Source organism: Schistocerca americana, chromosome 3, assembly GCF_021461395.2.
Source record: "Schistocerca americana isolate TAMUIC-IGC-003095 chromosome 3, iqSchAmer2.1, whole genome shotgun sequence".
NCBI lineage: Eukaryota > Metazoa > Arthropoda > Insecta > Orthoptera > Acrididae > Schistocerca > Schistocerca americana.
Genome location: NC_060121.1, coordinates 426,284,628 through 426,428,806, shown reverse-complemented (window position 1 = coordinate 426,428,806; position 144,179 = coordinate 426,284,628). Strand labels below are relative to the sequence as shown.

The following is a 144,179-nucleotide window of genomic DNA, read 5'->3' as shown; positions in this document are numbered from 1 at the left end:
TAGTACCAATACAACAAGGCGCTATTGGCTGATGTTACAAAGAATGATCAGTCAGTCATCCACACTGTTGCCATTGCATCTACTGAAAAGGTAGTAACGATGCTTTAGGAACAATATGTAGGTCTTGCCTCTCAGTGTGGTTGTGTCTCTGCGCTGGCTGTCTATATTACTGACGCACTTAACACTCCCCACTATAGCAAATTGTAGCTACCCACTCAGTCTTCAAATTCTTCTGCAGCATCATGTTTCAAAACGGTTTATTCATTTCTTGTCTGAACTGTTCGTCTTCGACGTTTCAGTTAAGTACAAGATTATAGGGGCAGAAATCCATTCCAGTACGATTATGCCATAGGTGGTAAATCATTGGAAGCGGTAACGACCGTAAAATACTTAGGAGTTACTATCCGGAGCGATCTGAAGTGGAATGATCACATAAAACAAATAGTGGGAAAAGCAGGCGCCAGGTTGAGATTCATAGGAAGAATTCTAAGAAAATGTGACTCATCGACGAAAGAAGTAGCTTACAAAACGCTTGTTCGTCCGATTCTTGAGTATTGCTCATCAGTATGGGACCCTCACCAGGTTGGATTAATAGAAGAGATAGACATGATCCAGCGAAAAGCAGCGCGATTCGTCATGGGGACATTTAGTCAGCGCGAGAGCGTTACGGAGATGCTGAACAAGCTCCAGTGGCGGACACTTCAAGAAAGGCGTTACGCAATACGGAGAGGTTTATTATCGAAATTACGAGAGAGCACATTCCGGGAAGAGATGGGCAACATATTACTACCGCCCACATATATCTCGCGTAATGATCACAACGAAAAGATCCGAGAAATTAGAGCAAATACGGAGACTTACAAGCAGTCGTTCTTCCCACGCACAATTCGTGAATGGAACAGGGAAGGGGGGATCAGATAGTGGTACAATAAGTACCCTCCGCCACACACCGTAAGGTGGCTCGCGGAGTATAGATGTAGATGTAGATGTAGATGTACACTGCAGACAAATCACTTAGTAACCCTTAAGTTTATATTACATTGCAACAAATTTCTGTTTTTCAGACATATTTTTCTTGATGATATCAGTTTGTATTTTGTAGTTCCCTCTAATTCGGTCAGCATATATTGTTTTCTTGCTCAGTTAACAAAACTCAAACTCATCCACTGGTTTCAATGTCTTACTTCCTAATCTAACTCCGTCCGATCGCCTGATCTAATTTGACTAAATTGTATTACCCTTGTTTTGCTTTTCAAGAAACCATACATTCCATTCAGTTAATATTATATGCCCTCTGACGTCTCCGAAAAACAATGTCATGTGCAAAAACCTCAATTTTTTTATTTCTTCTCCGTGAATATTAATTCTCTTTCAAAATTCCTCCTTTATTTCATTTACTCCTTACTAAGTGTACAGATTGAATAACATGGGGGTAGGCTAAACTCTTGTCTCTCTAAATCTGTAAGTGCTATATACGTAGGTACGCTTTCTTCAATCCATATTCTAAGAATGTTTGTAGAGTCAGTGTTGCCTGACATGTTCCTATATGTGATCGGTACTCATAATAATCAAGGTAGGCCTCTACCAGTTCCTTCATTCTTCTGTCAGTATTTGACAACAAACGTTTATTAAGACGATAGTCACATAGTATGTACAGCTGTCAGCATTAGTCTTATTTGGGAATGAAGTTATTGCACTCTTTGAGGGTATTTGACCTCTCCCACATATTTTTCATACCAGGTGGAACATTTTTCTCATAGCTGGCTCTCACAATTTTGGTATCCGACAGAGTTTCGGATTACCCAGCCTCTGTATAGGTACCGAGCAACTGTCAGAGATATTTGGGCCTGATACAACGACTGCAGTTTGTTCACAGGGAGGGCTCCTCTGCTGGGGACATATCACAGTGGCCCATCCACTGATTGAGGGTGTCTGTAAACACAGCAGCCCCGCACTTGTACAGCAGTTCTCTCTGTTACCTGAATCCATCAATATGCGCCATTCATAGCTGTTTGACTGACTGATCCCACCTGTGTTTGCATACTAAAGAAAAGCGAGGTCAAGAGCGCCCGAGAATTCCTTAAGCGATTTGATAGGAAACGTGTTTGGCTCATTACACGCCTGAGACAAAAGTCAGTCATTACTGTAGCGTCATACCTATGCTCCGTCTGCCAAAACATTCAAAATCACAATTTAATGCAAAAAAAATCATGACCTCAGTGTTTTTGGATCGAAAAGGCGTCATTTTGGTATAATTTCTACGCCATGGGGAGACCATCAATTCACAAAGATATTGTGGGGTCCCAAAAACTCAAAATGAGCATTCAAAACAGAATGGGAGGAATGCTGACAAGAGGAGTGTGCTTCTTGCACGACAACGCCCGACTCCACGCAGCCTTAGGAAGCAGGGCGCTCTTGGACTCATTTGGTTGGGATGTTTTCAACCACCCACCGCATTACTGTGGCTTGGCGCCTACAGATTATCATCTTCTCACCCGCATGGGGGCACACATGAGTGGAATTAAATTTTCAACCGACGAGCAGGTGCGGAAATAGGTCCTGAAGTGGGGAAAGGAGCGGAGCTGGCGGGAGGGTTCTCGGCGTAAAGAAGCTTGTGCCAAGGCTCACAACATGCACTGAACGGGATGACGAGTGTGCGGAAAAATAGTCAACAAGTGTATCAACAATATCCTGTAATTTTTTTCAAATACACTTTTTCGAGAAAATATAAAGCCCTAGTAGACTTATTGTCTGAATATGCCCCGTATTAATTAATTAACATTCACTTTCAGAGTCTCATGTCTATACAAAGAGCCACTGAACAAAACTATTACAACTTGTGTTGAGTTCAACTGCTTGCGGCATGTTTGCATTTCGGAAAAAAATTATTATTAAATGTTTAATTTGTAATAATTAAAGTTGTATCTCCTTTCGTCTTACCGATAACCTTCTTATATGATCTCACGTTTCGTTTCCTTGACTGCCAAGAGCTGTGATCTTTTAGCAGTACTTCATTCCACCTGCTCCACTTAATTTCATCCAGCAATCTATTTAGGAGTATGTAGTCCCTAGCTTCTTATTTACATTTACATATTTTTACAGTTAAATTTATATATTTGTATGGTTAGATTGAGAAATTCACTGTTTACATGTGTTCTTACTTGTTGTTTCGCCCAAGTGTAGTCTCGTAGCACGGTTCAATTAAGAAGTTTTTTACCTTAATTTCCGTTTTGTAGTGTCGCGTGACCGCCAGTGGGAGACAGCTTCGCTGGCAGAACAATATTTCCTATTCACGCTTTTCAGAAATTTGTAGTTACTTTAAGCCGACTTCTGTGTCGTCACATGTATCAATTAATGATTCCAACTATTGAAGGATAATTTGTCCTTAGGATGGAGTAGGTGACAGAGGATTATATCGAAACTCGTTTTCGTTGTTGCTTTCAGTCCAAAGACTGGTCTGATGCATCCCTCAATGCTAGTCTTCGTATTGTAAGCCTCTTCATCTCTGCATAATTATTGTACTCTATGTCTGTTCGGAACTTGTTGCAGCAATCAAACCTTGGGCTCCCAATTAAAAAAAAATTAACTGACCACTTCCCTCCCTTAAGAAACTGACGATTCTTCGTAGCCTCAAGATGTGTCTTATCAACCAGTCCCGTCCTTTAGCTCGTTTAGTGGCTAAAAATAAAATGTTCCGAAGGTTAAGTAGTCCCCCTTCGGGAATCTTTCCTAAAGCAATTTTTAACCTTGTTCGGAAGTGAAATGTGGACATTAATCAGTTCACACTTGAAGAGAATAGAAAATTTGCAAATTCGTGTAGAAGAATGCTGAAGATTTGATGAGTAGACCGTGTAGCCAATGTGGAGGTACTGGGTAGGATTGCAGACTAACAAATTTATGGCACAACTTGACCAAAGGAAGGGATCGATAGATTAGGACACGTTCTGAGATATCAAGGGATCAGCAATTTATTATTGGAGGGAAGCGATTGGGGTAAAAATTGCAGAGGAAGACCAAAAGATGAATAGTGTAAACAGGACGAAACAGATGTAGGTTGCTATAGCTATTCGGAGGTAAAATACTTGCACAGGATTCAGTGGTGTGAAGAGCTGCATCAGACATGTCTTCCGACAAAAGACGATAACAGTAAAAGTGGCTGAGATGTTTTTAGTCCACAAATAACTGAGTCATTCTCAGTTACACCTCTTATAGACTATGAAACGAATTTAGTGAGAAGGGAGATGATTGAACCGTGACATCTAACTGTCCCCATCAAGATATATATGTATCTGTCATTAACATATATGTTTACGTTCGGCACAATAAGAGAGCAAGTCAAACCGCTTCACACAGCTGTAGAGCTTACATTTTATTTTGTAATGAAAGCTCCCCGAGTAGTAAATTTTTGGTTCCGTAAAGATAGTTCAGTAAGATGATGTTTTGCACAATTTTAGCAGAATATAACTCTAAAATATCTTTCTCAGGTATTCATTCACTCTGTTTGAGCTCATGCGATTACGAACTTGGAGAACAAAAGGTATACGCCTGAATTATTATATACATTCATCCAAGAATTTGCTGCAATTGACACAGGATTAACTCTTTATATCTACATCACGACCCGCTCGTTTTGCCATTTTCAAATGATCCTGCTACGACGGTACAACGTTTTCTAATTTTATAAGATATAAAGGTATTGCTTAAGTCTGTGTTAGTAGCTCTTAGTTCTACGACGTATGATACAATATGTTATTATGCTACAAGAATGTATGAATGTATGGTTATGACTATGTTAATGGCTGTTTAATTTTTATGTCACAGTATAGTATAGTATAAATGTATATGCCTTACGTACATGTTAGTAATTGTTCACTTCTCATCGCAGATGTTACAAAGTATATTGCAGTATTGGACTCTGGAGCGTCGTTTTGATTATCTTTCAGGTTTTGTGTTATTGGTAATTTTTGTGTGTAGCCAGGTTTATAATGGTACTTACATTCGTTTGTGATCAAGTTTATAAAATCACTTATAAATGTTTGACAGCTTTCTCCAGTGAGACTTATATGCTTAAAATGAATATTATTCACTGAAATTCAGCGATAGTAAGTAGATTGCAGTAACTGAATAACTATATTTCTTTTCGCTTCTCATACAAACATGAATTTTGTGTTGCATTCTACGTGTCGTCAAGCTTTTGAAAATTCATCATTTTCCTTTTAAGATATCTATAAAGGTTTCCAGATACACTCTGTGTATATCGCATGTTCTTGGCTGTGTGTTATGTTTGTATACTCTTAGCACCAGAGTGGGTTTGAAACCATTCTGCTGTGCAATCTGCTGCAAATTTTTTTCATTTTGTGTTGAATAAGTGCCAGGTGGTAAATTTGTGATTCTATGAATAACTGATCTGGAGAATACATATTCATGTAATTTGGATGACAGTAGCGTGTTTGTTAATGACATTCTTTTGTGGTGGATTTCCTATATGTTTCAAATCTGTGGTAGTTGTTACTGTTACTTATCATCAAGTCTAGATCGTGTACTGAATTTTTTTTCCTGCTTGAAAAGTGAATTTTATTTTAAGGTGCAAGCTATTTAATTGTTGATGGACAATTTGTGTGTAGTTGCTCTTGCCATATACCAGTAGTAGGTTATCGTGTACATATCTATAGTATTAATTAAGTGGTCTTGTTCAGACAGAAAATTTCTCCTCTAATTTATTAATAAACATATCTGCATTTGTGCCTGCAATTAAATAATTCCCTATTGCTACACCATCAGAATGTTTATAAATTTTATTCTCAAACTCAAAATAATTTTGTGATAGGTCAGATTATGATAGTTTTATAATTTCTTAAGCGTCGATGATAGATACTTACCCATTGTGTAGAAGGTTTTTCTTTATAATGTCAATTATTTCTGTTACTGGTATATTTGTGTAGAGGTTGGCTGCATTGAAAGATACAGATTTCCCTTCTTGGGAATTTTTGTTTCTTTTATAGTGTCGGCTATTATTCTAGACTTTCTTATTGCGTATTTTTTTATTTTATACATTCAATTTGTTGATCAATGTATTCAGTTTCTCACTTAGAAAATAGTTAATTAGTTATTGGGTGGGGGGATCGATCCTTTGTGAATCTGGGCTGTGCATGTAGAAATGGTGTTCGTGGGTTCAAGGCAATGTATGATTTCTTTTCTCGATATATGAAAACAGCATTGCATTTTTTATTGTTTGTTTAACTTTTGCGTTAAATCTGATGGTGTGGTTGTGCTTTATAGTTGTGATATTGTTATCTTTATGGAATCTAGTAATTTTCCTACATAATTTTCGTGTTTCATGATCACTACACTATTACCCTCGCCTGAATTCACTACTACTGCATTATTTGTAATTAGTTTATTATTTATGTTTTCGTGAATATTATCTTCATCGCATTTGTTTTTATTCAAGCATCTTCTATTTTGTGTGTCTGTTTCTGTAAGTTTTGCTGTGTTTTCCATTCTCTTATTCAGTTCCCATGACAATTTCGCCACGTTTATTACAACCTTAGTTGTAGCTATTACATGCTTTATGGTTTTATTATATAGCTGGCGTTCTATGTAACATTTGAGACCTTTGCTGAGCGGTTCTGTTCCAGTATCTGTAAAGTCAATATTAGCGAGGTTTTTCACACATGCGAAATATTTGAATTATGATCAAATTTCAGATTGTGCTTTACTTATTAATGTTACACAGTCGCTGAAATGTACGTACTGTCACTGATTTTCTTCGAATAATATTCCAAGCAGGTAAAATAGGGTAACACTGGTTTCACAAGACTTCCCACAAACGTAATGTAATTTTAACATCACGAGCAATATCGACAGCAGCAGAAATTTCTATCGACTTTTACAAGTGTTCGATTTGGGCTTCGATGGAGGCCTCTCCCCCATGGATAACAAATCACATATTTCGTTGGAGGCAGAAATATACCAACTAGAAGTGCCATTGGTTTGCAGAAAGCCTGGTGGGAAAATATTTGTGACAAGGAAGAACATGAGTGCTATTGATCATTGTTTCACATGCAGCAATTTAAGCTGTCCTCTTATGCTCCTGCCTATCCGACATTCGAAAACTGCTACATATTCGGAAATAAAGAGCTAAATATTTGTGTGGACGAAGAATACAAACTTTACTGCTACTCATTTCAGCCACAGAGATTAAAGTTGTCCTCTTAGGTTCCTGCGCAATCACACACTCTGAAATCGCCACTTACGGAAATAAACAGCGAAATATTCGTGACAAGGAAGAATATTAAAGTTATTGGTCCTCTTACTCTCGCAGCAATTTCAGCTTTCCTCTTAGGTTCCTGCCTAAACACTCACTCGAAAATCGCCGCACACTTGGAAAGTAACAGACAATTATTTACTTCATCCTTCGTTCTCTAATCAGACGGAAACATTAAATTACATCCAACATTGTAGAGCATATTGTATTACACTTATAAAAAAAAGTTCTAGCATATGTAAACACTGGGGGCCGAACCGCACAATAACCCTGGGTTCAGTGTGGGGCGGCGGTGAGGTGCGTGGACTGCTGTGGGCGGTTGTGAACCACAGAGGGCTACGGCGGGGCGAAGACTCTCCGTCGTTTCTAGGTCCTCGTTTTAATACCCAATACAATATGCATATGATATTCAGGTCCCTGGAAATTTGTCGTTTAAATTTGTCGCAGTTCAATCGCAATAACAACTGTTTCATTATCATACGTTTCTTTCATGTAAGGTGCATATCCAACAGTAACCGATGGTAACACTTTGCTATTATGCACTAGCCCACACTTGAAACTTACTTGGGGGAGTTGGTGAACAACTTCCACTGATCACTTTTGTAGTCAATACGGTACCCTTAGCTGCCACTAGTTGGTATACGTCACACTGGTCGCATGGCAGTCGGTATGTTAGGATGTGTCAAGGAGACCTTCTCTTCTTAGAAAAACCGTATGTTAATAGAGTTGTCATACAAAAGTAACAATCATTCACTTGGTTTAATCGTTCTTGCCGGATCATGGGTGTAGCAAAGCCCATGGAAGATCTTTTACAATTCAACCACGAATGAAGAATCGAGACACGAGCCTAGGTTTGTCCTGGTTCCCGATTTCACAGCCAAAGTATAGTCTGTGTGTCTTCCAGATATTGGCCCCTTTGCGATTTCAGTGCAGTCGGTCCGCAAATGAAGAAAAGATTCTCAGGACTGTTTACGCATTTGCGAGGCTTATTGTATCACAGGAATTACAATGACCGTATGCACTAATTAACTACACTTCAGAAACACGTTCTTCCAACACACAAACAGAACACAGCGTGTAACAGACTGAAATTACGCTTCGCTCCTCGCGTCCTCTTCCACTTCCCCTTATTGCTACGAGCACAGGCTAAAAATAGCAATAAAATACACAGAGCTATTGTTGTCTGTAACTTCATCACTCCGTGTTGCATCAGTGGGATTTGGAAGCCTACATGGGAAGAGATTGACAATGAAGTCATAAAATGTAATGAAACGCAACCTCTTTAACATGGAAACAAGAGTTAATTCGACTATTTCATTGCCGTTTTCGTTACCAGTGTGATCGATATAGTTAACAAACTTTTATTTAATCTCAGTTACAATTTCACTGTTGGCTAGTGTAATCATTTCCTGAAAAATACTTACAGCTTTCGTTAGCTGGAATATATTAGTTAACTGTTGACAGGAATATGATTCTTCTCAAAATATACAGTTTACATGAAATCTCTATGAGAAACAAAAATAATTTCTTCCAGTAGTATTTTATTCTTTACAACTAGTTTTACAACGTTCCCTTATTCTTTACAGTAAGAGGTAATTAACTGCTACCTGATTGTTATTACCAGTACGTGGCAATGGGCAAATATAAAACAGGAAAAGTTCATATATGCATTTTAGAAGAAAAATAATGAATTTTGCAGACGTTTTGTCACTATTTGCTGTAGGGTGCCGAATAAGTCACTGAAAAGTTTCTATTTATGGAGTACATAATAGTGCCCAAGAAATCAGGTTACAAAATTATACACAGAATAATAATAATAATAATAATAATAATAATGACAACAGGAACAATAGTGTTAATAACAAAAATAATGTATTAAGACCTTTGATCTGTTGCAAACTATAAATTTTATCTTCCCATCTTGTATTTGGTCTGCTCACTCTGCAGAACCCTCTGGGCTTATACCTGTATGCTGAAGGTTGCAAACGTTCGTCGTATATCCGTTCTATCTTATTTCTCCAATTTTGGCGATAATCTAAGATTTTGACCATTTAAACTAAAAGTATTTCACGTGTGGCATATGTCTACGTTCTTCTTCCCGTCCCTCTTCGTCACTGCCACAACGGACAAAATTATATTTCGGAAGCTGGACTCAACTTTTGTCCATGCTAGTGAGTACTCAACTAAGACCCCAGTACAAATCTAATGACACCATTCCAAAGCGCTTGTAGGACTAACAAGGAGAGCTCCAACGGTGGGATCAACATTTTGAAACCGAATGTACGGTGATGTAGGTTAAGATATCAGGTATCACAGCTTGCAGCCATTCACCCTGGTTCACCCTCGTTTGCGAATAATCGACGAAAAAGTTTCGAAATTTTTCATGATTTTCAATGCCGTTAAAAATATCTAATCACGTGATATACGTTTGCATGGTGTAATAGATAACAGGTTCACATTCAAGAGGTTGTGAGTTCGAGTATCGTCAGAATCTCTGGTTAGCAACGTCAACAACCATCCGTTTTCGTATCTTTCTCGAAAAACATTGAAAAATATAGCGAATTTAGTATCAATTCAGCTCTAAATTGCGTTGCCACGTGGTTGCGGCGTCAACACATCTCTGCGCAGTGCTTCGACAAGCGAGTGCGGGTTTTTTTTCCCTAAGCCCTGAGGGAAAGGGAGGCGGACACATAGAGAACATAAGGGTCTTTGGTGCCTTATATTAACCTACGTTATGGAGTTTTGACTTCATTTATTTTGGTTATCTCATAGATCTTATCTTACCTTATAGATTCAATTGCTTCAACTTCGATATCTTCCTTAGGTTGTATTCTATCATTTTGTATTTCATTTGTTTTGTTTTATTTTGGAGAAGTTGTAAGACCCTGGTATTCGACCAAGTGCCGTAGGGAAAAACCTCCTCAAGGGTCTGTTTGTGTGGAGTTGTTATGTTATACTTTTCTGGTTAGGTGCCATTGGTCTCTTCTTGTGTTGCTGTTGTGTCCAAGTCATTTTCATTAGTTGTCTTTAGTAGGTGTGCTGTTCTTCTTTCGTCTGTTTATGTTGTGTTAATTGTAACTGTGGCCAGTATTTTCGTGCCTTCTGTGCATGGTTAAGGAATTTTGCTACTTAGGCAGCAAAATAACCAATGAATGACAGAAGGAACAAGCAGAACATTAAAAGGAGACTAGCACTGGCAAAAGGGGCATTCCTGGCCAAGAGAAGTTTGCTAGTATCAAACGTAGGCCTTAATTTGAGGAAGAAATTCCTGAGAATGTACGTTTGGAGCACATCATTCTGTGGTAATGAAACATGGACTGTGGGAAAACCGTAACATAAGAGAAGCATTTGAGATGTCGTGCTACAGACGAATGTTGAAAATCAGGTGGACTGATAATGTAAGGAATGAGGGGGTTCTGCGCAGAATCAGATAGGAAAGAAATATGTGGAAAACACTTACAAGGACATCTGTTAAGATATCAGGGAAAGACTTCCATGGTACTAGAGGGAGCTTTAGAGGGCAAAATTGTAGAGAAAGACAGGGACTGGAATGCATCTAGCAAATAACTAAGGACGTAGATTGCTAGTGATACACTGAGATGAAGAGGTTGGCACAGGAGAGGAATTCGTGGCGGACCGCACCAAACCAGTCAAATGACAGATGACTCAAAAAAAAAAACTGAAAAGAAAAAAAAGCAGCTCCAGTGATGAGAGAAGTGTAAAGATAGTGGAATGGGCAGACGATATAGACATTGAGGTGCCCGAATAGCTTAACAATAAATGGCGCTCTCTGAAACATCCTCACTTTAACATAAATACGATATTCAGTGTTACTGTGACGATTTCTCTTAACAACTTCTTAAAGGAGATTAAATTTCATATACTTTTAGCACAAAACGTCACAAGTAAAACAGCTAGTCAAATTGTTGATTTCGCAGTAATTTCTAACATCGAGCCAGAGACTAGAACTGGTCCATTGACTAGAACTGGTGACATTGAAATAAAGAACGTGGAATTGCTTGTGCCATTCTCGAAGTATCTCTTGTGAACGTTTATGTTCCATCCGGTAGTGAAAACAAAACCAATAGAGGCCGTTTCTTTGTTCAGGAACTTTTCCAGTTACTTCATATATACAATAATAAACTTGTCATCAGTGACGATTTTAATTGCGCGATTAGCAATGATGATCAGAAACCTGTTTCAAACATGTGTAATGAATTTAAAGCACTGGTTGACTTTTATCATCTTGAAAACACATGGCGGATTTTTAGCCCCAACAAACCCTAGTACACTTATTTTTATACTAATGGACATAGCCGACTTGATAGCTTATACGTGTCATCCAAGCTAAAATAGTTGAAACTGAAACAAAACCTGTGATATTCTCAGATCATTTCAGCTACACCTGCGAAATTAAATTCTCGAAAACACATTTTCGTCATAAGAAAGGCATTTGGAAGCTTAACGTTAACCATCTGGATGATCACACGTTGACACAAGATTTATTGGTCACGTAAGAAGAAGTAATCAAAAAGCGGTGCCACGCTAAAAGCACTCTGGAGTGGTGGCTAACGCAAGCTAAGCCCGCATTCTCGAAATTTATTAATCAGCTATAGTGCCGAGAAAGCCCATGGCTCGGATCAACCTCATAATTCTATCGGAGTTGCCTACAAGTTCTCGTTAGTAAAAAAATAGTTCAGCCGACATTGATGCCGAGGTTGAGACAACTGAAGGCATAACTTCTCTGTGACCTCCGAAACAAAACTGAAGGTACCTTTACAAGAATCAACAGGTAGGTGGAAACGCAAAAGAATCTATCGACCACATAGACAGGGAACTGAAGAGAAGCAGGAATTGTATTATAACAGAATGGAAAAAACATAACGGCCAAACTATCGATGAGAATGAAATAAAAACTGAGATCACCACTCACTTTACAGACCTATTCAAAGACAGCGACGTTAACCCATCTGCGATAAAGAGTTTTCTTCAGGGAACACCTCACATGCTTATCGAACTAGTCTTAACGAGCCCTTCACTTCAGATGAAATTGAGAAAGCAATAAAAACGAGCTCTGAAGGAAAATATCCAGTAGTGGATAGGCTTCGTAGTGAATTTTATCTGAAACACTTCGGTATTTTAGGGGGGTTTTGATAGACATTGCTAATGAAGTCCGTAGTGGTGTCGACATACAGGAAGGACTTCTAAGGGGACACATCACACTGATACCAAAAACTAAAGGAACACCAAATGTACAGAATCTACGTCCGATCACATTGTTCAACATTGACTATAAACTAATCGCTCGGTGTTTTGTTGGGAGGTTAAAGCGAACAATGAAAAAAGTGATCAGTCCGTATCAAAAGTGTGCCGTTCCGGACAGAAACATATATGACGCCTTACCAGCATTTAGAGGTTATATTTCGTACACAAAAACCGACATATCAAAGGAAGCAGCAATTTTTTTAATAGACTTTAAAATTGCTTTCTATAGGGTTAGTCATAAATATAGGGAAGAAGTCATGATTAAAATGTTTTGGCACCAGTTTCACGAATGCAATTGAGAATATTTTGGGCAACGCTTTGTCATAAGCCATTGTTAATTATAGATTAAGTGAGTAAATTCCCATCAAAAGATCGTTCACACAAATTTGTCCGTTGTCTATGGCGTTATATGCAATAGCACTAGATCCGCTCCTCCTTAACTTATGTTGTGAGTGCTAAGGAATTTCAATAGGAAACGAAACGCTCACATGCTGAGCTTACGCCGATTACTTGGGTGTTTTCATGGACAGTTCAAAAGATGTTGATACCTTGCGCAGCATCCTCCGACAGTAAGAAAAAGCTGCAGTGCTATTGTTAGCCCCAAACAGACTGTGATATTGCCAATTGCAAATAATAAGTGGAATATACAGTGGAGCTGGCACACTACCAGAAATCAACACCAAGTGTTAGGCGTCATTATGGCAAATAACCCATAAAGAATAGAGACTCCGAATTGGCGCATAACATTATATAAAATGAGAGCGGTAGTAAAAATCCACGCAGATGGAAATTTAGCTATGACAGGAAACGTTAAGCTGTGTAACACACAAATACTCGCGAAAGCGTGGTACTTAGCTGAGGTCCTCCCGATGCCCAAAAACATAGAGAGGGCTACACAACAAGCGATATACTGGCTAACATGGAGTGCTGAAATCTTTAAGGTTTCTCTGCCGACCTGCAGCCTCAACTTAAATGCGTGAGGACTGGGACTAACGGACTTGCGCGCAAAAAGCGCGGCACTACTCGTCAACAGAACCAAGTGTATAATAGAAAACGGACCACACTCGCCAACTGCTGTACTCTTTCACAAACTTAGCCCGGCATCAGAATTAGCGCCAGCTTACATTGGCACTATCCCACCACCCATTAAACTTCGTCCAAAATTATTATCTCAATAAAAGCTATAAACCAACATACGTCGTAAAACAAAGAAAAGTTCGTAACATGGCCATAGCTCTCAAAGGAATACCAATTCCTAATAAATGGGAGCTGCGACTATCGCAGTACAACTGGAAATCCTGTGGGAAAATTTGGCGATGAAAATGATACCAGAAGACGCCAGGTCGACTTGGTACAAAGTGATAAGCCGGAGAATAGCGACCAACTCCAAGCTTTACTCCATCCAGTTAAAACCGTCAGCCGCATGTGGAAATTGTAATTCGGGGAACAAATCGAACATCGCTTTGAGAGCCCGAAATTTGTCGAGATATAGCACACAGCAAGGGACGTGGTTCGACTGATAAACAGAACGGACATACGCAGTATACATGTTTCTAACGCCATGATATCTGAATGGAAACAGTTTTGCAACTCACTGCGGCACGCAACAATGTGATCATGGCACACACATTTCATGTAATTTTTGGACTTAAATTAACAGACATATTACCTGACATACTTACGGGATGAATACGAGAAAGTAATTCGTCATCCTAAATACAGGCTTACATTGCGAATTTTCTCAAGATTTCAATACGTAAGGCTTATGACAGTATTTTGACATGAAACCTCATGGGAAGAAAAGGAAATTTAATGTGAATTCAATAAATGTTGAATCTAAGAAATAACCCAATGGACAATTTCTGGCAGGTTTACGCACAAAGGACTGAAATGTCGAAGTGTTTTAATGTATATAATTGTCTTTCAAATGAGTTTGTCTTCTGTTATTACCTGAAACTGTTAAATGCTAAATAAATATCTCTGAAAAAAATGATTCATTCAACATTTTTAATTTTAAATCTTTATCAAAATCACTTAGACCATTAATTTTATTCAATTAATTGGTTTAAATGTAATTTCTTATTTTCATTCCTTTATCCAATCAGAATTCTTGTGAATATGAACTTAATTATGTTTATTTATTATACTATTAAATTATTTGTAATCCCGATCCATCAGTTACAAAACAAAAGACCAAATACTCTATTTATACTCACTGTGCAGCGGTGCGAAAAATGTATCTTTTCATTACCAGATGTGGAATGTTTTTGCATCTTAATCGTCATACAAACATTTAAAACGTAAGCTTAACACCTACTGCACAATGGGCAAAATAACGCAGATGAAGATTTAAATGAAAGAAGGGTTTATATGTATACCGAAATTCAAACAAAATGAGAAATAGATACAATTAACGCAATAATGCAGATGAAAATATCATGGCGATAAAACAAAAGAAATTAAATTGAAATAAATGCATGGATGAAGAAAGATTTCAAGCGGAAGAAAAATGAGAGCAAATGAAGAAATTGATATTATGATTAAAATGATGTGACAAAGGAATGGAAATAAAAGATTACATGTAAATCAATTAATTGAATAAAAATGATGACCAAAGTCATTTCGATAAACATTTAAAAATAAAAGAGTATTGCTGCACCTGGCGAAATTCGAACCTACAAGCTATTATTTGGAGATCTGCTAACCATTACACCACGTAACCAGAGTTACTGTTGCAACTGTTTTAATGCTATTGAGTGTCACAAAAAAATTCGGATTTTGTTTCGTTAGTTACTCGCAAATGAGGGCCCAACAGGGTGAATGGCTGCAGTGTGTGGTATCGTGGATCTTAACCTACGTAACTGGATAGATGGTTTAAAAAAGTCGATCCCACTGCTAGGGATACGTCTTTGTTAGGCACCTTTCCGTCTTTACTATATTTTTTGACTTTCTACTTTTTCTACAATAACTTCTGATAGATTTTCAAGTTTTCTTGCCAAGGGCTCTGACAGCACTGACGAAAATTCGAGTAATCCCAGAAATCGGAGGAGCAGTAATAAAAATAATAATCATAAATTAAAGGATTTTACGTGTAGACAATTTACCATTTCTTTATCTACAATCCTGCTGGTAAGTTAAGTACGGTTAAGAACAGGTAGCAAAGATTTTGCAACAGTTTTTTTCTGCCTCTACCGTTCCCACTTTTGTAGAGAACTAATCGACTAATGTCTAATTTCAAACTGTAACAAAAACACCAAATACTGCTGGCGTGGTGTAGTGATAGCTGTTGCTGTCCACTGGGGTGAAGGTTCTTGGTTCAGTTCTCGGCAACAACCACAAAATTTGTGTTTGGAACAGACTGAAATAGTGGTCTACCATGTTTCAGGCTCATGAAATAAGACTGTGTTACTGATTAAGTGGCTACAGCGACGCTTGCAACTAACAAAGTGGTTTGACGTCGAAAGTTTGGTACTAGAATGTAGACTACTTTGTTGCACTATCCTTTGTAATTATCAATTAGTATACGTGCTCAAAAATCGGGTTTGTAGAGTGTAGCAGTCTCTGGTATGCTGGGCTTGCTTCTGGGAAGACTCCAGAACTTCTGGTCACAACCATAGAGCCCTGCGTCTTTCATTGTCTCTGGAAGCTTCTCATTCAATGATTCTGGTAAAAATGACATCAGAATTGATGTAAAGAGCATCACGATGCCAAGTATCCCAAATAGGTAATGCTGTCCAGCAGTGTTTCCCTATTAGCAGAAAACGAGCGTCATGAAAGCATATTAGATGAGATATACATGTTCACATGTTGTAATTAATAATTTACATACTTGTTATAGACAGTACAAAATAGCTCGGAATTGTCGATTGCTATTGGATTTAACAATATGAATGACAAAAGTTTCTGCTGTGAAGTAATTACTTAATTTGGATAAAAATTGCATTGCCAGATGGAATGGAACAGGCGTTAGAAAACATCATGAAAGCTTGTTTGATAGCAAAAACCTCGTTTTGATTTGGACGTTATCAATAATAATGGCTTAACACTTCGCAGCAGTCAGTCAATGCAGCTTCGGCATGAAAAATAATGCGAGAAACTTGAAATTGGTCTGATTTCCAATAGAAAAATGTAGCAGTCTGTCGACAGAATGGAGACGGATGGAAACAGCTGAGCCGCCAATAAGTTATAAGATCCCGTTCACTGCCAATATTGAGGTTAACAGTCTTCTACTTCTACATCTACGTACTTATTCCTCTAACTACTGTAAGGTGCGTGGCGGAGGGTACCCTGTACCACTACTGGTCATTTGCCTTCCTGGTCCACTCGCAAATAGGGAGAGGGGAAAACGACTATTTGTATGCATCCACATGACCCCTAATCTCTCTTATCTTATCTTCAAAGTCATTGCGCGAAATGTACGTTCGCGACAATACGGTTGTTCAGCAGTCAGCCTCAGATGCCGGTACTCTAAAATTTCTCTACAGTGTTCCTCGAAAAGGAAGTCGGGTTCCCTCCAGTGATTCCCATTTGATTTCCTGGAGCATCTCAATAATATTTGCGTGTTGTTCGAACCTGCCGGTAGCAAATATAGCAGCCCGACTCTGAATTGCTTCAATGTCTTTCTTTAATCCTACCTGGTGCAGATCCCAAACGCTTGAACAGTACTCAACAATGAGCCACACTAGTGTCCTACATGCCATCTCCTTTGCAGATGTACTATACTTTCTTAAAATTCTCCCAATAAACCGACGTCAGCCATTGCCTTCCCTATTACAATACGTACAATCTCATTCTGCATCATATTGCTTTGCAACGTTACGCTTAGATATTCAGTCGACTTTACTGTGTTAAACAGCACACTGTTAATGCTGTTCTCGAACATTATGGGTTTGCATTTCCTACTTGTCCGCACTAACTTACTTCTTTTACACTTAGAGGGAGCTGTCATTCATCGTACCAACTAGAAATTTCGTCCGAGTCATCTTATATCGTCCTACAAACACTCACAGACGACACTTCCCGTACAGCACAGCATCATCAGCGAACAGCTGCAGACTGTTACTTACCCTGTCCGGCAGATCATAAATGTATATAGAAAATAACATTTCCCTGGTGCACTCCTGACGATACCCTTGCCTCTGAAGAACACTCCCCGTCAAGGACAACGTACTGAATTCTGTTACTCAAGAAGTCTTTACGCCACTCACATATCTGGAAACCTAACCCATATGCTTTGCACACATCTAGGAATATGAAGATCGCTTGTTGGCCTTCATCCATGGTTCACAGGACCTCGTGTGAGAAAAGGGCTAGCTGAGTTTGAAACAGATCGTCCACTGAGTGGTTGGAAGTACACTCGAATGCCACTACGAGCAGCCACAGTGCTCTCACTATTCTAGATACTGGCCTAACAAATTTCCGCAACAACTGCTTTTGACCAGAAATGCGCTAACTGCCAGGGGCAGCGGTGGCCAGGGGTGAACGAACAGATAATGCGTGGCAAGTAAGACAGGCAGGCTGCGCCATACAAGACTATCCATCCGTGGCCTCCCACCTAAGGGCAGGGGTAGCCAAATGGTTCGTACTTGCCTATATCTCCTATAATAGGACTATCTGGTGGACCCTTCTACCGGCTATGATTGCCCATAAGTGAGCTGATGGGCCTGCGTTCCATGAGGCACCATGGAAACAGCCTACCGCTTTCAACAGAAACAATATGATGAAAGCATTCTTGTTTAAGGATTTTGGTCCAAAAAATCGATTTTTCAAAAATACTATTTTATTGATCTACACAGTTTAATCGGTCTTGTATGTGAATTTTATCGTGATAGCAGCTTTAGAAATGCGTGTAAATTGTTAAACTGATTAAATCTGCACTGGCGGCCACTCGCACCTTTTCCGACATTTGGGAAACTGCTTTCTTCAGCGGAATTTTTGTTAGTGTGAAGGCTATTTCCTTTCGATATCTTTGGATGACATCTACATCTCTGGCTGACATCTATATGTGTGCCTGAAAACTTTCTTTTATGTGGTTTATTTACGTTTTGACAATACTGACACACATTACAATGTGGAAGGTTTAATTCGCAAACCTTTACTTGGAAGTCAAGATTTATGCATAATGTTGGTGGAAAAACTGTGTTTAGGAAGGAAATCGGTTTAGGATGGAAATCGGTTTACCAACAAAAAGGGGGAGCACCTAGAAATGAAGAACATAAGCTCTCAGCTTCAGCATCGAAACTTGTGACAGGAGAATTGTACAGGTGCGTGAATGATGTTGCCTCCACTGGGTTCAGACTTATTGCTTTAGAGCCTCTCTGCCAGGCTATAAAGTTTTCATGTTCATGTGTTAGCTGTAAAAATACGGAATGCATGATTGTTGTTGAAGAAAGAAGAGTGGGAATAGCTTGTGTTTTTAAATTAATTTGTAATCGTGTGGCTATTAGTTTTCATTTTCATCCTCCAAAACAGCTGATCTGGTACCTATGTGAGCAATTTTAGGTTAGCATATGCTCTGAGATGCCTTGGACGGGGCAAGGAAGGAGTTAATTTATTGTGTGGTTTTCTGAACATGCCTCCACCTTGTACAAGGTCTGAAAAAATAAATAATAAAGTGTCTGATGCTGTATGCGATACTGCCAAAGTTTCTATGAAGAAAGCAGTGGAAGAATTGGTGGAAATAAACCAAAAAGAAATAGATAGTGGGGGTAGATATTCATAACAGTGAATCTCCTACAAACGTTACTGACCTTTGTGTGTCTGTAGATGGGACCTGGATGAAAAGGGCTCACACATCTCTGTATGGAGTTGCAACTGTTGTTGCTATTGACTCGGGTAAAGTTTTAGATGTAGAAATTTTGTCTAAATATTTCCACCAGTGTGCAACAAGGAAAATGTCCAACAATGAAGACAATGAGAAACTATGGCAAGAAAAGCATGCAGCAGCATGCTCTAAAAATTATAGTGGCTCAAGTGGGATCATGGAGGCTGCTAAAGTTCTGAGGATGTTCTCCAGATCTGAGGACCAGTATAGTGTTAAATATACTAAATACCTTGGTGATCTGGACTCCTCTTCGTTCAAAGCTGTAACAGATAAAAATCTATACAATAGAACAATAGAGAAGTTGGAATATGTTGGCCACATCAAAAAGAGGGTTGGTGGTAGGCTTCGTCGCTTGCTGAAAGAGAAGAAAGGTGAAATACTTTAGATGGAAAATCACGAGGAGGAAAAGGCTTGCTCTGAAAGAAATTGATTCTCTTCAGTTATTTTATGGGAGAGCTATCAGGAAAAACGCACATAACTCAGAGGCAATGAGGCGTGCTGTGTGGGCATTTTTTTCCACAAACTCTTCACTGACGAAACACTAATGCCAACAGAAATAAGACGTATTCATGTAAACACTCGTTACCAGTACCTTTTATGAATGCAATTAGGCTCACGATCAGACTTCTTGCAAACCCTGATTTATTGAGGAAGTGTCTTCTTGGAAAGACACAAAGTGCAAATGAAAGCCTCAATATATAAGTTTTGATTAGATGCTCAAAAAGGACATTCTGTGTAATGGAAGTATTCAAATCAGGTGTCTACGATTTATATTACGATAACGGAAATAATGGCACAATTGAAGCGCTAAAGAGAGTTGGTGTGGGTTCTGGTGTGTTTACAACAAAAGCATTTTACACCATCGACGAGAGCAGGGTCAAGGAAGCTAACAGATTAGTGTCTCACTTGCAAATACAGGCCAGGCAGATTCGAAGAGGAGGGAAGAGAAACCTGGAAGATGAGGAGTACCAGTATGAAGGATTTTAAAATTGAGGTAAGCATAATACATGTGAAAGTATGAAAAGACAATTTTTGAATCTTATTTTCTCTGTTTTACATTTTTTACGTTATTAGAATCGTTTTCTCAAAAAGTATATGCGCTAATGCAACGAAATTTTCAGGAACTGTTTGCAACGTGTTGCTGTCTCCCTAGAACTAAAAAATAAGAGATCCTGCAGTTACATTCTGATTTTTAGATGGTTGTATGTAGAAATAAAGTTAATATTGGATGTGCAAAATTAAAAACTCTGTAAGGCTACAGTTTGACCATACATTAATAATTGTATTTCAGTGGTCTTATAACCTTCTCAGGAGACCACAATAAAATTTTCAGATTAATTGCTTGATTAGAATTTGAGTTACAGCTTTTTATAAAAAAAACACAATAAAAAGAATTAAAAATTCAAATTTCTAGCAAAATGTTAATCCTGAATATTTTATTATATTTTTCCGTTAAAACATAACTATTTTGCTTTACACATGCAAAATTTTAGATTTTTACCTTAATAAATATGGCTGTAATTATTTTTTAAATAAATGATTACATTTTCTGTTACACGCCCCCCCCTCCCCCGCCACCTCCCACCCTAAGGGATCATATCTTATTGTATCAAGCCTTTCGACATTTTACTTATTTTCGTAAAGATCGTTCATTTAAACATGAATATGTGCACAAATGTGTAATAATTTTCCTAATCCCTTTCCTATATGCTAGACACCAGCACCTGGTTCGAATTACAACAATCATATTCGAACTTGTATTTATAATCAATAAAGTTGGACCTAGAAGGAAGACATTTTATCTTAGTAGCAGAGGTCTTTCTTTTTGCTGCATATAATGACTCAGTCTGGTCCATTTGACGATGCTTACAAAACAATAGCCAATTCCTACCAGCAGGTTGGTGATAAATAATACCATTGAAAGCAAAATAATTGTAGGTAAAGATTGGTTCTATTGACCCTATAAACTCGATGGTGTTACATTGTGAACAATTTCTTAATTTCAGTAAACTGTTCTTTATAACTGCAATGACTTCTTTTATAGTGATTGGAGTACCAGATTGTGACATCTTGTTTATATACAGTGGACATCATTTGGAACATTTAATTTTCTTATTTCAGTGACAAGTGTGGTACAGTTTATACAGTATTTCATATGTCAAACTCATTTTCAGAAAATGAATATCCTTGTAAAACAGTTTGTATGCAGGCTTATTCAATACATTTATTACTGTTCTAATTGAACATCCTTCCTTGTGTGCTTTAGGGTTTATCTACGTGATGTATTTCTTTTCACATTCTGCCAACATGAAATGTGTCTTCTGTAAGTTCCTTTGATTTTGTTGTAGAATTGTTTTGTTGGATTTTGTTCAGCTGCACTGTGCCGTTTTCCATGAAAACTTTAAGAGCTTTTTGTTTCAGTATATTTTTTCATAATGATTATTATGTGGCCTTTCTGTTTTATATGCTGATTATTTCTTAGTTCTTTGTTTCTACAACTTATTGTTTTGGAACTGTTTTGTAATTGCCTATATTTAATTTCATGTTTCTTTGGTTCATTCTCTGGGAGTTTGTTTAGTTTGTGACATGTAGCAGATTACTTGTTTCTATTCAGTTTCACAGTGTCTGTTGCCTACTTTGTTGCCACTATGAGCTGATAAATACTCCTTTGCATTATTTTTTCAGACTTTCCTATAATAGGTTTATCTCTTGAGTGAAACAAGAAGTTTCCTGTTATCAGTCAGTATTTAATTTATTTCCAAAATACGTTCCAAAGGTTTAAGCCTCCATCATCATATGGATTTATCTAAATTAGTAGGATATGTTTGTGTTGTGTTACGACTTTGGGTAACCTGCGGCACTGTCTAGTAGAGAAAACAATTGAACTTCGCTCAATGGGGTTGGAGGATGGGGAAACTGTCTTAGACAAAAAATGGGATGTAATAGTAAATGTGCAAACAAACAACCAAAATGAAATAAAAACCTCCAGTCATCACGGGCTCCTTACTCTGTCATAATACATCACATATTAATTGTTACACTTCGCAAACAGATTTGATGTACAACACAGATAGGTGCAGAGAAGTACAAACAAAGTAGAAACACTATTACAAAGTCAAACAGCATATATCAAAACAAAACCATTATTTCAGAGAATTTCTTGAGGCATTGCTGAAATTTTTGATGGAGTATATCATTAGATATGTTAGATTAAATATATCAAGTGGTATATGAATCGTTTTTGGTCACGTTTATACAGTTGAAACTAGTACTCATTTATGTAATCAGGTTCTAACATTCTGCATGGTGTCCGTTTGTTCTAAGTCGCGTCTCCCTACCACTTTCACGCAACGACGCTCTGAGCATGTTTTTTAGGGAATTGACTAGTTTGAACCTGGGACCTGTTGTTGGTAAGGAGACGCCAGACCACACATGGCATGTAGAGTTCAGAAGAGTTCAGTGAGACTAGCGATGATATAATCAAATACTTAATGATTTCAGCATCAGCTCCACTGCACTCCCTGTAAAAGAATCTTAATACTAACCAAATTTAGTGGAAGGGTTTCAAGGCCTTCCTATTGTTAGTTAGCTGGTAAAATAACGTCGAAAAAGCAGTTAAGTTTACTACTGGAAATTTTATTCTACTCACAAAACATTGTTTATAAATTGCACTATTGACAAAAGGAAATATTTTAATACAGGATGATAAAAACCAACTGCGTTCAACAAAAATGTGACCGAATACTCCCTGAATGGGTTTCCAAGTTCTACAATGGATCGAAGGATGACCTATGCCATATCACATCTACAATCTAGATTTAAGTTAAGTTTCATAAAAGAGAAAACTATCAAAATGGTCTACAGTGAGTCTCAATTATCTTTAATTACTTATCTAACTTGTCATAAATTACAGTGGCTGATGTGGCTTCTCAATAATTATATAATAGAAAAATCATCGCGTTTCAGATTTTAACTTCATGTAGCAAATGTGAATACCATGAGCTTTAATTGACGATCTACACTAGTATTACGCAAATCGGGGGTGTAGCAGATGAGACTTCTGCAGTTCTGAGTGAAGCCTTATGCGCTCTAAAATACGGCATCGCATGCGCTCACTACCTTGTTGGTGTTTAGGCAGCGTCAGGGGGCGGCGGGCGGCGCAGCTCCACACCTCGCCGTCTCGGAAGCAACTCTCTCCTAACTTCTCCTTACTACAATTTACCGAAGTTGGTTTAAAAAATTCTGTCTGTCTGTTTTCAACTGACCAGTCAGGGTCTCAATGTTAACCTTAAGCTCTGCCTACAAAAATTCTGTCTATCCAATGAGAAACATTATACTTTTCATGGTGGGGCAATGTTTTTAACGTTTGCAACGTAACAGAGCCGCAAAAAAGTCTCACGCTAAAACTTGCAGCTGATGTGGCCCTTTTAGTGTTATCGTAAGATCTATACTGTTCTTCTGGAGGGCACTATCTTTTAACATGGGGTGGGGGGGGGGTGGTTTTGGCGGCCAGTTGGCGACGTGGGTGTTCGTCCCTTATCGTAGGGCCTCCTAGCCTACACGATTCTGTTCTCGGCTTCTGTTCTCGTTTCTCCCCTCAGAATTGCGTCTCTTACACGGTGGGAAGGTATGACAAGCATTTAGGCGTTCTTGTGTTAGTCTGTGGTATTCCATTTGCTCACTCGTTGATCGTATTACTTTGGTTAATTTAATGTAAGGATTTATTTGGAGCTATGTGACATACTGCCGGATTTGCTATCATGCCAGTGTTTTCATGGAAGATGTTAGATTTGCCTGACACCTTACAAGGTGCCAAGTTGAAAAGGATAAGTGCAATAATTATGTTGCCAACAGTGGCAAAATTATACATAAATAACAAGTTAGGTTGGAATTCAGGGCTAGAGGATGAAAGGAGTGAGCAATAGTTTGATTATGACACAGCTGCAGGCTTCTTAGGTTCAGATCTGTTATCCATTTTTACTAAGTAGGTGTAGAAGCAATAAACTGATAAGGAATTGAAGATATTCAGGTAGCTATACTATTAATAATATAAACGAATTATGTAGAATCAGGCTAATATAGGGTACAAACTGTTGGGTTTGAATGGATCTGTTGAGTGTTGTGAGCTACAAAAGTGAACTAGTAGTTTGAAAAATATCAAAGGAACATGCAGTTAACTAAATAATTCATGATACCATACATCAGCAATTTCCATCCACCTGCATGAAACAAAACACCATGCTGACAATACAAGTGTCAACATCCTACATATCTAACCTAAAGACAAACAACGAGATATCATTGAAAATACTCCGAATATACGAAGATCAATGGAAACCATCTGATTCCATCATGAATGATAAAAATGACAACATTTACAACAGTACCCTCTCTGTTTTCAATAGCAGCCTACATTATTAAATCTGAAATGGACACACACACACACACACACACACACACACACACACAGACCTCTTACCTCCCCCTCATATTTACCATAAATTATTAATTATGTTACTGTGATGTTCCAAATATACAATAGAATTGTCTTGTTGTTGTTGTTCTTATTTTGTGAGTCCAAGAACTCGTTTGAGCCGGCCGCGGTGGTCTAGCGGTTAAGGCGCTCAGTCCGGAACCGCGCAACTGCTACGGTCGCAGGTTCGAATCCTGCCTCGGGCATGGATGTGTGTGATGTCCTTAGGTTAGTTAGGTTTAAGTAGTTCTAAGTTCTAGGGGACTGATGACCACAGATGTTAAGTACCATAGTGCTCAGAGCCATTTGAACCATTTTTTTGAACTCGTTTGATGGAGATCGCTATGTTGCTCTATCCTGTGCAAGCCTCCTCATCTCTGAGTAACTACTGCAACTTACATCCTTCTGACTCTGGTTACTGTATTCATTTTTAGTCTCCCTCCACAATTTTTATCGCCCACACTTCCCTCCACTACTAAAGTGGTTACCCATGGTGTCTCAGAATGTGTTGTATCAACTGATATCTTCTTCTAGTCATATCATGCCACAAATTTCTTTTCTCCAGAGTTCTATTCAGTGCCTTCTCATTAGTTACACACCTACCCACCTAATCCTACTACTTTTGTGGCACTACATTTCAAAAGATTCTATTCTCTTCTTGTCTAAATTATTTATCATCCACATTTCACTTCCATACATGGCTACACTCCATGTAATACTTTCAGAAAACATCAAACACTTAAATCTCGATTCCATGTTAACAAGTTTCTTTTCTTCACAAACATTTTTCTTGACACTGCCATTTTACATTTTACATCCTCTCTACTTTGTCTTTGTCTATTATCTTTTATTTTGTTGCACAAGTAACAAAACTTATCTGCTACTTTAAGTGTCTTAATTCTAATCTAATTCCGTCATCATCACCTCATTTTATACGACTGCATTTCATTAACTTGTTTTGTTTTTGTTGATTTTCATCTTACATCCTCCTTTCAAGACACTGTCCATTCTGTTCAACTGCCCTTCCAAGTCCTCTGCTTTCTTTGACGGAACTACACTATCACAGGAAAACCTCAAAGCTTTTATTTTTTCTTCCTGAACTTTAATTTCTACTTGAAAATTTTCTTTTGTTTCCTTCATTGCTTGTTCAATGTGCAAAATGAAAAACATCAGCAGTAGGCTGCAATCTTGCCTCACTCCATTCTCAACCACTGCTTCTGTTTCACATTGCTCAACTGCTGCAACTTCCTTCTGGTTTCTGTACAAGTTGTAAATAACTTTCCACTCCCTGTATTTTACATCTGATATCTTCAGAACTTCAATATATCTGAATCCCAATCAGAACTGTTATTTGTGTGTAATTTTGACATTCTTGGAAAAAATAATTACATAGCACTTACTGTTTTCAACCCATCACCTGATTCCATAAATGTTTTCAGCCCATTACCTGATTCAATAAATTAGTAGAAGTTTGAGCTATATAAACATGACTGAAAAGGATTTGTGTACCACTTGAAATATTTACTGTAACATATCTAATTATTTATCTCCACAATGCTTTAAGAATCAGCCCAAAACAGTGGTTTTGTTTTGCTATATGTTCTTTGTACTTTGAGACAGTGTTTGGTTTTGCTGTACCGTCTTTGCACCTATCAGTTTCTATACACAATCTTTATTTAAAAGTTTAACTGTTTATGTGTGATGTATTATGACAGAAAAAGGAGCTTGTGACTACTGGAGATATTTTATTTTATTTTATTTCAGTTGTTCATTTGTACATTTATGTTTATGTTCATTTTTTGTCACAGACCAACCCTCAACCCCCACCCCCATTGAGCAAACTTCAAACTTCTGAGATAGTGTATGGTTTTCTCTACTAGACAGTGCCACAGCTTACCCCATAGTCTTGAGACAACGTACATATGTAATATTAATACAAATAAACTCACCTGATGATGGGGGTTGAAACTTCTGTAACACGTTATGAAAATAAATTAAACAGTGACTGGTAACAATAAACTAATTGTTTCCTTTGCTATCAATGACAGTTAGGGTAAAGCCTGACCTAAATTTTGACATTTAAAGGTTTATGTCTTTCTCACTGAATAGTATTTTTTTGTTCTTCATTAGTGTACTGTCAAATGTGTAAGTGCTTTCAGCATTGTTACCCTTGTTTCTTGTTTTGATATTACATTCATTTCAGACTGTTCACATTCTTACTGTGTGTGTTACAGATGATAAGGTACAACATAATGTGAACCCCATGTAAAGTTCCATGTGTTCATTGCTTTCTATTAACAAACCTATGTCCAATAGTTACCCGTTTAAAACTGTTTTCGCACTAGATACACCGAATGCATCTACTATTGCAAATATAACCAATTCGCAAAATTAGCTATCAGAACATACATAAAAACATGGGCACACTCTCATATAGAAGAAGACTGTAATCACTTCCAGAAATCATGAAGTAGAAGAATTACAAAATTTTGGACAGTACAAAAAGAAAAGAGATAGCATTCTTGTTGATAAGCTAGAGAGTGAATGGATTAATTTCTTCAGATGTTTCTTCTGTATATAATGCCTCTATTAAATCCATATATATGCTTTTTCCTCCATGCATCACCCTCAGTATTTCCAAGAAGGTAATAAAAAATAGAATGTAAGGCAGAATTATAATTTAAGTAGTCATTGGTGTTACTGACAGAAATTATAATGGGAGGTTTTTACCTGAAGGATAGTGTACCCAGTAACACATGACAATTTTTTGTGGTACTCCAGTCTAGTGAATGATTTTAGAATCACATGATGAAATGTACATTAGAGACTGCCACATGCAGTTTCAGTCATTTTCCACAGGTTTTTTTGTGTAATAGATGACATTGTGTTTTGTGCAGCGCTTGTGAATATTTTGCATTCTAAAGCTATACGGAATATATTGTTAAATCTATTCAAATACATTGTTAGTTCTTCAGGTACAAAATTTTATGAGTAAAATGCTACATATCTTTAGAATTATTTGTACAACATGTGGACAACTAAGCCAGACACTGTCAGTTGTGCAACACCTTGTATATTCTAATAGAAGAGGGTCCATACCATGTAACATGTCATAGTAGCAAAATGAATTGAGTTTCTTTATGTCTTCATCATTTGAAAATAGAAATTGGTTTTTGTTTCCAACAACTTCTATTTCAAAATATTTAATCTGTAAATGGTTTTTTATAATACTTCTGCTAATTTGATTTCACTTACTGATTATTATTGTGTAGTAGAGTAATAATGTAACATAGAGACATGATTAAATACAATCATGATAAGATTTTTCTCAATTGCAACGATTAAATTTCAATATGATGTTTGTTTCTAGGTACATGATCATGTTGTAACTTGGAACATGTATTCACATTTGGAAAGACATTAATTTTCCTCAAGTAATTTTTGTACTTCTTGAAAAAGACTGAAGCACATAAAAGCAGTTATCATTGTTTAAATATGGGATAATAAAATGTATTTAACTTCTGTTACACAGCTGGGTACAGGCGAACATTTGAAACGTATACTAAGGTACAACACTCTCTCCTAAGCGAAAATATTATGTAAATCATATAATCCACTACAGTGGCACTGCTTTGAATGTACACAAACTTTTGGAAAGCAGTACTGTCATAAAATCTTTGCACTATGTTTTGATTTCACGTTAACAAAATGTGTGAGTGATGGTTTGCTGTGTATGAATTTCTGTTCCATAAAGGATACAGTAAACAAATAAGCAGATGCATGAAAAAACTGTTTTCAGATATTGGTGTCTAAATAATTCCAAGATTTATATCTTCCAATTGCAGTAAACCCATGAATTATTGCAGGAAAGAGAAGCACAAAAAACAACCACAGATATCACATACAAAACCTATGTAAATAGTTGTGCTTGAAGCCGGCCAGGTGGCCAAGCGGTTCTAGGCGTTACAGTCTGGAACCGTGCGACCGCTAGGGTCGCAGGTTCGAATCCTTCCTCGGGCATGGATGTATGTGATGTCCTTAGGTTAGTTGGATTTAAGTAGTTCTAAGTTCTAGGAGACTGATGACCTCAGAAGTTAAGTCCCATAGTGCTCAAAGCCATTTGAACTATTTTTTTGTGCTTGAAACTGGTGATATATTCCTGAAATGCGTCGTTCTATGCTTGAAAATCCGTAACTGGTGCAGTTTTTGTTATTTTAATCATCTGTATTCGTTATCTGAATTGCCTTTTCACCTGAAAGCACACCAGAGCTATATTGCTAGATAGTGTATTCAATGTCTCTGATTGATTTCACGAATTGATAGGGACATTGATTCTGTTAACACGATCTAATGACATTGATTAATTTTAAGAGCCATCGATTGATGGTGAAGACAAATTCGTACTTGAGTTTATAAATGTTTCTAATAGTTTTATTGTTACTCGTTACATTATTGCCACTTTTAGTCTTACTGTAATAAAACTATTTTCACTGTTGTTACCGTAAAAGTTACATACAATTTACAGAATCTTACTACAATGCTCACACCGAGTGGGGTGGTGCATTTGTTATCACAGTAGACTGAGAGGACGATGGTTCAAAGCAGCTTCCGGTCATTCCAATTTAGGTTTTCCGTGGTTTCCCTAAACTGCTTAAGACTAATGTCGGGATAGTTTCTTCGAGAGGGTACGGCCACTTACCTTCTCCACCCTTCCCTAATCCAAGCTTACACTCTGTCTCTAATGCCCTCGTTGTTGACAAGGTGTTAAAAACTAATCTCCTCCTCCTCCTACCATGCCCACCATGGTGTGACTTTAAATAACATGCAATATTTTAGCATGATGGCTTCAAATAAGCACACATCAGATTGGACTGATGCGTTATAATCTATATCAGAGTGTTTCTTTCAACACCGACTAATTCTCTGGTCTTAGAAACATCAAAATTGCCTTTCCAGTTTGTCTGAGTGCAAATGCCCCGCGTATTAATTGATAATGAGGAGATTCGAACCCAGTCAGCTCAGATCAGTAATATTTCCGTATTTCATAATTCACCAAGTGGACAAGCACTTGAAAAGTCCTTTTCCCAGTTGCACAGTTACTGCAAAACTATCTACTTCCCAAAATTGAAGAACAGATATTAACATCATATTCACGGCACAACGTGTAGATGCAGTGGTCACGTGAGATTAAAATATTCAGTGACAGGTGGAAAAAAGAAGATAAAGTGTATAATTACTGTTTTCTGACAGATATATCAACACAACAATCACACAAACGCCTTAAGAGCATATAACTGTTTATTCAAGGGACAATGACGATCAAGGAAATTTAAGTTTTTCAGACCGCTAGAATCGAAGGCAATCTACACTGTCAGACAAAAAGGAAGCACCCAGAAGACACGTCAACCAGAGATGTGTAAATAATAAGAGTTGCAAAACTCTGACAGGTACAAAAGCCATCAAGGTGAATTAATTTTGTTCGTGTTTTGTATGTTACAAGGCCTGGTAGGGTGCATAAGGGGCGAAAACAGCAGAAGATGTTGAGCGATGTCTGCAAAGGACACAGATATACCGCGCACTGGTGTGAGACAGCGTTATGCGCACTAAGATTGAATAGGGCCTTATTATGGGCCTCCAGTGGGCTGGTATGTCGAATCGTACAATATCTAGATTTGTGGAGCATTCAGATGTGACAGTGGCCCGATATTAGACAACATGGGGAAATGTGAGGACAGGCATGTGCTTCTTCAAGATTCCCATCAACCACGTCTGAGCACCACAAGGAAGAATCGCTGTATTGTGCGCCGAAGAGTTCGTAACCCCTTCAAATCTGATCCTGCCACCCGAGAACACTTAATGGACTTCTTGCAACCTTCTCTTACTGCACCATTAGTGGGAAACTATCGGACCAGATAATGTCTCCCCTATACATACACTGCTGTTAAAACCACAACACAAACGGCTGTATCCGGAATGGGGCCGTGGCTAGGAAACGTGAACTATTGTTGAATGGCGTCGAACTATGTTCAGCAATGAATCGCAGTTCTGCACTATTCCGAATGACCACCATCTGCTAGTAAGTGGTGACCTGGGGAGAAGTTTCATTCTTAGCGTCATGATATGGGGAGTCATTGGGTAATGTCATGTCATGTCATGAACATCCTGCATCCTCATGCATTACTTCTCTTACAGCAGTATCGTGGTGACATTTTTCAAAAGGACAATTCTCATTCATACATTACATGTGATTTATGAACTGTCTGCGTGATGAAGTACTTCTGTTGTCAGCAAGATCCCCATATCCCTCACTCACACAACATGTGTGGGACCATCTAGTACGTCATTCTGTTCCAGTGCCAATATTTAGTATATAAAGGACCAGCTACAACAGCTGTGGGCTAGCTTGGCTCAGAAGACCCTTTATGACACTCTTCCCAACAGGGTGAGTCATGCATCTAGGCCAGAGATGTTGCAACGTTGTACAGTTGAGTGAGCTCATAGTAACTAGTTCTTTGTAAATTTGACTCAAAATTGTGATCAGTGAAATAACATCACATATACTCCCCACACGTGGAATTTCAGTTACTTTCCACTTTCCCTTCTGGATGCTTCACATTTTTTTTCTCAATTAGTATAGAATATATCTGTCTCGTTGAGTACGCTATCTTCTTTCAACATCCCATCAATATGGAGAGACAATGAAGTTCTTTTTACGAACTTCATGCCTCGATTGGAGGTGCTACAGAGATATGGAATTTCGATTAACTTTATCATGGAGGCAGCACATTAAGGCACTGAAAAAAAAAGAATGTCCCGACTCCTGTGTAAAGGCTGCATCACACAACAGTTACTTCATTAACACTGAACTCAATGCTACCAAACACGCGCCTAAAATCGGACGACGTGGTGCTGTGGGTAAGACACTGCACTTTCATTTGGGAAGAGGATAGTTTTGAGCAAATTCCGGCTATCCAGATTCAGGAATTCTGTTGCTTCTCTAAATTGCTTAGGCAAACGCCGGAATGGTTCCGCACAAAAGGGCACAACCTTTCCCATCATTCCTCAACGTGAACCCCTGTTGCGTCACTTCTGACATTGTCATTGATGGGACGATAACTCTGATCTTCCTTCCTTGGTTCCACATCCTTAAACTTATAGTGAGGGCATATATCGTGTGTAAAAGTAGTTTAAAAAATAGAGCAGACATATAAGCGGTGGTTAAATTCTTTGCTCTGTTGTACAAAGGAATGTAATACTGCTATACGGAACAAAATGAGACATAGCAGTAAGCAAGTGTAGTGGAGGCTATACTGTTTTCGACCCAGAAACCACTGTTTGTCACGAAGAGGTTGATTGTACCTGTGAAGTACCGTTTTCACTTTGCTTAGAACAAGAACAATTAGTATTTTTGTTCGCTAAATTGCCATCGCAGTGAGGAGCGAAGTTGTCAAGAGTTGCACTGTTATGCACTGTTACTGGCATATTTTCGATTGTTTGTTATTGATCGTATTACATGTTTGTTAATGGTGAGCCTTGGTAAGCGAATTCACAGACGTCTCTAGGCGGTGAGGCATCCTACATCACCAATGAAACCGTACGTTGAGACACATGTTCGGAAACCCAGAAATCAATGGAGCTAGGGCTTCGCGAATAACCTTATAGCTCCAGTGAACAAACATAATGCATAATAACCCTTACATCACTGGTGATTCTTAGAATGGGGTACAAACGCTGTTCATTTGCCAGACTAAACGAAGTATGAGAAGTCCATTTTCTGCCGTCATGTGTGAAAGTGTTTGTTGGTAAGAGCCGCCTACTGGAGAATTTCGGTAAAATAGAGGTAACAGGGCAGCTACGTTGCATTTGCGTATGTAAGTGAGAAGAAGCAATAATAAATCACATCGAAACCAGTATAATTTCTAACATGACAGGTACCATAAGCGACATTCTTACGGATGCAGTAGAAACCAATAACCCAAGAGGCGACGGGACATCTTTCGCGCCACATAATCAACGAAACAATTCGCACAGAGAGACACAACAACTAAGTAATAGTTCAGTCCTGGAAACATCAGCTAAAACTCTGACATTTCTTAAGCTGTTGAGGTAAAGACGTAGCCAATTAAAGGATGAGTTTTTTTAGAAGAAAGAGAGGCGTAAAATTCTAAGATTTCTACACATGAGAGGGTTAAACGGTGGGAATACATCCACTTTATGTTCGATACGTCATACGGAAATTAGTATTAAATGCTCCATCAATAGGATATTTCTGTTATTCCTTCAGGCAGAATACTTTCCCGAGATAAGATGTGTGATATAAACTGTACGCATTCTTCCGATAGTGTGATGAAGAACAGTCGATCCAACATATAAGACATACAGAAGTTGTCGTAACAGTACAGAAATTCACTAAAAGTACTTAAATCATTTACATGTTAATCTCATGCGAAATTTATTGCAACGTTTGGAAGAATCGATGCTTCTATTGGTTCTTTGGAAATATCATTACTTCGAATGTGTTTTTCCGAGGCAAAAATTCTGTTTTGGTAAAGCCTTGACACTATTATTGAAGTCGGGACGGTGCGAAAAGAATCCACGATCAAATCATCGCATATTCAGTTCTGCTGCTGTTGATCTATTTTGGTGACATTAATGCCAATTTAACCAATTCTTCAACCACAAAAATGACTGTAGATCTAAAGTGATCATTGAATCGACAGTCATTGAATATGTCATCTTCTTACAAACAACACACTTAAATAAATTTTGGCCTATCTCCCAAATCATCTGATCTGCATAAGTAGCTAATTCCTGTGGACGGAACTCAGTCAGCCGAGCGGTCTGCAGTCATGGACTGTGCGGCTGGTCCCGACGGAGGTTCGAGTCCTCCCTCGGGCATGGGTATCTGTGTTTGTCCTTAGGATAATTTAAGTTAAGTAGTGTGTAAGCGTAGGGACTGATGACCTTAGCAGTTAAGTCCCATAAGATTTCACACACAATGTTTTTTTTTTAACATTGTGAACAAGCATATTCTATTCAGTGCTACACGTTTTATTTGACTGTTTTATAAACTTTGTACTGTTGAGAAGTTCAAAACTGAAAATCCAGTTTCGTGTAACTTCTTAGGCGGTAGTACCTCAAAAAGATGATATCACTGGTTGATCAATGTGGATCTATAAGAAGAAACTTACGTTTGTAACAAGGACATGAACTAATTTGTTACCGTATTTATGAAAAATTTCTTGGTCATTATTTTATGAGTCACTCGTGATTATTCGGAAAGTAAATCACGTTATTAGTATAGTCACGAGCGAAAGGTTTGTTGAAGTGAAAAGCTAAGGAACCCGATCCCCATATCATCTGCATTTCGCTGCTGGAACGAATCAGTTTGATATTTTCTTTGCCTTGAGTTTCACGTCCGTATGCGGAAAATACTGGATAGTTCTACGTTAATACGCTTATAACAAATCAAATGGTACTAAACTGCTGCTGTTTCTAAAAAATATTTTTTGACAAGCAAAGTGCAGCCTTGGTGTAATAGAATATGACTGCACAATCACAATTTTTCATCTCGTTATCTATAAATAAATACATAGATACATACCAGGTATGAAAGGTACGGATTTGCACACATGACGCAAGAGACAACTAAATATTCGACGGCGATGCATGTTTGGCGTAAACGGGTAGGATGTATTTCCATGCCCTGTAAGTTCGTAAGTAATAACGACGAACTGGAGAAGAACTGTATCATCAGAGACCCAATGGTTATGAGCCATTGTTCAGAAGATACTGGAAAATAAGACAAAAGATTTCGTAAATATATTACATCTCAGTCACTGAACAGTTTTTAACACTTGAATATATTTGTTTTAAAATATCACATAATGTTCTATTTTTTATTTATCATACTCACGTTAAGAGTTACATGCTGTCTGTTATTTTGGATCGGGATAAATATACAAATACTTATATCGTGATATGGCTGCTGTTATTAGGTGAGCCCGAGAGTCGTGCTGTGCTATGATGGACAGAGGCAGCTGTTATGTGTAGCTTGGCCGACTGAGTACCTGCAGCCTTGTGTGCCGCTTTTAGCAATGGCCTTTTCGAGGTATCCGAAGCCACACAGCAAGCAGTTCCCTTCGCAGTGTTTACTCTTTAAGTTATGGAGATGGACCAGCTTTTGCTGATAGCAGTAGTTCCTGGCAGATTGAAACACGACGAGGCATGGACTCGATTGATATCTGAAGTAGTGCTGGAGGGAATTGACGCCACGAATCCAGCAGGGTTGTCCATAAATCCTTAAGAGTACGAGGGGTGCAGATCTCTTCTGAACAGCACGTTGCAAGGCATTCCAGATATGCTCAGTAATGTTCATGTCTGGGGAGTTTGGTGGACGGCGGAAGTGTTTAAATTTAAACTTAGAAGAGTGTTCCTGGAGCCACACTGTAGCAACTCTGGACGTGTGGGGTCTCGCATTGTCCTGCTGCAATTGCCCTAGTCCGTCAGAATCCACAATGGATATGAAGCAGGTGACCAGACAAGATGCTTATGTATGTGTCATCTGCTAGAGTCGTATTTAGAAATATCAAGGAGCCCATATCACTCCAACTGCTCACGCTCCACACCATTAGCCTCCACCAGCTTGACAGTCCCCTGCTGACAAGCAGTGTCCGTGGATTCATGAGGTTGTCTCCATACCTGTACATGTCCACCCACTCGATACAGTTTGAAACGAGACTCGTCCGACCACGCAACATGTTTCCACTCATCAAAAGTCCAGTGTCGGTGTTGACGGGTCCAGGTGAAGCATAAAGCTTTGTGTAGCGCAGTCATCAGGGGTACACGAGTGGGCCTTCGGCTCCGAAATCCCATATCGATCTTTCGTTGAATGGTTCGCACGCTGACACTTGTTAATGGCCCAGCTTTGAAACCTGCATCAATTTGCGGAGAGGCTGCACTTCTGTCGCGTTGAACGATTCTCTTCAGTCGTGTTGGTCCCGTTCTTGCAGGATCTTTTCCCGTCCGCAGTGACTTCAGAGATTTACTGTTTTACCAAATTCCTTATGTTCACGGTACACTCATGAAATGGTCGTACAGGAAAATCCCCACTTCATAGCTACCTCGGAGATGCTGTGTCCCATCGCTTGTTCGCCGAATATAACACCACGTTCAAACCCACATAAATCTGGATAACCTGTCACTGTAGCAGCAGTAACCGATTTAACAACTGCACCAGACACATGTTGTCTTATACAGGCGTTGTCGACCGTAGCGCCGTATTCTGCCTGTTGACATATTTCTGTATTTGAATACGCATGCCTATACCAGTTTCCTTGGCGCTTCAGTGTATAACCAAAATTCTCGGTGAGTCATTGGGTGGTTCAGACACAACACATATGTTAATAAGAAGTTAATGAGCAGGGGCACTACTTCAGTAGTGTGTGGTATAAAGTTGAGAATTTGGGTCTGACGGGAGGTGTGATAGAGTAATACATGTTGTTGTGGTGTCCACTGTGTCCAGATGGCGTAGTGGTCAGCACATCTTCCAAGTAAACAGGAGACCCGATTCGAATTTCGGTTAGGTTCAAATTTTCAACTTTCACCATTGATATAAATCAATGCTTACTGGCAGCAGCCTTTAATTCCGTTATGTTTTAATTAATAAAAAGTGATGTAAAATTTTTAATATTTCATAGAAATACTGAAAAAATGCATGAAGGCCACTTTACAGTGACATAATATGAGAATCAGTAGAATTAAATTTAGATACATTCGCTTTGAAACTTCCTCGCAGATGAAAACTGTGTGCTGGACTGTGACTCGAACTAGGGACATTTTCCAATCAGGGGCAATTACTCTACCGATTGAATTAGACAAGCACGACTCACGATCCGTCCTCACAGCTTTGTTTGATATACAGGAAGACCAAAGGTCCGTGAACATTTGAAAATGCACTAATTCACGTATAATGTAGGTACAGAGATAAACCCTCACACATATGCCGGGAATGACATGGGGTTTTATTGGAACTGAAAACGAGTGCAGAAACCGGCCAACAGATGTCGTTGCACCGACGAATCCCATTTCACACTCCAGAATTTGGGCTACCGAAAATTCTAGGACTGTCGTGGAAACCCCACTGAATGACGAAAAAGGCACGGAGTGGTGCGGGTTTACCATCTCAATCATGAACGGTTCTTTTTCTTCGAGGAAAGGCGGAGTGCTGTTTTTCAAACTGTCAGAGTGACGGGCGATAAACACCTGCTGGAAGTTAAGACTTACAGGCAGGATAACGCTCCACCCCACGTTGCTACACGTGTGAAAGGTCTCTTGCGCACACCGTTTGGTGAGGATCGGGTGCTGAGCGGCCACCTCCGTGATGCTTGGCCTCCCACGCCACAGACTTTAATCCGTCTCATTATTGGTTGTGGGGTTACCTGAAGCCGCGAGTCTACCGCGATCGTCCGACCTCATTAGGAATGTTAAAAGGCAACATCCGGCAGCATTTTCTCACCATATCTAAAGATATGTGGTACAGTGTGGTTCAGAACATTGTCCCTCGATTACATGTATTGTTGGTGAATGACAGCCAACATCCTGAGCATCTTTTATAAAGAACATCGTCTTTGCTAAAAATCAGCTGATATGCTAATTATTGCTTATGTGTCACATGAAGCGCCACCTGCTTGTTATTTTGTGCACATGTCATGTCAAGCATGTCTATCAATTTTTACCTCGCTGCCAACATCATTTCGTAAAGTACTGAATTTTCAAATGTTAGGTGAATTTTGGGTCACCCTGTCTGTTTGTGATTAAGAGAGACCAAAATATTTACAGCCGACGTGAGATCTCAAAATGCCTCACGTGAAAAGAAGAAAAATGTGTGGTAGTATGCGTGGTGTAGTTTTTCTCCAAATTTAACTAATGGTCTTCTCCTAAAATTTACACTGATCTGTTGTGCCTCTAGTGGGAGTAAGCAATCACATTAAAGGAGGCACATTCGGCTACTTGAGGTCTTATCTTGTTTTCCACTAGGAGGAGCAGATTCATGGTCAGCAGGATCTCTTCAGCCTCGGAAACCGTTAAAATTCACAGTGTGAGACACGCTGTTGAACTCTGTTTTTGAACTCTGGTCTTGAACCGATCGCACTAAAGCTCAATTAGGAAAATTTTACAAATGTCGCGCGAGTGTTTAAGGTGGTGAAGTTTATGTTGACACTAGAATCTAACACCGCAAGGTATTTTGTTTTCTGAAGGGCTGATTTGGACTGACTCACATTCGCAGCCACCTAACAAAAACTGTACGTTAGTTTGTTAGAGTACCTAACTAGCTTGGAAGAAGACTTTGTGCTACATACTGACATGGCTTAGACCCTAAGATACTTCACTATATGAGTACTGTAGTTGGTGAACTTCAGCAGTACAATACGTTAAGCTCCGATCCGTGATTGTGGCCTGAACTTTATGCTGCAACCTGAAACTTATGCTTAGTAGTTATTTAAAAACATGTTTGAGCAATGGGAACTTCATGTAATTCAACCTGCCTACTACTTGAAAAATTGCAATCAAGTGTAACTGAGATCATTTATTTGGCAATCAAATACACACGTCAAAAAACGTTTTGCATCACCCCGGTTCCCAGAATTCCCGAAGACAGACATTGACTGTGGATATTGTACCACACACACAGCCTCTTTGGCTGTTCAGAGATGTCACTAAACCCGGCCAAAGATGTAAACGACCATGTGTGAGCAGCGCCTATTAGAAGGAGGGTGTCCGACAGCCAATCAGTTCCGGTCATTTCACTAGGAAGGAGGTACACGGCCTAGACGGTCAATACCGCTGTTCCATCACGTCCGCATTGTTACTTTCTGCCAGGAAGGGCTCTCTACAGGGGAAGTGTCCAGGCGCCTCGGAACCAAAGGGATGTTGTTCGGACGTGCAGGAGATACAGAGAGAGAGGAACTGTCGATGACATGCCTCGCTCAGGCCGCCCAAGGGCTACTACTGCAGTGGATGACCGGTACCTACGGGTTATGGCTAGGCTGCGTGATGCGCAACTTCACTCCCGGCGTCCATGGAGAGGTCCATCTTTGCAACCACGACACCATGCAGCGCGGTACGGATAGGCCCAACAACATGCCGAACGGACCGCTCAGGATTGGCACTACATTCTCTTCACCGATGAGTGTCGGATGTGTCTTCAACCAGACAATCGTTGGAGACGTGTTTGGAGGCAACCCAGTCAGGCTGAACGCCTTAGACACACTGTACAGCGAGTGCAGCAAGGTGGAGGTTACCTGCTGTTTGGAGTGGCATTATGTGGGGCCGACGTACGCCGCTGGTGGTCATGGAAGGCTCCGTAACGGCTGTACGATCCGTGAATGCCATCCTCCGACCGATAGTGCAACCATATTGGCAGCATATTGGCGAGGCATTCGTCTTCATGGACGACAATTCGCGTCCCCATCGTGCACATCTTATGAATGACTTCCTTCATGATAACGGCATCGCTCGACTAGAGTGGCCAGCATGTTCTCCAGACATGAACCGTATCGAACATGTCTGGGATAGATTGAAAAGGGCTGTTTATGGACGACGTGACGCACCAACCACTTTGAGGGATCTACGCCGAGTCGCCGTTGAGGAGTGGGACGATCTGGACGAACAGTGACTTGATGAACTTGCGGATAGTATGCTACGACGAATACAGGCATGCATCAATGCAAGAGGACGTGCTACTCGGTATCAGAGGTACCGGTGTGTACAGCAATCTGGACCACCACCTCTGAAGGGCTCTATTCCAATTTTCTGAACAGGTTCCGGAACTCTCGGAACCGAGGTGATGCAAAACTTTTTTATATGTGTATATTATTCCATCAGGAGTTTTACGCGGTGCTACCAACTCCAAGTCGTGCGCTATTATTTGTAGACTAGATCCTATGAGCCAACTACATTAACCGTTGAACGACTCTGGTAAGAAGAGAGATAAGAGTAAAAGTGTGCGATCTGATCTTACAACGTCACAGATGAGCAGTCATTATCTAGTTGCGAATCACATATCGCATCCTGGCAAGAAAAGTGACACAAGTCAAAAAACGGCTGTTTTTAGTTTGTCGCTAAAAAATACGTGTGAAGTGCCTCAAAGTGCACGAAAAACTTCAGGTGTCTATCTTGCGCTTCGTCCACCTCACGGCAATAGTGTCAGTTTTGTTGTTTTAAGCGCTTCAATCCGAAACCGCGCTGATGCTAAGGTCGCAGGTTCGAATCCTGCGTTGGGCATGGATGTATGTGATGTCCTTAGGTTAGTTGGGTTTAAGTAGTTCTAAGTATAGTGGACTGATGACCACAGATGTTAAGTCGCATAGTGCTTAGATCCATTCGAACCATTTTTTGTTGTTGTAGGCTACTTCACGATTCGCCACGGCAAGAAGAGTGGGAGGTGTGTATGGATCATTTAAAAAGGGTAGCACTCTTGCCACGCTGTATAAGGTAAGTTGAATGTAGTTTTTAATATTAGTGATTATTACAGTGCCTGTGTTTATACAGTGTCTGCATCTTACATTACAATACGTTTCATAAATGCATGCATGTCTGAAGGAACAGACACTGTTTTGACGATTACAGCTGTTGTAAAGATTACGAAATTTCATGCGTTGCAGCATACAAAAGAATACTGAAATTTCTGCTCTAATGAAAGTTCATATTAAATACCTCTCCTCAGCGAAAAGTATTCCCACAGTATATAAGTACATTTATCATTGCCGCCCGGAGTGGCCAAGCGGTTCTAGGCCCTTCAGTCTGGACCCGCGCGACCGCTGCGGTCGCAGGTTCGAATCTTGCCTCGAGCATCGAGGTGTGTGATGTTCTTAGGTTAGTTAGGTTTAAGTAGTTCCAAGTTCTAGGGGACTGATGACCTCAGAAGTTAAGTCCCATAGTGCTCAGAGCCATATGAACCATTTTGATTTATCATTATTTATTTTAGTATATTGCGTTCCTTAAATTGTACCTAATTCATGTTCCACATTATACTGTAGTAATTGGCATAAATAATAATTTTGCATTTTTTATGTTTCTAGTAAAACCATTTCAACTTTCCCGTTTTTTATTCTAACTTGAATACTAATTCTCCTGATGAAGTATCTAATGTCATACTACAGTAAGTAAAAAAAAATTATTTGGGGTGTGGAAAAGTGGTAAAAGTATTACACGAGAGCTTGTAAGAAAAAATAGTTTTTATAAAAGCTAGCAAAGTGACACAAATCAAAGAACTAATTAATAATTACCTGATAACACCTCACATTCGACGACGACACAGTTACATGGCCATACTAATGTTGTAAAAAATATATGGAATTCAGTGTCTAAAATTTGTACTTAAAATTTAAAGGAAGCTTGTACTACTTTAGTGCAAGTTTTATAGCATTATTTGAGTGGATTTATCCCAAGGATTGCATTTTTGAGTTGTGTCACTATTCTTGTCGGGGTGTGAATTGATAGACCAGCAGATATGATAGGCCAGCAGACTATACACTGATCTTTCAACACCTGAGGAAAGCGCGTTAGCTGAACTTGTCGAGTTTATGCTCTAAACCCACGAAACGTTGTCATGAAAAAACAAGCCACCACGTTCGTTAACGTAGCATGCCTTAGTACTCGGAGTAGAGTTATCTCACCCAAAGAGTGATTCCGTAATGAGGTTGCTGGCTGTCCGCAAGAGAAATTGAATAACCCGTGGAGAAGCAAGGACGGCCTTTCCTTCAAAACCAAGCGGCGGCGCGAACCAAATACAAATCATGTTATAAATAACAGAGAGTAATGTAGGGAGGCCGTAGTATATCAAGTATGGCGCTACTTTCCTCGCTGATGGTTATAAGGCGTTCTGTATTTGGTCAAAGCCGCCACCTCATGACGCCCGCTCCTAGCCCAGCCACATAACTGTTTAAGAGTAACTTTTCTATCATTACGTTGTGGTGAATGACAAAAAAAAAGCTGACAAAGTTTCAAGACGACAAACAGAATTTTGAAGTTGTTACAGGTTTTTAGAAGTTTTCTTATGGCTGGCAAGAAAGTAAGCGGAAGCTTCAAATTTGGAAGAAAACGTGTAATCTGATATACACTAAGGTGAAACAAGTCATGGGATAGCGGTATCCCCATACACAGATGGAGATAATAATAGGTGCCCAAGGTATAAAAGAGCAGTGCATTGGCAGAGCTTTCCTTTGTGCCCAGACGATTCGTGTTAAAAGGTATCCGACATGATCATGGCCGCACGACGAGACTTAACAGACTTCGGACGAGTGATGATAGTTGGAGCTACAAGTATGAGAAATTCTGTTTCGGAAATTATTGGGGCATTCGGTATTCCGAGATCCACGGTGTCAAGAGCTTGCCGCGAACATGAAACTTCTAACGTTACTACTCATCACAGGCAACGCAGTGGCCGACGGCTTCACTTAACGACCGAGAATACCGGCGTCTGCAATGGGTTGTCAGTGCTAGCAGACAAACAGCAGTACGTGGAATTACCGCAGAAATCAATGTGGGACGTACGACGAACGTATTCGTTAGGACAGTGCTGTGAAATTTGGTGTTAATGGGCTGTGGCAGCAAACGACCGAAGCGAGTGCCTTTGCTAACACCACGACATCGCCTGCAGTACCTCAACTGGGCTCGTGACCGTTTCGGTTGGATTCTAGACGATTGGAAAACCGTGCCCAGGGCAAATGCGTCCCGATTTTAGTTGGCAAGAGCTGACGGTGGGGTTCACGTGTGGCTCAGACCCCACGAAGCCATAGACCCAAGTTGTCGACAAGACACTGTGCAAGTTGGTAGTGCTTCATAATGATATGGTCAGTGTTCGTATGGAATGGGCTGGGTCCTCTCGTCCAGCTGAACCGATTACTGACTGTAAATGGTTATTTTCGGCCGCTTGGAGACCATCTGCAACCATTCATAGACTTGAACGATGGAATTTTTGTGCATGACAACGTGCCATGTCATCAGGCCACACTTTCTGCAAATGGTTCGAAGAACATTCTGGACAATTCGAGCGATTGATTTGGTGACATGAATCCCATCGACCGTTTGTGGGATACAATCGAAAGGTGGGTTCATGCACAAAATGCTGCACCAACAACACTTCCAAAATTATGGACAGCTATAGAGGCAGTATGGCTCTATATTTCAGCAGGTGAATCCCAACGGTTTGTTATGTCCATGCCAGGTCGTGTTTCTGCGCTACGTCGGGAAAAAGGAGGTCCGACGTGATATTAGCAGGTATCCCATGTTTTTTGCCAGCTCAGTGTACAAAACACTTTCAGCAGGCTCATCTTCTTTCATTTCTCTAGCATTTATGCCGTCTTATACGGAGTTCACAATTTCAGAATTTCGTACTTTTTCAAAATTTTTATTATTTAACTATACGGCAGGATGACTGTTCTGACACCATAATAGCCAAGGTAAGGTAGGGGAGGGAACTCGTGTGCGCCTTCTGTCTGTGATTCGTGTGTTAGCGTACTGCAGCTGTTCGTGGATTAATTCGTCTGAGGCAGAATGTGAGGACCAGCCCAGCATCTGCCTAAACGAGCGTTGTAAACCGCCGATAGTGTATAAAGCGTGATTCATCTGAAAAGGCCACCTGTCTCCTGTATAGTTGCGTTACTGGCGTGAAAATTCAAGCGTTCGTCGCCGATGAACAGGAGTCAGTATGGGTGACTGAAACAGGCACCCCCTGCGGAGGCCCATACGCAGCAACGTTCGCTGAACGGTCGTTGAGGAGACCCTGTTGGCAACCCCTTGGTTCATCTTGGCAGTCAGGTGACCAACAGTTGCACATCAGCTCGCCCGTACACGTTTCCGCAGCCGTCATTCAGCCCTGTCATGTATGGCCTATGGTACACCTCGGCGCTGGTTTTTCGTAGCGCCGGTTTGCTGTGTACGGTGTACTTTAACCAGAGCAGCAGGCAGACAGTTTACAATCTGAGCCTTTTTGGAAATGTTTCTACCTCTGACCCGAAAGCCAACGATCATTCCCTTTTGGACGTTAAATAAATGGCTCCGTTTCCGTATTATGACAATGATTGCACTGATGTCTTCCCGACACGACTTGTATACCCTCCACTGCTAGTGCTGCCACCGCCGTCCGTGAGCGGCTATTGCACTTTGACGTCTAAAATAGGCAGCGATCACATTAAAGTGATTCGGCAGTGTACAAGGGGAACTCAAATGAAAACAAAATACACGTTGCCAAGGCTGTTCCCGAAACGCCGCACAAGTTGCGCTGGAAATCCCTTACATGTCCTTCATATAGTCCCAATCTCTTCCAGTGTGGTTTTCATACTTCGGAGCCCTGAAAAATGGCATGTTGATTTGCTTCTGACGAAGAGGTGCATGCCTAGGTACAATTATGGTTCCGTATGCAGCTGCAAATATTTTTCCATGAAATCATTAATCGGTGTCCAGACACTCTGTGACCAAAATGGTACTGAAACAGAGGATGACAGACTAAAGGCCGAAATACTAAATGTCTTTTTCCAAAGCTGTTTCACAGAGGAAGACTGCACTGTAGTTCCCTCTCTAGATTGTCGCAAAATGGCTCTGAGCACTATTCCACTTAACTTCTGAGGTCATCAGTCGCCTAGAACTTAGTACTAATTAAACCTAACTAACCTAAGGACATCACACACATCCATGCCTGAGGCAGGATTCGAACCTGCGACCGTAGCGGTCGCTCGGCTCCAGACTGTAGCGCCTAGAACCGCACGACCACTCCGGCCGGCCTGATTGTCGCACAGATGACAAAATGGGAGATATCGAAATAGACGACAGAGGGATAGAGAAACAATTAAAATCACTCAAAAGAGGAAAGGCCGCTGGACCTGATGGGATACCAGTTCGATTTCACACAGAGTACGCGAAGGAACTTGCCCCCCTTCTTGCAGCGGTGTACCGCAGGTCTCTAGAACGGCGTAGCGTTCCAAAGGATTGGAAAAGGGCACAGGTCATCCCCGTTTTCAAGAAGGGACGTCGAACAGATGTGCAGAACCATAGACCTATATCTCTGACGTCGATCAGTTGTAGAATTTTGGAACACGTATTATGGTCGAGTACAATGACTTTCCTGGAGACTAGAAATTTACTCTCTAGGAATCAGTGTGGGTTTCGAAAAAGACGATCGTGTGAAACTCAGCTCACGCTATTCGTCCACGAGACTCAGAGGGCCATAGACACGGGTTCCCAGGTAGATTCCGTCTTTCTTGACTTCCGCAAGGCGTTCTATACAGTTTCCCACAGTCGTTTAATGAACAAAGTAAGAGCATATGGACTATCAGACCAATTGTGTGATTGTATTGAAGAGTTCCTATATAACAGAACGCAGCATGTCATTCTCAATGGAGAGAAGTCTTCTGAAGTAAGAGTGATTTCAGGTGTGCCGCAGGGAAGTGTCGTAGGACCGTTGCTATTCACAATATACATAAATGACCTTGTGGGTAACATCGGAACTTCACTGAGGATTTTTGCGGTTGATGCTGTAGTATATCGAGAGGTTGTAACAGTGGAAAATTGTACTGAAATGCAGGAGGATCTGCAACGAATTGACGCATGGTGTGGGGAATGGCAATTGAATCTCAATGTAGACAAGTGTAATGTGCTGCGAATACATAGAAAGAAAGATCCTTTATCATTTAGCTACAGTATAGCAGGTCAGCAACTGGAAGCAGTTAATTCCATAAATTATCTGGGAGTAGGCATTAGGAGTGATTTAAAATGGAATGATGATTTAAAGTTGATCGTCGGTAAAGCAGATGCCAGACTGAGATTCATTGGAAGAATCCTAAGGAAATACAATCCGAAAACAAAGGAAGTATGTTACAGTACACTTGTTCGCCCATTACATGAATATTGCTCACCAGTGTGGGATCCGTACCAGATAGGGTTGATAGAATAGATAGAGAAGATCCAAAGGAGAGCAGCGCGCTTCGTTACAGGATCATTTAGAAATAGCGAAAGCGTTACGGAGATAATAGATAAACTCCAGTGGAAGACTTTGCAGGAGAGACGCTCAGTAGCTCGGTACGGGTTTTTGTTGAAGTTTCGAGAACATACCTTCACCGAAGAGTCAAGCAGTATATTGCTCCCTCCTACGTATATCTCGCGAAGAGACCGTGAGGATAACATCAGAGAGATTAGAGCCCACACAGAGGCATACCGACAATCTTTGTTTCCACGAACGACTAGAATAGAAGGGAGAACCGATAGAGGTACTCAAAGTACACTCCGCCTCCTGGCTTGCGGAGTATGGATGTAGGTAGGTAGGTAGATCGGTGGTGGTAGGTTCCTATGGGACCAAACTGCTTAGGCCATCGGCCGCTAGACTAACACACCACTTAATCTAACTGAAACTAACTTACGCTAAGTACAACACACACACACACACACACACACACACACATACACCCATGCCGCTAGGGACGACTCGAACCTCCGACGAGGGTAATCACGCGAACCTTGGCAAGGCGCCTTTGACCGCACGGTTATCCCGCGCGGCATCATTGACCGTCTTGCCTCACAGTGGGATAAATGAATTAACATATATGGTGATTAGATTTGAAGTAATAAACAATTTAGTTTTTTTTCAACTGTCTCGTTTTCATTTGATTGTCCCTTATAGATGCAGATACAGACACGAGCCAGCCCTCGCCCATGCACGATATGCGCCTCGGTGGACTGTAGACCCATCACGTCATGACTGCTGAGCAGGGCAGGACAAAACTCGCTACAGCTGCCGCCTGATATCCTGTAAGCTGTGGCAGTTCACGAGGGAACCCGTGACAAAAGAGACTGCTAAAACGCCTCCGCCGTGAAATAAAGGGAGCGGTGGAGGCAAGTAGTAACAGAGACTGATTCAACGTAACCGTATGTCTACAACTTTAAGATCAGTCAACATAGAGACGAAATCGAAGAATTCCACCACTCTATTTTGACCAAAGTGTCCTCTGCGAGCCTAGAGAAAAAATTGAACATCCTTAAAGACACACTTGCCGCCAAATTACGACACGTAGGAGATTCTGTGAATGACAATAAAATCGCCACGATAGCTTAATGTCTGTGACTATGTCTTACAGTCCGTTACAAGGGTGACAAGATTCAGCCCGTGTCACCTGAAGAGCTACCAGCTTCACCCCGTCAGCGCAAAACCAAGAAAGTGGCAGGATCGGACGGCATTGCCAACATTGTCCTAAAGCAGCTAACACCTATCGCCGTCCCACAGGCTGCAGATGTCTTCTTTGAAATCCTCGGGTCTGGTTGTTATCCTGCAGCGCGCAAATGCCGATATGCTAGCCATATCCGAGACTGGAAATGACCTTCAACTGGCGAATAGCTGCAGACCTGTTAGTCCAATACCAGCACTCTCGACGACCGTTGAAAGAATCTACCTCTGTCATATTATACGCCACATCGAAGCAGAGGCCTAAAACCCAGACAGCAGCTCTGAATTCAACGCGGTCACTAGAAGGAACAGCAGATTCTGCCCTTGGTGGAGGACGTTTTCGACGCCATGGGTCGCCACGAATACTTTGGAGCCGTCTTCCTGAAATGTCTCCACAGCCTTCCACAGCATGTAGCGTGAAGGACTCCTATACTAGCTTGTCGCCCCAGTGCCCCACGTCTTTGCTCCAAAACTACCTGGCAGACTGTACGTTCCGCGTGAGGCCGCAAAACGACACATCCACTGAACGTCATACCGTGTAGGGTTACCACAGGGATCGAGTGCGAGATGATCCTGTACATCCTGTACGCTACCGACTCACCAAAAACTGATCAGGTACATATTGGGCTCTATGGAGGTGGCACCACGATGTGAGCAGCCAAAATGGGCCCACTCATTTTCTAGAGCCATCTACAGGGCTCCTGTAAAGACCTCGTTGCCTGGGGCGTCCAGTGGCTGCTCAGTATCAACACGGCCAAAATCTAGTCCGGCATCATCAGCTTCCAACGAATTCCAGCGGCGCTTCAACAAATCGGAGTTCTCGGCAACGTAGTGCGCTGGGAAGCAAGCTACCTTGTCGCGAAGCAGGACAAGCGTCTAACGTAGTGACAACACACCCCTTACATGAGGAAAAAGGCTCATAGAAGAACCACCACCTTGTAACTGGTGTGAATCCAAGCTCGACATTGCGTCCACACCTCGCCGTAATACTGTACAAGCCACTGTTCCCTCCGGTACTTGAGTATGCTGCGATGGTTTTGGGCAGCGCCGCTGAAAAGCATGTCATGAGACTTCGAACCTTATAAAACCGAGCGATAATGATAGCGCTGGTAGCAGAGCGGTTCTAGGCGCTTCAGTCTGGAACCGCGCGACCGCTACGGTCGCAGGTTCGAATCCTGCCTCGGGCATGGATGTGTGTGATGTCCTTAGGTTAGTTAGGTTTAAGTAGTTCTAAGTTCTAGGGGACTGATGACCTCAGATGTTAAGTCCCATAGTGCTCAGAGCCATTTGAACCTTTTTTTTTTCGATAATGATAGCGCTACTTCTGTAACGCGGTGTCACTTCTGAGATCGGGCACAAAACTGAGGACGTTCAACATCTTCATGTTCTAAGTTCTAGGAGACTGATGACCTCAGATGTTAAGTCCCATAGTGCTCAGAGCCATTTGAACCTTTTTTTTTTTTCGATAATGACAGCGCTACTTCTGTATCGCGGTGTCACTTCTGAGATCGGGCACAAAAATGAGGACGTTCAACATCTTCATGAACGCATCGGCGAAACTGCTGCATCTTTGTACAGAAAAGCGCAGTTCTCGCAAAACTCGAAGATCCATGCGCTCGGGCAAAATATACATATCGAACGTCTACGAAATGGCCGCGCCTGCTTTTTAGCAACTCCGATTAGCAGCAGAAGACTCGAGGGAAATAGGAATGAGAAGCAAAACAGGAAAGAAGGGCAACAACAATCGGAAGAGTAGCCTCAATGTTTAATCTGCATAAAACATCAAGGAACTCTCAATGGAGATCCGATATTGACGGCATAGAAAGATACTGCATGTGATAGAAATAACTTGCACTGCTATTGATTTGCACGTGAGGCTGTACTGATCACTATAAATGGCTGTGTGAGCCGGTTCTCAGGTAAAAGATAAGCTCGAGCATAGTACGGCACCTAGTAAAACACTACAGTGTCCGGAAGCAACTCAGGTCGATAACAGCATTTTCTTACTATTCAGTTTACTCAGGCTTTTTCATCGAATCTGTTTCATCCTGTGTCTCTTTCTCTCTTCAGGGTGTGACACAATAACACGATATTACGAGTACATGCACGTGAGATGTATGAACTTTTTCTTAATATAGAGATTTTCTGTATGGTCACTGAAAACTTGGAGAAATATTTATGTTTTCACTCTTTGTAGCGCTGTTGTATAAGTTGTCTAGTTTGTAAAGAATTGTTTCTTTTGTAAGTGATGAGAACATGTAATATACCGTCCGCAACTAGTGGTCTAGTGGCTAGCGTCGCTGCCTTTGGATCAGGGGGTCCCGGGTTCGATTCCCAGCCGGGACGGGGATTTTCTCCGTCCGGGAGCTGGGTGTTTGTGTTGTGCTCATCATCTCATCATCATTCGGGCAGTGCCGACACTGGAAATGGAAAGATTTGGAACTTGTACCGGCGCTGATGACCACGATGTTGAGCGCCCCATAAACCAACATCATCATCATCATCATGTAATATACTATCATTGTTTCACGTGTGACGAATGGGTTAACTATTGATGGGTAAGTATTTCATCTATAGTCAGAAACGTAAGAAACGTATCGGAGCAGAGATTCTGAGGCTTAACTTCATCTGTATTCAGTAACAGTAATATAGTCTCCCAAATTGATAGTACATTTCAGTTTTTTGTGGGTTACCTTTTCGTAATGGAAGATAGGCGAGAAGTTACTATGTTTTGCGCACAGCAGATTATAAGTTTGACCTCAAGTCCAGTGCAAGTAGTTGGTATTCTATACGTAGATGAAGTTGTTGCCTTTTGAACCGGCGTTCGGTTTTTTTATTTTTTAGTTAAGCTAAATTAACACCAAATATAGCAGAAAATGTTAATAATTTGTTGGTCATATTTTTGTCAAAAGTGAAATTATTTCTTACTTATTATAAGTACAACAAGGTCATACATAGAAAAATTTGGTAAATAAATAAATACGCGTTTCATTCAGTAGGAAGAGTCATAGCAGTTCAGTACCTGTTGTCAGCGCCACGAGAATGAAAGAAACAAGGGCGCTAATCAGTAATACCAGACAGTGCGTAAATCGTCTGCCGAGATGGTTTCCAACGAAGTGTGCCAGCATGCAAGAAACCATCATCAAGACGCCCTGGCCGACGTATGCAACGAAAGGATTCTCTCCAAAACTTTTATTGTGGAAAAGTAGAGTGAAAAGGACAAGAGAACCCGCTGACCTGTGTGGAAAAATAATCTTCATGTAATATCTTAAGAAATTAAGGTAGTTATATTTTAACTCTCTTTATTAAACTGATGAATCTGCACTTGATTAGTTTTCAAACAATTATTTCGATTATGCAGTACGTCCTAATGTGATAGACTATTTTACTGTGACCTGTGTTTCACCACAAAAATCTTCAATTATCGGATATGTTGCTGTTCTTTTGGTCGTTCCCCTTTGAAAACTGATGGATGCTTTGCTCTTACGTTATGAAATATTCGTACTATAACAGTGTTATGCTATAAGAGGGCGACATAGATTACCCGCTAGACAGGAAATATGTTGACTTGTATCCAACTTTTTAATTCAGAAAAACTCCCAGTTTTTTCTCTTGCTTTTGTAATAGTTTTAGTCAAGTTTTCAGTTTGTACAGCTCTTCACGCAAGTGTATACTATGGAATTTTTTTTATCTGTGCATAAATGTAGCAACCTTCATCTAAATGTAGTTGCTTTCTGTAGTCAAGGCTCGAGAAGGGTTTCTTTACAACTTTTAGGCTCCACTCCTGTCTCCATAACCAAGTCGACTATTTCCTGGAGCACCAAGATTTGTCCTATCAACTGATCAACAGATCCCATCCTTCACCAAGCTTATGCCATAAATTCCCTTTCAAAACGATTCTGTTGACTACTTCCTCATCAGGGATCCTGCAGACCAGAGATTCTCTAGCCTACCACAAGGTGTGCAATAGGAGCAACTGCGTCCATGTCCTGTCTCCCTGACAAAGAGAGTGTTCCAACAAAATATAATTTGCATTTCCGATGATAGATACAAACTGTACGTAAGCTTACGAATCAGTTGATACACACTACCGTAGAAGAAATTACATTACTGGCCATTAAAATTGCTACACCACGAAGATGACGTGCTACAGACGCGAAATTTAACCGACAGGAAGAAGATGCTGTGATATGCAAATGATTAGCTTTTCAGAGCATTCACACAAGGTTGGCGCCGGTGGCGACACCTACAACGTGCTCACATGAGTAAAGTTTCCAACCGATTTCTCATACACAAAACAGCAGTTGACCGGCCTTCCCTGGTGAAACGTTGTTGTGATGCCTCGTGTAAGGAGGAGAAATGCGTACCATCACGTATCCGACTTTGATAAAGGTCAGATTGTAGCCTATCGCGATTGCGGTTTATCGTATCGCGACATTGCTGTTCGCGTTGGTCGAGATCCAATGACTGTTAGCAGAATACGGACTCGGTGGATTCAGGAGGGTAATACGGAACGCCGTGCTGGATCCCAATGGCCTCGTATCACTTGCAGTCAAGATGACAGGCATCTTATCCGCATGGCTGTAACGGATCGTGCAGCCTCGTCTCGATCCCTGAGACAACGGATGGGGACTTTTGCAAGACAACAACCATCTGCACGAACAGTTCGACGACGTTTGCAGCAGCATGGACTATCAGCTCAGAGACCATGGCTGCGGTTACCCTTGACGCAGCATCACAGACAGGAGAGCCTACGATGGTGTACTCAATGACGAACCTGGGTGCACGAATGGAAAAACGTCATTTTTTCGGATGAATCCAGGTTCTGTTTACAGCACCATGATGGTCGCATCCGTGTTTGGCGACATCGCGGTGAACGCACATTGGAAACGTGTATTCGTCGTCGCCATACTGGCGTATCACCCGGCGTGATGGTATGGGGTGCCGTTGGTTACACGTCTCGGTCACCTCTTGTTCGCATTGACGGCACTGTAAACAGTGGACGTTACATTTCAGATGTGTTACGACCTGTGGCTCTACCCTTCATTCGATGCCTGCGAAACCCTACATCTCAGCAGGATAATGCACGACCGCATGTTGCAGGTCTTGTACGGGCCTTTCTGGATACAGAAAATGTTCAACTGCTGCCCTGGCCAACACATTCTCCAGACCTCTCACCAACTGAAAACGTCTGATCAATGGTGGCCGAGCAACTGGCTCGTCACAAAACACCAGTCACTACTCTTGATGAACTGTGGTATCGTGTTGAAGCTGCATGGGCAGCTGTACCTGTACACGCCATCCAAGCTCTGTTTGACTCAATGGCCAGGCGTATCAAGGCCGTTATTACGACCAGAGGTGGTTGTTCTGGGTACTGATTTCTCAGGATCTATGTACCCAAATTGCGTGAAAATGTAATCACATGTCAGCTCTAGTATAATATATTTGTCCAATGAATGCCCGTTTATCATCTGCATTTCTTCTTGGTGTATCAATTTTTAATGGCCAGTAGTGTAGTAGTACACCTGGAAACACGGCGTCGTTTTTGATCCGATGACGACATATGTCACCTGGGGGATAATGGAAGTACTGATAATGATTTCAACGCGCCAACAAATAGCACAGTTGCATAGCTACCAGAGTGCCATCTGTGTCCACCATTTAATGGAGAATGCTCACGGCCAGAAGGGTCAACGTGGTGCAAACGAGTAAAGCAAGCAGGCAAGTGTGCCAAGGAGGCGCAATCATGCTCTACAGCCAAATGAGCGAGTGGCAAGTTGGACGTGCTGCGTCAGCTGTGCAACGACGGTGGTATCAGTGGTCACGTGCTCATTCTCACACCTGTCTACGAGGTTCTAGACATCCACGCAGCACCGACGCCCGCCAGGAGCGTCGTATTGCATTACATCAGTGGCATATCGTACGCCCATCATAGTACAGATAAGATGGCTTGTGTGGTCAGACGTGTCAACACGAACTGTTACGAACCGGTTATTAGCAGTGAGACTATGAGCACGCACACCTCTATCCCGTCTTCCACTCACGCCACAGCATCGACGTCCACAGTTCGACTGGCCCACGATGCTCTTCAACACTGAAAGCAGATTCTGCCTGCATGCAAGTGATGTTCGATTGTGTGTGCGACGTAGATGCGGTGAGTACTGTCTCGTAGGGTGCATTCGTCCAAGACACACTCTGCCCACCCCAGGCCTTATGCTCTGGCGTGCGAAAAGCTACAACTCTTGCTCTATTTGTTTGTTTCTAAGGAATACAAACCATAGCGCTCGTTACGTACAGAACGTTCTTAGACCCGTTCTTTTCCCGTTCTTGCAGCAGGAAGGTGATATATTGTTCCAACTGGATAATGCTCACCTACACACTGCCCTTGAAACTCAACGTGCTCTGCAACACTGCAGAGACTTCCCCGACCAGCACGATCTCCGGACTCGTCTCCAGTCGAGCACGTATGGGATATGATGGAACCAGGAGTGATTCGTGCGACTCGTTAGCCAACAATTCTTACATAATTACGTGAACGGGTCGAGTAGGCATGGCATAACGTATCCCCGGACAGTATTCGCCATCTGTACCATCGGCTGGATGTCAGTGTCAGCGTCTGCGTTGTCGGCCATGAACGCCACGCCACATACTAAGATGGATGTTTCAGCATGTCAGTACCTGGTACCTCTCTCTGAACCGCTTGTGCTATTAATCTCTAAATTTAATCATTTCATGCACTCCATATGCACTGTTGCAACAATAATTCTTGAGTGAATTTGAAAGCCCTAAAAGAGAGTATAATTTTTTTTCCATCAATGTGCGTCATGGGTCGCACCGAATAACATTCCAAAGTGAGATGCAGTGCCCCCTGTAACAAAACAGACGAGAGAAGCCCTCTCGCTCTTAGTCGTTTGCAGTTCTTGGTTGCAGTCGTATCGTGATCTTCAATAGCGGTAGTGTCGATGCCATTTATATGTCCTCGTGGATGCTTACTGTTGTTACTAGCAGCTATGGAAATTACAGCTCTACTTAGTGCTGTTTCGCATGCACTGTAATGCAATCGCGATTATTTTGGTACATAATTAGTAGAAATGCAATGTTTGCATCTCATTGGGCTAGCTACATTCCAGTAATAGTACTTTTTACTGCCCCTCTTTGGACTACAGTCTACTCAATTCTCGAGGCTATCCATCATTTTGAGGAATATCTCAGTGCATTCTCTCTCTAATCAAAGGCTGGACGAAGTATCAAAACGCTCGTTTATGTTACAATTATTTGTTCCTTTTGTCTCGCTTTGCAGCAAGACTCTTCGGGATAGGATGATCAACAGCGTGTGTGCGCAAGTCGAAATGAAGATGTAACGGGCTACCTACATGTGATTTATTGGAAGAATATACGCAAGTTTTTATCACATCTGTTGGGATTGTGATCTACAGAATTCCTCTGTTGCTTCCTCGAACTCTTGCACTTAGCACTCTGGAACTCCTGCTGCACAAGATGGGGTCCAATTCTGGCTACGGTCGCGACAGAAGTAATTTAGCATGGAAAGCTACTAAATGTACCTGTTAATTGGGAATAGAGGACAGGCAGTTTTTCATCAGTTCTACTAACAGTATCGCCACGTTCTTTTAACAGAACACAGCAGTGTCTACAACCCGATCTGCACATCTGATCTTCAGCTTTTTTCTGTGGTGCCACATTTCCTAAGCTTCTATTCTCTTCTTATTCTTTTCTTATCTGCACAGTTTAGAGTACACAATTACCTGAGACAAATTAACATGATTATTACTATCAGAAAACTTAAATTTATTTTAGATGTTGAAATACTTTTCAGGAACCCTCTTCTAGCTATTGCCAATCTATATTTTACATATATCCTTCCTGCTTTGGCCGTTGTTAGCTTCCTGCCCAGGTACTAAAACTATATTAATTTTAGTGCCTCGTTCCCTGAATTGACTACCTGAGTATAGGATGATTAATCCGACTACATTGCCCTTCATTTACTTCTATTTTGTTTCCGCAATACTGTTTTCAAGTTTCTTTCGTTTATATAGTCTTTCTATATATATTTTTTTCCACATTTCAGTCTACAGGCTTTCCTTAGTACCAGACCGCCGTAAGAGTTCTTAATAATTGTTCTTTCCTGCAATTTCTAATTTAATTTCTCTACTTTAGTCAGTCGCTAAATAATGCTCCATTTCAATCTCAACAGCTTCCAGTTATTTCAGCTTTCCTCTTTTCACTCCTTTCCGTCATTCTGTATTCTCCTAATGTTTCCTTCTCCTGCTTTACCTGCTATCGAACTCCTGTTCCTCATCACAATTAAATTTTCGTTTCTGTTAATTAAGTAAATAATTTACATTGTCTCATTACCCATCATTACAGTCTCTTCAGTCATTTGCAGAGCTTTCAATCAGTGGTGGAATTAGGACATATACATACTTACACTTCTGCAGTTGGTCTTGGCTTCATGTCTACTTTACATTTGTTAATATGATCACTACACTGTTCCTAGTAGTTCGCCCACACACTTTTTTTTATTCTTTATTAGACCTGGTACTGTGACTCTGTGTTAATCTTGCTACCATCTGGACCCAAACGAACAGACAGCCGGTACTCAACAATGAAGCATAGCGGATGTCCTCAGTTATGTCCTGTCTGTAGAGTCGCATGTGCGAGTAGTATTTTATTACTTCGTCGCCGCTAATTCAGAGTCCATCACAGCTTATATAACATGGCACATTTATACAGACAAACCACTATAAAGCTTACAAGGGAACCTCCCCATCGCACGCCCCTCAGATTTAGTTATAAGTTGGCACAGGGATAGGCCTTGAAAAACTGTACACAGATCAATCGAGAAAACAGGAAGAAGTTGTGTGGAACTATGAAAAAATAAGCAAAATATACAAACTGAGTAGTCCATGTGCAAGGTAGGCAACATCAAGGAGCATGTTAGCTTACGAGCGCCGTGGTCCCGTGGTTAGCGTGTGCAGCTACGGAATGACAGGTCCTGGGTTCAAAGCTTCTCTCGAGTGAAAGGTTTAATTTTTTATTTTCAGATAATTATCAAAGTTCAGGCTCTCACACATAATCAACTTCGCTCTCCAAAATTCCAGGACATGTTCAGATTTGCTTGGACATATACAGGATTTGACGGTCTACGCACGGAAACTTTTGAAAACGTAAAAAACATATGTTTTGACAGAGCACAGGGAAAACTGTGCGACTGTGAAACTGTTGCATTCATTTGATGCAGTTTATGTGACAAACTCATCACTTTTTTGGGAGTGATTATCACAGCCACAAGGAAACCTAAATCGGTTGACCTATGACCTTGCGATCAAATGGTTTCGGTTCCTATTGGTGCACGTCGTTTCGTCTACTAATCGCACGGTTTTGCGGTGCGGTCGCAAAACACAGACACTAAACTTATTACACTGAACAGAGACGTCAATGAATGAACGGACAGATCGTAACTTTGCAAAAATAAAGAAAGTAAAATTTTCACTCGAGGGAGGACTTGAAGCAAGGATCTTTCGGTTCGCATCTGCTCACTCTAACCACGAGACCACGGCGCCCATCAACCAACATTGTCCTTTATGTTGCTTATCTTCCATGTGGACTACTCAGTTTGTATATTTTACTTATTTTTTCATAGTTCCACACAACTTCTTCCTGTTTTCTCGATTGATCTGAGTTCAGTTTTTCAAGGCCTATCCACTGTGTCAACTTATAACTAAATATGAGGGGGGTGCGATGGGGAGGTTCCCTTGTTAGTTTCCAACCCGATCATGCACGGCCATGAACTTCCGAAATTGAATGTTTCGTACATGACGACGTTAAAAGTGATTCACAAGACATATTCGGTATCCATCTCTCTATTATGAGCAGTTCCGTCTACATCAAGTTCGTCAGTGATGAGGTGTGCAACAGAATCGTGCACGCAAACGCAAACAGTCTTAAATTCAAACACTGGGGCAGTCTCTAACGATCAAGAAAGGCTCGGCTTCTGTGTGATGTGAGTCATCTAAATCCCATTCAAAATACCTCTGGACGATGTCACCGTGGCTTCCCAATCTTATAGCAAAGAGGTCAGCCACTGGACTGAAAAATGGGCCACTTTCACAATACACCAGTTCCTCAACACGTTACGAAAGATTAAAGCTGAATTGACAAAACAAGTGGCAGGTTACTCCGAAAATAGCAGTTCTAGGGCGATTATTACAGACAGCCATATACTTGCTCTGGGTGTGGCCAAGAAGGACACAACAGTTCAGCGTTTCTACACTGGTGACTTGCTCAGATCCCAATAGATGAGTTTGTGATCATACTATGATCACGATTCTCCCCCCACAATTACGCACAGGTTACGATCTGATGGCCATACTCGTCAGGTAGACGCTCCTGACAGGGAGGACATGGTGGAGTCCGAAGTACTGGATCCAACCACTATGATGGCACCTCTTTCAGAAGATAGTTAACAGTCGCTCTTGAAGGAGGTTATGGAAGAGATGATGGGCACTGACGCATGGTTAGTGCCGACCGCAGCCTTTCTTCCCAATAACAGACCAGTCGAAGAAATCCACCCACATTCGGATGCTGAAACACACGACCACAAACAGCATTCCCTGCAAAGACACAAGAAATTCCGACGTACTGTGTCAGATGACTGCCTGCTACAAACGTCTGAAACGGATTGCGGACAGTCTGACAGCAGTGACGGCGATACAAAGGCCGCAGTAGCACCACACAGTGTGGATCGCACTGGCGACAGCCTCAGTTCTTCCAACGCTTCTGTAAGGTGGAATCTCATGGAGATACCTGCAGCAGATTACCAGCCAGTAGTGACGGCGGAGTCTGCACCGACAGCCATAGCTGAGATAACCCATCGACAGTCAGCGGTACCTCATGGCGACCGAGCAGGTGACTGTGCAGAAGACTCATCGTACGTCGTGCTGGACACCACTCTAGGGATTTCACCCCATCAGTGTTGATCCCTTCCCACTGTTGGTGACTGTGATGAGACACCGAGATGCAAGGAGCCCACACCACGTTTGGTGATGCTGATGGCCAACACAATGCCACTATACTTCTACAGGAAGGAATAGTGGTGGACGATATGCACGATCTCGCCAGGGCTCAAGAAATAGCGCTCATAGCGTTGGGCATAAGGCTCATCAACATATACACACCTTCTGGCACGGACGGACGTCGCGAACGTTCACGTTTTATTGCAGAGGAAGTCGCGTAGCTCTTCCAAGGCTGATATGACTATTTAATATTCTCAGGTGACTTCAGTTCCGCCTGGCATCGAACAACCAGCTCCCATGACACAGTCTGTGCCCGGAATGCAAGACACTAATCTGGGATTTGTAGGTGGTGAACACTCGAAAACGTATTAACGACCACCGAATTCACTTCACACACTCCACGAGTCACTCTTCCAGTCGTACTGACTGGATGTACGTCTTTCAACTACTGTGTCTACTAAGAAACAGGATATGGAACTGTGGCCTGCTGCCTTCTCAGTCAACTCGGCTTACATATGTACCGTCATCCTTCATTGACAACGAGTGTGAAGAAGGGATAGTCTGTTGAAGTTAAACGTCGCTCACCAAGCTTACCCAGAATGCCGCCAAGCCATTGGGGTACCAGATGTTCATGTGACATCCGCCGCCAAGCATATCCTACGACGATCTGCTAGTGATTGGACTACTCCCAGCCAGCCTTGCGACGAACGTTGATAAACTGTAGTCGAGACCACGCAGCTTGGCGTAGACGTACACTTGAAATGCATACCACCAGCAACCGGTACTGCATTGTGCACTGGATTCGAAACAAAACCAGCCGACGACCCATCCTCAGTTACGACGAAAAATAAAAAGGAGAGCACATATCGCAGCACAGAGCAATAAATAACATGCCGACCTCGTGAAGACAAGGGGTAAGACCACGAGGAAGATGAACAAGAAGAGGAAGAAAGAAAAATCTAGTAACTACCCAACCACAAATTCGGTTCATCTTGCCAGTGCAGTTCACTAATATCTTCTATATTTAACTACAACATGTCCATTTATCTTTTCAAGTTCGTTACCCTGTCTACCCAAGTGACAAATTTGCCAGTCTATACTCCGAACCGCGGATCGCCAGATTTTTATTTTCATTTATTTCTTTTTTTTATGATGGGAGCAGTCTCCTGAGTACTGCTACCTAAGATCCTAATAGGGGACTGCTTTTACTCCGGAGCATTTCATCCAGAAGGATGCCATCGTCATTAAACCACTGCTGTACAGACCTCAATATATTAGTGTTGTGTCATTAAATATAACGACTTTATTGCTCCCTCTATTTATTTGAGGTAGTTGGTTGTGTTTTTTCAGGTTTTCTTCAGTTAGTTTGGTGGTTTCATTAACAGGGAGCCAACTGCATATGCTTTCTAGTTGAAAGGATTGCAGTCTTGTGCACAGGGTTTTAATTTCTTACGTCTTCTATTATCTGATTGGTATTTCTTACTGTCCTATCACATTCAAATTTGTAGTATTGGGGTGAGCTGCGAATGCATTTGTTTTGCTAGCAGACACCCATGAGACAAATATTCCCAGTAGTAAATTTCAGAGCATCTCCACGTACCTACTAGTACTTTAATGCCCAAATAAATATTGGAAGCAGGATACTATATAAAATAATGAAAAAATTACATAGAAAAAAAATGCATACCGTTTAACATCCTTCACTCTCTCACAGTCCCACTTCATGTCATCTCACCTCTTGCTATTATCCATTTTCCTCCAACTCACTTTCTGTCCTAGGACTTTCTCACTATTCACTCTTCTTGCCTCCTTCATCCTCCCACTACAAATCTCCCTCACCTTCCCAGAAATTAGATTTTCAGCTCTGTCACTACTCCTTCATTTGTCTTACACGTTAACTAAATACTTGGGAACGATTAAATGAAAAACAATGCAAATGAATTCTTCAGAAAGAAAAGAACAATTTTAAGTCACAGAGAAACTAGTGTTAGAGTTAGTAACACTACCCAAATCATATAATACATATTTAGATACAAGGATACAAATAAACAGTAGTAATGCTACATAGTAGTCTGTTTACCATCAGAAACGCATAGTTCTGCAAAGCAATGTAGGATTAGACCAGAATCAACAGTGACAGACGAAAGTATAACGTGAAAACTTGCAAGCAGGTGGGGTTTCCTAATGTGAGCGAAAAACCAGGCATGAAATGCTATGAGTAAGTCAGCATCTTCTGCAAAGAACTGTTTTCCGATCTGAAAATCAACATGTAAATATTTTTCATGATAGGCCACTGATGATCTTTTATTTCAATATGATGAAATGCGTTTGCTGGCAAAAACATGTATCCTCTAGTAGTTACAAAATTTGAATTAAAACACCATCAATAACTGTAAAGTAACTATGGACATGTGGACAAACAATTGAAGAACTTAATGATGTCTTGTCAGGCATTCACTATCGGCCTAAATTATTAGTTGATGAAGATTAATCTTTATCCATTTAAAATCATGTAAACCATCAGATTTAACAACCATTGCAAATGTAATAGTCTTATGCCAAAGTAGAAAAATGTAAAGATCAAAACAGCTCGAAAGGAAATAATAGCAGATCACAGAGAAAGGTTTAAAACACATCGTTGACCCAACAACAAATGAACAACAAATAGAAGATCACGTTATAAAATCTGATTATATTCTCACCACAGGAGAAGAAAATGACCACAGTAATGCAAATATAGGACTGACCAGAGAATTAATAAAAAATTAATTACAATCGCAGCAACATAGTTGAAAAAGACAGCAAATAATTCAGAAACTATTGAGATGGATCAAAAATCTATAGTAAACCCTGTAAGCAAGAAACATTATAATAACAAAATCGAATAAAGATGGTACTGTTGTGCTCATGGAAACAAAAGCATACATCGAAAAAAGAGGAGTTAAGCACCAGAAATAATATTAAAAAATCGAAATCAAACCCAATAAACAGATATAAAAACATCAAAAATGCACTCAGAAACATGGAGCATACATTTTGAAACAAGAAGAAAAAGAGATTTCTTCAAGAAAATCTTCAGGTACCTGAAGTGAGATACCAGCCCAACAGTAAATTTCAGAACAGGTCCCACATACCTGATAGAAAAACAAATGGAATCATAGCTCACCCAATACTATTAACTTGAAAATATGATAATAAGAAGTACTAGTTACCTAATAAAACACATAACAAATATAATAACCCCATGCACAGCAAAAATGCTGCCCTTTTATGTAAAAATCATTTAGAGCTGCATCACTATTAATGGAACTATCGTACCAATTGATGAAACCCAGTAAACACACTACCAGCTACGTAATAAACAGAAAGATGAAACAAAATTTTTGCAGTTAACAATAAAAAATTGTGTTGTAGCTTATCATGAGTACTAAATATAAGATGGAGGTTTACCCAAGGGTTCATCTATTTCAAGAGCACTAGCCAAGATCTTCATGAACCATATTGAAAAACTGATATCTGAAGATGGAACAATAAAGAAAATCTAGATCATGTACGGGTACTGGTACATGGATGATATAATATGCATGCCAGATAAACCCTAAAACAAAATATAACACTTACATAAAAACATAGCATATATAAGTAAATAAAGGTTACAACAGAAGAAGATTTAGAAAACGAACAAATATTCCAATATGTAAGTATAAGAAAATACATCACACCACATATTTGACAAATATAAAGAACCTACAACAGACATAATAATAAATGCAGGCTAAAATCACCCACAGTGTCACAAACAAGCTGCAAACAGACCCAATAAGATTCCACTAAACATTTGTAATTAGCAAAATGTGATGTACATGTACAAGGGTTCCACATATCAAAAAGACAGCGCCCAAAAACGGATACAGTGAAACATTAGTAGGTAAACTTGACAGAATAATAAGGACAGAAATGTGACTCAAACAAAACTACATTGCATCAACACATACAAGCAGTACTATCACAATAGAATTACATACAGTAATCTACCACTACAAATTCACACACAAGATAGACAACATATTAAAACAAGGGCCTAAGAATTCCACTCGAACAATTAATTCAGTACAAAAATACATCACTAAATTAAAATCAAAACCAGACAGATACTAAGTATGTGGTATATGCCACCTTAGTTGCAGAACCTGTGGAAAAATTTGCATCAATATAACCGGCAGGTCATTTGACACAGGATATGAAGAGCAAATTAGTGCATATAGAACAAATCATTCGATATTTGTGGGTTCTTCAAATAGGAACACCATAGACAAATCGCTATAGAAAAAGACATAAATATCACAAATACCAGTAAGGACAGCCAGCTCCTCAAAGAAAACTTCCATATGCACAAAGGACTAACACACAATAAGCAGTTACTCAATGACCAAATAAATATTGGAGGATGGACACTGTATAAAGTAACCGGAAAATGACATAAATAACAAATACTTCCCCTTTCTCATCCATCACACTTTCCAAACCTCTTTCACCCCCTCCTCATTTCATTTCACTTTTTCCTCCTTACCCTTTTTCTCCAACTCACTCTTCATCCCGCTATATCTCTGGTTAGCACTTTCTCTTCACTCATCTTTGCCTCCTGTCTCCAACCGCCCCGCCCTCCCGCCCCACAAACACAACACTAGCTAGCAAAAAAAAAAATGGTTCAAATGGCTCTGAGCACTATGGGACTTAACATCTATGGTCATCAGTCCCCTAGAACTTAGAATTACTTAAACCTAACTAGCCTAAGGACAGGACATAACACCCAGTCATCACGACTAGCTAGCACTTAGATTTTCAGCACCATCACCACTTTATTACCGTTACACATTAAATAAATAAATAATAACACAATTTAATGGGTCAATAAATAAGTGACAAGAAAAGAATACTTTCAAAGCACAGAGAAACTAGTAGTAAAGGTGGTGACCCTGCACAAAACGCATGATACATATTTGGCCTAACACAAAAACTGCATAGTTTGTTGTCCAAAGCAGTATGGGATTTGAACAGAATCAACAGTGACAAATTAAGGTATAACCCAAGATCTTACAAGTAGATGTCGTTTCCTGATGTGAGCGAAAAACCAAGCATGAAATGCCATAAGTAAAAGTCAGCATCTTCTGCAACGAACTGTTTTTCGATCTAGAAAGCAATTCAAACTACAAATGCATCTCGTTACAGGCCGCTGATGATGTTATATTTCAATATGACGTAACACATGTGGTAACTGAAAAACGTATCGTCTTAAAGTAGCAAAGGCTGAATTAAAATACCCACAATACCCACAATAATTGTGATGCAACTACGGACAATGCGGGCACGCAAATGAAGAATTTAATGATACCTTGTTAAACGTTCCCTACCGGCCTAAACTATCAGTCCATGAAGATTCATCTTAATCTGTTTAAAACTGTTGCAACCATCAGATTTAATAACCGTTGTAAAAGTAAATATCCTACGCCGAAGTACATAAATGTGATGATCAAAAACTGGTCGAAAGCAGATAACAGCATATCTTAGAAAAAAGTATAGAACACAACGCTGACCCACCAGTAAATGAAAAACAAATAGATGACCACATTTTAAAATCTGCATATATTCTCACCACAGTAATGCAAACATGGGACTAACTAGTAACATGAATAAATGTGAAACAAAGCAAGTGACATTGTGCAGAAAGTAAAGAATGGTTTTAGAACACAAGGAAACCAGTGGTAAAGTTGGTAACACTACACAAATCACACAATACATATTTAGCAACAAGGATGCAAATAAACAGTATTGTGTTTAGCATCAGGACTGCATATTTCTGTAAAGCAGTGTGGGATCAGACGAGGTAGAACATTGACAAACGAAGGCACAGCCCAAAAACTTGGAAGCTGACTGCGTTTCGTGATGTGAGCGAAGAACGGGGCGTGAAATACCGTTAGTAAAAATCAGAATCTTTTGTAACGAACTATTTCTCTATTGTTAATATCTTTCTTTACAGACCACGGATGATGATTTATTTAAATAAAACGAATCGCGTTTGTTGACAAAAACAAGCATGTTCTTGTGGTTGCAATGGCCGTATTAAAATACCCTCAATAACCGTAAAGCAACAAAGACAAATTGAGTTCTGCAATAAATTGAAGATGGTAATAGAGAATACTCTGTTCAAGGATCAGAAGAGGAGGTATACTTGGAAAGAAACGAAACACATGGGAAGGTTCCAGTTGGATTACATCATGCTCAGACAGAGATTCCGGAATGACTTATTAGTTTGGAAAGCATTCTCAGGTGCAGATATAGACTCAGAGCACAATTTAATAATGATGAAGAGTACATTGCAGTTTAAGAGAATCGTCCGAAAGAACCAGTGTGGTAGGTAGCGGGATATTGAGGTACTGAGGAGTGACAAGATAGTTTGAAGTTCGCTAACGATGTGAATAATGCGATAGGGAGCAACAGAATAGGCATCTGATTTGAAGAGGAGTGGTCATCTCTAAAAAGGGCAATCGCAGATGTTGGATAGACGAACTTAGGTACAAAGAAGGTAGCTGCGAGGAAACCATGGGTGGCAGTTGAAATACTTCAATTGATTGACGAAAGAAACAAGTGCAGAAATGTTCAAGGAAATGTAAGATTGACTTGGGAATATAGGAATCGCTTAGGAATGAAATAAATAGCAAATGCTTCGGACCCAAGGCGAAACGGCTGCAGGAAAGATGTGTAGAAATCGAAAAATAAATGATTATCAGGAGGACTGATTCAGCATTTAGAGAGGAGTCAAAACAACCTTCGGTGAAATTAAAAGCAAGGGTGGTAGTTTGAAGAGTAGAATGGGAATTCCACAAAGTACGAGAGTGAGTAGTGGAAAGAGTGTATTGAAGGCCTCTATGAGTATGTGGTCTTGTCTGAGGGCATGTTAGTGGAAGAAATTGTAGTCAATAGGAATGATTAACAGATCCAGCATGAGGATCAGATTTTAAAAGAGCTCTGGAAAATATATGGTCAAATTAGGCAGAAGGGATAAACAACATTCCATCGAAAGTTCTAAAATCCGGCAAGCGGTTTGCGCGGCCCCTCCCACAGGCATGTATGTGTGTGTGTGTGTGTTGTTCTTAGCATAAATTAGTTTAAGTAGAGTGTAAGTCTAGGGACCGATGACCTCAGCAGTTTGGTCCATTGGCAATTCACACACATTTGAACACATCTTTCTAAAATCAGTAGAGGAAGTGGCAACCAGACAACTATTCATGTTGTTATGTAGAATCTATGAGACTAGCGATGTACAATCAGACTTTCGGAAAAATATCATCTACACAATTCCGAAGACAACAAGGTGGGATAAGTGCGTAAAGTATCGCACAATCGGCTGAACAACTGCTAACAAGAATAATATACAGAAGAATGGAAAAAATTGGGAATAGTTAAATGACGATCGGTTTGGCTTGAGGAAACATAACGGCACCAGAGAGGCACTCCTCACGTTGCGCGTGATAATGGAAGCAATACTGAAGAAAAATCAAGACATGCTCCTAGCATTCGTCGATCCAGAAAAAGTATTCAGCAGTACAAAATGGAGTAAGCCATAGGGAAAGACGGGTAATATACAGCATCCGCTAGAACCAAGAGGGAACGGTAAGCCTGGAAGACAATGAACGAAGTGGGCAAATTAAAAAGGCTGTAAGACAGAGTTGCGGTCTTTCGCTCATATTTTTCAGTCTCCTCATTCAAGAAGCAATGACGGAAATGAGAGAAACGTTCCAGAGTGGAATTAAAATTCAAGGTGAAATGTACATTAGTGATAGGATCCGGTGATGAAACTGCGATCCTCAGTGAGTGTGAGGAAGAATTACAGGATCTGTGGGATGAAATTAACAGTCTGATGAGTACAGATTATGGAATAAACCGGAAGAAGACAAAAGTAATCACGTGCAGCAGAAATGAGGCTAGCGAGGAACTTAACAGCAGAATTGGGAATTACGAAGTAGACGAAGTTAGAAATTCGCTTCCTTGAAAGCAAAGTTACATATTACGGTCGTAGCAAGAATGACATAAGAAGCAATCTAGCACAGCAGAAGAGGACGTTCCTTGCCAAGAGAAGTCTATTGGTATCAAATATTCACTTTAATTTGAGGAAGAAATTTCTAAGAATGTACGTTCGAAGCACAGTATTGTATGGTAGTGAACCATGAACTGTGGTAAAACTGGAACAGAAGAGTATCGAAGCGTTCAAGATGTGGTGCTACAGAAGAATGGTGAAAATCAGCTGGACTGATAACGTAAGGAATGAAGAGGTTCTATACAAAATTGGCGAAGATAGAGACTTATGGAAAACACTGAGAAGAAGAAGGAATAGGATGATAGGGTATGTGTTAAAGCATCAGGGAAAATAGCCTCCATGGTCAGAGAGGGAACTGCAGAGGGTAAAAGCTCTAGGGGAACTAAGAGAAGGTAATACATATAACATCTAATGCGGACGCAGGGTGCTTCTCTCAGATGAAGAGGTTCTACATCTACATCTACACCTACATGATTACTCTGCAATTCACATTTAAGTGCTTGGCAGAGGGTTCATCGAACCACAATCATAGTATCTCTCTACCATTCCACTCCCGAACAGGGCGCGGGAAAAACGAACACCTAAACCTTTCTATTCGAGCTCTGATTTCTCTTATTTTCTTTTGATGATAGTTCCTTCCTATGTAGGTTGGGCTCAACAAAATATTTTCGCATCCGGAAGAGAAAGTTGGTGACTGTAATTTCGTAAATAGATCTCGCCGCGACGAAACACGTCTTTGCTTTAATTACTTCCATCCCAACTCGCGTATCATATCTGCCACACTCTCTCCCCTATTACGTGATAATACAAAACGAGCTGCCCATTTTTGCACCCTTTCGATGTCGAGGTTACTGCAGAAGAGGAATTCGTGGTGGGCTGTATCAAATGAGACTGATGACTCAAAAATATTATTTGTTGCTTGAGGTCCTGCGTTGGAACTCACGATTGGATTTGAAATAAAATCTTTTGCTCGAAAATAATAACTTATGGGGCAATCAAGAACTGGGCAAATCAGATCCTTCTTTCAACTAAAGTTCATACAGTTTATTTGGAGTGCTTTTGGACTGCAGCATAATATGAATGCAAGCAGGTGGAGTCAACATAATTGATTTACCTAGACGGCACTGCAGCTGAGAGCCGGCCACCGTCTGCCAACATGCACGCGCGGCCGATGTGCTGGCTGCGTGTGGGCCGTTACTCGACTTTCCTCGGTCAGTCTCGGAAGTACTCGGTACAGCGCGTCATTTCACGAAGTAATGCGATGCGGCACTGTTTCTTTCGGAGCACGGTGCGGTATTTTTCGAAATCCCAGGACTGTGTATTCCTCGCTATATGATTGTGGTGTATAAAGGAAGTATGATGGAAATGTGGTTGCTGCAATGACACATACACTCAAAAAGAGGCAGTCCAGCAACGTGTTGTTGCGAGCATTTAAAAATGATTAAGAGTTACAGTACTTTTTCGAACAGAAGGATAGGAAAATTCTCAGTGTCTATTATACAGTCACATAATCGCCAGGCACCGCAAAGAAGCTAGAGAATGGCAGTACACCATAATGCACAAGGTATTTAAAGACTTGTGGATCGTGTATTTAAATGAGGGACCTAGAAACGATGGAGAGGCTTCGTCCGCCGTAGCCCTCAGTGGTTCACAACACCACAACAGGCCACAACAGTCCACCCACCCCACCGCCGCCCACACCGAAGACAGTGTTATGTTTGCATGGTACAGTGATTATGGTGTTTGCGTACGTGGAGACATTGTTTGCGGAGCAATCGCAGACATAGTTTAACTGAGACAGAATAAGGGTAACCAGACCGCATTCGCCGAAGCAGCTGGAAAACCGCCGTAAAAACCATCCACAAGCTGGCCAGTACACCGGACCTCAACATTAATCCGCCGGGCGGATTCGTGCCAGGGACCGGCACGCCTTCCCTTTCGGGAGGCAGCGCGTTAGACAGCGCGGCTAGCTGGGAGGGCTTTAAAGATTTAGTTGGCGACGAAACAGGAAACAGGTTGGCGCATCTCCAAAAGTGCAGTGCTGCACAGCAAGCCGAACTCAACGTAACATACGAAAATCATTGTTTGTGCTGCTTGTATTTGTACCTACTTGCTCGTAGAAATCCAATGTGTCTACTGTGATGTCACCGCCAGACACCACACTTGCTAGGTGGTAGCCTTTAAATCGGCCGCGGTCCGTTGGTATACGTCGGACCCGCGTGTCGCCACAATCAGTGACTGCAGACCGAGCGCCGCCACACGGCAGGTCTAGAGACACTTCCTAGCACTCGCCCCAGTTGTACAGCCGACTTTGCTAGCGATGGTTCACTGACAAATTACGCTCTCATTTGCCGAGACAATAGTTAGCATAGCCTTCAGCTACGTCATTTGCTACGACCTAGCAAGGCGCCGTTATCAATTGTTATTTATCTTGTGATGCATGTACCGTCAGACCGATGTTCACCAATTATGGATTAAAGTTAAGTATTCCAACAGCTACGCACTTTATTTGAAAGACTCAAATCCTTTAACTGTTCCAGACCTCACGCCAGCCTGCGTGACCTTAAACGTGTGCCTTTCGGCTTCACCTCCTAGTGACTTGGCTGTCTTGCCAAGTCACAACAAATGACGACGAGGATTTTGCGTTCGTTTTGATCTTGCCTAAATTACTTGTGTCATGGCTTCGCCACAATCTCCAGATGTACTGTCTGAATTTTATCGCTTGCAGAATCAGCAGACGCAGGCCTTATTGGATGCACTTGGACAGCTCGTCCAGGGTCAACGTGCAACGCAAAACGATGCGGCAGCCGCCGCTTGACCGCTCATGCAGCCCCAACACGCAGTTGCACCACCTTTTCGTCCTTTTGATGCGACACTGGAAAGCTGGATGGAGTGGTCACGCCAATTTGGATTCCATCTCGCCGCCTACAGAATTCAAGATAATGAGCGGCAGCCTTTTCTCCTTTCCGCCGTAGGCGTCCAGACGTACTGTGTGTTAGTGAAATTATTTCCCCGACGCGACATAGCAACTCTGTCCTACAAAGAAATTTTGTCTGCATTAGATGCATGTTTCAAAGAATCAGTCAATGTCGTTGCTAAACGGTATACGTTCTTTCGTACAAAACGTACGGCCGGTCAGACTAATAGGGAGTGGGTTGCAACTTTGCAAGGCATTACTAGGGATTGTGCTTTTGAGTGTCAATGTGGCCTCCCTTATTCAGATACTATGGTACGTGATGCAATTGCACAGAACGTTTCTGATGTTCGTATACGAGAATAGATTTTGAAACTAGTCAATCCCTCCCTTGAAAAAGTGATGGACATATTGGATCGGCAAGACACACTTGACTTTGCTCAGGAATCATTTGAAACTTCACCAGCCGTGTGTCACATTAACTGGCACGCCGAGCGAGCTACACGGAACAGTAAACAGCCCTCGCACCCGTCCGTGCTGCTGCCGCCAAGCTCTCCACCACGTGTGCCGCGCAAGCAAGCAAATGCAGTGCTAAAATCATGCCCGTGGTGTGCTACTAGACATTCGCGTGAGAATAGCCCGTCACGCCAGGCTATTTGCTTTTTCTGTAATAAAAAAAGGACATGTTCAAAGTGTTTGCCAGAAAAAGCTCCAATCGGAAGCTCAAAAGCATTCCAGGCCCTTTGCTTCGCGCCAGAATCGGAATCGAACCAAGAATACTCAGGCTCGTGAACCTTCCCCCATGGAAATTCATGCAGTTCATTCCACTCCGCCCAGTGCCACTCTCTCTAACAGTGACTGTGTTCGTCCCACAAAAAGTGTGTGTCAACATCTACGGACATCCCGTCAAGTCGCACGTGATTCTGTATCAGTGTCCGTTCACGTTGCACGAGACAGTCGCTCTTGTCGTCAGCGGGCCAATAAACTTTTTGTAGACTTGGATATTACTGGCAACATGATACCATTCCAGCTCGATACCGGAGCTGCAGTTTCACTGATCAATCACGACACGTACAAAAAGCTGGGCACACCTCCGTTGCGTGCCACAAATGTTAAGTTAAGTAGTTATTCAGGACAAGCGATCCCTGTGTTAGGACAGTGCAGCCTTCTTGCAACATACTAGGGACAAATAAAACTTGTGTCATTCTATGTCCTTCGTTCTTCTTCTGCAGTGAACTTGTTTGGTTTAGATTTGTTTCAGTTCTTTACTTGTCTATAGTAAATCAGGTCCTATCAGTGAACCAGACTGTGCCTTAAGACAGTGTTTCTCGTCTATGTGAAGAGTTTGCAGACATTTTTACATTGGGCCTTGGTTGCGCTAAGGACTATAAAGCACATTTGGAACTGAAAGTAAACGCGCAACCGAAATTTTTCAGAGCACGCAATGTTCCCCACGCATTGCGTGATGAGGTCGCAAGAACATTGCACGATTTGGAATCACAAGGTGTGATTGAACGTGTGCAGGCTTCTCTCTGGGCATCACCCTTAGTAATTTTGCCAAAACCTTCTGGAAAATTGAAACTTTGTGTGGACTTCAAGGCAACAGTGAATCCAAATACCGGTGGACGAAGACTCCCAGCGCGTTTTGGTGGTTAACACGCATCTTGGTTTGTATCGATTCAAACGACTGCCATTCGGGTGTGCATCCGCCCCTGCATTGTTTCAGCAATATCTACAAACTGTTTGTGCGTCGGTCCCTACTGCAGCAAACTATCTGGACGATATTGTGATCTCCGGAAGGACGGAAGAAGAACATTTAGCCAATCTCAGAACATTATTTCAGGTCTTGCGCCAAAATGGTCTTCGCTTGCGGAAGGACAAATGTGTGTTTTTTGCTCGTGACTTACCCTATCTGGGCCATGTACTCAATGCCCAAGGCATACATCCCAGTCCAGAGCACCTCCGTGCCATACAAGACTTGCCTTCGCCGCAGAATTTGAAGCACCTACAGAGTGTGCTGGGAAAAATCAATTACTATCATAAATATGTGCGCCACGCCTCTTCCATTTCAGCTCCGCTTCATCACTTACGCCGTAAAGGTGTTCCGTTCGTCTGGACGACGGAATGCGAACGCGCCTTTCGCCAGTTGAAATCGGCGTTGCTTTCCAATAGTTGCCTTACGCCATTCGATCCCCGGAAGCCCCTTTTGATGATGGTGGATGCATCGGATTTCGGGATCGGTGCTGTGCTTGCGCACAAAGATGGTTCGCACGATCGCCATATTGCCTTTGAGTCCAAATTGCTCTCGTCTGCGCAAAGAAATTATTCACAGATCGAGGAAGAAGCACTGGCTCTCGTATTTGGTGTTACTAAGTTTCATGATTTCTTGTATGGTCGTCACTTTACCATCATCACAGACCACAAACCTTTGACATAACTTTTTCATCCGAACAAGCCTGTACCTCCACATACAGCGCAGAAATTCATTCGCTGGTCTATTTTCCTCTCGCAGTACCGCTACGATATCTTGTATCAGTCCACTGTTAAGCATGGAAACGCCGATGCGTTGTCCCGTTTGCCTGTTGCTGAGGATAGAGCATTCGATTCTTCCGAACTTGCTTGCATGTTCATTGATTCGGAATCCGATGACGTGGTCGAATCGTTTCCGATTGATTTTCGTCGTGTAGCTACAGCCACAGCTGCAGACCCTGTCCTTGCTACCGTTTTGCGTTTTATTGCTACGCAATGGCCAACGGATCAAGGATCCGTTGGTTCGCCGATTTTTTGCTCACAAGGAGAGACTTTTTGTACGACGTGGTGTTTTGCTGTTGCGTTCTGATAATGATCAGTCCAGGGTCGTGGTCCCACGTTCGTTACAGTCCTCTGTCTTATGGCTTCTTCACCAAGGACATTGGGGTATAGTGCGAACGAAACAACTTGCTCGTCAGCACTGTACTTGGTTCGGAATCGATGCTGCGATTACGAATATGTGCTCTTCTTGCATGGCGTGTGCCGAACAACAATCCGCACCACCGCGAAAATTCTTTGCATGGCCGAAAGCCACTTCCCCTTGGCAACGCTTACACACCGATTTTGCTGGTCCCTTCTGGAATGCTCGATGGTTGGTTGTTGTCGATTCCTTCAGTAATTTTCCTTTTGTTGTCCGGATGTCTTCCTCGACGTCTTCTGTCACCATCCAAGCGTTATCGGCTATCTTTTGCATTGAAGGTCTGCCACAGACTATTGTTTCCGATAATGGCCCACAATTCATGTCCGCAGAATTTCAGTCATTCTGCAAAGCCAATGGTATTCAACATCTGACGTCCGCGCAGTTTTCGCCGCAGTCAAACGGTGCCGCTGAATGATTGGTCAGGACTTTCAAGTCCCAGATGTTGAAGTTGAAAGAGTCTCATTCTCAGGAGGACGCCTTATTGCTCTTTTTGTCCACTTATCGCTCTCAGCCCCGAGATGGTCGCTCGCCGGCTGAGTTGCTCCACGGTTGTCCTCATCGAACCTTGATGTCTTTGCTACATCCGCCGCATCAGGTTCCTGTGCAGCGGCACACACCTGCTATTGCCCCAGGCGACGTTGTATACTATCGCAACTATCGAGGTTCACGGCGTTGGCTCGCAGGGCGCATTCTTCGCTGCCTCGGCCGCGCTATGTATCTGGTTTTGGGGGCCTCTGGTGAGCTGCGTCGGCATCTCAATCAGCTGCGCCTCTGTCGTCGCACGGGTTCTGCCGCTCCCCGTCTGCTTTCAGCGACGGTGCCGTCCGGTCAGCGCCCTGGGGACCCATCTACTGGTTCGCCTCATCCCCAGGTGTTACCGACGCTGCCTTCCATTTTGCCCCATGGCAACGCGCCGCCGCCTGTTATCCCGCAGGCCACGCCCGCAGTGGACGCGTCGTTGCAACCGCCGGGCGCCTCCCTGGGTCACGCGCCACCGATCGCTTCCCGTGACCAGCTGTCCTCCGACATGGAACTCTTGCCCGCTCCGGACCACATGGCGTCTTCGCCCGTCGGGTGCCCCGACCCGATGGAGGTCGACCCTTCGGCCCCTCCTGTCCCTTTACGGGCGCATACACCGCATGTTGGCGTGCACCCTGGACTAGGTTTTCAGGCGTTTCCTAGCTCCCCTCGGACCGAATGGCAGGCTGCGGTTGGCACAGCCTCGCCTGTTGTTAGGCTCCCCACCTCGTCGCATACGTCAACATGGGGTCCTCCCCACGGCGGGCGGAAGCCTTATAACACAACCGTACGCCGATTTGCGGGGGAGGAATGTGGTGTCACCGCCAGACACCATACTTGCTAGGTGGTAGCCTTTAAATCGGCCGCGGTCCGATGGTATACGTCGGACCCGTGTGTCGCCACTATCAGTGATTGCAGACCGAGCGCCGCCACATGGCAGGTCTAGAGACACTTCCTAGCACTCGCCCCAGTTGTACAGCCGACTTTGCTAGCGATGGTTCACTGACAAATTACGCTCTCATTTGCCGAGACGATAGTTAGCATAGCCTTCAGCTACGTCATTTGCTACGACCTAGCAAGGCGCCATTATCAATTGCTATTTATCTTGTGATGCATGAACCGTCAGGCCGATGTTCACCAATTATGGATTAAAGTTAAGTATTCCAACAGCTACGTACTTTATTTGAAAGACTCAAATCCTTTAACTGTTCCAGACCTCACGCCAGCCTGCGTGAGCTTAAACGCGTGCCATTCGGCTTCACCTCCTAGTGGCTTGGCTGTCTTGCCAAGTTACAACATTTACAGTCAGTTCTAAAGTTTCTTGTTTTCTGCGGGCAACCAACTGTAGAAGCCCATCATTAAAACCAAGCTATGAGATAGAACTCAAAACTGTCAGATCTAATAAACCTTTTACCCATGACGAGTTCATTACAGAGTGCACTGTCGAAGCCGGCCGGAGTGGCCAAGAGGTTCTAGGCGCTACAGTCTGGAACCGCGTGACCGCTACGGTTGTAGGTTCGAATCCTGCCTCGGGCATGGATGTGTGTGATGTCTTTAGGTTCGTTAGGTTTAAGTAGTTCTAAGTTCTAGGGGACTGATGACCTGAGAAGTTAAGTCCCATAGCGCTCAGAGCCATTTTTTTTTTTTTTGCACTGTTGAAGCAGTGGAATTCGTGACGCCATTGGAGGACAGATGTTGTCCGAAATTATCCTTTCGCGACAAACAAGAACTAGCCACATAGCTGTCGTGGTATCAGATGTCTACAGGCAGTAGATGGTGTCGGAAGTTCCATGCGGCTTTTCGCGGATGATGCTGTAGTACACAGAGAAGTTGTAGCATTAGAAAATTGCAGCGAATTGCAGGAAGATCTGCAGCGGATAGGCACTTGGTGCAGGGAGTGGAAACTGACCCTTAACATAGACAAATGTAATGTATTGCGAATACATAGAAAGAAGGATCCTTTATTGTATGATTATATGATAGCGGAACAAACACTGGTAGCAGTTACTTCTGTAAAATATCTGGGAGTATGCGTGCGGAACGATTTGAAGTTGAATGATCATATAAAATTAATTGTTGGTAAGGCGGGTACCAGGTTGAGATTCCTTGGGAGAGTCCTTAGAAAATGTAGTCCAACAGCAAAGGAGGTGGCTTACAAAACACTTGTTCGATCTATACATGAGTATTGCTCATCAGTGTGAGATCCGTACCAGGTCGGGTTGACAGAGGAGATAGAGAAGATCCTAAGACTAGCGGCGCGTTTCGTCACAGGGTTATTTGGTAAGCGTGATAGCGTTACGGAGATTTTTAGCAAACTCAAGTGGCAGACTCTGCAAGTGAGGCGCTCTGCATCGCTATGTAGCTTGCTGTCCAGGTTTCGAGATGGTACGTTCCTGGATGAGGTATCGAATATATTGCTTCCCCCTACTTATACCTCCCGAGGAGATCACGAATGTAAAATTAGAGAGATTCAAGCGCGCACGGAGGCTTTCCGGCAGTCGTTCTTCCCGCGAACCATACGCGACTGGAACAGGAAAGGGAGGTAATGACAGTGGCACTTAAAGTGCTCTCCGCCATACCTCGTTGGGTGGCTTGAGGAGTATAAATGTAGATGTACATGAATTGAGAATGCCAACATGTTCATTGCATTCTCTATTGCTCTGGACGAATCGGTCGACAATGCGAACACGAATCAACTTGTGATTTACACTGAGGAGCCGAAACATTATGACCACCTGCCTAATAGCTTGTTGGGCTATCTCTCGAACCCAGTACGACACCGATTCCACGAATCACCGATCCGTCAGTTTGTTGGTAGGTTTGTGGAGGTTGTGGCACCAGATTTCTACGAATAAGTCATGTAATTACCGTAAAAACGGGTTGCTGATTTGTGGGCGCGGCGTTGGCGCCTGATGGCGACCCAGATGGTTTACACTAGATTCACGTCAGGGAATTTGGTGGCCAAGATATCAACGTGAGTTCACTATCATGTTCGTCAAAACAATGTAGCACTGTTCTGGCTTTGAGACACGGACAATTATCTTGATCAAAGATGACGTCACCGTCGGGGAAGACATTAAACGTGAAGTGACGCAGGTGCCAGCAGCTGTCAACTTGTCTTCGGTTATTACCATAGGTCCCATGTGAGCGCAGCAGAATGTGTCCCACAGCATAAAATTGCTCCCAACAGCCTGCGTCTCATGGCGGGGTGCACGTTTCAAACGGCCGTTCCCATGGAGGACGGCATTTGTGGAGACGACCATCGACCCGGTGTGTCAAAAATGAGATGTAGCCGATGAGGCGACAGTTTTCCATTGATCCAGGATCCTCCCGACATTCCTGAAGCCACTCCAGTCGTAATTGACGATGTCGTTGAGCCAACACGTTAACAAATAGGGCCACATGTTCAACAACGTACGGTGAACGGTGTGCTCTGAAACCATTATGCGTGCACCAGCATTGTGCTCTTTCGGCAGAGATGCCACAAGATCGCCATCTATCCTGCTTTACAGAGCAGGCTAGCTTCCGAATCCCACGGAAGAGTCGTGGACGTCCATCCATTTATCGCCAGGTGGTAGCTTCACTGTCATTCTACCACTTTTTATGGATACTCACTACAGTAACATGTGAACATCCGACCAGCTACTCCGTTTCCGAGATACTCTTTCACAGACTCGGGGTAATAATAATATCATCTTTGTCAAAGTTGCGTATGTCAGTACATTTCCCAATTTGCGGCCCGTATCGTCGCCGAGCCGAAACAAGGCCCCGGGAGTAGACAACATTCCATTAGAACTACTGACGGTTCAAATGGTTCAAATGGCTCTGAGCACCATGGGACTTAACATCTATGGTCATCAGTCCCCTAGAACTTAGAACTACTTAAACCTAACTAACCTAAGGACAGCACACACATCCATGCCCGAGGCAGGATTCGAACCTGCGACCGTAGCAGTACGCGGCTCCGGACTGAGCGCCTAGAACCGCTAGACCACCGCGGCCGGCAACTACTGACGGCCTTGGGAGAGCCAGTACTGACAAAACCCTACCATCTGGTGAGCAAGATGTATGAGACAGACGAAGTACCCTCAGACTTCAAGAAGAATATAATAATTCCAATCCCAAAGAAAGCAGGTATTGACAGATGTGAAAATTACCGAACTATCAGTTTAATAAGTCACAGCTGAGACACTTAAAGTAGTAAAGGAGTTTTGCTATTTGGGGAGCAAAATAACTGATGATGGTCGAAGTAGAGAGGATTTAAAATGTAGACTGGCAATGGCAAAGAAAGCGTTTCCGAAGAAGAGAAATTTGTTAACATCGAGTATAGATTTAAGTGTCAGGAAGTCGTTTCCGAAAGTATTTGTATGGAGTGTAGCCATGTATGGACGATAAATAGTTTGGACAAGAAGAGAATAGAAGCTTTCGAAATGTGGTGCTACAGAAGAATGCTGAAGATTAGATGGGTAGATCACATAACTAATGAGGAGGTATTGAATAGAATTGGGGAGAAGAGGAATTTGTGGCACAACTTGACGAGAAGAAGGGACCGGTTGGTAGGACATGTTCTGAGGCATCAAGGGATCACAAATTTAGCATTGGAGGGCAGCGTGGAGGGTAAAAATCGTAGAGGGTGACCAAGAGATGAATACACTAAGCAGATTCAGAAGTATGTAGGTTGCAGTAGGTACTAGGAGATGTTGAAACTTGCACAGGATAGGGTAGCATGGAGAGCTGCACTAAACCAGTCTCAGGACTGAAGAACACAACAACAACATCGTCGCTAGAATGATTTCACATCCATCTTTTATCCACTTACATACTTTCCTAATTGTGTCACATTCCAACAGCGCAACCAGGCGACATCCCACCTCACGGTGGGCAGTAGTCATAATGTTTTGGGTTAACAGTGCATGTTCGTGAAGTCACAACAGTTTACACGTGACAGAAGAACTGTTAGATCTGGCGCCAATGAAAGACAAAACGGGAAGTATCGATTAGCTGAAAACGACTGAAGAGGCAGTTGAACCCGTTGGCCTGAATTGGTCTCAGTTACCACCGATGGAGCGCCTGCGGTGGAATGGGCACAAAATGGGCTTGTAGCATTGCTGCAAAACACAGTATAAAGACCAACAAACGATTCGTACAGAATTCATTGTTTCGTACATCAAGGAGCACTTTGTGCTAAATTTTCTGGGATGGAGCATGTCATGAAACTGGTGGCCCGAACAGAAAATTATCTTAAGTCACATAGGTCTTTATATCGCCAGTTATAACGGTTTTTAATGGAACTGCGGTAACAAACTGGAGACATTATCTACTACTGCGAAGTACGTTGATTAAGTCGAGGGGCATGCCTGGAACGAGTTTGTTCAATTTATGAATGGAAAAGAAAGGCAGAAAACATCGTTGTTCAATTTATGAAGGGAAAAGAAAGGCAGAAAAGAACGTTAGAAGATTCGGAATGGGAACTAGTTTGTTCAATTTATGAAGGGAAAAGAAAGGCAGAAAACAGCGTTAGAACATTCGGAATGGATTGGGGACCTCGCATGTTTAGTTAACTTGATTGCATGCTTCAACGACCTCCGTATTGTGAACTATTTAAGTGTTCGCTAGAAGCAAAAACGACAAAGGTGGATGCATTTAAAACCAAAATCACACTGTGGCAGGAGCAACTTCTGATAAAGGTGCTAACTCCGCCATATTTTAATTTATTATTTTTATTGATGTATGCTCTTTTAACAGCAGAGAGTAACAGTATAACGCCGCTCTTTATGATAGACAGCTTAAGTTTTTCGAATTTCATGACAGTAGCATAACATGAAGCCAAGACGCATGACGGCCAGTCACTTATCCGGGCGTAACTGTTCTGCCTTCTAAGCGACGCGCATGCATTTCCGCCACTGTTGCCACTCGGACAACAAAGCAGGATGGTGTGGGTAGCGAGTAGTCAGACGAGAGAGAGAGAGAAACCAACGTGTCAAAGCACCGCCCACGTGCCGAATTCCTGGCCACACCTGAATGTCGCTTAAAATTTCGAATGAAATTATTTCCTTTGACTATTAACTGTTGAAACAGCATTGCAAGCTAGCAGGCAATGCACACAGAGCTTCACTAATACCCCACTAAATAACGAAAAAGTTCGTTTCCTACTCTTATAACTTATCTTAGCACAGACACCTAGCGAGAACTTAACAGTTCACAATACAAAATGCTTCACAAAAACGTCAATGACGTCAGTGTCCCACACTGACTTCTCTCACAAAGTTATCTCGACTATAGGAACAACAACTATTCTGTACCGTCCTTACACAAAGTCTTTGCTAACCCTCCCCTCTCTCCATTTACTCCCTGGACGGAGTGTCCTCTCTCATCCCCAAACAACAACAGTCATCTAACCCTTTCATCTAACATGTACTCCCCCTACACAGCTATCTAGCCTGTTGTTGGCTGCTGCTTTTTATTACTTCCCTTCCAGTCATGTACACAATGTAATATACAATTTTCGAGACTATTCGTTGATTTACATTAATGAAGTCTTTTATGAAGTATGCTCAAATACATGATAGTTTGATGTTGTACAACTTATAAATATTCAGTTACTTCTTATATAATGTTAAAACTGTAAACATCGCTAAGTTAGTCTTTTCATATCCAGTAAATTAAATGACTGTAAAACTATAGACATAACTTACTACTAATATATAATGCATGGTGCAACTGTACTTACTTTCGGTTCATTGACGACATAATAAAATTGGTATCTTGTACAAACTGTTGGCTCTCTAATAGGCTACAAATTTACGCAATAATTTTGCCCAGGGACTACTTCTACTTAGTGGATGTAGGATAGAGGTAATGAGATTCCCAAATTTGCGTGCCCTGGAATAAAACCGTATGTTATTCACTGCAGCTGAGCAGAATTTCGATCTTGCTGTGGATAATTTGGAATCTTAAGCATTCTCTATACACCACCAATATGTCCTTGTGTGCGTTTCCCTTCACACGTTGTCCGCACTCGAGGTCGGCAGAAATAAAAGACCGTGGCAGCATATCTTCACTGTTTGCCGCTAAAGCACTCCTCATTCCAGCTTAGCACCTCAGACAGCACCCGCCCAGCTAGCCGTGCAGTCTAACGCGCTGCTTTCCGAAAGGGAAGGCGTGCCAGTCCCCGGCACGAATCCGCCCGGCGGATGTGTCGAGGTCCGGTGTGCCGGCCAGCCTGTGGATGGTTTTTAAGGCGGTTTTCCATGTGCCTCGGCGAAGGCGGGCTGGTTCTCTTTACTCCACATCAGTTACACTATGTCGGGGATTGCTGCGCAAACACTGTCTTCATGTACATGTACATCATAACTACTCTACCATGCAAACATAAAAGTGGTGAGGTGGATGGACTGCTGTGGCCTGTTGTGGGGTTGTGAACCACTGAGGGCTACAGCGGGATGAAGCCTCTCCGTCGTTTCTAGGTCCCCAGTTCAATGCACAATACACCTGAGACAGCACCAAGCCATTCCCGTTTCCATTCATATACTTGCAGAAAAGTTAACATAAGTGCCTTCTAGTTGGACTGAGCTCCCAGACGTAAGTGAGCCTGAGATAACGTCTGTGCACAACTCCCCTTGTTGTAATTTTACAGAGCACACACAGCAGGTGTCCAAACTGGTAAATCCTCTCAAAGGTCAAACTTTCAGACAGGGGCTCCAACGTTGCCCAGCACTTATATTTCAAACTTGGGGAAACTTCTCCCTTGCTTAAAACAATTCCAGGTGCAAGGGTTTCATCTTACACAGTCGGTTTGAAAGCTGGTCACAGACCAGGTTTCATGCCAAAGGCTGTACGTAATTAATCTTTGAGTACTATTTTCATAAGTTTTACTGATAACTTACAATATTTTTAGGAAGCCTTTGTACTTTTTCTTTCAGTTTACAATGTTTACACTTTGAAGTTGTAAACAAGAATACTGTATCATACGTTGTGCCTAGATGACCACATAATCTGTACTGGCAAGCTATATCCACCACTGGCAAGAAAATATAACAATCGGTTAAAGATATGAACGCTACACTGCTGTTTGTGATGATTGCCCCACACCGTCACACTGGTAACTGGATAATTATGTGTTCACAGTTTAGTGTTGCATTCAGTGAGAAGACGCTGAAAATAACTACATAAGTAACTAAGGCGTTTATAAGCAGCAAAAACCACAAATTTTCAGCTGCAAACTAAGATCAATTTTTAAAAGCCTTCCATATATAGAACAAAAAAGCACTGAAATCGCAATTAATTAAATATGGAATATCAAATGTTACCACTAAGAACGATCATCGTTTTCTGTTATCAGAGGGTGACTGTAGTGTGCTGAGATTAGTCTTTCAACTGTTTTGTTCACTGCGGATCTGATGATCCAGAAGTATATATTCATTATGTAGCGTCATAAGTCACCATTTTCGTTCGAGTTACAAAAATTATATGAAAAGCGATTTGCATTCCCATACCTGCTAATAAGCAACAAAACCGTGTTTTTAAAGAGGTTCCTGTTCGTAAAGATGCTTCTGATGTCCATGTGTGGAGTCCTCTGCTCAGACAGGTAAGCAAGCCTCATCCACGTGTCACAAGGCAGGGGCTTTCCATTTGTTGCTGCTACGCTCTCCAGGACCTTGAGAGCTTCCTCTGGTCGCCCTTTACCGAGCAGCCATCTGGGAGATTCTGGCAAATACCTACGGAACAGAAGAAGATATCAGGCTGCACAGCCCACCTCTTCCATAAAATTGCAACAACGCTATTGCATACCCTTACGATGTCAGTAATCTCCAACCCTATCTCATGAGTGAGAAATAAGAGAGGAATCTAGCCTTGAATAAAGCTCCTAAGACAAACATGCACTTTAATAACTTGAATGAATCATTCAGTTTTTATCTCAGCACTTCTCACTAGCCTAATGGAAGAAAATGAATATACTGGTACCATCATTCTTACTAATATTATGTAGGAGTACAGCAGAGGAATTTTGTCATGAGTATCAAAAGGAAGGAAGGAAGATTAGCGTTAAAAGTCCCCTCGACAGCGAAGTTGTCAGAGCTGGAGAACGACTCGGGTCACGAAAGGACGGTGAAGGAAAACAGCTGTGCCGTTTTTAATGCAACGAGCCCGGCATTTGCCTGGAGCGATTTAGGGAAATCACGAGAAACCTAAATCTGGATGGCCGTGTGCGAATTCGAACCGACGTCCTGCCGAGTTTTGTGTGCGAAACACAGCGCCACCTCGCTCAGTACGAGTATTAAAACCCAAGAATCAGAACTAGAAAAATAATGAGCTAATTAGCATAACCTATGAAAAGACAACGGAAGTGACTGACAACAGCGAGTCGTTCAAGATGTAAGCTGAAGGTTACACAAGAGTGGGAGGGGGGTGGGGGGGGGGGGCGGCTAGAATGAAAGAAAAATAACAGCAGAAGTGCAAAAGTAAAGTAGAGGTGGGGAAGAAATAACATTAGCAATAAAAACACAAAGGAAAAGTAAAATGTGATGTAATAAAGGGAGGAGCTATATTAAATAATTACAGATGACTGCATGAGACATGCAGTGAGAAGACAAAAAGCGCGGGATACATCCTAATATCGTGACGGACCTCCTTTTGCCTTGCGTATTACAGCAGCTCGATGTCGCATGGACTCAACATGTCGTTGGAAGTCCCCTGCAGAAATATTGACCATGCGGCCTCTATATCCATCCATAACTGCAAAAGTGATGATGATGATGTTTGGTTTGTGGGGCGCTCAACTGCGCGCTTATCAGCGCCAGGACAAATTCCCAACCTTTGCTCAGTCCAATCTCACCACTTTTCATGAATGACGATGAAATGATGAGGACAATACAAACACCCAGTCATCTCGAAACGGGTGAAAATCCGTGACCCCGCCGGGAATCGAACTCGGGACCCCGTGCACGGGAAGCGAGAACGCCACCGCGAGACCACGAGCTGCGGACAACTGCGAAAGTGTTGCCGATGGACGATTTTGTGCACGAACTGATCTCTCGATTACGTCCCACAGATATTCGATGGAACTCATGTCGACCCATCTGAATGGCCAAATCGTTCGCTCAAATTTTCCAGAATAGTCTTCCAATCAATCGCGAATAGTTCTGGCCCGTTGACATGGTGCATTGTCATCCATAAAAATGCCATCATTGTTTGGAAATATGAAGTTAATGAATAGCGGAAAATGGTCTCCAAGTAGCCGAACATAATCAGGGTCCGGACCATTCCTTGTAAACACAGCCCACATCATTGTGGAGCCACCACCAGCTTGCACAGTGGGGTCTGCGCCACACTCAACCCCTACCACTACATCTTCCCAACTGAAATCGGGACTCATCTGACCAGGCCATGGTTTTCCAGTCGTCTGTGGTCCAACCAACGCCATTAACGCCGAATGCCACCACACTGTCCGAACGGATACGTTCGTCGTATGTCCGACATTGATTTATGCCATTATTTCATGAAGTGCTTGTCTGTTAGCACTGACAACTCAACGTAACCACCGCTGATCTCGGTCATTAAGTGAAGGCCGTCAGCCACAGCGTTGTCCATAGCGAGAAGTAATGCCTGAAATTTGATATTCTCGTCACACTCTTGATACTGTGGATCTTGGAATATTGCTTTCCCTAAAGATTTTCGAAATGGAATGGCTCATGCGTCTAGCTCCAATTGATATTCCGCGTTCAAAGCCTGTTGATTCCCATGGTGCGGCTATAGGCACGTCGGAAACCTTTTCACGTGAAACACCTGAGTGCAAATGGTTCAAATGGCTCTGAGCACTATGGCACTTAACATCTGAGGTCATCAGTCCCCTAGAACTTAGAACTACTTAAACCTAACTAAGCTAAGGACATCACACACATCCATGCCCGAGGCAGGATTCTAACCTGCGACCGTAGCAGCGATGCGGTTCCGGACTGAAGCGCGTAGAACCGCTCGGCTACAACGGCCGGCTGAGTGCAAATGACAGCTCCTCCAATGCACTGCCCGTTTATACCTTGTGTACGCGATACTACCGCAATCTGTTTACGTGTATATCGCTGTATAATTAATTTTGTCACCTACGTCTCTGCACTAACGAGAATAAAAGAAATATTTTCAAAAGTTTCTGAACCTCTTAGACGATCCATTTCAACATTTACGAATTCTGAAAGCAGACCCATGGCTGTGTAATGCAGTAGTATCGAAGACAAGTAAATAATAAAAATAAAACGGAATACATTACAAATTCGCCAATCTTTGTCTCTATTTGCCTTGCTGTTTTTTTTCTGCAGCAACATAGTGTTGTCTTGACTGTGTCATCTTTTGCTTCCTTCAATACCTGTTTACCTTTTGTGTTACGTTACATTTTCCAATGGCAAATATATTTACCTTTGATTAATTGTCAGCAGTATCCTATTCTACCTAACGATCGACTGGTTTGTACTCCACAGATTTCAAGGCAATATGGCTGCTTCAAAGTTATTGTTTATTGTTTTATTGCTGCCAAATACTCAATACCAACGCAGCCGCTTGCACGTTGTCAGATTAAGAGCTATGAAACATTTCACGTGAATGGTAGCATCAAATGCACACACAATTCAGAAACATGAAATGCATCTGTCTGTGTTTGTGTGTGTCTGTTGAGTGTAAAATAGGGTGTTCAGATAAGGACGAGATTGAAAGAAAAAGTTTAGGTGTTAATATAAAGGAAAAACATTTGTTACACAATAGTATGAATATGATTTGCCTGTAATTGTAAAATAGACTCGTTAGATATATATAGAAAATCGCTGGTTGTCTCGTATGATATTCGTGAATTCTGTTTGCAAAAATAAATTGTTTCATCATAATTAATAATGAATTGCTAATAACAATTACATTTACACCTACAGCTGGATGCAATTAAGTGTTTTAAAGCATTTCCCACAGCCATACCATCAGATGAAAAGTTTGAATCAAAGAAGTAAATGGTACATGATTGACTAAGTGAAACGAATGGTTCCCGTCAACATTATCACGTTGATGAGTGGTAGTTATCACTACAATGTGTTCGAGAAAATTAATGAAGGATAATAGCACTTCCAAATGGGATTTAATAATTTGATGTGGAACATCTTAAGTGTGCCAGAAACGTAGCGTATTTATGATTTCATTTGTGAAAGACTAATCCGTACAGTATACTGAATGATATTCAAATAAGCAAGGTTAATGAACATTATTGCCAGTTTTTTGTTTTGCTTATGCTAAATGAATAAAAAGTATATTTTTTAAAAGTCTGTGGTGTTTCTAGAATTACTATTGTAGTGATTTTCATTTAACCTACGTCCTTTCTATAATATTTTAATGACTTTTTCGTAGGAATTTCCTCTTTCTTTCATGTCTGTGGCGGTGCTGTGCAGAACAAAATTTTTAATGAATAAAATCAAATACTACAAACCGTCACGCTGCTGAAACAGCGAAAAATTATTCTTGCTGGACCAAAGATGCATTTGACACCTCGCAAGCTACACTGAATCGGCAATAAAACTGTTACAGACATGCGTATTCAAATACAGAGACATGTAAACAGGCAGAATATGGCGCCGCGGTCGGCACCGCCTGTATAAGACAACAAAAGTCTGGCGCTGATGTTACATCGGTTACTGCTGCTACAATGGCAGTTTATCAAGATTTAAGTGAGACTGAACGTGATGTTGTAGACTTCGCACGAACGATGGGTCACAACATCTACGACGTAGCGATAAAGCGGAATTTTCCCGTAAGACCATTTCACGAGTGCACATCGCTGCTGCCGGAAAAAGATCCTGCAAGAACGGGACCAACGACGACTAAAGAAAATCGTTCAACGTGACAGAAGGTGCAACCCTTCCGCAGATTGCTGCAGATTTCAATGCTGGGCCAACAAGTGTCAGCGTGCGAACCATTCAACGAAACGTCATCGATATGGGCTTTCGGAGCCGAAGGCCCACTCGTGTACCCTTGATGACTGGACGACACAAAGCTTTACGCCTCGCCTGGGCCCGTGAACTCCGACAATGTGCTGTTGATGACTGGAAACATGTTGCCTGGTCGGGCGAGTCTCGTTTCCAATTGAATCGAGCGGATGGACGTGTATGGGTATGGAGACAACCTCATGAACCCATGAACGCTGCATACCAGCAGGGGACTGGTGGAGGCTCTGTAATGGTGTGAGGCGTGTGCTTGGAGTGATATGGCACATCTGATTCGTCTAGATAAGACTCTGACAGGTGATACGCACGTAAGTATCCTATCCGATCGCCTGCATCCACAAACGTCCATTGTACGTTCCGACGGACTTGCGAAATTCCAGCAGGACTGTGTTAGATGACACCCCACACGTCCATAATTGCTACAGAGTCTCCAGGAACACTTTTCTGAGTTTAAACACTTCCGCTAGCCGCCAAACTCGCCAGACATGCACATTATTGAGCATATGTGGGATGCCTTGCAACGTGCTGCTCAGAAGAGATCTCCGCCCCCTCGTACTCTTACGAATTCATGGACAGCCCTGCAGGGTTCATAGTGTGAGTTCCCTCCAGCGCCACTTCAGACGTTAGTCGAGTCCATGCCACGTCGTACTGCAGCATTTCTGCGTGCTCGGGAGGGCCGTATACGATATTAGACAGGTTGGCTCTTCAAGGTATTCACGTTTGCAGAGGCAGGTGAGGCTACGATTATTTTTTCCTAAGTCGTCTGAGCCAATAAATACCAATAGCACAATGAACACATCGAGCAAGTCATCGACTCTGTTGTGCAAGCTAATAAATTATTACATTTACATTCAAACGTCTTCATCATCATCTTCTTCTTCTTATTCTTCTTCTTCTTCATCTGTCTTACGAAAGTTTTCAAGTGGAAGCTAACAAACGTATCCTGTTCTAAACATCTTCCTTCATCTGTTTGCATGTTCATGGTGTAATTTCCTCCACGTCATCCATCATCCTCCTTATCCTTTCCATCATTCCTTCTGGTTTTCCCTCTATAATTCTTTCTTGCCGACAATTGCTATGCGGTATACCTCCCAGCGACAATTTTTTCCTCTTTCTGATCACTTCCAATAATCTTCCATCGTCAGCTATTTCCATCATTTTGTCAACTCACTTCATCTTAAACATTCTTCTCCTTAGCTTCCTAATGATCATTCTTCGTTCTTTTTAACTAGGCTTACATATTTTTTATCTGAGACGTGAGAAATAGTTCTCATGTCTTTGTTCTGACGGCGGGTGTAACGCAAATGATGGAAGTGGAAATCCCCTACCAAATATTCCCAGCTGGAACTTTCTATAACCTATGATAGTTCCTTTTATTATATGAAGACTTGAGTGTCGTTGAAAGCACTTCAACCTTCAGTGCCCGAGCTTATCGTAAAAATGTAAACGAGTCTATTTCGGATGACCCAGCTATATCAGCACGACGACCGTACTCTCTCGTTCGCCCTCTACCCACCTTTCTCAGCTTTACAAACATCGCTTCATCTCTACATTCATAATTGTATGTCTTCTTTAAATGTCTACAACCCGTTAATATAGTCGTAGGCTAACCAACCATTGATTTTTCTTCCTCAACATCCACCTCAGTCTCCACTATCATTGCGCAAGTCTTACCAAGTCTTACTAAAGCGATAAAACAGCTGAGCTGATTTTCTTCTGCAGATTTATAAGAAAGCCTGTCTTAGAAACTGTCTAAAAGGAAGTTGGAAATGGCTTAAACCATACTAATACATGAATTACATCCCGTCACCATCTTCCGGAAATTCTGCCCCCTATTTTAATCAGACTGTATTAACCCTTGAACGAAGATCTCTAAATCTCACTTTTTGCGTCCGTCATCCACAGGCATCCTTCTAATTAAGCTCACAGCATTCCGCAAACTTGCAAACGTGAGCTACCAAATCCCGTTATGTCTTCTCTACTCGTTGCTACTGGCACATTGTACTACGTGACGAGAAAATGCCGCACTGCGAGGTCGCCATGCGATTCCTCGTACAGATTCAAGGCAAGTTTATCTAGCAAAATCAAAGCGGGCGAATTTTGAAAACACATGTATGAAACCGACGGTAAGAAATAATTACACAGGGAAACGTATAAGGAATGAGGGGAAGTGGTAGGAAAACAATGGATACTATTAGACGACGGGCATGTAAACAAACGAAGGAGGAAGATGCTAGATTAGAACACGATGGAGAGCCTCCAAATGAAAGTTGTCATAAGACAGACAAAGAAGAAGAAGAAGAAGAAGAAGAATACGAAGACGATGATGATGATGATGTAAATGTAATTAAAAACTGCAGTGTCACATCGTGCAGCGCATCGCAGTGCACAGAGAAACGCGTATCACTCTGCACCACCATACCGGCTGTTTTAGCTCACTGTGTGGACTGATAGGGCATCAAACCCATATCCATTATGGAGCTATGGTTCCTACAAAAAAGAAAAAATACTGTTCAGATTCATTTTTTACTTTTTAGATGTCCTGCCCCATTTCTCGTCGTTTATAAGCAGGACATTACTTTGTCACATGACAACAGCCTATCACACGAGAGTGGGATACATTAAACTGGATATGTGTGTCTAATAACTGCACATTGCGCAACCATAATTGGTCCCCTCAAGTTCATGTAGGGCGGCTTCCCGATGCAGTACACAAACGATGAATATGTCGATATGCTTTTGGTGCTGGGTGCATCTGCCAACCAAGCTGCTGCTGCTGCTGCTCGTATGTGTGCTTCATGGTACCCTCAAAGCCACCATCCCAATAAGAATGTTTTTCATCGCCTCGGTAAACCAGTCATCTTCGTCCACAAGTAACGGACAGAGGTCGTCCAAGTGTAAGCGTATTGTTATATCGCTGGCTTGATTGCGTGGTATCTTTGCGAGCGGCTGTTTTGCAGAGTCGAGCACGGGACACGGAGCTGCTATGTTGTGTTGTGGGTAGTTCTTCATGGGAAAGGCATTATTATGGAAGATCAAGTGTGGATGCAAGTACTATCATCGTGAAGTAATGAGATACGGAAATGGATTCAGTGAAAAGTGCGTAAGCCGGCCGCTGTGACCGAGCAGTACTAGGAGCTTCACAGCTTTACTCTGGAACCACGCTGCTGCTACGGTCGCAGGTTCGAATCCTGCCTAGGGCATGGATGTGTGTGATGTCCTTAGGTTAGTTAGGTTTAAGTAGTTCTAAGTCTAGGGGAGGTATGACTTCAGAAGTTAAGTCCCATAGTGCTTAGAGCCATCTGAACCAATTTTTGAGAAGTGCGTAAACAAGTAATTAAGTATGAGCAGAGCCGCCGATAACGTATTAGAGTAGCTGCCCGTTTGCGCGTCGTACGGCACATCACTCATCCACGTCGTGTTCGGCCTCCCAGAATGAAACTAATGCAAATAAGTAAAATAGTTTACCACAAAGGAGAGCAATCAGGTGCCAGTGTCTTGAAGCGAGCGTAAGAACAAGTGTTCGGTCATCACGTTTCCCCATAATCAATAATCAGCCACGTCGCGACGGTTACGCGTACGCTCGTCCAAGTGCTAATTGTGGACAGATAATCATCATCATTGCCTGTGTATCTATCACCGTAGGTTCGGCCAGAGTAAGACTGTGAAATACTTGTGACGGCGCGAAGCACAACAGTCTCAGACATTAACGTCGTCAAGAATACTGTACAATAATAAGGGAATGATAATTATGACTTCTCATCAAATTAGCAAGATTGTTAATTGGCATCAACACTTACGACTTAGTGTGGAAACAGTTCAACCTGCGATTTTCTTATCGTCTCAGAATATAACTTCATACCAGACGTAGGACAGTGTTGTGTTTTGTTCAAATGGTTGAAATGGCACTAAGCACTATGGGACTTAACATTTGAGGTCATCAGTCCCCTAGAACATAGAACTCTTTAAACCTAACTAACCTGAGGACATCACACACATCCATGCCAGAGGCAGGATTCGAACCTGCGACCGTAGCGGTCGCGTGGTTCAAGACTGAAGCGCCTAGAACCGCTCGGCCACAGCGGCCGGCTTGTATTTAGTGTTGAGTGGCTCCTCTAAACACGCATGCATATTTACATACATAATTTCAGGCAAGCCAGCAGCAGTGTGGAGCAGAAATAATACGACTGCACGGGAGTACCAGGTATGTGGGGTAGACAGGGCACATGGTCAAAGCCAGAACGGTTTAAGCGTCCCCCACCAGTTGTCCCCCAGCCGTGTTACACAAGGACTAAGACATATTCTACTAACAGAGGACACATTCCTTGAAACTTTTCACCTTGGTGAAGCACACGTGATATTGCAAGGAAGTCTCAGATATCTCAAAGACTGCTTATTGAATTGTTTGCACGATGAAGAACTGCATCCACATCATTCCATGTTAACTCAGCACCAGTGGCCAGAAGACCGAAGTCGACGAGTATAGTTTTGTGAATGGCTTTTGCACCAAGTGGAAGATAATGTGATAGAGATTGATGAATCTACCTTACTCGTGAACGTATTTTCAATTTTCAACCCCCCCCCCCCCCTCCCCCCGAACAGCCATTATTGGTCGAAACATCACCGATATCAGCTTGGCATAAGCCTGTGGGCTGGGATCGAGAAAGGAGTTCTTTTTGGCCCTTACCTCATACCAGACAAGTTGAATGCGCCTCTGTATCATAAGTTTCTTTGCAATACTTTGCATGACCCATCAGAAAACGTTCCACTTCGTGTTCGGCGACAGCTATGGTTTTAGCATTATAGTTCACCACCGCACTTTGGGATTAATGTGTGTAATTATTTAAATGAAGCATTTCCAAGGAAATATATTGGTCGTGGAAGTCCAATGTTCTAGCCTTCACGTTCCCTGGCCCTTAAATCACTAGATTTTTATTTGTAGCGACCTTTAGGAACCAGTTTGTAATACTCCACTCGCTGATGTAGGTGATGTAACAGCTCGCCTGCATGCGGGGGTGACTGCAGGTGTGTTGGGTAGGGTCCAGCAAAGTGTGATCAAGCGACTAGCGAAGTGATTGCAAATGCAAGGCGGTCGGTCGCCTTGGGCATCTTCTCCAAAGTGAACGTTGCCCGTAACTGTACGTTCCACCTCTGTGAACATGAGCCTGGACGTCAAACGTATGGAATGGAATTATTGTGCATTGCATAATGTGCAGTCTAGTGCAGCGTACCTGTTGTGTTTTTATGCCTCATTGGATGCAGATGATGTTACGGTGTCTACTATTACCCTCTATTGGCTATATTTGTGTCATGGACGAAACAAATGGTCGTTTAGGTCTGTGAGAAGTTCATGTCATGTCTCAGTGCTTAATAACAGGCAACAGTAACAGAAAGAAATTCACAAGACACTGCGTTGTGGAGATGTAAACTGGATATAGTTTGATGCTTTAACTGAAAAAAAATTTTTTTTTTTTTTTGGTGCGAACGCGACTCAAATATCAGCGAGTTTACATATTCATTCTTTACGGCATTGCTTCGTCTCACTCAGGTAATGGGACAGCTCCGTCAGGGCGCTGAGTTCATGATACATGTTCTTGGCTACACTTCACGCAGTTACAGCGTTGCCGAAGCCCCGTTTCTTAAATCACATTTCTCTTAAACCTATGGGCGGGACTCCGTTTGTTAGAAACACTTTTGTCTTGCATTGGGATGAGAAATCGCATGCTCACCGCTAAGTACATCTCCTTCTCTTCAGTGTCATGCATTGTAAATTTTACCATAGGCAACTGCCTCTTCTTCGTCCATAAATTCTTGCTGGAATTTATCCTTAGTTCCATGTACAGCATATTCCTTCTCTAACTGTTCTACAACGTAAGACTCGGTTAGAAATTCTATCACCAAACTTTCACAATGCTCAAATCACGTTCTTGATACCTCAACAACCATATAACATTCCAACCAACACATTCATCGACCTAACTAACGACTTCCGTCACGAAACGATCACCTTTCAGCAGATTTACTTCTGTAAGTCAGTGTAAACTACACACATATCTATTTCTTCTCAGTTCTTATATTTTAATCCTTTATACGAAGATAACTTTGAAGATTTCTTATATCATAAAAATATAAACTGGAGACGTCGATACGGCTTACGACAGTGTGTCCACATTGAAAGAGAACCAATAGACCAATAAAAAAGTGCAGAACGTTAATTCATAACTGAAGTACTTACCTGTGTAGCAACAATGGAATGAAGCAGGGGACAGATGAAATCAACAGAAACTGAATCCAGTTTCGTAACAACCATGCTGCTAGCGCCATAGAAATTGTTCCCAAACAGTAAAAGGCAAATGCCAAAAAGTTGACGAGCGAGCGATGTTTGATGCCAGTCAGTTCGATTCCTGAAACAGATGTATCGATAATGGATTACAATTCCTGTCATAAAATACTCTGGTGCTGCAGCCGAAACCACATACCTCAAAATTTAACAAAAAATAATGCTAATATTCATTTCGACAGCACATTTGGAATAACTAATTTTTATTATTTCTGTCCAAGACTTATGGGGACGTTGTATGTCCCATGCTGCCAACGTTAAATTATCGAATGTTGTGACACATTATCTTGGAAACTTTTAAAGACACCAACTTACAATTTTCCATAATTATTGAATGCACCTTTCTAGATGCACTGAACTATAATTATTACTAACATTGTATTGTGGGGCATGTTATGTTTTCTTTCAAACACCTAATTTTTTGACAGAATTTTATAAATAAATGAACATAAAAACAAAACAACTCAGGATATTTTAATTATTCTACTTCCACATGTGTTGAATCTCACAGTTGGCAAGCTGTGAAAATTTCATGTCTCTACCATCAGTACTTTTTTTAGAAAACGGGTCATTTATTGCAAAAAATGTAATTCAGAGATATTGAGGTTTAAAATTTTTTTATTACAAATTCTTATACAGACTTACATTTCTGCGTCTTTCATGCACTAGAATTGCCCTGGCTCATAGTCTGTGTCTTCTTCAGTGTCACAACAACCCAGTGCTTGCCTCCTTCTTTTCTTTCTTGCTTCTTTTGTCATTTGCTGAAGCTCATCCAGTTCCCTCAGTCCTTTAGCTGTGTTCCGTCCAAATCTTACACCTAATCTTACCTAACCTCTCCAGAACCTTAAGTCTTTCATAATTACTAATTACCACCATTAAAAGTTAATACCCCCCTGAACCATGGACCTTGCCGGCGGTGGGGAGGCTTGTGTGCCTCAGGGATACAGATAGCCGTACCGTAGGTGCAACCACAAAGGAGGCGTATCTGTTGAGAGGCCAGACATACGTGTGGTTCCCGAAGAGGGGCAGCAGCATTTTCAGTAGTTGCAGGGGCAACAGTCTGGATGATTGACTGATCTGGCCTCGTAACACTAACCAAAACGGCCTTGCTGTGCCGGTACTGCGAACGGCTGAAAGCAAGGGGAAACTATAGCCGTAATTTTTCCTGAGGGCATGCAGCTTTACTGTATGATTAAATGATGATGGCGTCCTCTTGGGTAAAATATTCCGGAGGTAAAATAGTCCCCCATTCGTATCTCCGGGTCGGGTTACTCAAGAGGACGTCGTTGCCAGGAGAAAGAAAACTGGCATTCTACAGATCGGAGGGGGGAATGTCAGATCCCTTAATCGGGCACTCAGTTTAGAAAATTTAAAATGGGAAATGGATAGGTTAAAGTTAGATATAGTGGAAATTAGTGAAGTTCGGTGGAAAGAGGAACAAAACTTCTGGTCAGGTGAATACAGGGTTATAAATACAAAATCAGATAGGGGTAATACAGGAGTAGGTTTAATAATGACCAAAAAATAGGAGTGCAGGTAAGCTACTACAAAGAGCATAGTGAACGCATTATTGTGGCCAAGATAGACACGAAGCCCACGCCTACTACAGTAGTACAGGTTTATATGCCAACTACCTCTGCAGATGACGAAGAAATTGATGAAATGCATGATGAGATAAAAGAAATTATTCAGATAGTGAAGGGAGACGAAAATTTAATAGCCGTGGGTGACTAGAACTCGATAGTAGGAAAAGGGAGAGAAGGAAACGTAGTAGATGAATATGGATTGGGGGTAAGAAATGACAGAGGACGCCCCCTGGTAGAATTTAGCACAGAGCATAACTTAATCATAGCTAACACCTGGTTCAAGAATCATGAAAGAAGGTTGTAAACATGGAAGAAGCCTGGAGATATTGGAAGGTATCAGATAGATTATATAATGGTAAGACAGAGATTTAGGGAGCAGGTTTTAAATTGTAAGACATTTCCAGAGGCAGATGTGGACTCTGACCACAATTTATTGGTTATGAACTGTAGATTAAAACTGAAGAAACTGCAAAAAGGTGGGAATTTAAGGAGACGGTACCTGGATAAACTGACTAAACCAGAGGTTGTACCGAGTTTCAGGGAGAACGTAAGGAAACAATTGATAGGAATGGGGAAAATAAATACAGTAGAAGAAGAATGGGTAGCTTTGAGGGATGAAGTAGGGAAGGCAGCAGAGGATCAAGTAGATAAAAAGACGAGGGCTAGTAGAAATCCTTGGGTAACAGAAGAAATATTGAATTTAATTGATGAAAGGAGAAAATATAAAAATGCAGTAAATGAAGCAGGCAAAAAGGAATACAAGTGTCTCAAAAATGAGGTCGACAGGAAGTGCAAAATGGCTAAGCAGGGATGGCTAGAGGACAAATGTAAGTATGTAGAGGCATATATCACTAGGGGTAAGATAGATACTACCTATAGGAAAATTAAAGAGATCTTTGGAGAAAAGAGAACCACTTGTATGAATATCAAGAGCTCAGATGGAAACCCAATTCTAAGCAAAGAAGGGAATGCAGAAAGGTGGAAGTAGTATACAGAGGGTCTATACAAGGGCGATGTTGTAGAGGACAATATTATGGAAATGGAAGATGAAGATGAAATGGGAGATATGATAGACCCTACTGCGTGAAGAGTTTGACAGAGCACTGAAAGACCTGAGTCACAACAATAATTCCAATCCCAAAGAAAGCAGGTGTTGACAGATGTGAAAATTACCGAACTATCAGTTTAATAAGACACAGCTGCAAAATACTAACGCGAATTCTTTACAGACGAGTGGAAAAACTGGTAGAAGCCGACCTCGGGGAAGATCAGTTTGGATTCCGTAGAAATATTGGAACACGTGACGCAATACTAACCCTACGACTTATCTTAGATTAAGGAAAGGCAAACCTACGTTCCTAGCATTTGTAGACTTAGAGAAATCTTTTGACAATGTTGACTGGAGTACTCTCTTTCAAATTCTGAAGGTGGCAGGGGTAAAATACAGGAAGCGAAAGGCTGTTTACAATTTGTACAGAAACCAGATGGCAGTTATAAGAGTCGAGGGACAGGAAAAAGAATTAGTGGTTGGGAATGGAGTGAGACAGGGTTGTAGCCTCTCCCCGATGTTATTCAATCTGTATATTGAGCAAGCAGTAAAGGAAACAAAAGAAGAATTTGGGGCAGGTATTAAAATCCATGGAAAAGAAATAAAAAATTTGAAGTTCGCCGATGACATTGTAATTCTGTCAGAGGCAGAAAAGGACTTGGAAGAGCAGTTGAACGGAATGGACAGTGTCTTGAAAGGAGATATAAGATGAACATCAACGAAAGCAAAACGTTTCTGAAGAAGAGAAATTTGTTAACATCGAGTATAGATTTTAACGTCAGGAAGTCGTTTCTGAAAGTATTTGTATGGAGTGTAGCCATGTATGGAAGTGAAACATGGACGATAAATAGTTTGGACAAGAAGAGAATAGAAGCTTTCGAAATGTGGTGCTACAGAGGAATGCTGAAGATTAGATGGGTAGGTCACATAACTAATGAGGAGGTATTGAACAGAATTGGGGGGAAGAGAAATTTGTGACAAATCTTGAGTAAAAGAAGGGATCGGTTGGTAGGACATGTTCTGAGGCATCAAGGGATCACCAATTTAGTATTGGAGGGCAGCGTGGAGGGTAAAAATCGTAGATTTGGCAGAGATGACGACACTAAGCAGATTCAGAATGATGTAGGTTGCAGTTGGTACTGGGAGATGATGAAGCTTGCACAGGATAGAGTAGCATGGAGAGCTGCATCAAACCATTCTCAGGACTGAAGATCACAACAACAACAAAAGTTATTACAGCATCAGACACCGCTAACTTTAGAGTCATAAAGCCAACAAATATATTTTTAGGCACACGGCACCACACAACATGATCGAAGTATTCATTCACGTTCTGGGTCTCCCATGTAACACTTCTTTAGTGGTTCACGTACAATGTCCTCTTAAAGCATGTATCATATTTGTTAGAAGCTCACTTCACGCATTTTAAGAATCTAACTTGTAACCAGATTTAGAAAATACTTTCACATCAAAAATACGTTTCAAGACGATTATATTGCAACACAACGTAATACAAAATAAACATATTAGTATCAACACACAGTGTAAGATAAAGTAGACATGGTTGCATACATGTTTCAGAAAGGGAAAAAAGTTGTAGTTCTACAGAAACTCTTGAATCAGCAGTCCACTTCTATGAAACTAATGAGAAGAAATTAACGTATTCTTAAATGTTTCAGCAAATATAAACGAAACTACAAATCTTTTGAAGATGTATATCCCACACTTTTCAGTTTTAATTATTTTGATCTAATTCCTACTTTCGAGTGAATAGTAGTATGCAACTACGTTTTAATTTCATTCTTTCGAAGTCAGAGAAGCTTACCGATGGCTATAGCTGATTCTGAGCTAGGCATGCCTGGACTCTCTGCCACCGCCGAGAGAGCGACGTACAGTGGGAAGACTGACGCTGAAACAGTTAGCAGTGATCGGGATACTGCCATCAAGCCCACGCTCATAAGAAACTCTATCCTCCGGCCAAATCTGAAACGTATAAACAGTTCAACGTTTTTACTTCGAATGGATTATGCGCCGGCACAGTGACAAGTGAAACAGAAAAGCTCAATGGATAGCATTAGGGAAACATAAGAGAAATTGTTCGAAATAAGACTAACTTTCTGTTGAAATAGAAGCTCTACAGTTTCAAAATTATTCTGTTTCCATCTCTAGCAGATTGTCACTACTGTCTTTAAGTAACTAGTAAAAGTCAATGTACAGACACCTGATGGAAATTACTTAGTTACATATAAACCTGCATCAGTGAGAGGGGAGGGGGTAGCTTTTGGGACAAAGGTTACATTCTTCTTCTGTAAGCAAAACGGCCACTTGCACCAGCTCTACTTATGTAAGCCGGCCGCGGTGGTCTCGCGGTTCTTGGTGCGCAGTCCGGAACTGCGCGACTGCTACGGTCGCAGGTTCGAATCCTGCCTCGGGCATGAATGTGTGTGATGTCCTTAGGTTAGTTAGGTTTAACTAGTTCTAAGTTCTAGGGGACTGATGACCTAAGATGTTAAGTCCCATAGTGCTCAGAGCCATTTGAATCTACTTATGTAAACAAACTACTGCCTTGGGCTCTTACCCTTGTTTATATAGATTCTAATTAATGTCGCATAAGTGTCGTTTTAATTACGATAGTTTGCGATCCAAGATTGAAACCATGTGGTGAACCTATGATCTTGTTTAGACACGTCTCTAAATGCTTTTAGCTTAATCATAATTATCAAATTTATGAGCCAAATTATGTTTAATATTAATTACCAAAATTTATTATCCAAAAATTTTAGTCCCCCCTCCCTCATTTGCGCAGTGCACTCCTATTGATACCCCACGACCAGCATCATGAGATGGACCTATCATTCGTGCTATGTATCTAACCGATCAAAAGCATCAGATTCAGGTGATTTATACAGTTACAAAACCCGTGTAAATACTGAACAACCATTGCCACTGTGCAACAAACAGTGTAAAATTACTACATTGTAACAAATACATGGTTACCACTTCGTCTGCTAAAATACTACTGGCTACCCTAACAGTATATCTTATACGACATTACAACAGCATGCAGATATACACCGAAGTGCCAAAGAAACAGGTACATGCGTACGTATTCATACACAGAGATATGTAAACAAGCAGAATACGGCGCTGCGGTCGGCAACGCCTACATAAGACAACAAGTGTCTGGAGCAGGTGTTGGATCGGTTACTGTTGCTAGAATGGCAGGTTATCACGATTTAAGTGAGTCTGAACGTGGTGTTATAGATGGCAAACGAGCGATAGGACACAGCATCTCCGAGGTGGCGATGAAGTGAGGTATTTCCCGTACGACCATTTCGCGAGTGTACCGTGAATGTAAGAAATTCTGTAAAACAATAAATCTCTGACATCGCTGCTGCCGGAAAAAGATCCTGCAAAAATGGGACCAACGACGACTGAAGTGACAGAACCCTTCCTCTGGTTGCTGTACATTTCAATGCTGGGCCATCAACAAGTGTCAGCGTGCGAACCATTCAACGAAACATCATCGATATGGGCTTTCGGTGTCGAAGACCCAATCGTGTACCCTTGGCAACTGCACGACAAAGTTTTACGCCTCACCTGGGCCCGTCAACGCCGGCATTCGACTGTTGATGACTGGAAACATATTGCCTGGTTGGACGAGTCTCGTTTCAAATTGTATCGAGCGGATGAATGTGTACGGGTATGGAGACAACCTCATGAATCAATGGGCCCTGAATGTCAGCAGGGGACTGTTCAAGCTGGTGGACGCTCTAGAATGGTGTTAGGCGTGTGCAGTTGGAGTGATATGGGATCCCTGATACGTCTAGATACGACTCTGACAGGTGACACGTACGTAAGCATCCTGTCTGGTCACCTGCATCCATTCATGTCCATTGTGCATTCCGACGGACTTGGGCAAGAGTAATAGGAGGCAGATTTCAGTCTACCTAACAGATCAAAACGAAAATTTCTGTTCCGACACTGACAATGTTGAGTGTTTATCGAAAAAGTTCAAGGCAATCGTAAAATGCGTATTAGACAGGTAAGTGCCGAGTGAAACTGTGAGAGACGGGAAAAACCCACATTGGTTCAACAACAAAGTTAGGAAACTACTGCGAAAGCAAAGAGAGCTTCACTGCAAGTTTAAACGCAGCCGAAACCTCTCAGACAAACAGAAGCCAAACGATGTCAAAGTTAGTGTAAGGAGGGCTATGCGTGGAGCGTTCAGTGAATTCGAAAGTAAAATTCTATGTACCGACTTGACAGAAAATTCTAGGAAGTTCTGGTCTTACGTAAGTGGATCGAAACAGCATATCCAGACACTCTGGGATGATGATGGCATTGAAACAGAGGACGACACTCGTAAAGCTGAAATACTGAACACCTTTTTCCAAAGCTGTTTCACAGAGGAAGACCGCACAGCAGTTCCTTCTCTAAATTCTCGCACAAACGAAAAAATGGCTGACATCAAAATAAGTGTCCAAGGAATAGAAAAGCAACTGGAATCACTCAACAGAGGAAAGTCCACTGGACCTCACGGGATACCAATTCGATTCTACACAGAGTACGCGAAAGAACTTGCCGCCCTTCTAACAGCCGTGTACCGCAAGTCTCTAGAGAAACGGAGGGTTCCAAATGATTGGAAAAGAGCACAGGTAGTCCCAGTTTTCAAGAAGGGTCGTCGAGTAGATGCGTAAAACTATAGGCCCATATCTCTGACATTGATCTGTTGTAGAATTTTAGATTTTTTTTTTTTTTTTTTTTTTTTTTTTTTTTTGCTCGCTTATCATGTCATTTCTGGAAACCCTTGACTTCCGGAAGGCGTTCGATACAGTTCCGCACTGTCGCCTGATAAACAATGTAAGAGCCTACGGAATATCAGACCAGCTGTGTGGTTGGATTGAAGAGTTTTTAGCAAACAGAACACAGCAGGTTGTTCTCAATGCAGAGACGTCTACAGACGTTAAAGTAACCTCTGGCGTGCCACAGGGGAGTGTTATGGGACCACTGCTTTTCACAGTGTATGTAAATGACCTAGTAGATAGTGTCGGAAGTTCCATGCGGCTTTTCGCGGATGATGCTGTAGTATACAGAGAAGTTGCAGCATTAGAAAATTGCATCGAAATGCAGGAAGATCTGCAGCGGATAGGCACTTGGTGCAGGGAGTGGCAACTGACCCTTAACATAGACAAATGTAATGTATTGCGAATACATAGAAAGAAGGATCCTTTATTGTATATCAGTATATGATAACGGAACAAACACTGGTAGCAGTTACTTCTGTAAAATATCTGGGAGTATGAGTACGGAACGATTTGAAGTTGAATGATCATATAAAATTAATTGTTGGTAAGGCGGGTACCAGGTTGAGATTCATTGGGAGAGTCCTTAGAAAATGTAGTCCAACAACAAAGGAGGTGGCTTATAAAACACTCGTTCGACCTATACTTGAGTATTGCTCATCAGTCTGGGATCCGTACCAGGTCGGGTTGACAGAGGAGATAGAGAAGAACCAAAGAAGAGCGGCGCGTTTCGTCACAGGGTTATTTGGTAAGCGTGATAGCGTTACGGAGATTTTTAGCAAACTCAAGTAGCAGACTCTGCAAGAGAGGCGCACTGCATCGCGGTGTAGCTTGCTGTCCAGGTTTCGAGAGGGTGCGTTTCTGGATGAGGTATCGAATATGTTGCTTCCCCCTACTTATACCTCCCGAGGAGATCACGAATGTAAAATTTGAGAGAATCAAGCGCGCACGGAAGCTTTCCGGCAGTCGTTCTTCCCGCGAACCATACGCGACTGTAACAGGAAATGGAGGTAATGACAGTGGCACGTAAAGTGCCCTCCGCCACACACCGTTGGGTGGCTTGCGGAGTATAAATGTAAATGTAGAAGGGTCATTCAAACTAAGGACAAGTGACCTAGTTCTTCCGTGACATTATCTATACAGTTTGCAACAACATACTGAGTGTGCTACTAATGTGTATTTAAACTTATTACATCTAATGGCACCTGAGTTTGTGGAAGCCCAGAGCGCTTTTTAAATTTCTCTACTTTTACAGCTGTTTACAAGAGGGCTCAAGGGTTCTAAACTTGAGTCTTGGTGCGCGTGGTCTGTGGAATCGATAGAAGTGTGTTGGGGCAGGGGGAATGTCTGTACGGAGGAGGCTCGCACAAGAAGGCTATCTCACCTTTTTAAACTGGAATTATCCACCAGGGCAGGATTCTATACTTATCACAAGTGACATGGCAGTCCTGTAGCCTGTGTCCATAACTCTATATCCTCCATCTTGGCTTTTATACTTTTTTTAATTCAGGTTCAGTTCCACCATCTTGGATTTTTTTTAATTTATCACCGATGGGACAATTGCTCATCTTGGAATTTTTGAATTTCCCACCATTTAATACTTAGGACATTTGGACTCTTAGCACAAATGAGCTATGATGTCAGAGGGGTTTAGGAAATCCTGTTTTGAGCTTACGACAGTTGTACTTAATGAATATCGCATATTTTTTTTAATTTCCTGGAAGTTTAAACAGTACTACTCGGCTACGTCCACCACCTTGGAATATGACACCATCGGTGTGGGGGAGGACTGGTAGAATGAAATCCGGCACTGTCGCTTGACGTCATTCGGTTTTGTCACTACCTATAGCATGCTCTATCAAGAGGAGACCTACAATTCTCCACCCCGTAACCCAGGTAGTAATCAATGAGAACTTCAGTCGCAAACTATCAGTCAGCAGAACAGACTCACAACTATGGGTGCAGTTACATTTGTTACTGTAATAAACATCTGCAATTCCAGTAACAAAAATATGAATGTGAAAATGACGTTATCTTTGCTTGCTATCTTTGCACTGAAGAGATGATTAATATACCTAAGTCGATGAAGTTTTTAAAAACTAATCGGTCACGCTTTGCACGAAACTCATCAAACATCATCGACTTTTAAATACAAAACGAAGTATTCTTAATACTGCACGGAATTCATTGGCTCATCTGATAGCAATTTACCCTGCTCCTGTGGTTTCGCGATGGATAGGAACTTCGGTTGAGGTAAATCCACCACCACAGTATTGACACGTAGTCCCGATTTTAGGAACTCAGAGTGTGTTAGATTAGCATTGCTTAATACGACGGCAGAATAGTGTTCTGTGTGCTCTCAGTGAGCAAACATTTTAGATACAGTGCAAATGAACAGAACGGATGAATTACGAAACTCTTAGAGTTTTAGAACTGTTATGAAAATACTGTGCTATTACTTGCATAGAAGTCATAGAGGAGGAGAAAACTAATTTCAGCATACTAAGTTTGTGTTTGATATATTGTCTCAAATAGACTTTTTTTTTTGAAAATTATACATTACGTGCAGTTCATTCTTTCTCATCGAACCCATGTCTTTTTTAATGGCTGAGATAAATTTCTATAGTGTCCTTAAGAGAAAAGTACCCACTATTACATTTGAGTATTACCTGTCACCAACGTAGAAAAGCAGAACAGCAAAACCGATGGAGATAAAGTGACTGACAGAATATATGGTGTTAGGATACATTTCTCTTTCGCATACCCAGTCTTCCTGGGAAGCAGCAGTTGCAGAAAACCAAGTGTCGTCATATTCCCATCCGTACATACACGGTGCTGTTTCATTCGTTCGGTTTGGTACCTTCATCTCGCAACTGCTGTACACTTCTTCTTTCCTAAAATACAAAAATTACTGCAATAATTTATTTTAAACCTAAATAGGTGCTGCAAAGCAATGTACTGAATTTATATTGCAGGAATCCCAGTTGTTTACCTCACTACGCGAAAGCATAGGATAACAGAAGCCATTGTATGGTAAATTTAGAGGTATTTTGCTAGAATGCTGGAGTATCGACTGTTTTTGTTCGATAAATACTGTTAAATGAAATAATACAGGGTAATAGCATTCTTTGCACAATTACAAAAACAGAACTTGGCACTAACCGGAATTTAACGTCTGGAGAAATAAGATGATGACTTCCCTCTAGCTCAGCATGGACTCAGCATGGAAATCGCCAAAGCCAGGAATAGTAAAACAAACGTTTGGAGTGGCGTAACTACGCATAAATTTTAGCCAATAACACTAGGTCTTGTGGTAAGTGGTATAAGCGAGAGATGGACATCCAGTTGAATTCAGTTTCTCATGGAGCTCGTCTCTAAATGATTACTGGGTGCGTGCTGTTGGAGAAGCTCTGTTCAACGATTGCAGTTAAGCCACTTTCCTTAAACCACGTAAAAAGAGGAGGCTTAGTTTGAAATAAAAATTAAAACAAAAATCATTGTGGGATATGCTTACACTTCATGGTCGTTCTCTAAGCAATTGACCATAAAACTCACTCAACATGAATATTTATTAATTTTGTAAACCAAATAAGTAAACAGCTTGCTGAAGCAGTAGCCCATTTATCTGTGTTCACAACAGTGAAAGCAATCTCATTAGGGGACACTGTCCTAATTTTTAGGACCTGCTGTTTTACTACATAGACACGTCCTCCATTACATTGGACACTCTTATTTTGTTAGAACCATATATCTGCACTATTTTCTTCGATGAAGGAAAGAAAGTCTAGTGCTCCTTATTTTATGGAGTTTCAGTATTGTCGTAGAACGTTAATATAGCCACAAGTCTAATTTATCTTCGAAAAAATCGTTATGGAGGTACTAAAGTAAGAAAACTGAGATGAAATTCATGTCACGTTACTTACCTTGGTATTGTCACTTTCTTCCACATTTCTATGGTTAAATTGGTACCTTCTCTTTCTGGAACGTGGCACCAGTGTTCAGGTACTGTAAGGGCAATGAGCGTGCCGTAGGAAGACATTGAGGAAAAAAATTGTGTCAGGCAACAGAAGACAATGCTCAAGCGTATTTGGAACTTCCCGTAGCTGCCGATTTGCTCTAATATCTCCTCAAATGAAGTATTCTCAATGTGGGATTTCTGAAACTCCACCTCTTCGACGACTTTATCCTGAAAACATATCAATTCGTTAAGGGGAGTTGGAACGCCATATCCCGACAATGTTAAATTTAGTGAATTGGCTTCCCTGTATTTCAGGAACCACTGTAGCCATTGACATGAAACTCTTACAGGACATTAAACTGTATGTTCTGAGTCTACTGAACTACACAAATTGCATTTCAGCCACTGCTTTCGGAAATACAAATTTTTAGTTACACTTTTAAAATTTTGTGTACTTTTTCGTACGTTATCCTAAATAATTTTAATTATACATAACATTATGTTCTTCTTTCAGTTCAGTGGACTCAGAATATGTATGTTATTACTCTCTGAAAATTCGAATACTCTACTCGAAATGGTTTCTGAGATTTATGGAACAATGCAACAGAAAATGTAAATTTTCAGGAACGGTTTCTACAGTTTCAAAAGACTGTTTCTCACTTAATATATGTTTAATTTTTTATTTTTAGTCACTCAAAAGCACCCTGCACCATAATGTATATCATCCTCTTGATCTTTTTCCAAGATTTTTCCATCTTTTCTTCTTTCTGGACTCTTTATTGGCCAACTGTGCTGCATACTCTGCTTTATCAATGTGAACCTTGTCCATCCGTTCAATTTTTCTGGTGTAGTTTGCTCCAGCATTAATTCCCATACGCTGTAGCACTTTCACTCTACCAATGTTGCTATCATTAAAAACAATAACAGCATCACTGACCCCCCCCCCCCTCTCTGCTTTAGTGACTTCATTCCAACAAAAACATTTTTTGTTAAGCGAGTCCATATAAGATTATTGAATGACTCATTGGGATTTTGAGTCTGACCATGCAGACACTTCAGTAATTCAGGATTTGCCAGCTCTCTGTAAATATGTTTTATGATATCCTTGACTGATGCTAGGATGGAATGTTTATGGCTATATGAACTGTTTGAATACTGGGCATTGCGGTGATTGCACCATGAATCGGGTCCAGTAGGGGTGGTGTGCTGGTTTTTCATCAGTTGACAGTCTGTGGAAGAAGGTAGCCCATACTGCCTGCTTCATTTTCAACAAATTCTCAGTATTATTTCTAATGGTCATCCCATAATGCTGCTGTAGTTCATCAATCATTTTGTCTGACAGCCTGCGTTTTATGGTTTTACCATCAGAAAGTTTCTTGTCTCTCAAACTTTGTTTCAACTTCCTCAACCTGGTGCCTATCCTTTTCTGGACATGACCTTTCTAACACAGCAGTCCACAGCCTTCTGTATAAAAAAATTACCGATTTTATTAGATCTTGAAGTAATCTACGTAAAAATTTTAACATTTTCAACCAATGTAGTTTATATTTTAAAAAAAAAAATAAACTACTTCCCAGGTGAGTCTATAAATTCGGAAAATAGCAAATTTTATAATGAGATAAAAGTCCGAAAATGTGGAAAAAATTTATGTTCCAACGCCCCTTAAGTTAGAAAATATGAGCGTTTTTCTCTCATATGCATGACTCTTATATTATTACAGACTTCTCACAATCCCCGCAATTTATGATTCACGTTGATTGTGGTACCTAGAATAAACATTCCACCACAACTGAGGTCCGAAATTCATGCTTCTAAGGATGATTTAGAACTATGGGTAGCCACTGAAGTCCAGATGACTTAAGAGTTTTTTATCACCAGTGTGTGGCCACCAAGGGGAAGAACAGACAGCACTGAGACATTCACATTCAGCATACTATGCATCAGTTCTGTTTCTGAGACTCCACACCTCATCTTGCTGGTTGATGAGGAGTGAAACTCATATTTTATGACACATTTGTCGTTCTGCCTGCCCTCTTGTGCTGTCACAGCATTTAGTTTCACCAGCAGATGTGGTGGCGATTTTGGAGAAGCAGCACCATGCAGAGTTTTCCTGTGGTGGCGTGATACAGTGGCTGGCAGTTGGAACTACGGAGCTGGAGTGGCAACATCGACTTGAATCAGCACCAGAGGCCACTGTGAGCGGCAGCTGACAAGTCGTGGGTTGTCGCTAGGGACTTCTACGGAGTAGTTCCACACTTGCTTTGCTTTGGCATTGCTGCTCCGAGGAGCAGCTGCAGAATATGGTTTGCTGAACAGTGTGGTAAGTTCATTGATAACCACCAACAGACCCCAGGGAAGCGGAGTGCCGTGGAAGTAAGAGCACCATGGCAGCAACACCAGTGGACTGCAATGATCAGTGTGGGGTGCAGCTGGTTATAAGACAGATAGTGTCAAGCTGTGTAATAAATGGCGTCTTACTTCCAAAGTCCACAAGAAGATGGCAGCTCATAGACAGAGAGTAAGAACAGTGGGGAGTTTGGATAACAGTAATACAGTGCAGAGAATAAAGTGACATGAGGTGGTGGTGGTTGTTGGGATGTTTAAGGGGTTTTATGTGTGCTATAATTGCAGTTTCAAAGTGTTGGTAGTTATGGGAGTTTCGATCTACCAAAATACAGTGTTGCAGCATACATAGCACACGCCCGTTGGGCACTTTGATCACAATAGCCATACATCAACACGATATCGACCTTTTCCGCAATTGGTAAACGGTCTATTTTAACACGGGTAATGTATCACGAAGCAAATACCGTCCTCACTGACGGAATGTTAGTGATACCACGGACTGATACGTTTGTGGCTATTACAGCGCCATCTATCACAAAGCGAAAAAAGTGGTCCAACTAAAACCTTCATATTTCTTTACGTACTATACGAGTATGTAATAAAAAATGGGGATTCCTATTTTAAAAAAACGCAGTTGATATCCGTTTGACCTATGCCAGCGCCATCTAGCGGGCCAACCATAGCGCCATTTAGTTTCCCCCTTCAAGTTAGACGTGTTTCGTTCTTTGTAAATTTTTCATTTGATGCTTCTTTCGTGAGATATTTGGCCCGGTCACTATCAATGGACCACCCTGTATAACAGCGATATGTCACTCTACCTTCTCCTTGTTTATGCATTTTTTCTTGTAGATTCTATAGTAGATTACATATCCTGGTAGCCTGTGTTGTTACATCTGTTGTCTGCCTGGGGTGAGGTACAGGTGTTGGTAGTAGTCGGCTGTAGTTCATCGTAGTGAGCAGTATGCTTGTTGTTAATGTGTTTAGTTGTCTATTTGTAAAGCCGCTTGCAGACAGAAGCAATACTGTTTTATCTATTTCCTGTTTTAAGGGGCAAATAATTGTTTTGTTTTTTAATATGCCGTTTTTTATCTGAAGTTAATTATTGCACGCGATGGAAGCGATGGTTTTCTGTATTTGTATGCGCTCTGGTATTGTAAATGGCTGTTTCATGAAATCAAAATTGATTAAAAGCACACGCTTGCACAACCCCAAGCCAGACTCCACTCCCATCCAAACTCTCCGCCACAGCGTTGGTAGCGGAGCAGGAGTGTGCGTTATGCTGACATGGTGTCTGAGATAGCCAGGTATATTTTCTGGAGTCTGTGTCTAGTGCCCCTATGCCATTAGGGATGTGCTGGGCGCCTCTTGGTTGTGCATAGATGATTTGGCCTACAAAGTGGCCATTTGAGGGAAGGTACTTGGAAGCACTGTGGTGCAGTTAACCCAACAGTTTCGCCAGGGTGTCGGAGAGCCATTGCATTTGACTTTAGAAGAGCAGCTAGATGTGAGTAAAGAAATAAATAGTATTCAGTTAGTGTTGACATTTTTCGAATGGACGGGGCGCTCGTGCGTGCGGTTACACGGATTACAGGATAGGGCCACGCACGCATATGTAAATAGGGTAAGTATTTCATACTTTAACGAAAGAGAGAGCAAGCAAGGGGATCTTAGATGAATTGCAAGGTAGGTCAGTGTGAGTAGATATTATTATAAATAATATGCATTCAGCAACATCCTTGCAGGGAAGTAGAATGAATCTTAATATGGTTCAGAAGGATTATATTGCTCAGGTAACAGAGCTAGACGCATCAGAGTTGGAAAACAGGAGGTAGTATAAACTGTTTGCTAGATTACTTCACTCAATGCATGTACGATGAATAATCGTTTCTTCATTGACTGAAAATCGGAAATGGTAAAGGGTCTGTATTACATGGTACCCTTAAGCGAACAAAGACAGATGTCCAGGTTGTGTGGTGTGAAAATATTGCAAATGTTATACCCATATGCCATGGAGAGTTTAGTAAAATGAGTATCAAGTGCTGTCGTTGGGAAGGAAATGGTAGCAAGCTTCCATGAACAGATGTGGAAGAAGGTAATTCCATCTAGAACAATGAGATAATTAATTGACTCATGGTCATGGCACAGGCTATTTGGCTGGCCACTATCCTGTACAAAAGTAGGAGTGCTGGACCAGATCTTCTCTTAACTCATGATTATACTGTTTGTTTAATTGGAGCCTCTGAGGCAGGCACAGGTCTAATAGAAGGGATGAGAAATAGTACCATGTTTGAAATTTCGTGACACGTGTGGCGGAGAGTTGGCAGAGGCAACACATGCCGTGCCTTCCTGTGGTGTCACAATTCAGTGGTTAGCGGTTGGAGCTACAGAGCTGAAGCAGAGACACGGACCTGAGCCCTCACAGGGGGTGTTGTGGGCAATAGCTGACAAGTCATGGAGTGGCGCTCGCACGGAAAGCTTTAGGTATTCGTTTCTCCCACGAGTTGTTAGAGTGGGTAATAGTCGAGAAATAATCTGAAAGTGATTTTGTGAATCCTCATGCAAGCACTTAAGTGTGAATCGCAGAGCAGTCATGTGGATGTAAATGTACATCTGATCCAACCCCTCCTGCTACCAGGACCCAACAAGTGGCTATAGAACCAAAAGCTGGAGTAAGATCTGTCAAAAAGGAAGTTAAAAAACCGAACTGTACATAATGAGTGTGGGGAGTTACCAATCTTACATTACATACAAGGGGCAACTACAAGGAGGCCTCATTTGTAATAATACAGACCATTCAAGCAGGACAGCCCTAGGCCTGAATTTCATCTTAGTATGAATTTAACTAAACTAAAACTTTTACTTTCCGACCTTGTAGCAGGAATAAGTGGAAAAGCGGTATGAACCAGTACCACATCAGCTGAAAGTAATTCAGTTGCTGTTAATGAAACCAAGATTGTAAACAATGAGCCTGAACATAGCAGTGATGTTCCAAATGTTTTAAACGAAGGTGCGTTTCCGTCTTTAGGCGTACGTGGGAAGACCACGATTTAGGAACGGTAAACACTGATCCATTACCTCGCAGTGTAGCCCAGGCTAGTAAAATGGAAATGAGTGGCTGGGAGGCCCCCTTCGGGGAAGTTCGGCCGCGAAGTGCAAGTCTTACTCCAGTCGGCGCCACATTGGGCGACTTGCGCGCCGGTGATGAGGATGAAATGATGATGAGGACAACACAAGACCCAGTCCCCGTGCGGTGAAAATCTCCAACCCGGCTGGGAATCGAACCCAGGCTCGCTTGCATGGCAGAAGAGCACGTTGCCACCCAGCTAAGCAGGCGGCCGACCAGGCTAGTAGTAAAGTAAGTTATATCACAGCTGATACTCGCAACGTCGAGGCAACAAACTGTAAAAGCTCAACCACCAAAACAGCATCGTAGTCGGAATCTGACGATTTACAACAACCTACTCAGAACTGTCGTTCGGGACGACGTGTTGGACAGTGCTCTGGAATCAAGTCTTGAAACGCAATCAATGGCACATCCAGCGGAAGCATTTGCGTCTCCACCATCTGAAACAATAGAACAATTATTAACGGGCACGACTAAGATTGTTGGTACAAAAAACCCGAACCAAATTTTGACTGAAAATCCTAAGAGGAAAATTTCTGCGAACGGAAACGAAGAGAGACAGAAAGATATAAACGAAGAGACCTCAACAACTTCCAATAGTGACCTAGGTGAAAGCGAGGTAGCAGAAATAGCAATGTCCAACTGGGAAGCGATCTCCGATTTTGAACACCAATTGTCTGTAGACAACTGTAAGGGAGGAAAGAGAATGCGCAAACAGAAGACGGAAATTTAGGGAAAGAGAGGAGAAGCCTACTCTCAGTCCAAAATTCACCCCTATTACAAGATTAAGAAGAACAAGTATAGACACCGGAACTGAGAACAAGTACTTCACAACCAAAAAAGACATAAATGACCTACTAAAATTTAAAAAACTGACATAAAATATCAACTGAATATTAACTAAGCTAAAGCTGACGTTTCTCTACGCGGCTACCCCGCGCAGTCTATGGCGTCTTGCCACGGTTCGAGTCCTCCCTCGGGTATGGGTGTGTGTTGTCCTTAGCGTAAGTTAGTTTGAGTTAGATTAAGTTCTGTGTAAGCCTAAGGATCGATGACCTCAGCAGTTCGATTCCACAAGAACTTACCACAAATTTCCAAAATTTTCTCCAAGTCTTTATAGGCGGCCAAAATCGATAGAGCGCTATAGCAGGAAGCTGAGACTAGCAATCCAGATGAAGTTGCAAGGTACAATGCCCAGCAACATTAACACGTGCGGTATTCAAGTGGTAAAGCTCGGAGACTTTTTAGAGGTAGATGAATATCTGCATAAATAGAACATATTATCTTTGTGAATATGTATGCTCCATCTGGAAGTAGTCGTAAGGAAGTGAACATCGAGTTTCTCAAACACGAAATTATATCTGTTTCACCACATACATAAAGCAAAGTTGTATCTCTTGATGATTTTGCGTCTGTTGTTAATAAAATAGATAAAAACTGAAATTTCAACACATGCAAGTGGGCCCACACGTTTCCAAGGTTGTTTGACTACACTGCAGAAGTTTGGCTGAGAAGACTTTACACATCCTTTATACAGTCCTGATTTCTCCCGACACGCTTTTCATATTTTTGGAGCCCGAAAAAAGACATTCGGGGCTTTCGATTTGCTTCAGGCGAAAGTGACACACTTCGGTACAACCGTGGTTCCGTGGGCAACCACAAAAGTTATTCCACGAAGGCACTGACCATCTTATCTCGCAGTGGAATAAATATGTTAACATTTATAATGAAACAATAAACAGTTTACTTACTTTTGTACATCTGACTCGTTGTCATGAGACTGTTACGATACGGGTTAGTCGCCTGACGTTGAACGTTGAGGCAATATTACACTCCGCCTTCCTACTCCGAAATCTCCATCCGTCCTCCCCTCCTTCCAGCTCTCTCAGCAGGCCACTTGTTCTGTTTTTATTTAGATCTAATTTATTACCAGTTTATTCCAATCTCCTATTACTCCATCTCCTCTTTCACCCTCTCTTTGCCTATCACCTCCATAACTCCCTCTGTATCAATCTCTTCAACCCTTTCCCTGTCTACATCCTCCACCCACCACCCTCTGCCCTTCTTACCCTGTCCTTCTTTCTGCCCATCTCCCACCCCCCTTTCTATGTACATCTCCTCATCCCCCAATCTCTGCTCACCTCCTCCTCCTTTTTTTGTGCTCATCTCCCCCTCCCCCCTCTATCTGACTAACTTTCCCACTTTCCTTTCTCTGTACATTTCCTCTTCCCCCTACACCTTACCCATCTACTCCTCTTTCCTCTATCTGTTCATTAATCCTCCCCCCTCTTTAGCCATCTCCTTCTCCCCATCTTTCTATCCCCCCCACCCCTTTCCTCAAGCCCATCTCTTCTTCTGCCCTTTTGCTCGCCATCTCCTCCCTCCCCTTCCTCCTCTCCCCTTTCTCTTTCCATTCTCCTTCCCCCTCTATCCACCTCCTCTTCCCCCTATCTGGGTCCATCTTCTCTTTCCTCCTCCCTGTCTGCCCATCTCCTCCAGTTCCTTCTCTCATCACATTAACACCCCCACCCCAGCAGGAGGTTGCTGCTGCTGGTTTTTCCACTGTATTTCTTTCCAGATAGTAACTAATGTGAGTACCAAGATCCAGGGGTTTAAGATGAGCTTTCTCCCATGGCTTTGTCCACATATCCACATGACACACATATTTCACCTGTATTTAACGTATTTCATACGTATTTGTACACGTATTTCACCTTTATCTCTAGTGAATTTACCCCTGACATCTCATTTTCACAGAGCTCATTGTGTATGTCGCCTTACCTCCTGAACTATATGCTGTACAATGAGATAGCTTTACAGATACATTCAATGATATATGTGGCTACTATCTCCGAAATGTATTGTGAATAGAACTAGTAGCAAATAAGTAATAAATTAAAACTTAATACATCTAGTGTTTATGATGTCGTATCTCCTGAACTATTGTGTCTTACAAAGACATATTTTTCTAGATACATTCAGTGGTATATGTGGATACTGTGTGCGAATAAAGTTAGTACCAACGAAGAAATAAAATTAAATATCATGCCCCATACGGCAGTTTTTCACGTAACTCAGTGCTTATGACGTCATATCTCCTGAACTCTGTGTCTTATAATGACAAGTATGTGAATGCCGTCTGGAAAATGTGTTTTGAGTACAATTAGTAGTAAATGAAAACGTCTTTGTTTCATGCAGCAGTTTTACAGCATGAACAGCGAAAAATGTAATAAGTGAGAAAATTTTTCTCACTTTCATCATTTTGTGGAGTTCGTCTGTGAGCAAAGGTTTTGTACAGGTTTGAAATTATTTGTAAAGTTTGTTGCAAGTGCTCCCGTTCTCAAATACTGGATGCTTAAAGTGTGGGTATTCGCTTTTTCACTTGCACCTCCATTCCTTTGATAGGTAGTTTGTTCTTACCCTCACAGCGACAATTTCCAGACAGTAACTGACATGTGTACCAACTATGGCTGAAAACAGTCCAGTGGCTTAGTACCAGATCTGGAACATACATATATATTTACATACATACAAAAATATGTACTTATATACGCTTGCATCCATTTTTATAAAATAGATGGATTAGGGCAACCATTTTCCTGATCACTGCAATTTATTATTCTTACCACAGATGTCTATTACTCAGTTAGTATACTTCATGACACAAGATGGCGCCCAGTGTTAGTAACAAGCTCATTATCGCACACAAGATACAGCCAGTGCTGTGCTAACGAGTAAGTATAAAAGTACATGAAATTCCATAAATGCATGATATTTCGCTAGTTACAACAATTACTAACATGTTTAGCGCATTATTTAAGCTTTATAACTTTGAGCATTGTAAAATATGAAGCAGAAATTTCATATTTACATGAAGAAATTAAGTGCTGTAAGGAACTCACCAACCGCTTGTGCTTCCAGTAGATAACATTATCAGCACTAACTGAGATGTATGGTTGCTTTATCAACGTTTTAAAACATTAAGCAAGCGTTTGCACATATCACATACTTCAGTATAGTGCACACAGACTGCTCATGCTCCCCTACCAAAAGACACATGCCACCAGCTACAGATGCCATCCAGCTGCTGTAGCACACTTCCACACATTGCCACCTCACAGCAGCCTGGAAGTAGACACAGCTGCACTGTCTCAGTCAGTACCTCTCCATGCGTGACCCAGTGTGACCTGTGTATCCTCACGTGGCACACCCACTGCCTCAGCTGACAGGTACGGCCTTTACCTTATCTCCATCAGACATCTCATGCTTCCATATGTTTTTGATTCAATACGTTAAGGCACCCTTCCACAAGCACAGGCAGAGAGGCTTTGAATCGTACATACCAGACCTGTAGGCATAATACTGCCTAGACACTATATCTCGATGTCTGGACGTCATTCAGCGCCAGCATATGCTCTCCAGACACTTTGTCGTAGCGTCTTGACAACGAAGGCCAGCTGTATAGCCTCCAGATGACTGGAGCTTATCAGAGAAGCTTTGGAAACTCAAATGGGAGTGACTGGAGGAAAGGCGACGTTCCTTTCAGGGAGCACTGTTGAGAAAATTTAGAGAAACGACATTTGAGGCGAGACTGCAGAACGACTCTGCTGAAACCAATGTAAATTTCGCCCAAGGACCACGAAGATAAGATTAGAGTGATTAGAGCTCCTATGGAGATATATAGACAGTCAATTTTGACTTTCTCTGTTTGTGAGTGGAACTGGAAAGGAAATGACTAGTATTGGTACAGGGTACACTATAGCATACACCATACATACAGTGGCTTGCAGAGTATGTATGTAGATGTAGATGTAAACAAGCCGTTCAACAATCTCTGCCTATTGGAGGGTTTCAGTGGTTGACCAACGATATCGTCAGATTACATGATTAATCAGATGTGGCGGCGGCTTTTGATGTAGGATATGTCATGGAGGCAGACATAACATATCCTACTAGTTTGGATACAATGCGCAGCTGTTTGCTGCTATGCCCAGACTGCCTAGTTTCGCAAAACAGTTACCTTCCCAAGTTGATGACGATACTGGAGGATGAAAGTGATCTATGTATCATAATAGAAACCTCCAGCAGTGTTGCAGTTTGGTTCATCTACATCTACATCTACATTTATACTCCACAAGCCACCCAACGGTGTGTGGCGGAGGGCACTTTACGTGCCACTGTCATTACCTCCCTTGTCTGTTCCAGTCGCGTATAGTTCGCGGGAAGAACGACTGTCTGAAAGCCTCCGTGCGCGCTCGAATCTCTCTAATTTTACATTCGTGATCTCCTCGGGAGGTATAAGTAGGGGGAAGCAATATATTCGATACCTCATCCAGAAACGCACCCTCTCGAAACCTGGACAGCAAGCTACACCGCGATGCAGAGCGCCTCTCTTGCAGAGTCTGCCACTTGAGTTTGCTAAACATCTCCGTAACGTTATCACGGTTACCAAATAACCCTGTGACGAAACGCGCCGCTCTTCTTTGGATCTTTTCTATCTCCTCCGTCAACCCGATCTGGTACGGATCCCACACTGATGAGCAATACTCAAGTATAGGTCGAACGAGTGTTTTGTAAGCCACCTCCTTTGTTGATGGACTACATTTTCTAAGGACTCTCCCAATGAATCTCAATCTGGTACTCGCCTTACCAACAATTAATTTTATATGATCATTCCACTTCAAATCGTTCCGCACGCATACTCCCAGATATTTTACAGAAGTAACTGCTACCAGTGTTTGTTCCGCTATCATATAATCATACAATAAAGGATCCTTCTTTCTATGTATTTGTCTATGATATGGGTCAGTTGCCACTCCCTGCATCAAGTGTGTATCCGTTGCAGATCTTCCTGCATTTCGCTACAATTTTCCAATGCTGCAACTTCTCTGTATACTACAGCATCATCCGCGAAAAGCCGCATGGAACTTCCGACACAGTGCGGAACTGTATCGAACGCCTTCCGGAAGTCAAGGAAAATAGCACCTACCTGGGAGCCTGTATATAATATTTTCGGGGTCTCATGAACAAATAAAGCGAGTTGGGTCTCACACGATCGCTGTTTCCGTAATCCATGTTGATTCCTACAGAGTAGATTCTGGATTTCCAAAAACGACATGATACGCGAGCAAAAAACATGTTCTAAAATTCTACAACATATCGACGTCAGAGATATAGGTCTATAGTTTTGCGCATCTGCTCGACGACCCTTCTTGAAGACTGGGACTACCTGTGCACTTTTCCAATCATTTGGAACCGTCCGTTCCTCTAGAGACTTGCGGTACACGGCTGTTAGAAAGGGGGGGGGGGCAAGTTGGTTGGAACTGATTACTCATCCTCACTATTAAATTTGTTCCATCAGCCTGATTGAAGAAATACATTGATGTTAACTTTGCTAAGAGGACTTTTGCAACATTTGGTGTTGGGAAAGATTTTTACAATATAATTTTCGGGAAACCATGACGAAATTCACTTAACAGCTAAATGGATTGGCTGTTGTGGCGTAAAAACTTAAATAGCTAGGCAAAATTTAAAACAGGCTACAATCTTCTACAAAGAATTCGTCACACTGTAGATGGCTAAGGTTTTGGCAGAGTTCGCGAAACCTGTTTACATCAATATGTGTGTGCCACACTTATCCAGACTCAACATGTACCAGTTTCACTATAAGTTTCAAAAACTCGTTTTGCACACCCGAAGTTACTTTATATATATATGGACAGCTAAGTATATTGGGTGTATGGTTGTATATGCAGTATGAAGATGCCACACCAAAATAATATTTATGGCATAATAGTAACAAACAGCGAAGTTATCGCAGAAATGAATGATGTACCTAATTGCCACTGGCTGAGGAGTTTGTAGGTCTTATATCGAAAATGTACACATACCATTCAATACACAAGCCACTCAAACATGGGCAAAGTGTTTACAACATGAGGTCTCAATGGCTCTCACAGTTGACAATTACTCAAATTCCATTGCAGTAGTGCTGGTAGAGTTCCATCTCCTCGTCCACATATAGCATACCAAGTTAATATTCAGGTCGTGAGGTAGATACTGCATCACAGCTGAACATTGGCCTGTCACCTCATGTCATTTGTGAAGACCACTTAGAAACCATCTCATACTCACACTATTCATTTGAGTGTCAGCAACAGAGTCAATTATTCATTTGTGTGTGTGTGTGTGTGTGTGTGTGTGTGTGTGTGTGTGTGTGTGTGTGTGTGTGTGTGTGTGTTTGTGTGTGCATTCTATGTATCTGTCTGAGCTGATTGCACAGTATGTGTGCGTCTGACTTATGCATATTACAAAGTTTCATTAGTTTTTATATTTTGCAATTTTACTAGACCCCAAAATCAGTATTATCAGTTTTTAGTGGTGCACAGTTTTTTCGCCTCCCTTTTAAAAATGTCACTCTAACATTGCAGTAGCTATATCAAAGAAATACAACTCTAACACAACAACAACTGTATTTTTAAAAAAGAATGATTACTGCAACATTTCAACAACTATATCAAAAAAGACAAATTGTTAACTTTTAAAGCCTCTCATGGGAAACATATTTAGCTGCACACTATCGGAAGCATATATAGATTCTTTTAACTCTTCATTAGTGTATGTATTTGTTCTCAATTTAATGCTGCTAGTCACTATTATTAACAGTTTTCATTTCCGATGTAAAACCATCTCTAATATCTCAAGGAAATATCATATAAAAATTGTTACCACAGCAAATATACTGTAAATAAATCAAAAATTAATTCCTTATTGTGTATTACTGCTGTTCTTATTTACAAAATAACCCCTAACACATATGTAAGTACATAGATATATATGCCAGCTTCCTGGCAGTGTCCCTGTGTATTACATGCTAATTATGCACTACCCACGTGATAGTTCCTTGTGTCTTGGCACATTTCATGTCTCTGAATATTTCAATGATGCAGCGTTTGTGGAGAACATTGTGATAAGACATCCTACATTTGTGTATATGGAAAAAGAAATATGCTTATATACAAATTGCCCTAATTCACTGTAGAAGCCTTGACTGTTGGTGCTGAATAAGAAACATAATCTCATAATTATTGTTTAAAGTTGCTGAAGGAAAGTATCTGTGGGAGAAATATTCCTGACATATAATTCACCCATTGTACTGAATTTCAGCTGCTATGCTGTGTGACATCATTCCATTGTTTCAAGCATATCAAGCTAAGAAACTCGTAATTCTCTTATGTTGCAACTGAGAAGTGGTGCACTGATGGCTGTGTGTGACGATTTTATACTTTACACTCATGTTTCTGCATCTGCTTGAAGTGCTGATGTATTGTGATTTCTTCACCGCAAAAGTCGACAAGATTCTTGTTTTGGTCTACAGTATTGAACTCAAGACAGTCTAATGCCTGGTAGCCACTGGGAGGTATATCTCATTCATGGGCAGTTCAGTGGTTTTAAAGGCTAAGCCCACCCTATGGAAGAATCAATTGAGGTACACATTTATTGCAATGTTGCACTGGACACAAATCTAAATGATATTGGGATGCTGTTTATGTACCCATCCCTGTTAATGCAGTTTCCCGTGCCCCCTTGTTTAAATCAATTGGTGTAAAGTAATTCATATATAGAATTAGCAATCATCCTTTTAACCTGATAGTGTGTCACATAACATCTAAACCTCAACTAATACAGTGACGTGCATGGTGCTAGTTTTTACGCAGTCGTCATGAGGAATGTAAGTTATCCATTTCAGTTACCCTTGTGTTGAAATTTTCGTTTATTGCTTCAATTTTTCAAAATAACTGTGTACGATATCAGTGTACACGTATGAGAATTTTCAAGGTGTCATTGTGAGCAAGTCTGCTACATAAAGTAGCAGTCTACCTGTGGCTAAATATGGCTCTGTTGGTGATGCTAATTTTAATTTCATTGCATCTGCCAACGACTCAGAATGAATTCCGAACTGTTTTGGCTGTTGTGTTTCTGGCTTCGTAAAGGTCGCCAGGACTGTGTTCTGCCAGCTGACAACCATAAGCGACTGCAGTTGTTTGGTGAACATCGGTAATATAAATAGAGTGGGTTAAAGTTTCACATACTCATTTGAGACATTACACATTCGTTTCCCCTTTACTTGTGCATGATAAAATAATGTTAACAAAAACTAATAACCGCTTCACCCTGCAATTGAAAGGTTTCGTGCATGCAGTCAAAACCATTGTTTTAACGTTGATCACTGATCCCTGGTAGCTTATTATTTTAATTATATGTCAACAAAGGAAACAGTCATCAATTACATCACAACTAGCTTATATTTGTCAACTATCTATACTTATGTTTTAGTAAATATGTCAGCCACAGTTTTTAAATTCAGTGGAAATAAAAAGGTTTCATGTGTGCAGTCAGAATTATTGTTTTAACGTTGATCACTGATGCCCAGTAGCTTATCATTTTAATTATGTGTCGATATAGGAAACAGTCATCAATTACATCACAACTAGCTTATATTTGTCAACTATCTATATTTATGTTTTAGTAAATATGTTAGCCACAGTTTTTAAATTCGGTGGAAATGGAAAGCTTTCACGCGTGCAGTCAGAACTATTGTTTTAACGTTGATCACTGATGCGCAGTAGCTTATTATTTTAATTATGTGTCAATAAAGGGAACAGTCATCAATTACATCACAACTAGCTTATATTTGTCAACTATCTATTCTTATGTTTTAGTAAATATGTCAGCCACAGTTTTTAAATTCAGTGGAAATAAAAAGGTTTCATGTGTGCAGTCAGAATTATTGTTTTAACGTTGATCACTGATGCCCAGTAGCTTATTATTTTAATTATGCGTCAATAAAGGAAACAGTCATCAATTACATCACAACTAGCTTATATTTGTCGACTATCTATACTTATGTTTTAGTAAATATGTCAGCCACAGTTTTTAAATTCAGTGGAAATAAAAACGTTTCATGTGTGCAGTCAGAATTATTGTTTTAACGTTGATCACTGATGCCCAGTAGCTTATTATTTTAATTATGTGACGATAAAGGAAACAGTCATCAATTACATCACAACTACCTTATATTTGTCAACTATCTATATTTATGTTTTAGTACATATGTCAGCCACAGTTTTTAAATACAGTGGAAATAAAAAGGTTTCATGCGTGCAGTCAGAACTATTGTTTTAACGTTGATCACTGATGTGCAGTAGCTTATTATTTTAATTATGCGTCAACAAAGGAAACAGTCATCAATTACATCACAACTAGCTTATATTTGTCGACTATCTATACTTATGTTTTAGTAAATATGTCAGCCACAGTTTTTAAATTCAGTGGAAATGAAAAGGTTTCATGCGTGCAGTCAGAACTATTGTTTTAACGTTGATCACTGATGTGCAGTAGCTTATTATTTTAATTATGCGTCAATAAAGGAAACAGTCATCAATTTCATCACAACTAGCTTATATTTGTCGACTATCTATACTTATGTTTTAGTAAATATGTCAGCCACAGTTTTTAAATTCAGTGGAAATAAAAACGTTTCATGTGTGCAGTCAGAATTATTGTTTTAACGTTGATCACTGATGCCCAGTAGCTTATTATTTTAATTATGTGACGATAAAGGAAACAGTCATCAATTACATCACAACTAGCTTATATTTGTCAACTATCTATACTTATGTTTTAGTAAATATGTCAGCCACAGTTTTTAAATTCAGTGGAAATAAAAAGGTTTCATGTGTGCAGTCAGAATTATTGTTTTAACGTTGATCACTGATGCCCATTAGCTTATTATTTTAATTATGTGACGATAAAGGAAACAGTCATCAATTACATCACAACTAGCTTATATTTGTCAACTGTCTATATTTATGTTTTAGTAAATATGTCAGGCATAGTTTTTAAATCCAGTGGAAATGGCAAATGGAATGAAATCTTCAGTTTATGGATAACCACTAGCAAAGCATCACGCCAAACAATTGTCGTTCTTGTACAGCTCCGGATAGGCGTATGGCGGTTGCCTGCAAGTCCGCTGATGCCGCATCTGTGCCTGGTCTGGCGTCCCACTCTCTCTCTCTCTCTCTCTCTCTCTCTCTCTCTCTCTCTAATACTCGAAAATGGCAAACGCTGAGCGTCCATCATTGCCTAGTTCAAGCGCCAGTGGAGCGTCAGTAGCGAAACGGCGTGTAGGTTTTTGCACAGTTCTTGTTTTCCATTCCTTACTGAGTTATTACTTTCGGCAGTCTGATTCAAAGTAAAAAAGGGTATTTTGTGGTATTATTCGTGAAATTTATTTACTAAGCAGAAGTGTTTGTGTGATATGAAAGTGGAAAAGCAGGAAGAAAGTGAGATTTCCCCTGTGCCATGTAAGTCTTGTTTACAGACAACTCCAACAAAACGCACTCTGACAGCAGGAATAATGCGACTGAAAAATGCAACTGAGTTTCGACGGCAAAACTAATCCAGAATCCACAATGTCTATAAATATTTATAACACGTTGTAGCAATGATGATAAAATGTTAGCATCAACACACATGCTCGTTAGGAAAGGTAGACATAATCAATAGCACCGTCATCAAGCAATGCAGTCGTATTACTACATAAAATTCACACTCTAACAATGGCGAAAATGTGTTCAGCACACAGAAGACCTACAGAAAAACGATTTTGAAAAATAAGTCGTCCGAGGCAGTGAATTGAGCCTGCAATCATCAACTGCAATGATAACTCAACAACTACAGATGATAAGAGCAAAAACGGAATGAGGTAGATGACACAAGTGAACACCACTTTTCCCTCAATTAACTGTCCAGTTATAACAACAACGTTTCATAATGAATAATTTAATAAAATATTATATTGTAAACGAATTGTATTATTAGTGTTTTGTATTCATTTGCAAGCAAAATCTGTACGTATATCAGACTGGATTCCATGGGGAACGTTTATGCTCAGAGACTGCACAAACATTTGTAAAACAAGGTAGGTATTTACTGGAATCAGTTGCGTAGTAATCTTGTTGTTTGGCAGACCTAGATTTCAGCTATCTTAGAGTTAGAGTTAACGTCAGTGCTTTTAGAAAGTGTCACACTGACCAATTATGTGTCTTCGTTAGCCTGATTCTCTGCTTGAAATTACAGTAATTACATTTTTTACCCTGTGCATTGAAAAATGCAAATAACGACTTGAATGAGACGGTTTTTAAAATGTTTTTAAATTCCAGTAATGTACACATACGCTGCATGATGCGTTACACATAACCAAAGCGGAAACTATTATAATGAGTAATAGAGGTGCATGTGACTATAAATGAATTTCGCTTCCGGTGTGACAACTGTGCGCTAACAGCCACCCACCAGTATGACTGAGCAGAACTGTAGCGGGGTAAGGATTGTAAAGAGAATCGAATCTGCTATCACTGCGGGATGCAGGGTCATGTCTCGAGAGATTGTCCCAGCAAGAAGAATGGTAATGAGAACAACAGGCAATCTGCCAGATATTTAAACGAGTACGGGGACGTACAGGCCACCACTCCGTCCGCCCCTTGCCAGAGACAGTGATTCCTGTTAGTTTCAGCGAAAATCAGACCGAAAATGACTTCGTGATTGGTGCTGCATATCGTGGGAGAAACATCAAACTACTTATTGACACAGGAGCACAGCCGGCCGCTGGTGGCCGAGCGGTTCTAGGCGCTTCAGTCTGGAACCGCGCGACCGCTACGGTCGCAGGTTCGAATCCTGCCTCGGGCATGGATGTGTGTCATGTTCTTAGGTTAGTTAGGTTTAAGTAGTTCTAAGTTCTAGGTGACTGATGCCCTCAGATGTTAAGTCCCATAGTGCTCAGAGCCATTTGAACCATTTGAACAGGAGCACAGACCTCATTAATGTGGTGTTGCATAAATAAACGGAAAAATTGAAACCGCCGCTATTAAAAGCGCAAGGGTTAAACGGAGGAAAGCTACGTAATTATGGAGAATTAATTCTTGGCCAAGGCCAAGATGAAGGTGAAAATAAAGATAAATACACAGCAAGGGTGCAAGTAGTTTCAAATAACGAAACGCGTTACGACGGTGTACTTGGATTTGATTTCTTGTCCGCTAACGAGGCAGAGATATTTGTCACAGAAAGAAAGATCAAACTAGGCCGTAGCAACTACAACTTACGAAATTATACAACCTAGGAAATCAGATCGTACTCAAAGGAGCATCAATACTGACGTCATGGAAATGGACCGTCCAAACGATGCATTAGTTCAAACCGTCCGAGTCGATGTTCAAATTGATAGCCTCAGCAAATTCCCAAGGGAGCAGGAAAGACAATCTACGTTGAAATTAAGTCACCCCAATGCAAGGAAGGAACTTTGTTATTAATTGAGCGACCCGAGAAAAGTGAGTTACTGGATACAATGCACTGTTATGTTGCTAGAAGTGTAGGTATCGTTACAATGGTGAGACAGAATGTCGCAAAAGTCCCGATTACAATAACGAATATGAGCAATGAGGATGTTGCTTTGCCACGTGGAACGAAAGTTGCTGAAGTGTCGAACGTAAGTAAAAGTGACGTAATAAGATTCCAGACGAGGTAACAAATGCCGCAGTTATAAACACAGATTTTCGTAACAGTACCGCAAAATTACAACGAGGAGACGAAGTTAATAATGAACTGAAGCGCAAGATTTGGGAAAAGATAGAACTTTTGACAGCTGATGAACAGAAGATTTTAGCGCCTGTTTTGTTGGAGTATGCAGATTTATTCCAAGAACGTGCAAAACTACCTGTCACTCATTTAGTTCAGCATCGTTTTCATTTAGGGAATGCAGCCCCAATCACACAGAAACCTTACCGGATACCATTTAGTCAAAGAGAGTTGGTAGAAGACTTGGTTAAAGAACAATTAGAAACCGGAATTATAAAAACAAGAGATCCTTCAGACCCACTGTGATGTTCGCCTGTTGTAATTGTAAAGAAGAAATCAATTTCTGGAGAACCACAGTTCCGTTTTTGTGTTGAGTACCGATCCTTGAATGCTGTGACCGCACTTGACATTTACCCCTTACCAAATTTAGTGGAAACCTTGGATTGCTTGGGTAGATGTCGAATTTTTCCAGCATGTGATTTAACAAGTGGTTATCACCAGTTAACAGTGCATCCAGATGATCAAGCAAAAACTTCATATGTAACAGCAGCAGGAGTATACAAGTATCTTCGTATGCCGTTTGGACTTCGTAATGCTCCAGCAACATTTCAACGCCTGATGGAATCAGTTTTACGAGGGCTCATCCCAACACAAGCACTTGTTTTCCTTGATGATGTAATAATTTTTGGTGAAATCATGGAGCAGCGTACTGAGAGACTACAAGCTGTTTTTGAGCGTATAAGAAGCAGTCCTGTCTTTATCAATAGATAAATGTCATTTTGCACAAAGTAAAGTTAACTATCTTGGTCATGTTATAACCAGTGAAGGTGTTCGATCTGATCCAAAATTAATTGAAGATGTAAAGAATTTTCCTGAGCCACAGAATTTGAAAGAACTACAATCATTCTTGGGATTGTCAAATTTCTACAGACGATTTATAGCCGGTTATGCGAATATAGCACGTCCAATGACACAGCTACTGAAGAAAGGAGTCACATTTTATTGGTCAACAGAGTGCAAAAAGGCAATGGAAGAACTTAAAACTGCTCTAACCACAGCACCAGTGTTACTCTATCCAGCTATCAGTAAACATTTATTCTTTCAACGGATGCATCCAATTTTGCCATAGGTGCAATCTTGTCTCAAGAAGTTGATGGTCATGAACATTCAATCTCATTTGCTTCCAGACAATTAAACAAAGCAGAATGTGATTATACTACTACTGAGAAGGATCTTTCTGCTTTGGTTTTTGGTGTAACACGTAACAGATGTTTCTTAAGAGGAAGAGAATTTACAGTTATTACAGATCGTGCCGCATTTAAATGGTTATTGAGCTTAAAGGATCCAAATTCCAGATTAACAAGATGGGCATTAAGACTCAGTGAGTACCAATTTAAGGTTATTCACCGACCTGGTAAACAACATGTGAATGCTAATGTTATGAGTCGAAAAGTCAATGTTTGTGTTACAAGGAGTCGAGAAGAAGAGTTAAAGGCAGCTCAGGAAAAAGATCCACAATGCAAATTACGGAAAAAATGACCAACGTTTTGTCGAAAAAGATGGATTATTGTACAAAATCACTAGTAAAGGAAAAGGCCTAGTTATTCCAGAAAGCATGAAAGAGCAAATCATGAGAGAGCAACACGATTCTTTACTATCAGGACATTACGGTAAGAAAGCAACAAACATTAAAGTAGCTCAAATGCTTTGGTGGCCGAGCCGCAAAGCTGACATTTCCTGTAACAGACGGAATTATGCAGGAAAAAGTAGAGCGCCATTGCAAGAACCGCCAGGAACAAGTGAACCATTGGAACGAGTAGGACTAGATGTCGTAGGACAGTTGCCTTAGACAAAAGATGGAAACAAATACGTATTGACAATGTTAGATTATTTCTCTAGATACCTTCTCATGATACCAATAACTGATCAGAGCACTGAGACTATAGCTAAAATTTTTGTAAAAGAATGGATTCTTAAGTTTGGATCACAGTTAAGTATAATTAGTGATCAAGGAACGAATTTTATGAGTGAATTACTTAAACAGACTTGTAAGTTTATGCAAATAACTCGGTTAAGGACTACACCAGCACACCCTGAAGGAAATAGAAGAATCGAGCGAGTCCACAGAACAATAATTAAAATGGTTAGCCAATATGTGAGCAGCAAACACAACAATTGGGATGTCTGTTTACCGTACTGGTATGTTGTTACAACGCCAAAATGCACAGCACAATTGGCCTAAGTCCATATGAGATCGTCTACGGAAGAAGAATGCATTCACCTTTGGACTTTGAACGATCGACTGCCGGAATCAGCAATGAACATGTAAGGGATCTAGCACGCAAGCTAAAGGAAGCATGGAGGGAGTGAAACAGCGGAATCATCAATCCTTTCTTCGGCAAGCGAGACAACACGACCGCCAAGCAGCAGTGCCACAGTATCGAGTTGGAGATCTTGTGTATCTGAGCAACATGGTGTTAAGAACCAAGTCAAAAAGCTTTAAGAAGTGTTGGAAAGGACCATATCCAATCTTGGAGGTGTTGTCACTCTTAAGCTCCAACTGCCCTTTCGTTCGATTGTCGTTCATATCAATCGTGTAAAGCAATTTCTGGGTAGATTTCCTGTAGTATCGCAAGACGACGAGGACCGACCGAGAGGCAGACCTGCTGTTCTCAAATCTAGGAAGCGAGAATTGCGAGGTCGCAGTCCAGACTCCGAGGCCGATGCATCGCCACGTTCCGGGCGATCCTGTTCCAGACACCCCTACAATCTGCGTAAACGTGTGCAATGTGTAAGAGTGCAATGCGTGCGTATATTTCAGCTATGTGCTTACGTGAACGTGTTGTGAAAATTTAGTATAGAAGCTATTGCACGAGTGCACAGGTGAAACTAAACCTTTTATTCCAGAGGTTACCACAAGAAACTCTTATTTTATGTTCATTGTTAACTCTAGTATTTAGAACTAATTAAACATGTTCATTTTTATTCTAATGCTTGCTATGATAGCGTATTCTACTAATTCTGTAGTAATAGTACCACAGAGTACAGGTGTTTTGTTTGAACCACGTTCAGACATGGTAGTTTCAACAAGTAATACAAAACTTGTCCTCAAGTACAATCTGAGTGAAATCCAGCAACAGTTCAATTATGTAAAGAAGCAAATTGACCTATTTCGTTCTGTTAACGGCAATGATACAGCTTTGGAAATGGGTACATCTTGGTATAATAACCGGATCACAGCCAAAATGCAGGTAGTGTCTACATTTGCTAATTATGAGCAAGAGATTTACTGTTTTTTAAAGCTCAAAACTTTAATTAGGAGTAAACGTGCCTGGTTTGATTTTGGAGGAAGTATGCTTCGTACTATATTTGCTACTTTAACTAGTCGAGATCTATGGGAAGTTAAAGGCAAAATATTAGCTCTTGAACAACAGTCCAGTACAGATTCAACTAACTGCTCTAATGAAATTATCGTATTAAAGAATATGCAAAGAATCATTACTAACCACACAGTTTTCATTGAAGAGATTGTAATGTAATTTTATGCAAAGAATCATTACTAACCACACAGTTTTCATTGAAGAGATTGTAATGTAATTTATCTCACATTTCCACGTACTTCGTAATGAAACGAACGCAAATATCCAAGAACTATTCCAAGGATTAAATGCCGTGAGTGTACACTTAAATTTAGACACTCTTTTGTTAAGGATTACTGATGGTTTATCAAATGCTAGAAGTGATGCTCGTAACTTAAGAACAGCCTTAGAAAGTAGTTTAAATTATTGTTGAACAGCTTACTACTACATCCAGAACAATTTTTACACATTCTACTATCAATTGAACGAAAGCTAGATGCAACATATACTATGATTTACCCTGTTACAATTTATATGCTTACTATAAGTTAACCACCACACAATCCTTCATGACTGAAGATGAATTAACTGTTATTGTTTCTATTCCCATTGCTAGATCAAAGCATAATTTTGAAATGTATAAGATTTATACTTACGCCGTGAAATGGAGACAGGCAGGTATTCATGTAAAGTATGTACTGAATGATTATCTACTGATCAGCAATTATCGTAGATATTTTATGTCCCTAAATGAAAATGATTTGCATATGTGTAAACGTAATCATAAGCTAATTTGCCCTGAATCGGCAGTAGAGTGTACAGTTGTGAGAAAGAATTATTTATGAATCATCCCCCCAAGAGATGATTGCCCTAGAATTTTAACGCATCTTTATCATCCATTTCGTAAACAATGTTCTGAAGGTATAATTTCCTCATTTAACTCCACCCTTGATGGCACATTTGCATGTAAAAACTATGATACACCTGAGCTACCCTTTGCACTAAAATTGAACAACAGTGGATTAATCTTGAATGCCACACATTGTGATTTATCATGTGAACATTTGATATGCCTAGTGTGTTGCCAACTACATTTCATGCAACTGGACATTTGCCATTAACGAGAATGTTATCTGTTTATTACAATGGTTCATACGTACTAACATATGGAAAGCATTCCTTATCAAGTTTTTCTGAAGACAATAATTTAATTAAGGACATCCATTAAATTGTAAGCTCTTCAAATAATGATTTAAATTTCATTGAAGTGGCAAATAGAATTAAGTCCTTCAATTCATCCAGTAATGATAATGCATACTTGATTGTCAGTATTGTGTTTTTACTGCTTCTATTAATTTGTTTTTTGTCAACAGCATGTGTCATGTATGAAATTGTCATCTTGAAGGCACACTTCTCTGTACCGAACATTACTGTGTCTGCAAATGAAATACATGTTGCAATGCCTTCTGATGCCACAAATGACGAAAAAGATTCATAACGCCCAGGAGGTCGTTTTGAGCCACCTATGGTTGCCGTCTTTCTTTGGGGAGAGTGATGTAAGGGTCTACGGATTGCGCGCAGCCGTACGGTACGTTAACTCGCGCTCGCCAGCCGACCTGCCTGGAATGCTGACAATCTGCTTGGTCAGTAGACTCGTGTCCGGCCGCACTTGACAAATTTCTTTGAGATTTGTGTTTTTGACTGTATGTCTTGGCGGATCCCTCATATTATGAAGTGTTCTTCTGTTCAACATATCGATCCTGTGCTTGGTCAACCTTTTTTTTTTTTTTTGATTGAGCCACAGTTCTTCTACAGAGATATGACACGAGCGCCTCTTTTTCTAGATTACTGGCCGCCGTCCGCAGGGGGCAGTATTAACTAGCGCGGCCTCGGACACGAATATGTCTCATTTCTTAGCTCACCATGGAGCCTTTTGATACGACCGTAATTAGCCGGTGTTAGGATGTCAGACACAGTGATGACGGGTGCGCGTAGCGTGCGTGTTTTATAATCCGACTTCGTTAATAAAATTGTTTAAACTTACCTCTCGTGTTCGCGTATTGCCTTACCTCAAGGACCCACCGCTTACAAATCCTGACAAAATATTCGTGTGATCATCATCCGGGGCATCAACACAGACTAACCCCCTTGTAGTAGGTTACCACTTAGCAATGACATCGGTACATATGCCGCCCGAAGTATCACCGTGTCAGTATTGGCTCTTGAACGAAATACTTTCATGACCACTGGTCTAAACGCACTAACCTGGAGGGCTTAGTATGCGTTTCGAGATTGTAAGAGAAAGAAAATTAGGAGATAAAGCGTTATCGCTTACCTTGCAGATTAAGGATCATTAATATTGCGATGTGCAGGGGAAAACCAATTCCGTGTTTCCGCTTTTGCTTTTCTACGCTCAGTTTCAGTCCCTGTGTTACACATGAGTACCTGCACAATAACTTAGGTGCCAGCGACAGCCTTGACATATGACCAGAATTTCTTTGAGATTTGTTTTTTTGACTGTATGTTTTGGCGGATCCTTCGTATTATGAAGTGTTTTTCTGTTCAACATATCGATCCTGTGCTTGGTCAACATTTCTTTTTTTTAATTGAGCCGCAGTTTTTCTACGGAGATACGACACAAGCGCCTCGTTTTCTATATTACTGGAAACGTAAATGTTCCCAGTTACTGTAACTGGTCTTTACAGAAAGTAGTGATAGTCGCTACAAATGATTCATAGTTGTTGATAACTCAATATGGATACCCTCAAAGATGTGAGGTCTATTTGTTGCCATTAGGTCTAACGCATTTCCATCATGAGTCAGCTTCCAAATATCTGTTGTAGGTGGTAATTACCTCTCTTAGTGAGGAGATCTTGACAGGGTTGCAATTTAGAATAGATTTAGCACGTACCATATGAAGTTCATTTATGTAAGAGAGCTACAGGTACAACGTTTTTGTGTTTCGGCTTTATAACAACTACTGTTCATTTCTCCACATCATGTTATTGAGGCTCTAAGTTGTGAATTACTTATCGGACACTCTACAATACCAGAAGACAGACAAGATAGCTTAATACACAGCACCACGAAAAGTACAACACACGTGTCAGTAAGACCAAGCTATAAGAATATTTCGAAAACTAAAATTCTTACTGGAGCAAGGTCACAGTGCATCAGAGAGAAACTAATACCCTCATTGATAATTGTAATACTGTGCAATACGAATATTCATAAATGTCCACATAAATATGTCAATTTTATTGGTTATACAAAAATTAGCCGGCAGTTCCTGATACAACACACCTTTTGTAACTGTATTGTAAGAGTCGTGTGTGTTCTACATACCTTAAATCGTGAGTACCATGGTTATGTAGACATGTACTGATTATTTCTGGGTAGCATTTGTGCTATTAACCAATTTCTGGCTAAATATTGAACGAAATTCGTCCATCCTTCGTGCAAGATGTCTGAGCCAGGCGAAATACCCTCAGACTTAAAAAAGAATATAATCATTACAATTTCAAACAAAGCAGGTGCTGACAGGTGTGAGTATTACTGAAGTATCAGTTTAGTAAGTCGTGATTTAAAATACAAACATGATTTCTTTACAGAAGAATGGAAAAACTGGTAGAAGCTAACCTCGGAAGAAGTTCGGTTTGGATTCCGGAGAGATGTCGGAACACTTCAAGCAATATTTACCTTACTACTTAGAACATACTGTCGGTTATGGAAAAGCAAACCTCCGCTTATAGCATTTGTAGTCTTAGAGATAGCTTTTGACAATGCTGACTGGCGTACACTCTGAAATTCTGAAGGTGGCTGGGGTAAAATACGGGGAACAAAAGGCTATTTACAACTTGTACAAAAACCAGACGGCAGTTATGAGTCGAGCGGCTTCATAGGGAAGCAGTAGTTGAGAAGACAAGGAGACAGAGTTGTAGTCTACCGCCGATATTATTCAGTCCGCACACTGAGCAAGCAGTAAAGGAAACCAAAGAAAAATTTGGAGTAGGAATTAAAGTTCACGGAAAAGAAATAAAAATTCAAAGGTTTGCTGATGACATTGAGACAGTAAAGGACGTGGAAGAGCAGTTGAATGGAATGGATAGTGTGTTGAATAGAGGAAATAGGTTGAACGTCAACAAACGCAAAACAAGGATAATGGAACTTAGTCGAATTAAATCAGGTGTTGCCGAGGGAATTAGGTAAGGAAACGAGAAACTTAAATTAGTACAGGAGTTTTATTATGTGGGCAGTAAAATAGGGGATGACGGTCGAAGTGGAGGGGATATTAAATGTAGTCTGGCAACTGCAAGAAAAGCGTTTCTGAAAAAAAGAAATTTGTTGAAATCTAATATAGATTTAAGTCCTAGGAAGTCTTTTCTGAAAGTATTTGTCTGAAGGTTCGCCACGTATGGAAGTGAAACAGAGGCAATAAACAGTTTAGACAAGAATAGAGTAGAAGCTTTTGAAATGTGCTACACATGCATCCAGAACATTAGTTGGGCAGCTCACATAACTGATGAGGTGGTACTGAATAGAACGGGGGGGGGGGGGGGGATTGTTGTGCAATTTGATTATAAGAAGGGATCAGTTGGTAGGACACATTCAGAGACACCAATTTAGTATGGGAGAGAAGTGTGGAGAGTAAAAATCATAGAGGGAGACCAGAAGATGAATACGGTAAGCAGATGTAAGTTGCATTAGTTACTCGGAGATGAACAGACTTGCGCAGGATAGAGTAGCGTAGAGAGCTGCACCAGATCAGTCTTCGCTCTGAATACCACAACGCACAACACATTCAACGATGTTGAGATACTTCCTGGATGATCATTGATAAAAAATTTTTGTTATGGATTTCTTACCGTTCTGGTTAGTACAGATTACGATGCTAAAGCTAATCCTTTAACATTTACTTGTGCAGTGTTCAGTTCCATATGTGAGGAACAGACACGGATACACAGAACGCAATGTAGTAAGAATTACGGTACGTCCAGGAATCAGTGAACGTGAATCATTGAGGACAACACATTAGAACAATGTAATACTCACATCCGCAGTCATAATAGTGAAGTCGCAGAAGTGTTTTCTCTTCGAACTGTTGTTGTCTTCTGCTCGTCCTTTTGTGGACTGTACTAGAGTACTTATCTCCTGCTGCCCAAAACTAAAACTGATAAGCATAATTAGCAGTAAAATATTAAGTTTCGACTTTATCTTACGTACAACGCAAAGTGACAACTAAATTTACCTTGTGTTGCTTGTAAATCTAAACTTAGAAAACTAAACTCATGCGATAGTAGGTTGGAGTATTAGCAAAACGGCGCGAAAGTTCATGCCCCATCTAATGTGAGAGCCTTATAGCTACCTAGTGAGATTAACAGTTCTTTTCTCAGCTGATACAACACTGACGGAAAAAGTCACAACACCAAAAAATATTTAATGTAGAGTAAAGAAATTTCGGGAATACGTTTGTCTAGGTAGCATATTTAAGTGATTAATACTGCAAGATCACATGCTAATATAAGAGCAAGACAAGCCATCACAAATGTGAAATGGTGGCACATTAATAACCGGTGCAAGCGCCAGAATGTTGAATCCAAGCACACAAACGTGCATGCGTTGTGTTGAACAGGTGCCGGATGTCAGTTTGTTGGATTGTGTTCCATGTATGTTGCACTTGGTCGGTCTCGGTCAATACAGGGACGGTTAATGCCGTTTGTGGATGACACTGCAGTTGTCACCCGATGATGTCCGCAAGGTGTTTGATACAGTTCCCCACAGTCGTTTGATGAACAAAGTAAGAGCTTATCAGACCAATTGTTTGATTGGAGTGAAGAGTACCTAGACAACAGAACGCACCATGTCATTCTCAATGGAGAGAAATCTTCTGAAGGAAGAGGAGTGTCGTAGGACCGTTGCTATTCACAATATATATACAGGGTGTTACAAAAAGGTACGGCCAAACTTTCAGTAAACATTCCTCACACACAAATAAACAAAAGATGTTATGTGGACATGTGTCCGGAAACGCTTAATTTCCATGTTAGAGCTCATTTTAGTTTCGTCAGTATGTACAGTACTTCCTCGATTCACCGCCAGTTGGACCAATTGAAGGAAGGTAATGTTGACTTCGGTGCTTGTGTTGACATGCGACTCATTGCTCTACAGTACTAGCATCAAGCACATCAGTACGTAGCATCAACAGGTTAGTGTTCATCACAAACGTGGTTTTGCTGTCAGTGCGATGTTTACAAATGCGGAGTTGGCAGATGCCCATTTGATGTACGGATTAGCACGGGGCAATAGCAGTGGCGCGGTACGTTTGTATCGAGACAGATTTCCAGAACGAATGTGTCCCGACAGGAAGACGTTCGAAGCAATTGATCGACGTCTTAGGGAGCACGGAACATTCCAGCCTATGACTCGCGACTGGGGAAGACCTAGAACGACGAGGACACCTGCAATGGACGAGGCAATTCTTCGTGCAGTTGACGATAACCCTAACGTCAGCGTCAGAGAAGTTGCTGCTGTACAAGGTAACGTTGACCACGTCACTGTATGGAGAGTGCTACGGGAGAAACAGTTGTTTCCGTACCATGTACAGCTTGTGCAGGCACTATCAGCAGCTGATTGGCCTCCACGGGTACACTTCTGCGAATGGTTCATCCAACAATGTGTCAATCCTCATTTCAGTGCAAATGTGCTCTTTACGGATGAGGCTTCATTCCAACGTAATCAAATTGTAAATTTTCACAATCAACATGTGTGGGCTGACGAGAATCCGCACACAATTGTGCAACCACGTCATCAACACAGATTTTCTGTAAACGTTTGGGCAGGCATTGTTGGTTATGTCTTGAATGGGCCCCATGTTCTTCCACCTACGCTCAATGGAGCACGTTATCATGATTTCATACGAGATACTCTACCTGTGCTGCTAGAACATGTGCCTTTACAAGTACGACACAACATGTGGTTCATGCACGATGGAGCTCTTGCACATTTCAAACGAAGTGTTCGTACACTTCTCAACAGATTCGGGGACCGGTGGATTGGTAGAGGCGGACCAATTCCATGGCCTCCACGCTCTCCTGACCTCAACCCTCTTGACTTTCATTTATGGGGGCATAGGAAACCTCTTGTCTACGCAACCCCGGTACCAAACGTGGACACTCTTCGTGCTCGTATTGTGGACGGCTGTGATACAATACGCCATTCTCCAGGGCTGCATCAGCGCATCAGGGATTCCATGCGACAGAGGGTGGATGCATGTATCCTCGCTAACGGAGGACATTTTGAACATTTCCTGTAACAAAGTGTTTGAAGTCACGCTGGTACGTTCTGTTGCTGTGTGTTTCCATTCCATGATTAATGTGATTTGAAGAGAAGTAATAAAATGAACTCTAACATGGAAAGTAAGCGTTTCCGGACACATGTCCACATAACATATTTTCTTTCTTTGTGTGTGAGGAATGTTTCCTGAAAGTTTGGCCGTACCTAGTTCACTGAGGCTTTTTGGGGATGATGCTATAGTATATCGAGAGGTTGTAACAGTGAAAATTGTAATGAAATGCGGGAGGAACCGCATCGAATTGACGCATGGTGCAGGGAATGGCAGTTGAATCTCAATGTAGACAAGTGTAATGTACTGCAAATACACAGAAAGAAAGATCCTTTATCATTTAGCTACAATATAGCAGTTCAGCAACTCGAAGCAGTTAATTCCATAAATTATCTGGGAGTAGGCATTAGGAGTGATTTAAAATGGAATGACCATACAAAATTAATCCTCGATAAAGCAGATGCCAGACTGAGATTCATTGGAAGAATCCTAAGGAAATGCAGTTCGAAAACAAAGGAAGTAGGTTACACTACACTTGTTCGCCCACTGTTTGAATACTGCTCACCGGTGTGGGATCCGTACCAGATAGGGTTGATACAAGAGATAGAGAAGATCCAACGAATCATTTAATAATCACGGAAGCGTCGGAGATGACAGATAAACTCCAATGGAAGACTCTGCAGAGAGACGCCCAGTAGCTCGGTACGGGCTTTTGTTGAAGTTTCGAGAACATGCCTTCACCGAGGAGACAAGCAGTATATTGCTCCCATCTACGTATATCTCGCGAAGAGACCATGAGGATAAAATCGGAGAGATTAGAGCCCATACAGAGGCATACCGACAATCTTTCTTTCCACGAACAATACGAGACTGAAATAGAAGGGAGAACCGATAGAGGTACTCAAGGTGCCCTCCGCCACACACCGTCAGGTGGCTTGCGGTGTATGGATGTAGTTGTAGATGTAGATATGTGCTCGATTGCAGACAGCTTTGATAATCGAGCAAGCCAAGGAAACATGTCAACATTCTGTAGAGCATTTTGGGTCACAACAGGGGTATGTGGGCGAGCATTACGCAGATGCTGTTCATAAATGGCAGCACGGCAGGTTGAACCACCAGACTGACGTACAGAATTGCAGTCGTGGAGCGTGGGATACCTGCGACAGTGCTGCTGCTGTCATACGAAATCGGATCCCAGACCATAACTACAGGTGTAGGTCTTCTACACAGGCCGATTGGTTGCGGGCCTTCAAATAGCCTCCTTGGAATCCATACATGGCTATCTCTGGCTCCGAACCAGAACCAGCTTTCATCATAAAACATCAGACCTCCACGCTACGCTCCGATGAGGATGTAGGTTGCAGTAAGTACTGGGAGATGAAGAAGTTTGTACAGGATAGAGTAGCATGGAGAGCTGCATCAAACCAGTCTCAGGACTGAAGACCACAACAACAACAATACAGAAAGTACATCCAGCTTCTCATAGCCCTATTACACGACCTCGTTCAAACGCTGTTATGTGCTGACGATGGCAGCTTTGTTGTCTTAAAGGCTGTCTTGACTAATATCAACTCTCGACGTCCTACCTGAAAGGTAACTAACACTCATGACCGTTACTGCGAGTATTTAAAGCAAACCTGATTTACATCCTCATAATGGCGGGAAATTTGAATAGACATCACCTTTCAGAAAGCGAAACACGCCTACCAACCTTCGTTTATGTCGCAAAACTCCTTCTTTGCGTACTTACACTGCTGTCCACCGTAAATGCAACACCAAGAAAGACAAGAGGTAGCACAACAAGATTTATTTTGTAGATAACATGTTGACCAAGTATCAAATGATTACGTTTACAGACGTCTGTGGCATGTGGTTCCTGTCAGAATCAGTAGCCAGAGTAGCCGCCATTGTTGGAGATCACCGCTGCCACACGTCTCGGCATTGAGTCAAAGAGCGTTGGATGTGTTCCTGGGGTACAGCAGCCCAAGCAGCTTCCACACGTTGCCAAAGATCATCTGGTGTGGCAGCTGGGAATGTAATCTGGGTCACTCGTTGAGCAACCATGGACCACACGTTTTCTATCGGCGAAAGATCCGGAGAGCGAGCTGGCCAGGGAAGCACTTCAATCTGGTTATTGACGAAGAACCTTTGGACAATGCGTGCCACGTGCGGTCGCGCATTATCCTGTTGAAATATGGCTGTGGCAGAGCCCTGAAGGTAAGGAAGGACAACTGGCTCCAGCACCTCGGATATGTAGCGCCGGCTATTTAAATGCGTACTAGAGGCGTGCGAGAGTAATATCCAATACCGCCCCATACCATAACACCCGGTGCAAGACCAGTGTGGCGGTGCATAATGCAGCTGTCCAGCATCATCTCTCCACGGTGTCTCCACACTCGAATCCGACCATCGTGGTGCTGCAGACAGAAGCGTGCCTCGTCAGTAAAGACAACGTCATTCCATTCTGCCGTCCACATCCGTCTGTCATCACACCATTGGCGACGGAGACGTCTGTGGTTCTGCGTCAATGGTAGACGAAGCAATGGACGTCTTGCGGACAGACCACTCTGCTGTAAACGGCGTCGAATGGTACGCGCAGACACTGGATGATGCGTTACAGACGCAATGTGCTGTGCTATGGTTCGGGATGTCACTGAGCGATCCGTCACTGCCATGCGCACAATTTGCCTATCAGCACGTGCAGTGGTGCACCGAGGTGAATGCGATCGACCACGTCGGTCCGTCGTACCCTCCTGCATCCAACGGTCACATATCCGCATTACAGTTGTTTGGTTTCGTCCAACACGACTAGCGATTTCTCTGTATGATAATCCACAATCTCGTTAAGCCACTATCCTTCCTCTGTCGAACTCGGATACTTGATCAAACGATGTTCGCTGTTGTCTACGAGGCATAACTGATCGTCTTGTGAAACAACCACAAGGTAAACACACGTGCCGAACGTACACTCGTCGAAATCGCCAAGCCTTAAATGGCGCTATGAAGTGGCGCCACAGGCGCGCGTGATGTGCGTCTGCGCTGAAATTCTAATCAGTTGCATATCTCATCGCTGCAAACCCATGGTGTAAATTTCACTTGATTCGGATGCTTCCTTCAGGGTGTTGCATTTACGGTGGCCAGCAGTGTATATGGATATGGTGTCTGTTCTTTCGGACATGTCCGAAAGAACAGACATGTCCGAAAGAAAAGACACCATATCCATATAAGTATATAGTTCTGGATATACCGGCCATGACCTTCTTCTTCTGTGCGGATGCACACAAATTACCCGAACTCATACGGGACTTGGTAAGAATGTCTTCCACGAGTAGTGAGTGTGTTGGGTAGGGACACTACGAATGTAGTGTATGGACATACCAGGGTGAGTCAAATGAAAACCTTAAATATGTTTTTAAATATTATTTATTGTGCAGAAGTGGTACAAAGCTGTGTCACTTTTAAACATAATCTTCCCCACGCTCAATCCAAGTCCTCCAGCGCTTACAAAGTGCATAAATTCCTTTAGTAAAAAATTCTTTTGGTAGTCCGCGCAACCACTCATTCACCACGTGGCGTACCTCTTCATCACAACGGAACTTCTTTCCTCCCATTGAGTCTTTGAATAGTCCAAACATATGGAAATCACTTGGGGCAAGGTCTGGTGAGTATGGTGGATGAGGAAGACACTCAAAATGCAGGACTGTGATTGTTGTAACTGTTGTACGGGCAGTGTAGAACCTTGCATTGTCATGTTGCAAAAGGACACCTGCTGACAGCAATCCACGTCGCTTTGATTTGATTGCAGGAAGCAGATGAGCTTTTAGGAGATCTGTGTATGATGCACTGGTGACAGTGCTGTCTCTAGGCATGTAATGCTCCAAAATGACGTCTTTTTCGTCCCAAAAGAGAGTCAGCATAACCTTCCCTGCTGATGATTCTGTTCGAAACTTCCTTGGTTTTGGTGATGAGGAATGGCGCCATTCCCTGCTCGCCCTCTTCGTTTCTGGTTGGTGGAAGTGAACCCAGGTTTCGTCCCCAGTAACGATTCTTGCAAGGAGGCCATCACCTCCTCGTTCAAAGCGCCGAAGAAGTTCTTCACAAGCATCAACACGTCGTTCTCTCATTTCAGGAGTCAGCTGCCGTGGCACCCATGTTGCAGACACTTTGTGAAAGTGGAGCACATCATGCACAGTGTGGTGTGCTGACCCATGACTAATCTGTAAACATGCTGCAATGTCATTGAGTGTCTCTCGGAGGTTTTCCTTCACTATGGCTTCAACTGTTGGAATGTTCTGTGGAGTTAGAACTCGTTGTGCCTGTCCTGGACGAGGAGCATCTTCCACTGAAGTCACTCCATTTGCGAACTTCCTACTCCATCCGTGGACTTGCTGCTGTGACAAACATGCATCACCGTACTGAACCTTCATTCGTCGATGAATTTCAATAGGTTTGACACCTTCATTAGGAAAAAACGTAATGCAAGTCGCAAGTGGGGCGGCCATCTTTATACTGATACTGCGACGGTAGGTGTGCATCTGCACTATGCCGCCACCTACAGGCCATTCTGCACGCCGTTTGTAGCACGCTTACTAACTTACAGGATAACGGCGCAAAATTTCGATTTGTTATTACAAATTTAAAGTTTTCATTTGACTCACCCTCGTATAAGGTGAGAATGTGGGTCTCGCGTGAGGCGTGTGCGAGATAGTCTCTGCAGTCGCACTATCCTCTGTGCCCTCGGTGGTTCAGATGGATAGAGCGTCTGCCATGTAAGTAGAAGATCCCGGGTTCGAGTTCCGGTCGGGACACACATTTTCACCTGTCCCCGTTGACATATATCAACTTCCGTCAGCAGCTGAAGGTATTAATATATAATTCGAATTCCTTCTAGGCGTTGTGATTTTGTTCTTTTTCCGTCGTTGTACATGCAGAGCTGGAGACAGTCTAACAAGCACAGCTCATGGCCTGCTCCGTTCTCTTCCATTTTCTCCACACTTAAAGGATTTGTAAATCAGAGCCCAAACATCAGTTTGCTAAAGCACTAAAAGCAACACGATGCACAGAAAAACGTCAAAATAATGCCGCAGATGATTTCTTAGTGCTAATAAGCATCAAACATGGAAAACATACTTTGTGCCAAATCTGACATTTGTCACGCATATAACGAAACAATGTATCTCTGTTTCCATGTTCTCATTTGTATCCACAAAACAGAAAACGTGCTCTGATACAAAAGAATCATGCTGCTCATCGTGTGGGCGCAAAAAATAATGAGACAATTAAGAAAATCTTTTGATCTTTGTGACAGGGGTGTCCAATAAGCTGTCGCCGCGGGCCGCACGCGGCGCAAAGCAAATTTCAATGCGGCCAAGAATGGACATGTAACAAACGACTGCTGAAAAATAAATATTCCATAAAATTCTGTTAGTATGAAATTATGATAAACCGAAACATAATCCTAAGGACAGCATGAAATCCGCAGCCATTCTTTTCGAATTGTTGCAAGAATCTGAAAACTGATTTCAGGATCTTCGAAAAAATAATCGAAATTTTTGTATTTGTGTGATCCTTTTTTCAAACAGTGTAGATGCGTTACCAGATGATTTTCAGATGGAATACATAGCGTTGAAGTCTGACTTCAACTAAAAGAAAAAATTGATCATCTATCTTTGTTGGTCTTTTACAAATCATACCTGTCCTGAGACAAACATCCCTTACTTAACAGCATGAGTTATATACATCATTATTGTTTTAAAGCACATAAGTTTGTGGATGCTTATTTCCAAGAGTAAAGCACACAAAGAGTAACAGTAGAACCAAAATCTCAGATGAAGACGTTGAGAGCACCCTGTGAAGTGTAAGCTCTTCGATTGAACTTGAAACTGATACATTAGTTTCCCAAACTCAAAAACAAATGTCACATTAATTAAGTGATTTGTAATGACTTATATATAAAATTATTAATTAAATCTCATCCATAAAATGTTACATCAGTACCACGTTGCTTCTTTACAATAAAGAATCATAAAATTTGAATTACTTTAATGTGTTAACTATAGACTCCCACCAAACAGCTTTTTTTTCTTTTTTGCTCAGTTCAAAAATATTCGTTTTCTTACAAAGTGGCCCTGGTAAGCTAGAAGTTTGGACACCCCGCTTTAGAGAGTGGGCCATTGATCCTGACCAAGCAAATCATAAAATTCATTTATGACGAAAGTTTTAAGTGCCATAGAGGGAAAGTGATACTTTCTATGTACCAATAAGAAATTTCTTACAAGCTGATGCTTACAAAGATGAAAACAGCATCCATCCACTGTTATTTATATATTTAATTACACAAATAGCACAATTTCAAGTTTCGAACTGACAGGTTCATCTTCAGACCGTTGTTCGTGTTTACATTACATTTGTTGTTGTTTAATAATTCTTCGCTCTTTTTTTAAACAACAAAGGAGAACAAGAATAAATATAATATAAACGTGAACAGCCATCTGAAGATGAATGTGTCACTTCGAAACCGGCAACAGCATTCTTCGTGTAAGTGAAATGAACTCGTATTTTGAACACAGCCACGGTCTGAAAAATGTCAGTTATCCACAAAATAGCAGGAATAAAGAGTTTGTACTACGTACCATTAATACTGAGGCGCTACGTTTTACTAGTAATAATACAAGTACGTAAATACAGTATTAGGTTTTTAACTAGTAGAAGAATTGTAATCAACAAAAACTATTTGTCGTGTCTTGTAAGATTTGATAGAACAGTGCTATCCCGTAAGGTACCCTTCATAGTGGCAAATAAGTACATGGCACCAAAAAGACGTTACCTTTGCAGTAACATCTTCTACTGATTTCGTATTCTAGGTAACAACTGATATTTGCTGTGCCCCTACCTGGAAACAGATAAGGGACTAGGATACATCAATATCCAACCACTGTGGTGATAGTTACGGTTATCTTCCAGAGAGCGTGGTTGTCATTTCTGCTGGATGACGCATTGAACCAGATCATTGTCTGCATGTATATGTAGAACTACTTACGGTGGATAGACAAAGATTTGGGAAAATACAAAACACGACACACTGCCGTGCCTAATACAGTGTAGAAAACCTGTTCGCATGCATAGAAAATTCCACTTGCCACAGAAGGGGTAAGTATACGTGTTTTATAGCTTTCAAGGGGAATCTTACAAAATTCTTCCCGCAAAATAGTGAAAAGTTCAGCGATGACGGAGGGAATAGCTACCACGCGTCCTTCTCTCCAAAGTGGACTATACAGGGTGGTCCATTGATCGTGACCGGGCCAAATATCTCACGAAATAAGCGTTAAACGAAAAAACTACAAAGAACCTAACTTATGAATGTCGTTACACGTATTGCCAAATGCATTGAGGTTGACGGACATCATTTTGAGCATTTATTGCATTAATGTGGTATTTACAGGTAATCACGCTGTAACAGCATGCGTTCTCAGAAATGATAAGTTCCCAAAGGTACATGTATCACATTGGAACAACCGAAATAAAATGTTCAAACGTACCTACGTTCTGTATTTTAATTTAAAAAACCAACCTGTTACCAACTGTTTGTCTAAAATTGTGAGCCATATGTTTATGACTATTACAGCGTCATGTATCACAAAGCGAAAAGAGTGGTCCAACTAAAACATTCATATTTCTTTACGTACTACACGAATACGTAATAAAAATGGGGGTTCCTATTTTTAAAAAACGCAGTTGATATCCGTTTGACCTATGACAGCGCCATCTAGCGGGCCAACTATAGCGCCATCTGGTTTCCCCCTTCAAGCTATATGAGTTTCGTTCTTTGTAGTTTTTTCGCTTGACGCTTATTTTGTGAAATATTTGGCCCGGTCACTATCAATGGACCACCCTGTATATAGGCATTTGGTGACTGTGGTCGCCGGGGGAGATATGACATTTCATCTTCGTGCTCGCAAAACCAGCCCTGGACGACGCGAGCTGTGTGAACAAAGGTCCTGCCGTCTTGGAACACAGCTTCTCCACTGGGGAACAAACATCGTACCATGGGGTGGACCTGATCAGCCAAAATAGTCACACAATCCTTGGCAATAATACGACTTTGCAGACTACTCATGGGGTCCACGGAATACAACGCTACGGCTGTCCAAATCATCACCCAAATCCTGTAGTATTTCACTCTTGGGATGTAAAATCGGCCAGAAGTTGGAAATAGAGTGAACTACGACCCATCAGACCTAATTACTTCCTTCCATTGCTTCATAGTCCACCTTTTATGGCTTCGGCCCGATGTTTTTCCGTTAAAGGCATTTACACCATCGATGAGTTGTTTTTGGAATTCCAGCTCGCCCTGTGACTTCCTACATATGAAGCTCTATTCGCGTTGTTTTGGCGCCGGCATGGTTGGCGAGTGCTACGTTGACTTCTGCAGAGAATTTTGCAGCTGTTGTCCTCTTCTGTTTCGTCACAATCCCCTTCAATGGCCGTCTGTCGCGGTCACTGAACACGCGCTTTCGTCCGCGTTGCGACTCAGCGAATGACGTTTTCCCGCTTTCCATGTATGCGGTATGAATCTTCTATACGTTGTCTCTTGAAACACCAAAGACTTGGCTACTTTTCTTGCGGAAGGACCCGCGCATGAATCAGCCCAAGTTCGAATTCACTTCGCTTCGACATAATACACTACTGGCCATTAAAATTGCTCCTCCAAGAAGAAATGCAGATGATTAACGGGTATTCATTGGACAAATATATTATACTAGAACTGACATGCGATTACATTTTCACGCAATTTGGGTACATAGATCCTGAGAAATCAGTATCCAGAACAACCACCTCTGGCCGTAATAACGGCCTTGATACGCCTGGGCATTGCGTCAGACAGAGCTTGGACGGCGTGTACAGGTACAGCTGTCCAAGCAGCTTCAACACGATACCACAGTTCATCAAGAGTAGTGACTGGCGTATTGTGACGAGCCATTTGCTTGGCCACCATTGACCAGGCGTTTTCAATTGGTGAGAGATCTGGAGAATGTGCTGGCCATGGCAGCAGTCGAACATTTTCTGTATCCAGAAAGGCCCGTAAAATGGTTCAAATGGCTCTGAGCACTATGGGACTCAACTGCTGGGATCATTAGTCCCCTAGAATTTAGAACTAGTTAAACCTAACTAACCTAAGGACATCACAAACATCCATGCCCGAAGCAGGATTCGAACCTGCGACCGTAGCGGTCTTGCGGTTCCAGACTGCAGCGCCTTTAACCGCACGGCCACTTCGGCCGGCAAAGGCCCGTAAAGGACCTACAACACGCGGTCGTTCATTATCCTGCTGAAATGTAGGGTTTCGCAGGTATTGAATGAAGAGTAGAGCCACGGGTCGTAACACATCTGAAATGTAACGTCCACTGTTCAAAGTGCCGTCAATGCGAACAAGAGGTGACGAGACGTGTAACCAATGGCACCCCATACCATGACGCCAGGTGATACGCCAGTATGGCGATGACGAATATACGCTTCCAATGTGTGTTCACTGCGATGTCGCCAAACACGGATGCGACCATCAGGAACTGTAAACAGAACCTGGATTCATCCGAAAAAATGACGTTTTGCCATTCGTGCACCCAGGTTCGTCGTTGAGCACACCATCGTAGGCGCTCCTGTCTGTGATGCAGCATCAAGGGTAACCGCAGCCATGGTCTCCGAGCTGATAGTCCGTGCTGCTGCAAACCTCGTCGAACTGTTCGTGCAGTTGTCTTGCAAACGTCCCCACATGTTGACTCAGGTATCGAGACGTGACTGCACGATCCGTTACAGCCATGCGGATAAGATGCCTGTCATCTCGACTGCTAGTGATACGAGGCCGTTGGGATACAGCACGGGGTTCCGTACTATCCTCCTGAACCCACCGATTCCATATTCTGCTAACAGTCATTGTACATCGACCAACGCGAGCAGCAATGTGGCGATACGACAAACCGCAATCACAATAGGCTACAATCCGACGTTTATCAAAGTCGGAAACGTGATGGTACGCATTTCTCCTCCTTACACGAACCATCACAACAATGTTTCACCAGGCAACGCCGGTCAAAAAAATGGTTCAAATGGCTCGGAGCACTATGGGACTTAACATCTAAGGTCATCAGTCCCCTATAACTTAGAACTACTTAAACCTAACTAACCTAAGGACATCACACGCATCCATGCCCGAGGCAGGATTCGAACCTGCGACCGTAGCAGTCGCGCGGTTCCAGACTGAAGCGCCTATAACCGCTCGGCCACACCGGCCGGCCAACGCCTGTCAACTGCTGTTTGTGTATGAGAAATCGGTTGGAAACTTTCCTCATGTCAGCACGCTGTAGGTGTCGCCACCGGCGCCAACCTTGTGTGAATGCTCTGAAAAGCTAATCATTTGCATATGACAGTAACTTCTTCCTGTCGGTTAAATTTCGCGTCTGTAGCACGTCATCTTCGTGGTGTAGCAATTTTAATGGCCAGTAGTGTACAATCAAAACTACACAGAACACTGTTTTGACCATGACTGACACTTGCAACGTATTGACGACATTGCAAGGGTGCCGTTCTTGACCAAATACAACAGCGCAAACTCCAGGCTAGACTAGCGTCCGCATTTATGTGTAAGCATGTATTTCTCGTGGTATTTTCATATTGTCGTCAAGCACCTGTATGTTATCCATCAAGCCATAGTACCGCGCATGGCGAAGGGTACATCATACCAATATTGTCGATTTTCACTTCAATTCCATTTTCTTACTGTGGGGGGAAATATGATCCTTACCTCTGTACGTGCTCTAATCTGTCTTATTCTTGTCTTCCCTACGTGAAATATGCAATGATGGTAGCAGAACAGTGGGACAGTTTTCTTTAGGAACTGGTTCTCTAAATCTATCCGATAGGGTTTCGCCTCAGTATTGTCGCCTTTCTTCCAAGGATTCCCATTTACGTTGCCTGAGAACATCTGTTAAAAATGGTTCAAATGGCTCTGAGCACTATGGGACTCAACTGCTGTGGTTATCAGTCCCCTAGAACTTAGAACTACTTAAACCTAACTAACCTAAGGACATCACACACATCCATGCCCGAGGCAGGA

The 144,179-nt window shown here is 41.6% G+C and overlaps 1 protein-coding gene across 1 annotated transcript; it reads right to left on the bottom strand.

The window, feature by feature from the left end:
• Positions 1-34,450: 34,450 nt before the first annotated feature.
• LOC124607448 (carcinine transporter-like) lies at positions 34,451-96,396 on the bottom strand. Its single transcript, XM_047139782.1, has 4 exons — positions 96,326-96,396; positions 91,762-91,930; positions 81,051-81,272; positions 34,451-34,620 (listed from the first exon to the last, which is right to left on the bottom strand). Exons 1-4 carry the CDS (start codon positions 96,354-96,356, stop codon positions 34,611-34,613), a joined length of 432 nt encoding a protein of 143 aa, XP_046995738.1. The 5' UTR covers positions 96,357-96,396; the 3' UTR covers positions 34,451-34,610.
• Positions 96,397-144,179: the final 47,783 nt, after the last annotated feature.

Excerpts from the sequence above, each read along its gene's own strand:
- LOC124607448 (XM_047139782.1), bottom strand. The coding sequence starts at position 96,356 with ATGCCTAGCTCAGAATCAGCTATAGCCATCG. Across the intron at positions 91,931-96,325 it reads AGAATCAGCTATAGCCATCG|GAATCGAACTGACTGGCATC; the intron begins GTAAGCTTCTCT and ends CATCTGTTTCAG. Across the intron at positions 81,273-91,761 it reads ATTCCATTGTTGCTACACAG|GTATTTGCCAGAATCTCCCA; the intron begins GTAAGTACTTCA and ends TCTGTTCCGTAG.